This window comes from Fundulus heteroclitus, chromosome 21, assembly GCF_011125445.2.
Source record: "Fundulus heteroclitus isolate FHET01 chromosome 21, MU-UCD_Fhet_4.1, whole genome shotgun sequence".
Taxonomy (NCBI): domain Eukaryota; kingdom Metazoa; phylum Chordata; class Actinopteri; order Cyprinodontiformes; family Fundulidae; genus Fundulus; species Fundulus heteroclitus.
Genome location: NC_046381.1, coordinates 9,027,026 through 9,142,577, shown reverse-complemented (window position 1 = coordinate 9,142,577; position 115,552 = coordinate 9,027,026). Strand labels below are relative to the sequence as shown.

General features: G+C 40.6%; 1 protein-coding gene and 2 long non-coding RNA genes across 8 annotated transcripts; all 3 read left to right on the top strand.

Moving 5' to 3' along the window:
• Positions 1 to 14,847: 14,847 nt before the first annotated feature.
• On the top strand, positions 14,848 to 19,425 carry myca (MYC proto-oncogene, bHLH transcription factor a). 3 transcript variants are annotated; one of them, XM_021310957.2, is made up of 3 exons: positions 14,848 to 14,967; positions 17,586 to 18,273; positions 18,396 to 19,425. In XM_021310957.2, exons 2-3 carry the CDS (start codon positions 17,619 to 17,621, stop codon positions 19,034 to 19,036), a joined length of 1,296 nt encoding a protein of 431 aa, XP_021166632.2. In that variant the 5' UTR covers positions 14,848 to 14,967; positions 17,586 to 17,618; the 3' UTR covers positions 19,037 to 19,425. The 3 variants fall into 3 exon arrangements, with proteins under 3 accessions (XP_021166632.2, XP_021166634.2, XP_012708664.2); XM_021310959.2 differs by lacking the exon at positions 14,848 to 14,967 and adding an exon at positions 15,836 to 15,857; XM_012853210.3 differs by lacking the exon at positions 14,848 to 14,967 and adding an exon at positions 17,085 to 17,295 and having other exon boundaries at positions 18,396 to 19,422.
• Positions 19,426 to 20,166: 741 nt separating this feature from the next.
• Positions 20,167 to 66,766, top strand: LOC110366946. Of its 4 annotated transcripts, XR_004927385.1 has the most exons (3): positions 20,167 to 20,452; positions 46,087 to 46,089; positions 66,162 to 66,766. It is a non-coding gene; the product is annotated as an uncharacterized LOC110366946 (long non-coding RNA). The 4 variants fall into 4 exon arrangements; XR_002427109.2 differs by lacking the exon at positions 46,087 to 46,089 and having other exon boundaries at positions 20,171 to 20,452; XR_002427110.2 differs by lacking the exons at positions 20,167 to 20,452; positions 46,087 to 46,089 and adding an exon at positions 61,240 to 61,476.
• Positions 66,767 to 67,522: 756 nt separating this feature from the next.
• LOC110366945 lies at positions 67,523 to 110,132 on the top strand. The gene is made up of 4 exons (XR_004927387.1): positions 67,523 to 68,138; positions 69,931 to 69,981; positions 72,299 to 72,361; positions 109,360 to 110,132. It is a non-coding gene; the product is annotated as an uncharacterized LOC110366945 (long non-coding RNA).
• Positions 110,133 to 115,552: the final 5,420 nt, after the last annotated feature.

Sequence of the window (115,552 nt, the reverse complement as noted above, 5' to 3'; positions counted from 1 at the left end):
TTATAGGGTAATGGCAGAAGATCTGCTCCCCTGGATGGTGTTACAGCTAACAGAACGCCAGACCAGATGTATCCACTGCAAAGAGAAAAAAAAGACAGAGAGAACACAGCTAAAAATGTAAATAACAAGAAACAATGCAAATTCGAGAACAGCAGGAGAACTCAACAGAGTGAGAAAAATAGACCCTGATGTCGTCCAGTAGCCTAAGCGTATAGCAGCATAACTATAGAGGTAGCTCAGGGTAACATGAGCCACTCTAACTATAAGCTTTGTCAAAAAGGAAAGTTTTAAGATAATTCTTAAAAGTAGACAGGGTGTCTGCCTCACGGACCAAAACTGGGAGTTGGTTCCACAGGAGAGGAGCCTGATAGCTGAAGGATCTGCCTCCCATTCTACTTTTAGAGACTCTAGGAACCACCAGCAGACCTGCAGTCTGAGAGCGAAGTGCTCTGTTAGGAACATACGGGGTAATCAGAGCTCTGATATATGATGGAGCTTGATTATTAAGGGCTTTATACGTTAGAAGGAAGAATTTTAAATTATATTCTTGATTTAACAGGAAGCCAATGAAGGGAGGCTAAAATAGGAGAAATATGATCCCTCTTGTTGATTTTCATCAGAACTCTTGCTGCAGCATTTTGAATCAGCTGAAGACTTTGAAATGCATTTTGTGGACTTCCTGATAGTAAAGAATTACAATAGTCCAGCCTTGAAGTAACAAATGCATGGACTAGTTTTTCAGCATCACTCCTGGACAGAATGTTTCTAATTTTGGTAATATACCAGAGGTGAAAAAAGGAAACTCTGGAAACCTGTTTAATATGGGATTTAAATGACATGTATTGGTCAAAAATAACACCAAGGTTTATTACTTTATTTCCAGTGGCCAAATTAATGCCATCTAGATTAAGTGATTGATTAAGAAGTTTATTTTTCAAGGACTCTGGTTCAAAAATGACAACTTAAATAATCCATCTTTTGATGTCATCAAGACCTGCCTGTAGTCAAAGTAACTGACTGGATTCATCAGGATTTATGGATAAATATAGCTGAGTATCATCAGCATAACAGTGGAAATTAATCCCATGCTGTCTGATAATTTTGCCAATCGGAAGCAAATATATAGTAAAGAGAATTGGTCCAAGGACTGAACCCTGTGGTACTCCACAAGTGACCCTAGAGTTTGAAGAAGATTTATTATTAACATGAACAAACTGGAATCTGTCAGATACATTTTTGAAGGGGAAGAAACAACATATCGAGGCAGCTTTTTGAAATAGTGATTCATGCAATTGTTACATAGGCTGGATTATTGTAACTCTGTCTATTTTGAGGTTACTGATGCGGTTGCCTGCAGGTTAGGCAAAATGCAGCAGCACGACTTTTGGCTGGAACAGGAAGGTCTGAGCACATCATCCCCATTCTGAATTCACTTCACTGGTATATATATATATATATATATATATATATATATATATATATATATATATATATATATATATATATATATATATATATAGATAGATAGATAGATAGATAGATAGATAGATAGATAGATAGATAGATAGATAGATAGATAGATATTTAAAGGCAGGTTAAAAGAAAGACAGGTTGTCATAGTGCAAACATGACACTGGTGCTCTATGAAAATTTTTATTCTCTTTCTCTTGTTTAAAAAGTTAAGAATTTATGACAGACTTAAACATGCGAGGCCTTTCTCTAGGGCAATAAGGGTCACCTTTGAACGTGGGAACATCTCTATAACAAAAACAAAAAGAACCAAAACACATCTTAACGCGTGGTCAGATTGCCAGCCTTGTGTAGAGGTTTCAATTATGGTCAACAACAGCAGAGTTTTTTTTGGTTTTGTTTGTTTCCTTTTACCAGATTCCCAAGTTCCTTTGTGTAATTTATTTAACCACTGATGGCTGTGAGAGAACTGACAGTAAAACGTTCTCACACAATCTTCAGTCAAAACACAAACTCCATGTGCCTTCGTTCGCTGCCCGAAGGAGGATCTGTGGTGCTTTTAAAAGGTGACGCAGGATTTTATGAGAAAACATGCCATTCCTTTGCAGCCGTTACTTAAGAAGAGCCGAGATCTGCAGATCTGGAGACAGTCTGCAAAGAAATTATCAGCGGTGCTACGCATGTAGCCAAGCAGCTTTGTGGCTTTCTTGTAAAACAAATTCAACATGTTGAAATAACACAGCACCCAAGTTAAGAGCTAAAACATGTTTGTCTCGTCTAGATGTTGGATCTGGCAGCTTTTGTTGTTATATCTTAATTTCCACTGGATCTTTAGCGTTTAAAAGTGTTAAACACGTTCTCTCAGGATTTGAGGTCTGACCTCCTCAGTTTGAAACTGCTTTCCTGGGCCCATTTTAGTGGAAGATTGAGATGCTTTACAGGCTCCTGGATGGTTGTTATGGGATCCATTTAAAGGCCCAGAAAATGTATTTTAAGGTTTGCACTGTTTCCCGTTATTGTGCCTTCAAGTAAACATTTTTAACCTATAAAAAAAAAAAAAAAAAAACTATAAATCCCAAACCATTTTTCTTGAATAAACAAATGCATCAAATGTACCTTACAGATTACATTGAGAATCAAGAAATTTCCTAACCCTTTGTCCTGGCATATTCCCTTATTAAAAGAAATTTAACTATATTTCCTATTTTTGGTTAACACGGAGTACAAAGTATATTGTTATATATTAAGAATATTATCAGTCAGGTAAAACAACTGTTTTGTGAGAACAAAAAAAAAAGAAGAAAAAGATTTACATCAGTAAAAACTGGCCGAACCAGACAGAACAAAAAGTGGTTCACCCGAGAGATCAACCCCCCAAACACAAGCTGAGCATTGTGTGATGTTCAGTCCAGTGCAGCAAGGGATGATGGGTCCTCTGATCTGGAGAAAACAGACAACAGCTACAGAAACGGACAGACCTGCACAGAAGAACCCGCTACATCGGGTCAAGATTCAGTGGTTCTTCTGCAACTCATTCACAAGGGACGCTATTTTGAACACAGCAATGTGCATGTTATGGAGAAGGAATACTGGACTGGTGGTTTAAGAGACTAGTAAAATAAACTATTTACGTAAAAGTTGAAAGAAAAAAAAACAAATCCCAGCATTAAACAAACAACGCTGCCTCAGGTTTCATCTTTTTAACCTGACTTGACTGCTCAGGCGGTTTTACAACCATTCATACAACAAGGTTTCCCAAAATCAATGTATTCAACACTATATCAGGGATAAAATTGCTTGTTCTTCTAAATATATACTGTAGATTTTAGAAAATAGATAATTTGAACAACTCTTTAAAGTTGATCCTGAAGATCTGGTTCGCTTTAATGGGCCAAAAGTGCCATAACTATCTGGAATGCTCTGCGACCCGGAGGGGAGGGGGATATGAAGTGCCTCATTTGCATTTAAAGAGACAGCACCAAAACAGGTTGTTCTCAGGCTACATCCACACAGAGCCGAATACTGTATCTGCAAGGCAAAGTATGAGCACAGAGGCTGAAACACACCAAACCATCTGATCTGTCCGACCCAACACTACATTTAGATCCATACAGATATTTTTCCTCACCTTCTGACCGCGTAGAGGCTTCCTCTACAGACCCCCGGACTCAGAAGATCGAGTTTCCACACTAGAGTATGTACCGGGGGCGTTCCCCCAGCATAAACAAGCTACAGTTGCTACTCTAACAAGCTAAAGCAAGATTGCTGTTTGATTTTTTTTTACCTTTTTGTTGTACTTCTGAGCTCCTACCATGGGTAAGTACACAGTTTATTGAAATGTTCAACTGATTATTTATTGAGCTGTGTGTTTTTGCATACCTTATTGTCACTCCATGCTTGCTCAGTATGAGGGATTGCTGCAAAGCCATGTACAATGCAGACGACTCTCCCTGTAGCTCTACGCTTCTTCAGGAGTGAATGCTGCTTGTCGGGACTTTGAGGCAATCAACTGGTTCCATTATATAGAAAATTTTTCGACCAATCTGTATAATCTGACCCAATCTGTATAATATGATTGAATTTGACTTTGTAAAGTGCCTTGAGATGACATGTTTCATGAATTGGTGTTATATGAATAAAATTGAATTGAAGTTTACCTTGTGGTTTGGAGTTTTGGTTTTGTATTTTCTCCCAAAGCTGGCGTGTTTTACTTTGCCAAAGTCTCTCTTCCTGTCTGACTCATGGATTTCCCAACAAAATGCTGCGTAGCTCCAACCAAATAGAGCAGGGGTCTATCTTGGTTGGAGCTACGCAGTAGAGCTACAGAAAACCGCAAGCCGGTCTGCCCCGGCCTCATTCACTTCAACCAGACATAATTGCTATGACGCGATTTTCCGTCAGATCGGATGGTTTGATGTGTTTCGGCCTTAAATATGAGACTGCATGAAGCCCGTAGTAATACCAATGGGGGCGGCTTCAGACTTATTCACTCTGGGAGCAGGTTTCAAATGTAGCTAGTTTTGCACCCGCTTCATCTGGATGGGACACCCATTCAACCGGGGTGTGAAGTGCCTCCTTTAGATTTAAAGAGACAGTGCCAAAACAAGTTGCTCTCAGAAGCGCCTCAGAAAAGAGGCAAACGAGGGGGTGAGGGGCAACAATAACGAGGAATTCAGACCAAAGCATTGCAGTTCCACTTTATATAGACCACAACTGAATGATTTCAATGTGAAAAGAAAGGTATTAAAAAGCATGACATGTCCCCTTTAAGATACAAAAGAAGAAATCCAGTTGCTTCCTATTTAAGCATTCAGGATTTTTACAATGTAATTTAAAAAGAAATATATAGATTATTCCAGGAGCTATTTACATTTTATATTATGACAGAGGTGTCACTTAATCTTTTTAATCTAAATTAATTGTAAATTTGCTTTTAGTTGTGGCTTTGACGAATTTAAGGACATTATATTGAGGCACTGCAATCCCAAAGTTATTGGCAAAAACCCAAGTATTTAAAAAACAGTTGTTTTTGGCCAAAGCTAGAGCTCATATGCACCTTTTATTCAGGAAATGAGTTTATTACTTTAAAAATCGGCACAGATGTAGGACTGTAGTTGGAAGTTGAACAGATATGCCTTTATGACTTTATTAGAAATTTTCCAGAAATGGGTTTACACACTACGTCACTCTAAGTCTTAAAGTCTTATTTGACTGACAAATTATCATTATTTTTTTAATACCTAAAAACATTTATTTTCTTATCTCTTAAAACCTGTATTTATTTCGTTAAAAAAACCCTAAAAATATCCAGAATAAACATTCCAGTAAGTAGTAATCCAACAAGCAACCCAGCCCCACCAGTAGAAGGAGTATTCTGCCATCTAGTGGCCACACTGCGCCATCACAGCACCCTGCTTTCCCTGGTTGGGTCCTTCCTGAGCATCACTCTGACATAAAGCCTTTAAATAATCTCAGCTATGTGTTTAATTTAGACTGCTATTAGTTTCCGATTTAATAATATATAAGTTTTTATCTTTTATTTTGCTGTCTGATATAATCGTGAAACTCATGCATTTGATGGTAAATAATGTGTCTAATTTGGTCCACAGTAAATTACTTCATCAATCATTATATATATATATATATATATATATATATATATATATATATATATATATATATATATATATATATATATATATATATATAATGTATATACATGCACCTTTATTCAAGTATAGATAGACAGATAGATAGATAGATAGATAGATAGATAGATAGATAGATAGATAGATAGATAGATAGCTAGATAGATAGATAGATAGATAGATAGATAGATAGATAGATAGATAGATAGATAGATAGATAGATTGATGTAGTGTAACCTCACCCTGAAAATCTTTTAAAAAGCAAGCCCTTAAAGTAAGTAAATGTATTCAGTTGGGGAAAATAGATACTGGGGAGCTGCCAGTATCTACCTTCCCCTAGTAACTGTTTTGTTTTCCAATAAATGAATAAATGTACGCCTTATTCTAAATATAATTACACAATAAAAATAAATTGTTGTTCAACTCAAAATGTTAACTGTACTGTTATTGGTCTATGCACATTAGATCATTAATAACATTAAAAATCCAAAAGAGGAGATAGGCACGAGCACCCCCCGCGACCCCATGAGGGATTAAGCAGTTTGGAAAATGGATGGATGGATGGAAATCCAAAAGATATTAGCAAGCATCACCATCACACTACCACCAACATGTTTGACTGCAGCATGGATCATGTTTTCCTAAAATGCTGTTTTAATTTAATTCCTGACTGACAGGTGTCAATGACCTTGTTTCCCATATGTTTGACATTTAAAGATATGTTGCTTTTTGACATTTTTCAGCCTGCTTTATGTTGTCAGTCAGTTTCCATTGATAATGTCTCTTTTGTTCTGCAGGTCTTGTAGATCTCATATCTTGGTGCAGCTAGTGAAATTAAACTAAAATATGTCATCAATCGCACTTAATTCATGATTTAACAAACGTGGCGATTATACATATGTCCACATGGCGGGGATTAATTGGTTTTGGTATCAGGCAATACAATGCATGCCACACTTTTCAGATTTTTATTGAGATAGATAGATAGATAGATAGATAGATAGATAGATAGATAGATAGATAGATAGATAGATAGATAGATAGATAGATAGATAGATAGATAGATAGATAGATAGATAGATAGATAGGGAATGATAGGGAATGTCATATATCATGAATTAGGAATTGCAACATGGCGCGACCACGAGTTCTGCTTTTACTTTGCTTGCTTTTGTTAACAACTTGTTGTAACGTTGATAAAACACTGTGTGTGTTTCTACAACTCTCACTTTTTTAACTTTATCTTTCCAGTACAAAGGGAAGTGAATCAAAGCTGAGAGGAATAAAGCACAAACACCCTCCCTCAGTTAACATGAGCGCACCGTACATGTTGGCTGTTTCAGGCTCTGTCAATAACTGTCAGTTGTTAGCATCAATAATTAATGACACAATTAGCTCTGGAGCAGCCGAATTGATCCGCCCAGCTCTGCGTTGTTGGCCCCAGCCTCCTCTCACTGACTGGAGCTGTGCAGCTATTGACTTTCCAGCTCTTCATGCTGACTCGTGTCTTGGCTGGATGAGGAGGTGAACAGCTCTGATTTATCAATACCCCCCCCCCCCCCTTTAGCAGAATGCATGTGTGTCCGTCTGCCTCTTCATTAAATGCTTTAAATGCAGCGTATGCACAATGCTGTCAAACACCATCAGCTTTTCTGCAGCGGCGACGAATCTCCTGATGCGGGTGAAAGAAACACCCCAGTGAAGAATGCAGCTAAGTTACTGTGAAACTGTAAGTTTAAGACGCATTTTCCTGATGTAGAGGCTTGAAATCGGGATTAACCGTGGCAGACAGTTCCAGATATGGAGAAGAGAGCCACAAACCAACTACACCCAATCAAATACACGCCCTGATTTACTTTATTTAGACCTAAAACACCCCAAAATAACTACATAACTATGATAATTACCCAAAATAATTAAGGTCATGGTCAATTATTTTAATTATTTGAATGAAAACCTAAAATGCTTACCAAAAGAATTTAATTATTTATGGTTCTTGTCAAAATGTTTTATCAGGTAAAATGGTATTCAGCTTTTCCCATACAGTCATATTGAATGAATTGAAGTATTTTTGAAAAGTTAATGTGTTTTAGAAATTCAATTCACCCTATGTAGATTAATATGTATACACACACAGTGGTGTTTTCAAGCCTTTATTTCTGTTAATTATGATTTTCCGCTTACAGCTAATCAAAACACGGTATGCGAGATCAGACTGTTGCATAGAATACAATAGAATAGAAATCTTTAGTCCTTTGCTGGGGAAATTCAGGTGTATCAGCTGCAAAGTGAAATGCAAATGGGAGTCTGCAGATACATACAAATTAAACAAGAAACAAGCTTTTTTTAATTTGCTTGGGGCTTCAGTTTGTCCATCAGAAGTTTAAAAACACTGGAGAAATCAAAGAACATGACCCTCGCAGTGTTTCCGGGCCGCTGGTGGGTCATCCACCCCGTGCCAGGCTGGTGATCCAATGAAGACCTCAGCTTCTGGCCCATGTTGATGCACAAGGGGGTGAGTGGGCATTGTGGAAGGGTGAGTCTCTATCCAAACCTGTTGGAAAACCTTTTCAGACCATTGCCCCACCCTAAATCTCCTACAGTCTGGGAGTTTGGTCCGTTTCCAAACCCCACTGATGTTGTTCTCCTGCAGCTGGGGCTCCATCTTCTTCCTGCAGATGTTTTTCCCATTCCTGATCTTCCTTCTCTGCTCATCCCTTACCCCCTCATTGTTTGCTGATCTAAAGACTTGCTTCTTCTCAATGAAAACTGTTTCACAGCTGTTTAAATGTTATTTCCTTTGTCATGTCAATCTTCAGGACAAAGTGAATGGTGCTGTCGCTGCTGTAGTTATGCATATAACATATTTACTTCCCTGAGAGATTGCTTTGTACCAATAAATCCTCCCTCAAGGCCCAATCCTTGATGATCTATTTCATTGCGATAAAGGTATTGTGTACAAAGTGAAGAGGGATAACAAGGACAAGGAGTAAGAGAAAAGGAAAACGTAGATAAAAGAGAAAAAAAACACAACTAGCTTTTACAAAAAAAACCATGGTGAAACCGGGGAGCAACAAACAGAAACCTGCAAAGACAGAAAAACTAAAAAGGAAAAAACAAAAACACAGACAGCAGCAACACTAGCAGCAAGAATATGGAGCAAAACTGTTGGTGATAATGAATAAAACTACAGCTACTGTAAGATGAGTGCATAAGTATGAGGTGTAGGTCAGCAGCGTCCAGGCCATGAAAGGCTTCGGGTCTTGGTGGTTTTTGTGTTGTTCCACATCATCCTAACTAGTTACCGTTAATCTGACGGTAAAAGTTTGGGTCAGGTGGCTGAAGCAAAAACACACGGGAAGTTAAAATGTTAACTTTCAGGAGCAGGGCCACGCCTCAACCACACCGCTAATTACCCAACAGCTCATACCCAGCTCACTCACCCCTCTCAGGCTATTACGTTCTTTTGACTCCCCCCTTCCTCACCCTCAACCCATCATCTTCGTCCCCTTTCATTTCCTTCATCCCATCACCCTCATCCCTTCATCTCATCATCCTCATCCCCTGCCCTTCAACCCTTCCTCCCCTTCCCTTCATCTCATCATCCTCATTCCCTCTCCTTCATTCCCTTCCCTTCATCTCATCATCCTCATCCCCTCTCCTTCATCCCCTTCCCTTCATCTCATCATCCTCATCCTCATCCCCTTCCCTTCAACCCTTCCCTTCATCTCATCATCCTCATTCCCTCTCCTTCATCCCCTTCCCTTCATCTCATCATCCTCATCCCCTCTCCTTCATCCCCTTCCCTTCATCTCATCATCCTCATCCCCTCTCCTTCATCCCCTTCCCTTCCCTTCATCTCATCATCCTCATCCCCTTCCCTTCAACCCTTCCTCCCCTTCCCTTCCCTTCATCTTATCATCCTCATCCCTTTCCATTCAACCCTTCACCCCCTTCCCTTCATCTCATCATCCTCATCCCCTCTCCTTCATCCCTTTCCCTTCATCCCATCATCCTCATCCCTTTCAGCTTATCATCTTCATCTCCTTCCCTTCAACCCTTCATCCCCTTCCCTTCAACCCTTCATCCCCTTCCCTTCATCTCATCATCCTCATCCCTTTCCATTCAACCCTTCATCCCCTTCCCTTCATCTCATCATCATCATCCCCTTCCCTTCAACCCTTCATCCCCTTCCCTTCATCTCATCATCCTCATCCCTTTCCATTCAACCCTTCATCCCTTTCCCTCCATCCCATCATCCTCATCCCCTCTCCTTCATCCCTTTCCCTCCATCCCATCATCCTCATCCCCTCTCCTTCATCCTCATCCCTTTCAGCGTATCATCCTCATCGCCTTTCATTTCCTTCAACCCTTCCTCCCCTTCCCTTCCCTTCATCTCATCATCCTCATCCCCTCTCCTTCATCCCATCATCTTCATCCCCCTTTGTTTCCTTCAACCCATCATCTTCATCCCTACTTCCTCATTCTTCATTGCAGGTTCCATCTGGGGGGTCCTAAGTGGGCACAGGAAACCCTATTGAGAAGACTGCACCCCCACGCTGAGTCTCATTCTCCTAAGTCTGAACCATCTCCTCCTCCATCCAACCCTTCAACCCCTTCCATTTAATAACTCTTTAAACTCGTACCTCTGTGGCGTGGTCCTTGCTAATGAAATCAAAACCAAACGGTGGTTAAATATGCATCCAGAGTTGACCTGAAGCCTGTTGCAGGTTAAGTGATATTTATCCAAACATTAGAGCCGGTGCAGGTCTACGTTTGATCCTGTATGTATAATTCTGACATTGTGCCGATAGGTTTAACGCATTAATTACAAACTTGTGCACTTTATTCCTTTATTTTAAAATCATTAAATCATTTATTTCTTCAGATAAATAATTAAAAGCCTAAATGGACATAGGCAATGTATATAAGACATAAGAAAATAGCTTAAAATTGAAGATTTAAGTATTATAAAATATGCAAATGCTCATATTTCCTCACCATTCTAACGTGGAAGCACGTGTCAGCATGAGCTCCTGGGGCTTTAATGTACATCACGCCCAGATCGTTAGATCTGTGGTCAGAAATGAGGGAAGTTCAGACCAGCAGCATCCGAGAGAAAGCGAAGAAGGGAAGCTGGTTTTTCCAAAGTGTGCTGAACAAGCTGTTGACTAATTCAGCATTTGAGAAATCTAACTGCAGAATCATTGGTGCATATCCTGAAAAGCTGTTCTGATTTCTTCCTGGCTGATGAGTTGCCTCACAGCTATCTCCCCTCAGTTTTCCTCCGCATCAAATCCTCAAGCATAAGCGTTGTCTGGCGGCGCCACGGTTCTACCTGACGGATGTCTTCATGCAACAAGATACTTTTTACTTTTTTTAGGATGGAAATGAAGAAACGTCCGACGGATCCTACTAAGAACTGAGCTTTGTCCGCAGGTCGCTCAAATTGACGGGAGGTGTGAACCCAAAGAAGGCTAAAGGCTGTAGCTGGACAAAAAACACCAAAAAACCTCTGAAATAATCTTCTTTGGACAGATGAGTGCAAAACTCTAAATATTTGGACACCACAACTGAGGACATGTTTTAGATAAACCAAATGTTGGAGTATAATCTGACCCAATCTGTGTAATATAACCCAATCTGTATAATCTGATTGGATTTGACTTTGGAAAGTGCCTTGAGATGAAATGTTTCATGAGTTATAAATAAAATTCAAATGCAATAATCCAGGAAAAAAACAACACCTCACACCAACATAAAAGCACGGAGGCGGGAGTGTTTAATGGTTCGGCGATTCACCATGAATCCTGCCGTGTATCAGAGGGAGATTGGGGAAAATATGAGACCGCATGTAGAAATATCAAAGCTGAAGCCAAACTGGACCCTGCAACATGACACCGGCCCAAACTTCACCATCATATCCATCAAGAACACTGCAAAAACGGAACTAAATATTAGTAAATTTTTCTTGAAATTAGTGTATTTGTACTTTATTTCAGCAGGTAAATAAGATAATCTGCCAATGAAATAAGATTTTTGCACTTAAAATAGGAAGAACTCATCTCCATCAACTTATTTCAAGTGCATTATATCAAATTAACTTATTTTAGGGGTAAAAATACTTATTCCATTGCCAGATAATCTTATTAACCTGCTCAAATCAAGGACAAATCCACTCATTTCGAGAACATTTTACTTATTTTTAGTTCTGTTTTTGCTGTGACCCGTTGGCCTGGAAATATGGAAAGGTCTAGAATGGCCAAGACAAAATCCAGATTATGCTCTGGGGTGACTTTAAACACATTGTAAGAGACTCATTAGCCACGTTTACATGGACAAAGGAAATTAGAATAAAGGGCCGATAGGAATAAAAAGGCGTCATGTAAACACAACAATTGTAACATTGTGATCGGATTAAGATCAGTTTGAAAGAAACTGTAATCTGAATGAGAGGGGTGGTTTGTGCCGACTGATAACCCGATCAACATGCATGTAAATGCTTGTCAGGATGAAATTATTCTGAATTATGGCAAACTAACCTGAGTACGGTGTCTGCGCTCAAAATTGTTATTTATTCTGTAACGTTTCAGTCGTAGAAAAACAAACTCATATAAAAATGCTTTGTTTACCATTTTTTGTTGGTTGGCAAAGACGGAAGTTCTTCTGTGTTTTCTTTAGGGAAATTTGATAACTGTGCATGTCAGTGTGGTTCTATTCTGAATAAAGTCAGGTGCATAAACACACATTATGATCGGATTGATTGTGTGCCCATATAAACAATACGATACAATTATTTTTTGTTGTTTAATCTGAATACATTTCCATCCTATCGTGATATTTTGTGCACTTAAACATAGCTAATGTTGGTGACAGTGAGCTTTGTCCACAGAATCTAAGAACGCATCAAGTTCAAATAGTTACATGGAAAACATTTTTTTGAAAAGAAATTAAGAAAAATGTATTTAATTTCACATGAACCGCTCCCAATAACTCCCCTTCAGCTGAAATAATTTCAGCGAGATGCTTTCTTGTAGCTGTCTACCACTATCAGCCTGAGACGGAGCAAAAGCCCGATCCCACCTCCTTTGGGTCTCCACCTATCAGAGGAGACGATGCCAGTCCCCGTTAAAAGCCTTCCTCTGTGTCCCCAGGCGCCGTGAAACACAGTAACGCAGGAAACATCCGGAGCAGATAAGCGGCGAGGCCACACCACTGGATCTGCCGGTTATGATCAATATCCTGCTCCCAGCATCCCTCAGCGGGGAAAAGGAGAGGCGTGAGAGAGAGAGGGGTCGGAGGGCCGAGTACCAAGGAAAGAAGATCTACTTCAGTCTCGGTTTGGGGATTTCCTTCTCCTCTTTCTGATAACAGGAGAAAAACTGAGGAAATTTATCCCTAGTTCTACCAAATTCCTCCAACCCTCTCGCCTTCCTCTCCTCTCCTCTCTCCCCAAACCGGCTCTACTGGAGATTAAAGTGAAACGTCTCGTTTCAAAAGCCCTTAAGTGGCCTAAGTGGACCATCATGTGTGGACAAAAACATCTGGGACTTTGGTGTCTTTTTGGGAGTAAAGTTCAATGCAATAAATGTCTAAGCTGCTTCATTTCAATGCAAATCACCAAGTCACCACAACACATCTGTTAGCAGCCCAATAAAAGCATCCTTTATTGCAGCTGTCAAATCTAAGTGTGAGTTTTCCCTGACCATCGTCCCCACTGTGTTCAGTGGCAGGACAACATGGGCCTTTTGTCCTGTTCCAGATCCAGTTGTTGTCAACCAGAGGTTTTTTTTAGGATGAGATTTTAAAGACAAGTTTATATCTTCCTAATTGGAAAATGTTAAGTACAACACAAAGGTTTATTTTATTATTATCTTAAGTAATTAAATTCAATTACATTTTATTTATATAGCACCAATTCATGAAACATGTCATCTCAAGGCACTTTCCAAAGTCAAATTCAGTCAGATTATACAGATTGGTCCAAAAATGTCCTATCTATGTAAAGCCACAAATATGGGTTTCATTAAAATATTGGAGGTCTAATTGATTTTTGAGCAGCTAAAAAGTGTTTTTAACTGACCCTAATTATTTTGAACTTGCCAACTATGGCCCCTTGTGAAAAAAAAGTTTTGACATTGCTCTTTTAAACTATTTTACATTTGTTCAGACTAAAGGTATGGACAGATTAATGGGAGGAGCAGTTTTACAGCAGCTTATCCTAAATCGGATGTTCTGTTGTCTTTCCTATTTTGAAGAGGGGGATAGAGTATAGTAGGAAGTAAAGAAAAAAAAATCTCAAGCTGGATTTATTTTATAGGAGCTGTTAGGGGTGTCAGTAAATGTAGCACCAGGTATTTTGTTAAAAAAGCTATTTCCAGAGTCAAATAGTGCTACTCCCATAAATTATGCTTTTATTCTAAGGTGTTTTAAACATTTTCTTTCAATCATAGATGCCTAAATGTGTTGAAGGTGCTGCTATAAGTTTTGTAAAGTCCATGTGTGCATGATATCCAATCACTGACTGGTTTTATTTGTAGTCTTTAACATCTTCAGACTGACCTTTTCATCATCCTCATCAACTTTATCTATAAAGTGTTTTAACAACAGCCACAGATGACACAAAGTGCTGAACATCCAAAGCAATAAATTGACACAAAGGGATAAAATGGAAAAACTAAGCACACATTGATAAAATAAGAAACTTGCTATAAATCACAATAAAACAACGTAAATACAGATAAAAACCCCACCAGTAAAAAATGAAGTAAAATCAAATCTCGGTTGGGTGGAACGCCAGTAAGTAAAAGTACGTTTTCAATCGAGTTTTAAATATGAAGAGTGAAGGGGCCTGTTGAATGTGCACGGTTAGAGCTTTCCATAACTTCAGGATTTTTGCATTAATTGTGTCTGAGGAGTTAAACTTTTATGTATTTTTTTAAGGTGGTCTTGATGAGTATTTCTTCAATATTTTCCTTAAGATTTCATTAGCTTTTTCTGCCACAGACACTGGTGCACAACTCTGTTAAAATACCAGTTTTTTTTGTTATGTACACCACATATACGTACTTTTATATACTGCACAATTCAACAGGAAAAACAAAAAAAGCTAATTTGTTAAAAGAAAAATAAATTAATAAAAAGGGTGGGATAGCAGGGCTGCAGAAGTGGTCACGCCCTTGAATCAATATTTTGTTCAACCACTGTTTGGTTTAGTTTGAGCATTCGGTCTTCACCTTTTATTTGACTACATTTTTCTGCTCTGCCAGGCGACCGTTCCTCAAACCTACCTTGTTGTGGGGACATATCTCCTCCAAAGCACCCAACAGAGGACCCTACAGGTCTGCTGGTGAGAACATTTATCGCACAAATTCATTCTGATGTTGCTTTGGCTGCATGTCTGGACTCCCCCTGATGCAGAAATATGAAATCCCGTTTGAATTTGCACTTTTACAACCCAGAACTGGCTTGCATTTACAACCATGTATGACTTCATCCCACTGATCCGACCCCCAGTTCCATCTGACGAAAGGTAAACCCAGATCATGATGCCGCCGCTGTTTTATGTGATGCTCTATGTTTTTTTTTTTTTTTAGTGGCCAGCTTTACTTTAGCTGTGGCCCAAAAGGTTAAAGTTTGGCTTAATCTGACCATTAGATGCTCTCCCGAAACGTTGTTTTCTCTGGAGATATGGAAAATACAGATCTTTGTCAAATGTGGAACACAGTCAGTACCACTGATCAACAACATGCTGTTGCTACTTCAAAGCTGCTGCTGATCTCCTTTTACGCTCTCTGACCAGTACTTGTCTGTTTTTTTTTTTTATGAATTTTGGAGAACTGTCCAGTTTTTGCAGTGTCCCATGTTTTATCCGTCCACTGTCTCTACCGTGCCATGCCGAGCAGCCAAATGTCAAAGCCATACATTGTTTCCATAAACCATAAAGCTATTTTAACATGCATTTTTTTCTTAAGTCTGTCTCTCTTTTATTTCATTCAAAAGCAATAATTGTGGCAAGAGTTACTTTTATCCCCACCTGCTGTGTCAGCTGTGATCCTGCACTGTTCACGTTGACCAGCAGAGGGCGCGCTAAGTCCGTTCAAACTCCACCGCAGCGCTCTCTCTCTCGTCTGTCCAACTGCGGTGCGGGTCTGATTACTTTAATTGCTTCCTTCCTGTTCTGGTGCCAAATCCCTCCAAGTTTAAAGGCGGGGAGAATCTTCTTCAGTCGGCACTGTGGTAACTATTCAACACTTTCTCCTCAAGGCTGTTGCGTGTGAACGAGCGGCCACAGACCGCAGGTGTTGTTACAGTCACCTGTTTCAGCTGCTGCAGACACGCCGAGGTAACCTGCGGCACCTGTGTAGCGCCGCATCGTTGCGAAACATCAAACGGCGCAAACGTGACGCTTTTTGCGTCACTTTGGGGGGTGAAAAAAAGAAGCGTGAACCGTGCATTTGCGCTATATCGGTGAAAGTGAGTTAATTGGGTGGTTTGAACAAGATGCGGGTTGATTGTGTGGAGGACCTCTGTGCTTGGGACTCGTTTCTACGTTGTCTGCGTTATATTTTAAAACTAACCAGTTGCAAGGGTTAAAATGAAATGTTAAAATGAAATATATTCTGTTTTGTCATTACTCGTACTTGTCCGTCTCAGTTGCACAGAGCCGAACCTTAATCAGTTGACAGAAAAAGAATCCAAACTATTGGAAAGCCAATGATAATGAATAAAAAAAAAAAAACAGTATTTCATAAATATGTGTATAAAATATGCTCTAGTCATTGGAGAGCCAAGGCATGGTCATCTTAAAGTGTCTTCTTAAATTATTTATCATAGATAGAGAAGATGCGGTGCATTTATAAAGGATTTAAAGGCTTTAAAAACCAAATCCAACAAACTTAAAAAAACCTGCTTTATCCCCCATCAGTCCAATCATCGCCTGAAGACACTTACTGTACAGAAGTACAGAAAATGTTGATTATAGCCACTTGTATTTATGTGTATCTGAGTGATATTTCCCACTGCCAAACGAGGGCTGCTAAACTGTTTTCATTGTGTGAAATAATAAAGACCTATTTTATCTCAGAAGGATATTAAAAATATATATTAATGTATTTTAATGCCATTGCGTATAAACTGCTGCTGTGGCATAACAACCTGCCATTACTACCGTCTGTTAGTATTTTTTTTTTTTTTTTTTTTTTTTTGTGGGTCGCCAACGCTCTACTATAACTCCTCCCTACGAAAACTAGACCCTCGCTTAATCCTTGAAGAACAGAAAACACCGGAGTCGTAAACTGCGTTTGGGTGTTTTCGTCTTCAGAGAGCGAGCGCGGCCCAGACGGTCGTGTCCGGCGTAAAAAGCGGCGCAGACGACGTCGGCTTGTGGCGCATTTTCATCGCCGGCGAGCGTTTCGCGGGAAAACGCGCGGAAGGATTCGAGGCGGCGTGCTGCGGCCGCTTTAAATAACTGGCTGCAGAAGGCGCAGCTGCGAGTGTCACGCTGCTCGTAGGACGTCGTGGCTCGTCCTGTCCAAGTCGCACCTTTCACGCATCCAACCCACCGAGCTCTGCGACGCCCTCCGTGGAAGGATTTAATGTCACAGCCGCCGTGGACTAACTTTCCCGCACGCCGCCTTTTAGCCTCTGGTTTCGCCCGCTGTGTCAGATCTGGAAGGTAAGGATGGTGGGAGCGGGGATCTGCAGAGTTGTCGTTGCGAAAGCTGGGGGGGTTCCCCCTCTGGCTCTAGTACTTATTTTACTAACTGGCTCGTGGTTTTTTTTGCATGCACCTGCTGCAGCAGCACCTGTGCATGCGTACTACGCACACACACATTTACGCACGGTGTTTTTGAGTGACCATGTGACGCTGCACACACTCCTGTAGGATCGGAGCCAAACAGCTGTTTGCTACTACAAACCTAATCTGCATTTATTTATATTTACCTCTTTTTTCCCCCCCGCCAGCTTCGCCATAAGGAGTGCGCCGTCACGGAAAACATGCCGCTGTATTCAGCTTTGGCGAGTAAGAACTACGATTACGAGTACGACTCCCTGCAGCCCTTTTTCTACTATGACAACGAGGAGGAGGACTTCTACCCGGAGCAGCCGCAGCCTCCGGCGCCCAGCGAAGACATCTGGAAGAAATTCGAGCTCCTGCCGACCCCTCCCCTCTCCCCGAGCCGCCGGCCGTCCCTGTCCAGCCTCTTCCCCTCCACCGCCGACCAGCTGGAGATGGTCACCGAGTTCCTCGGCGACGACGTGGTCAACCAGAGCATCATCTGCGACGCGGACTACTCGCAGACCTTCCTCAAGTCCATCATCATCCAGGACTGCATGTGGAGCGGCTTCTCGGCGGCGGCCAAGCTGAAGAAGGTGGTGTCCGAGCGGCTGGCCTCCCTGCACGCCGCGCGTAAGGACGCAGCGGCGGCGGCGGCCGTGGACCCGGCCGTGGCGGCTGCGTGGAGATTGAACAGCAGCAGCAGCAGCAGCTACCTGCAGGATCTCAACACGTCCGCGTCGGAGTGCATTGATCCGTCGGTGGTTTTCCCCTACCCGGTGGCGGAGACGCCCAAGCAGGCTGCAGGGACGGTTCCCAGCAAGGACCTGGGGCTGGAAACGCCGACCAACAGCGGCAGCAGCTGTAGTGACTCAGGTAAGCTGGAGGAGCGCGCACCATGCAGACACACCCCTCTCCAGCTAGAGAGAAAAAGAGGAGGGGGGGGGGATATGTGACCTGAAGAGTTGCATGTCATGTTATCTTTTCTTGTGTTGTAGATGATGATGCAGATGAGGATGATGAAGAAGAGGAAGACGACGACGAGGAGGAGGAAGAAGATGAGGAGGAAATCGACGTGGTCACCGTGGAGAAGAGGCATGCGGTGAAGCGAAGTGACCCCAGCCCGCTGGAGAACAGGCATGCGAGCCCACTGGTGCTGAAGAGGTGCCACGTCTCCACTCACCAGCATAACTACGCCGCCCATCCATCCATGAGGAGCGAGCAGCCGGCTGTCAAGAGGCTGAAGCTGGAGAGCAGCAGCAGCAGCATCATCACAGGAGGAGGAGGGGGAGGAGGAGGGACCTCCAGCAGGGTCCTCAAACAGATCACCAGCAACCGCAAGTGTTCGAGCCCGCGGACGTCCGACACGGAGGACTACGACAAGAGAAGGACTCACAACGTGCTGGAGCGTCAGAGGAGGAACGAGCTCAAGCTGAGCTTCTTCGCCCTGCGAGACGAGATCCCGGAGGTGGCGAACAACGAGAAGGCGGCCAAGGTGGTGATCCTGAAGAAGGCCACGGAGTGCATCTACAGCATGCAGTCGGACGAGCAGAGACTCCTGACCCTCAAGGAGCACCTGAGGAGGAAAAGCGAACTTTTAAAGCAGAGACTTGCACAGCTACAGGGTTCTCGTGTTTAAAAGATTCAATTTTTTTTTTTTTGTTATGGAAGTTCAAGACTGTACAGTTGTTGCATGCAGATGTTCAATGGGTTGAATTGTTTGGAATCTTGGATTTCAAAGTTTAAACTGCCTCAGCTGAAGTTATGGGTGGATAAAATATTTAAAAGTTTATTTTTATTAATAAAACGTTTAAAACGGGTACGTCCTGCTCACGGATGGCTCAAAGCAAAATATACATTTTTATGTTTTTGTAAATAGTTAATATTTCTTAAGAAAATGTATTTTTCAATCGCTAATGTCTGAATGTTCAGACCCACTTGTTTTTTTTGTTGTCCTTTTGCAATATGTTCTTTGGATTTTTGTTTTTTTTTGGATTATATATAAAAAAAGTTTTCTTGAATTTGAGTCGTTTTGTGTTGCACCTAACAACATCCAAGTAAAACAAGCAGTTGGTGGCTCTGCAGGAATAAATGAGCTTTTAGATCAGAGGTGGTGTGGTGATGGTTGCAGATAAAGTCAGGAGAAGCTGGAGGTAACAAGTCCACGAAGAAAAGGCGACAGCTTTTTAATCTGAAACTCTTTTTAGTTGAAATCGCAATATTCTGAGACATTTTAACAAGAAATATAAAGCACATATAGGAAAGGAAGGCTTGTTTGTTTTTTAACCAAACATGTATTCATCTGTATATAAACTGATAATTGACCTTTCCTAATAGATATTTTTTGAAATTTTGGCACACAATCGTTTCTTACAAAATGCGCTCAAAAATTCACAATTTTAAAGGGAGGAGAAAAAAACACAAGTTGACAAGTTTTTTTTTTAAAGCTGAAATATTTCTATAAAATTTCTTCTTAAAGTCCATAACATAAAAATTGCATTGAAAGGGATCCTTTTGGACATTTTGATCAAATTATGCTTCTATTTATAAAGAATTTCCAATTACGAGCTACTTTTGGCATTCATTAGACAAAAACTGCATTCTTTTCTTTAACAGGATTAGCGTCTGTAAAAATGAGCAGGAGGGGTTTATTTCTTATAGTTGAACAGATAATGGTTGAAAACAAGCGGGACTTTTTTTTATTATTATTATTTTGGCTGATTTCCACGCAGTTTCCACCTGCGCCTCACACCTGACCCTACGTCAGTCGGTCCCTCGAGCACTTTTTCCCAGTCTCGCCGTGACGTCACGCGCACTATCCCTGCTCACGCTCGCTTGCTGTGAGCGCGTGGTCCTGGTCGCGAGCACATGGAAGTATAAGCTCGAGCCGTTTCTGTTGAGACGCGCCTCCGATCGTCAACATCTTGCAAATAATTAAGAAGAAAGGAAAAACAAACCCGGGATATGATCACAAAGAGGAGCGTCTGGAGCCGCCTGAGCTGAGACAAAGCAGCGGCTTTTTAAACTAACTCTTCCCCTCTAGATGCACGAACAGGTAAATCTGATTTATCTTTCTGTCTGCATCCTGTAAACTTCCCACAGAGCGGTTTCTGGGATGATAGAGTTGTTTTTGATATAGTAAGCTGTGGATGAGAGTCTACCTGAATGAAGCGATTGTTCTCAGGAGGATTGTTGTGCTCGTCTGGCTCCGTCTCTATTGTCTGACCAACTCCTGGCAATGCTGCAGAGTTTGGAGCTGCGCGCTCTTTAAAAACGCGTCTTTTTTTCTCGGATTTATTCTGTTTTCATGCTTTTGCCACGGGTAAATAAAGAGAACTGCTTGTGTTGCTTTCAAGCACTGCTTTGTTTCTGCTGTCACTGTCCAGTTCAGTTCAGGATCACAACAAAAGATAACAATAGGCATGAGTGAGGGGCTCTCTGGAGACGCACATGGGTGCTGAAGCCTCAGGTTTTGTTTTTGCATGGCTCACGCAAAGCTTGCGCGCTGCAAGGACAGATCTAAAGAGGTGTGTTTGTTTAGTTCTCTGTCGAGTGCCTGCTGTAAATAAACAGTAAAAAAAAAACGTGAGATGGGGCGCAGCCTCAGGCAGACGTGAGAGCAGGGGCGGCTCTGGAAAGTTTTGTAGGAGGTGGCCCAGTGGGGGCCACCAATGATCCTGGGGCGTGTCACCAAAACCTCTATAGTTACGCTGCTGTTATCTATAGTGGCAGAAGCCTGGCATGTTAATTAATTTATTATAAATATGTCAATTTATATATTTTCTATGTTCTATATATTATCTTAAATGTATTCTTACAGGAAATATTATGCATGTGTTACTGTTTGGATTTGGTGGATAGTGGTCGGAAGTTTTGCTGCCACATCTGTGGTAAGCGGCTCAGATTACTCCAGAATGAATTGCTTTGGATCCACATTAACTTCACCCCCCGTTTTTTTTTTTTATTATTATTTTCTTCCTGGCAAGCTAAGTGGCTCCACGATCATCTGCATGCTCTCGACTGCAGTTCGGATCAATAGAGCACCGATTTCAGAAATGCAAAATAAAATGGTAAATAATAGATTTCAATGGATGGACTTCCACTGCCCTCAGCGCCCAAAACTGATGTAGATTTTAGTGAGCACGATGCTAAAGCTAGGGAAGGTATCCAATGTGCTGTACAGCAAAAAACAAAAACAAATACAAAAACAGAAATTAGATAATACAATAAAGGCAAGACATATAAATAAGTAAAATATGAACTTCAAAAGTCTAGTAAAAATAGGTGTCAAAAGCTGCAAAAATAGTGCCAAAAGCCAAGGCAAAGAGATGAGTTTTTAGAAGCGATTTAAAATAATAGAAGTCGCCTCTTTGATACACATTGGAAGGTTATTCCACATTTTTTGAGCTGCCTCAGAAAAAGCACGATCCCCCCCTTAAGCTCACGTTTAGTTCCGGGCACATCAAGGAGCAACTTTCTTCCTTAGTGGACTCTAAATCTGGCTGTCATCAGCATAACAATGGAAACAAACACAATGCTTTCAAATTATGGAGCCAAGCGGAAGCAGATTAAGGGAAAAAAAAGAAGAGGCCCCTAAAACTGAGCCCTGTGGCACCCCACATAACACAGGAGCAGAAGATGATGTATGATCGCCAAGGGAAACACAGAAAGTTTGGTTTTCTAAATATGATCTTAACCAGTGCATTGGCGTTTCTCTGATGCCAACCGACTGTGCCAAACGCAAGAGTAAAATTTTATGATCTACTGTATCAAAAGCAGCAGTTAAGTCCAAAAGAACAAGAATCACACAGTCTCCAGAATCTGTAGCTGGAAAAATATCATTAAACAGCCTTAAAAGAGCCAATTCAGTGCTGTGTAAAGTTTTAAAACCAGATTGGAAAACCTCTAAAATATCATGCTCTTCCAAAATGGCCAAGTATGGTTCGGGCATTAGCGGGACAGCAAAATGTCAATGCAATAGTCAATAATGATACTGCTATTGCATGTTTTATCTAATATTGCGCAACACAGTCTAAAGTGTGAAGCACTGTTTGGAAGAAAACATATAATATATATATTTCCTATCCTGGTTACAACTGCCATTTCCAACCACATTTTTGTGGCCAAGTTTTCAGCATATAATCAGGTCCTGCTCCACTAAAAATACGCGCACTGAGGTTTAGCCCACTTCTTTCTAACACTAATGAAACCTTCAATCATCTGCAGATGAAAAAAAGCGGCTACAGTCTTGTCCAGTTTTACTGGTTTCTGAATCACAAGTTCATAACCCTGTTAAGGACCAATAAATTGGAATCAGACAGTTTGTAGTTCAATGGACGGGTACGGTGTTGTTGCAGAAAAGGATCAAGGTCCCTTTCAGCTGAACTCATTACAATTTAATTTAAAATGGTCACTTTCTTCCTCTTATTTTTTCTTATTCAGCCTAGCTGGCAAATACAATTTATCCTCAATGATGTGTTAATTAATTATTTCACACATCATAATATAACCTTTTCTGTGCTTTACTATTTAGTTCAGTTCAGTTTTATTTATATAGCGCCAATTCACATCATATATCATCTCAAGGTACTTTCCAAAGTCAATTTCAATCAGATTACACAGATTGGACAAAAAGATTTCCTGTCTAAGGAAATCCAGCAGATTGCATCAAGTCTTGACAAGCAGCATTCACTCCTTCTGAAAGAGCGTAGAGCCGCAGTGGACAGTCGTCTGCATTGTTGATGGTTTTGCAACAATCCCTCATACTGAGCATGCATAAAGCGACAATGGAAAGGAAAACTCCCTTTTAACAGGAAAGAAAACCTCCAGCAGAACCAGGCTCAGTGTGAACGGTCATCTCCACCGACTGGGGGTTAGAGAAGACGGAGCAGATATACAAAAAAGCACAGAAACACACACTGATCCAGCAATCCTTTCAATGTTATATGGTAATGGGAGATGATCAACCCCCGTCACCACTGGATGGTGTCACAGCTAACAGAACGCCAGACCAGATGTACCTTCTATGAAGAGAAAAAAAGACAGAGAGAACAAAAAGTTGAAATACCAACAAGCAATGCAAATTGGAGAACAGTAGGAGAATTCAGCAGAGTGAGAGAAATAGCCCTTGATGTCCTCCAGTAGCCTAAGCCTATAAAAACATTACTACAGAGATACCTCAGGGTAACTTAAGCAACTCTAAGTAGACGCTTAGTCAAAAAGGAAAGTTTTACGCCTATTCCTAAAAGTAGACAAGGTGTCTGCCTCACAGACCAAAAATGGGAGTTGGTTCCACAGGAGAGGAGCCTGACGTATGGGGTAATCAGATCTCTGATATATGATGGAGCTTGATTATTAAGAGTTTTATATGTGAGAAGGAGAATTTTAAATTCTATTCTTGATTTAACAGGAGCTTAATGAAACAATCTTGTTGATTTTTACCAGAACTCTTGCTGCAGCATTTTGAAGCTTTGAATAGCATATTGTGGACTTCCTGATAGTAAAGAATTACAATAGTCCAGCCTTGAAGTAACAAATGCATGGACTAGTTTTTCAGCATCACTTCTGGACTGTATATTTCTAATGTTGGCAATATTCCAGAGGTGAAGAAAGGAAACCCTGGATGGAAACCTATTTAGTATGGTATTTAAATGAAGTGTCTTGGTCAAAAATAACACAGAGATTTTTTACTTTATTACCAGAGGCCAATGTAATGCCATTAGTGTGTGAATTAAGTTTATTTTTTATGGACTCTGCACCAAAGATGACAACTTCTGTCTTGTCAGAATTTAAAAGGAGAAAATTTAAGGTCTTGCAGGTTTTCATCATCATCAAACTTTATTTAACCAGATCAAATATCTCTTTTACAAGAGTGTCCTGACAAAGTTAAACATGAACAAACTGGAATCTGATAAGATTTAAACCAGCCTAATGCTTTTCCCTTAATCTCTACAGTATGTGCAAGTCTTTCTAGGAGAATATTGTGATCAACTGTATCAAACGCAGCACTGAGATCTAACAGGACAAGTATAGACACAAGTCCATTATCTGAGGCCATGAGAATATCATTAGTGACCTTCACCAGAGCTGTTTCAGTGCTATGATGAGCTCTGAAGCCTGACTGAAACTCCTCAAGTAGGTTTTTACTTTGTAAATGTTCACAGAGTTGATTAGCAACTACTACTACTAATTTTAGATAAGAAAAGAAGATTAGATATAGGTCTGTAATTTACTAACCCATCTTGATCAAGAGAAGGTTTCTTAAGTAAAGGTTTAATAACAGCTTCTTTTAAAGCCTGTGGTACATCTCTATTTACTAAGGATAGATTCATCTTGTCAAAAATAGGGGCATGGATCTACGGGAATACTTCCTTAAATAAGTTATGACTATGACCTGACAGCCTGCATCATGATAGAACCTCTACTGTGTTTTATTATGACCCTAGAGCCCCTCATCATAATAATAATAGAACCTACAATATAGCTTGATTACTGAGACCCAGTAGTTCAACAGCATGATATAACCTTCTCGCAGCTGCCACATATCGTGACAGAACCTTCTTTGTGTTTTTACAGGAAGCAGATCGTTTCTTGGGCTAATTGAACTGAATTAATCTGGTTTTAATAAATATATCCACTGGCATTCATTGTTTTTAAGTGTGCCTAGAGCATAAATCTTTTGACAGCATTAGATGTTAAAGCATCTTCCTCCCTTACTCCCCTTCCTTTGGAGTAATTGTAGTGTTTCTAGTGCTTTCAGGATTTTATACAGGAAAAAATGTTGCAAGGAAATTGTTCAGGGTTATCTCTCTTTTGAAGTTTTGCAGAAAAAACTCATTCTTCATTGCTGTTTTATCACATTGACTGTTTTTTAATGTTGTATAAAACAAAATTGTTTAATGATAATTTGCATCAAAACATACTGGGTCTTTTGTGATGATCTCATCATTTGTAAGATTTTAATTAGATAAGAATTATTCAGTAACACCTTTACTTGTACTGAGTCTTTAAACTGATTTGTATAGATCCTCTTGTTCAAGAAACAATAATAGGCACTCGTGTTTGGACTTAATCCCTATTGTAAACATCTGTTTCCAAAGCTGCATCTGTGCAGGATTTGGAAACAATTGCTGCATCGGAAATGGATTTTTTTCCCTTTCATTGTACAGTGGATTATTCATTATTATTATTATTATTATTATTATTATTATTATTCATCCAGATGGTGAAAGTGTTAAACGTCCCATAGAGTTATAATTTTTTTTTCACTGTGATTTAGCAAAACAAAAGGGGAGTCTTAGCTGAATGACTTGAATGTCCCACAACTGTTTGGACACAAAAGGAGTAACAGCAGGCTCAAACTGAATGCTAGTTATGGATTTATGAAAATGGCCAGATTAAGAAACAATATTAAACAAGGAAAATATCAGCAAAGTAGTTTCTAGAAGCTAAAAATTGCGGAAGTTCTGGATGAAATAAATGAGATTAACAATAACAGCTGAGCTCCTGCCTAGCATGAAAAAGATAATAATAATAATAATAATAATAATAATAATAATAATAATAATAATAATAATAATAATAATAATAATAATAATAATAATAATAATAATGTTGTGGACAAAAACTGTTTACTCTGATCCAAAGATATTTTCTACTCTCTGAATTTATAAAGTATCTTTATGTTCTGTTTTAAAATGTAAGATTTGGTTGGGTTCCAGGAAAATGTTGAGGAAACTGATACAAACCGGTACTTTGAGGCTCGAGGACACACAGGGGCCTACTCTTATGTAATCTGACGTTATTTTTTCCATCATGGAAACTGGAATAGATTAAAGCCTCTGATATTCCTGAACACTTTACTCATCTGCCAGTTGAACCTTTTACCTCATTTTGCAGCATCATAATGTAATTTCCTTCAGGAGCACACAGCACCTCGTGTGTAAGATGTTTCTGTGTTGTCAGAGGTTTTGTTGGTGGGGATAAACCTGCTCCTCGTTGCCAGCTTCTTGTCTCTTTTGGGAATGGGACATATTTCATGACGTTTTAGGAAAATGCTGACACGTGGTTTTGACAGAGCATGTCACATACTTTGTATCCTGTGGTGCTGCAGCTTTTTTTAAGCATATTTCAAAAACAGGTTTTTAGGGATTCCAATAGAAATTTTAAATGTGCGGCTTTAACCTTGTGAGATTATGTATTTTTAGCTATCTTATTTAATGTCTATTTTACATGATTATGTTCATTATTGTGCGACAGTTCAGGTGTGTCACCTATATATATATATATATATATATATATATATATATATATATATATATATATATATATATATATATATATATATATAATATATAGAACGTCATTTATTTCTAATGTAAAAGGTGAAATTCATACGTAGACACAGATTCATTACACTTGGAGTTATATACTGATTATAGTTGCCTATTTTTATTATGTTGATAAATGCAACAATTGAGATTTTCAAACAATTGGTTTATTATATAAGACAAAAAAGGATTTTAATCATACTGAAAAGTAGGTTCATTTAGTATATGCACTCACTGGTTGGTCGGGACTCCTATTAAATGAATTACTGCCTCAGTTCTACATGGCATGGATACAATCACAGCTAAGGTGTTAAAGAAAGTCTGGTTACTTAAACCGTGACCTTCAGCTCACTTGCGTTGTTGGATCTGATGTCTCCATAGATTCTCTGTGGTTTTTAGTCAGGAGAGTTTGCTGGCCAATCAAACAACATGATACCATGGTTGTTAAAGCAGGCATTGGGCTTTCGTCATCGTTGGCGGGTGCAAAGTCCAGTTGACACAGTGGACCAAGAACAACAGCTGATGCGTCTCCCCAGATTAGATCATCATTGATTGCGGAAATTTCACTCTTAACCTCAAGGTACTTCACTGTTTCTTCAGACTCTGGGACCTTGATATCTATATAATCTAAAGGAGGACTTTGGAACAATAAGCCCTAATGAGTTGCTTTACACAAGGAATGCAACTGTTGTTGAGTTTAAAGGGGGACATACCAGGCAAAATCCCCATTTTTAACCCTTAAATACATTTTGTTGTGTACTTGGAGTGTTTAGGAGTGCAGATAAGTGGAATGTAGTCTGTCCAGGTACTGCGTAGATATCTTTATGTTCTGTTTGGGTCATATTTTTTCAAGCCGTTCCGTTTTCTGTTACATTTTTTGAACAATTACGTCACAGTATTTGCTGCAGAGCCACTAAGCAAGGACAAGGACTTCCGGCTTATCAATTTATGCAAATCCTTCCTTCTTCTTTTTCTTCTTATCCGCTTATCCGGGGTCAGGTCGCAGGGTAGCAGCTTCATAGGGAGGCCCAGACCTCCCTCTCCCCAGCCACTTGGGCCAGCTCCTCCAGGGGAATCCCAAGGCGTTCCCAGGCCAGCCGGGAGACATAGTCCCTCCAGCGTGTCCTGGGTCTTCCTCTGGGTCTCCTCCCGGTGGGACGTGCCTGGAACACCTCACCAGGGAGGCGTCCCCTCCGGATGACCGAGATTCTCACCATATCTTTAAGGGAGAGCCCAGATTAGGGCTGGACGATAATTCAATAACAATATATATCGATTGATAGACGTGTGGCGCGATAGGAAAAAACAGGGTTGATAAAAGTTCGATACGCAGTTTCCCTTCCTTCCTTTCAGCCTATCATATTAGTTGATGCTACAGTCAGCTAAACTCATTACAGTTGCTTGTATCCAGGATCTCGTTCTTTCGGTCACGACCCAAATCTCATGTCCATAGATGAGAGTAGGATTGTAGCTCGACCGGTAAATCGAGAGCTTCGCCTCTTGACTCAGCTCTCTCTTCGCCATGACAGACTGGTACGGTATCCGCTTCACTGCAGACGCTGCACCAATCTGCCTATTGGTCTGTCGCTCCATTTGTCCCTCATTTGTGAACAAGACTCCAAAATACTTAAACCCCTTATCTGGGAAAGGACATCTTCTCCGACCTGGAGAAGGCACTCTACCCTTTTCCGGCTTAAGGTCATTCACTTTTGCGTATCCGTCATTTTTATTTCTTGCAGCGATTTTGCAGTCCAAGCTCAAGAATGTCGAAGATACAAGTGTGACAAAGTGGGTGAGAACACCATTTGTCTGTTTATATACATTTGGTAACATTCTGGTTTGTTTTGATTTAGCCATATTGTATTTAGTCTTTAGTTTGCAAATATATATACTATCCCGGGTTTGTTTATGTTTTGCATTTCTAATGATTATTTACTATAACATCGTGGTTCAAATCATTCAGTTTGTAATTGTTTTTTCATTTATCTTGTGTATTTTATTTCAGTGAATTTACCTGATGTTTTACTTTACTTCCTGGAAATTAGGCCTTCCTGTTGGAGGATTGGCACAGGAAGAGACCATCTGAAGAGGGGGAAGCAGTAATCCATCCATATTAAGTTTTGGGCATTGTGTAATTTAATGCTGTTTGTATTTTAATTGTTGCATTGTTTCATATTCAGATAGTGCTGAATTGGATTGATTTTAACAATGATACATTTGATAGGAAATGTATCAATTGTTTGGGGGTGCCTGTGTGGGAGAGTCCATTGGAGGCCATTTTGTCTACCTTGGTGGGGAAAGGTATAAAAGACAAGAAATTGAGAGGTTCGGGAGAGAGGGAGAGAACCAGGTCAGTGTAGCTGTGTGCATGTGACATTAATTTTGGTTGCTTTATGTTCAGTTTTGATCTGTTGAGCCATGTTAAACCTTTTAGTTCTTTTTTTGAGATTTTTTGTAAATATTTTTTCAACACCTTTTTGTGAATAAATCACCTGCTGCACTGGACATCTTTTGCCTGACTGCCTTCCTTTTAGCCACTTTGGCCAGGCTAACTCACAACAAGTCAAAACATTCGGTGCTCATTACGCCGTACCCAAGCGTGCTACAAAAATGGCCAATCGGGTTGGAGTGGAACGCTCTGCAATTTGGAGGGGGGCAGGATGTGAAGTGCCTCTTTTAGATTTAAAGAGACAGCATCAAAATGAGTTGTTCTCAGAGGCACCTCAGAAGTAAGACGGGGGAACGTGGGGGTAAATTAAAGAGGAATTCAGACCAAAGCATTGCAGTTTCACTTTGTATAAACCACAACTGAATTATTTATATGTGAAAAGGAAGAGCTGGAAAGCATGATATTGCCCCTTTAAAAAAAAAAAACGTGCATTATCTATTTGAGAATTAGATCACCAGACTGCTTCTTTCTGTTGAATATTTATTGAATACTAGGGCAGTGGCGCCACAAGGATCCATTCTCTGCTCAACCAAACAATAATTGAAAAAGAAGGTGATGCTCATACAGTGCATACATGTTTTATACAAGACATATAACGTGTGACAAAAAACACTGATTTATTATGAGAGAGTGAAAGGTGGGAAACGTGGATGAGGCTTTCAGACCCTAATTCTGGAGGAAATGTGTTTTACCTCATCTTTGCCAGGTTAATCTTAATCCCTGAAGGCCAGACTGTTATTTCAGGTAGTTGATGTCACAGATCATCATTAATTATCATTACCAGATAGTTTTCTGACATATGGAGCTCAGAGTCAGTGTAAAAGTAGATGCATATCAAACACACTAGGGCAGCTGACTAATGTCCCATCTATTTGTGCCAGACCTCTGTCATACTCACTATACATGGCGTTGTTTGGCTTCTGAGCAGATATTCGCCTCACTGGAGGTATTCCAGCTTTCCCTACACAGTACAGTTTTCTTCTCCTTCACAGTAGTCTAGGTTGTAACTATCCCTGTTGCTTTGGCACCTTTTTATACCACATGTTTTCCTTCCACTGAACTTTCCAATAAAGGATACAGCTCTCAGTGAACAGCCAGCTTATTTAGCAATTAGCAATGTGGTTGTTGTTTTTTAGCTCATCCTTCTTGTGGAAGGTGTCAAGTCAGCAGTCTTCCAGATAATTTTTAATAACATTTTTGTATTAACATTTCTGGTTTACTGTCTTGTGTAATGTTTTAAGTTTCTGAAAAAGTTGAGTTTTGGATCTTATTTGCCTGCAAGTATGGTCAAAATTAACATAAATAAATTAGGGATTAGCGCTTCCTGCTCTAAATTAACTCTCAATAATATTGTAATTTATTGAGATTCTCCTGTTGTTTTTTCTGACTGTATTTAACTTTTAAGAGCTATCATACCATTAATAATGTTTCAAAACAAAACAGAGGAAAGTTTGTAGTATTTGGCATGTGATTCACATTACGTAGGTTGCCACAACAACTGGTTGTTTTCCTGAGCTAAAGTAGCTCCTTTGGGACGTCTCGCCCATCGTTTACTCAGATTACCAACAACATTTTCTTACCTCTGTGACACCCGGGGCAACAGGATCTAAAATGATCCCACCAAGCAGAATATAACAATGCTGCTGCTAACGCCAGGACAACTTTGGGTTTGTTTGCAGCTGACATGGAGGTATAGCACTTAGCCCTTGGACTGGTGTAATGCCATTTATTTTGGATGGATTGAACCAAATGTGACACACACATTAGGAACCGAGGAAGGCGAACACTGAACAGTTCAGCACTTCAAGTACTTTTAGCTTATTTTTGTTGCCCGTGTTGCTCATGGAAAATGCTCTGAAATCTTCATTTTTTTTTAGGCTCTTTCTTAGCCTCTACATGCAAAAAAGGGATATAAGAGTACAATAAGCCAACCTTAAAACCTATTAAATTTAGCATAATGGCCTTAAATTGAGATGAAATTTAAAAGTCCAAAAGATTCCACTGACGTCTTTTCTGGCTGTCTTCTCAGGGTGGGATGCCATGCAGATTTCACACTGCAAAAACGGATCTAAAAATAAGTAAAAATGTTCTTAAAATTAGTGTTTTTGTCCTAGATTTGAGTAGGTAAATAAGATTATCTGCCAATGGAATGAGTTTTTTTACCCCTAAAATAAGATAATTAGATATACTGCACTTGAAATAAGATGATGATGATGAGTTGTATTCGTATTTCAAGTGCAAAAATCTTATTCTATTGGCAGATCATCTTACTTACCTGCTCAAATCAAGGACAAACGCACAAATTTTAAGAACATTTTACTTATTTTTAGTTCCGTTTTTGCAGTGCAGGAAAGTTTTTTTTGCCTAAAGCACAGTAAAAATTGGCGGTCATGGATAAGTGCAGAAGGCGTGGACTGTGCAAAAAAAAAAAAAAAAAGGCTAATTAAACCTACCAAAATTAACAGAAGGTAGAGAGAGGAGAGAAGGCAGCGTGTCCCCCTAAAGGCATGTGCACGCTCGGCAAGAACCGAGAAATTAGTTATTTTACTCGAGGTGGCGAGAACAAGAGCAAAGTCCTTCCTTTCTGGTCAAACGTCACAAGAACCCAAGAGCACAGCTCATGGGAAGTTCAGACACTCAGACTCAACAAAAGATAAAAGTGCTCACCATGTGTTCAGAACAAGCAAGAGCAGAATAAAAATTATTTTGTTCTCGTTCTTGCATCTGAGAAATTTCCCAGATTTTTCTGCAGTATGTTTATGTATAAAGGTGTGCAAATATCTAAAAATCTTCTCCGTTTTGGATCTGTTTGGAGTGCTTACTCTTGCCGCTGGCTCTGTTTGTATTTCTGTCTTTATAGAAAAGGTGAAAGTGGAAAATAAAAGGTCGTGTTAAACCTGCTTAACACCCTTTTTTAGGCAACAATAGCTCCAAGCAAAACACTTCTTTCCGTCTTATTAAAGTAAAACTCAACACGCTGGGCGTTTTCATCCTGCTACGCTGCTTGATTCGGTCTTTTTTGCTCCCTACAAGTATGCTGACACAGTTGATGCCTCGCCACGACACGCAGCTTTAAACACACCCAGGAGGTCTGTGTTGCCGTCCTGTCACAGTAAAGACGAATCATGAGCCCCTCACACTGCAAAAACGGACCTAGAAATAAGTAAAATATTCTTTAAAATGAATGTATTTGTCCTTGATTTGAGCATGTAAATAAGATGATTTGCCAATGCAATGAGATGTTTGCACTTAAAATAGGAACAATTCATCTTCATCACCTTATTTCAAGTGCAGGATGTCTAAATATCTTATTTTAGGGGTCAAAATACTAATTCCATTGGCAGATAGTATTATTTACCTGCTCAAATCAGTGATAAATACACTAACTTTAAGAACATTTTACTTATTTTTAGATCCGTTTTTGCAGTGCAGACAGAAGGACAGGAGCTCTGCAGCAGGAATGGGGAGGAGGGGGGGGATTGAAGCGAAGTCGGAGGTCCGGCCGTGATCCCAGATCCCCAGGTTGTGCGGGAGAGTTGAGTCACAATCTGCAAACGGGCTGTGTTGGATATCCTCGCTGTCGGTCCAGTCCAGTGGAGGCGTGCGGCGAGAGGAGCAGACACAAACTGTTTAACTGACCTACATTTGGTGTTTACGCGTCCTGCCACTGTGGGAGCGCGAGGACCGGCGTTTTGAAAGGAAACATGCCCACTCGTTTATTAGGCCGCTCTCCGGATTCCATTATGGAGCTGACAGAGCGAAGGAGGAGCGCGAGGCGGATGTACCTCCTTCATTGTTTACCCGCAGCAGTGGGAAGGCCGACGCCCACATGTGCTGCAATGATGCCAAACACGACGAGCCCTCCGAGAGCCTCAAAGATAATCCCGAATGTTGATGTAAGATTAGATCCTGGGTGGAAGTTGTAAAAATTCCTGCTTTGTCAAGGTTCTTTCATATCTTTGGCTCTTGCGACACATTTTATGGCTCCTGATGTGTCGGAAGGAGTGGCAGGCTTTCTCAGCAACAATAAAAATCACCCTTCTGAGAAATTGCTGCTTATCATGCTTTTTTTTAACTCTTAATTATAATTAATTAGTGTTCATCTTAAATGTATATCTTAATTTTGACAACTATATAGAAATCTCCATGCTTCTGATAATTTTTGATGAAGACTGTTGAATGGAAAGAATGATTCGGACTGATTGTTGAGTCCGATTAATTTATACGTGCTAATATGTTGCAGCATATTGACGCTACAAACATTGTTGATTATTTAGTTGAGTTTGGAAGCATTTTTAAGGCTGAAGGATTCTTTGTATAGGGTTACCTGGCTCAAACAAACAAATGAACAGAAACCCACAAAGTGGTCAGAAACTAGACAGGAAATGGAGAAAGAGAAATTACAGCAAAAGTCCAAGAAAGAATCTGACCTTCAGAAAGCCTGAAGGAATATTGATCGAGAACATTTTAAGATTGCAAGAAAGTCTGGGTCCCTGTAAGAAAACGGGAAAGAAAGGAAAGATGAGTTGAGGCTTTTATTTTTCTCCAAATAACAAAAATGTTTCCAATTTTTTCAGCTATGTGTATTGCCTTTAAATAATACCTCAGGCTTGATTTGATTTAGTGGTGCTTTTGAGCTCTGGCTCCCTGGCCCCGATGATTGGCCCCAGGCTCACTGATCTCCCTCATTTTAAACTGCAGAGTGTCTTCCCCTGGGCTGGGGCTGATTGCCTTTTTACTCCCTTCCTCAGTAAGTCAATAGGAGCCATCTTCCCCTCTGTGGGAATTGATACTTCTGCTGAATCATACTATTAAAGAGCTCCTCCATCTTTTTTTTTTTTACTATCTTCGTCTGCACCCTCTCACCCCTTCTGCTCCTCCACCAGAGCCAGGCTATTTCGAATGAGGAGGGGGCGGGACGGTGGGCTCATCTTATCTTACGTATGGGGATGCAGGACAAGGTGTTTTTGCCAACTGGGTTTAAGGCCACGAATAGCACAGGGTTGCAAAAGTGGGAACATTATTGGTCCTAGAGTGAAGATGTTTACATGTTGCAATTGTAGCTCTGGCTCTATTCTTAGGGTAAGATCTCTTACAACCTCTAATAACAACTTTTCTTCAGGGATTGCCCTACTTTCAGCAGCAGTACTGTCAGTACTGACCAAATTCCCTGTCCCTGCTGAAGAAAAGCATCCCCATAGCATGATGCTATCACCAGCTTTGCCTGAATCCAGATTAAATGCGTGCCATTAGTTAAAGGCATGTTTTAAAGGTATATAGCCAGATTATATGCTTAAAAAAAAACATTTGATCATGATAAAATAAGATTATATACATCAAGCCGCCATCTCGATAATATTTTGATGGTCCTTTTTGAGGATAGATATAGCCCCAGCTCTGGGCTCTATCAGCAGATATAAACAGACGTGGCGCCATCTAGCGACAGTATCACAGAACTACCATAATGTCGGTTTGCTTAATTTATAAATCAAAATGAAATAATGCCGAACCGAGCCTGACCCTCTGCAATGCCTCGCAGTAAAGCGGCGGCTCGGCGTAATCAAAGACCAACCGTTATTAATTAAATACATCGATCTATAGCAACTTTAAGAGCCTCATATCAGAGCATTTACCTGCATCAATCAACTCTGAGGTCACATCTGAGCCTTGGCAGGTTCAGCTTCCGCTTCAGTGAACACAACGTTCATACTGTATTCCCGGCGACATTCCAGTCTTTTTTCACTCTTGGAATCATTTTTTTTTTTTGTGTGTGTGTGTGTGTGTGTGTGATTTTGTTTAACTAGATCTTGGAACAATCTTTATTGTTTCGCCTGGAGATGCTAATAGCCGTTAGCCGCTGTTTTAACCCCTGCTGCACATGCGCAGTACGCACTTCCATTAAAATCTTAAATAAACACGAAATACTTACAAATTGGGCAAAAACAAAGAATAAAATGCCAAAATAACAACTAACCACGTGTTTTGAGATGTCATAGGAACTCTAAATTTTAAACACATCGCTGTAGCTGCAATTATCCCTCTTCAATACTTAGCTACTTGTTAGCTTGACCTGATAGTGTTTTGTGGTGCATTCTCCCATTGGATAAAGATTGGATTTATGAGTTTCCGATTGCCCGTTACCGTTCAGGGCCAATCCTAGTCACCAGCCGATTATTTTGGACTTTTCTAATGGAATAAGTGATAAACACATAGCTACTTGACTGATAGCAACTACACAAGACTGACTGCTACTTTCACAAGAAATTTTATTATGGTAAGATCTAGTACCAGATTTTATTACAGGCCAACTAAGGAAGCCAAACTTTCTACTAGCTGCAAAGTCACAAAGTATGTTTTTTTTGGTAAAAAGCTTCGGTAGTTAGAGAATCATCACTTTAAGGCCGCTTTAGCACATTTATCTGCATGTATTATAATAAAGGCTCTACTGTATAACTGTTCATCTACTCCAATAAGCATTTACAGTGGGAAAGGTGTGCCACCCTGGGCTCCTTTGGTCTCCTGTAGACACAGCAGCACCTAAAGCAAATGTTTATTTATTGGTGCTGTAAATGGCAGCTCGTAAATCATTCGGCTCCTCCTGTGCAGCTTCTTCTTTTTTTTCTTTTTTTTTTTGGGTTATCCACAGAGGACAGTTGTGAAAACACTGATAGTGAGTGGCAGCCAACTGACACCTCCAGCCTCTAATGGAGATACAGCGTGTGGACGAGGAGAGTCCGCGGTGCTGCAGACCTGCCAGTGCGAGCCCAGCAGGCTCATCCTGGTCCTGATTAATGGTTCTGTATGTCTGCAGGGGAAAGCGCCCCTTCTGTTTGCTCCCATTCACTGTTTTATTTGCTCACAACAGATGGGGGGGGGGACCCCCTGGGGCCCGTGGCTCTGTTGCCCCTCTCCTGCCTTTTGGTTTCAACATGTTTTATCTTCATCGTGATCCTGGACAAGGATGCCTGATGTATAGGTGACCGCTACGACTCGTCCTTCAAAAAAGTCACCGAATTTTTCTAAAAACAGCCGCTGATTTCTGCAGCATCCTCGGGTCCATGAATGTGGCAGGTTTAACCCACTCCCTGTGCTGAAGGGGAGGCACGCTGACAGGATGACAGGTCTGGTGGCATGTGCTCGTTAAATAGACGTTTAAATGGTAGCTTTTCAACCTAAAGGCCCTATTTAAAGGGCTGCATTGGGGCTCCTTCCCTCCCGCTGCCGGTGCTGCTGAACTCTCATTATGTCACTAATGGATGTGCGGACAGAAGTGCGACAGGATGGAGAAAGGCACACTGCCAAAGTCAGGTGATGTGCATGAAGGTAAACACAAACACTTGAAAGAAAACGGGAGTATTCAGGGCAACATGAACGCATCCACCTGTGTTGGTCCCACTCCACACACACCACAGGATGATTGGCTTTAAAACAATGCGGCTCGGCTTGGGTTCAGGCTTACAAAGGCTTAAAAATGGTTCATTATGTCCACTCAATACGACTGATGAAGCAATGCTGCCAGGGGACCAGAGACATACAACTGCATTAATGCTCAGCTTCCTCTATCTCACAAAAGAGATTACACCCCTTACATTTTGGTGAATATTTCATATCTTTTCATGGGACAACACTGCAGACATGACAGTTTGATACACTGTGAAGTTGTCAGCGTACAGTAGGGCTGAACGATTTTGGAAAATAATCTAATTGCGATTTTTTTTTTTTTATCTTAATATTGCCATTGCGATTTAATGCACCTTTTTTTCTCTTTAATTTATCATGTCTTTTTAAAGATATACAAACAACAAATCAATCTGTTTCATCGCTGTGCAGATCAGGTGCTAAAAGAGCCGCTGCGTCTCAACTTGGAGCAGAAATTATTGCGTTCTGACTACAATTTATTTCAACTAAAATTGCGATTTGATTTTGACTTTTCTCTGCATTAACCACAAGAAACAAAAATGGCCTATAGGTAAAGATGTTTGTAAACAATGACTATTTAAAACAAGAACTTTTATTATTTTTATTAATCAGAATATTATTCAAGAAAACAGCATTTAATTGATTTGGACATCAATCCTTGTTGAACATGAAGTGTAACCAACAAGTCTATGTATTGAACTGACTGACCAAACCTTAATGTTATGGAGAGATTCCTGAAAGTTTCTGGTAAAACAATATGATTATATAAACTCTAAAACAAGTAATACAATTACAATATCTCACTGCTGCAGCTCTCTACCCTTCCATGTGGAGGCAATCCCACTTTAAACATTTTACTGACACTTAAAGGACGCGTCTGATTCACTAATTGTTACATAGCCAAAAATTGCAGACCTCTGCGATTTGGAAATTGTGTTTTTTTTTAAATTGTGATTATATTGCAAATACGATTAATTGTTCAGCCCTAGCATACAGGTTGTATAACGGGGTACACTTGCTGTTATATTACTGCCATTAATGTCTATAAACTATGGGAACAAAACTGAGTACACCCCTATTTGAAAATGCTCAAATTGTGCCCAATAGGCCATTTTCCCTCCGCGGTGTCATGTGACTCGTTAGTGTCACGGGGAGCAGGTGTGTTAAATAGGGTGTATTCGCTCTCACTCTCTCCTGCTGATCTTTGGAAGTTCAACACGGCACCTCATGCCAATTAACTCTCTGAGGATCTGAATAAAATAAACAGTGCTGTACGTAAAGATGACCAAGGCTACAAGACGATGGCCGAAACAGTTTAACCGGTCAGGTTCCAGTCAGAACGGGCCTCGCCACGGTCGACTAACGACGTAGAGAGGCCGTCCTTAGCGACATATCCAGAGATTGTCTTTGAACGCAGGTGTGAGTGCTGCAGAGATTGCTGCAGAGGTTGTACGCTGCAAAAAGGGCACAAGTAGAATTTTCTTGAGTGTCATTTGGCCTTGATTTGAGCAGGTAAATAAGATGATCTGCCAATGGAATGAGTATTTTTACCCTAAAATAAGACAATTAGATATACTGCACTTGAAATAAGATGATGATGATTTGTGCATATTTTAAGTGCAAAAATCTTACTCCATTGACAGAGAATGTCATTTACCTGCTCAAATAAAGCACAAATCCACTCATTTCAGGAATGTTTTACTTACTTATAGTTCCTTTTTGCAGTGTAGGGGTAGGGGAGAGGGGCGGTGAATTACTGGAACTGTGGTCTGATGATAACCTGACTCCGCCAGATGGATTTGCTCCGCATATCCATCTGGAAACCTTCAGTTGAAGTAATTTTGGGAAGGGGCGAAAATACTGGTTAGCTTATTGGCCTATGTTGGTGATAGACGGGCTAAATAGACCAATCAGATCAACGAAGCATATGACGTACTAACAGAGCGACGACAAAAACACAACCACAAGCTCTTGCCGAAACCAGTCGGGCGAAGAGCAAAAACATATTTTCCTCTGAGAAAAGCCTCCAGAGCAGTGTTTTGCTCTTCTTTCAGTGAAGAAATACTCTGTAATTCCAATAAAACTTGCTCGATAGCCACGCTAACGCTAGTTTCATCGGCTGAAGCCGCCATGTTTTTTAGACTGAACTGTCGCGCTTCTCGTTGCGTCACACCTCAACCCGCCTCAAAGCCAACGCTGATTGGACGTTCGTTTGGTGAACTGCTCCAAATTTTCTTTAACGGAAAGTAGCCAGACTGATCTGCGAGTGAAACCTTGAACACTCGCGAGATCAGGATGGTCTCACGAGGCTAGTCTGATGAGGCCAAGATACATTTCTGGGGTTCAGATGGTGTGAAGCCTGGGTGGCGGTAACCAGGTGAGGAGCACAAAGACAAAGTTTGTCCTGCCTACAGTCGAGCATATGGTGGTGGGAGTGTCATGGATTGGGACTGGTTGCATTGAGGGAACCTGGAATGGCAGCTTTTACTGAAGCAGACCATGATCCAAGCATGTGTCTAAACCCTACTGAGCATCGGGGGGGCAAACAGAAGATGGAGAAGGTCTCCAACATCCACCAGGATTAGGATATCGTTATGGTGGACGGGAGGAGGAGTCCAGCCACAACCTGTGATGCTCTGATGAACTTTATGCACAACAGACTGAAGGCATTGCTGGAAAATAATGGGTAGCACACAAAATACTTACATTTGGTCACATTGTGGGTATTTCCCTCTACACTGACTACATTGTTTCAACATGTCATATCTTCAAATGGAAAGACACAATAAAATATATATATATATATATATATATATATATATATATATATATATATATATATATATATATATATATATATATATATATATATATATATATATATATTATTATTTTTTTATTTTTTTTTCCCAGTGTCCTGTCTAGCAATGTGGGAATACGAATTGATATCTTAATGCCAAATAGAGCTCGACAGATTTTACTTTCACAAGTGGAGCAAACAGCTTTCGCCATAATGCTCCGCTTGATTTGTGCGTGTAAATAGCTTTATTGTGATTCCTGCAGGAAGAATTTCAAATTATATGGACACTACAATGGGAAAGTAGGAGAGTAAAAGAAAAACAAGAAGAGAAAAAAAAGAGAAAGAAGAGGTGAAAGAAAGAAGAGATAAAAGGAAGAGAATGATAAAACGTCCTCTGTCTGCTCCATCACCTGGAAAGAGACGCAAAAAGAACAGCACAACCAACAGACATAAAGCAACAGATACAATCGAGTAACACCTTGATACCATTGCTAAATCATATGTATTATTATTTAAGCTGACATGTGTAATGTGATGCCTAAAAAAAAAAGTAAAAGAAAGTAAATAAATAAATTATAGCCTTTCTGTATATAAGTGAACATTTAATACCTGGGACCCAGCACCTGTAGGAGTATATATAATATAATATATAATATTTTTTTTAAAAATGTGAGGTGCGTACTCTGACACTGATCGGGTCTTGCTTCCCTGTGGTTAACATAATTATTTTAGCCACTCTGGTTGCATGAGGACTCAGACTTATCTTGCTTATCGCTCCCAAAGAGAAATGAATACCTGTTGCCAGTAGCACATCATTTTTCAACTTTTTTCTATTTTGAATTCTTTGCATAAATACTGTGCCACCTTCGTGTTTTCACTTTAGGTTATCATGAAACTTGGGGCTCATTTATGCTTAAACTGCTCTCCAAACGCCGTTAAAACCTGTGCGGTGCATCTTATTATCAGACGCAGTCTTCCCCTCGTGTGCTTTGGTTCGGCGCGCTGTCTTTGTGTGCCAGATTGGGAATCTAATCGCCGCTTTTTTGTGCCAAACGAGACAAACGCGGCACCAGACTGAGAAATGCCTCGTCCCAGAAGCCTCTGCGCTCCGCCGGGTTTTCTGGGAGCCTTTCATCCAGAGAACAGATTGTCTTCCCTTCATGAGGAGGGCAAACATCTTGGATGGGGAGAACAATTTTTGAAACTCCCCGCTAATTGTTACACGTGTACAAATTGAATCCATTGTTCAGTCGTGGGATTTTCATTTATTAACATGTCTTATCCTTCTTCTTCTTCTCTGCTGTGGAGATGTTGGACATTGTTTCCTCTTCCTGCTGATGGCTGTTGTTCTTTTCACTATCAGGGAGAAGCAGGACGGGGAGTTTCTCGCTGCTGCTGATTTATCGCAGATTAGATTTTCTTCCCTTCAGTGCGAGATTGCTGCAGTGTGTCGTATAGTGGGAAACCCATTTGGCTGCAGGGTGTGAACAAAAAAAGGTTCCTTGATGTTTTATGGCTTTACATACACATGTTGTACGGAAAGCATTTTAACATTTGCGGACATTATTGACTGATTTCTTTCTCTAACTCTTTAGCTTGTGACTTAAAAGGGAAATATTTGGACTTAGCTGCAGGTAAAACGGTGTTTTTTAATGGAAAAAGGAGGTATTAGTCTGTGCTTTGTGTCTTGTCACTGACTGCAACATATTTTATTATTTTGTTTGATAGACTAACACAATATTGCAAATAATGGAATTGAAGAGAAACATTTTTTTATTTTTATTTTTTTTTATTTTTTTTTACAAATAAAAATCTGAAAGCTGTCTATTTGTAGTCACTCCCTTTACGCTGACGCCACTCGGTGAAATCCAAACCAACCATGTATCGTCAGAAGCCACCTGATAATTAATAATGATTAAGGCCAAGTCGACACAAAGCAGGATATCTGGGAAAAACGACACATTTTATGAGGCCACACATAAACGGCGTTATACATCCCTTAAAACAAATGATCCTAAAAACTCCGGACAAAGTGGAGATTTATGAAACTTTTTGAGCGTGCGTGTTACATGAATATTAATGTCCGGTGCATCACGGTCTGCGACGAATATTGCTGCGCTGCGTCACACGCGTGCGACCATTGTTTATACATTTGGTCATACGGTGGAGTTAAAACGATCCCAATCGACATCGCCTTGAGTTTTATTCACTTTATATTCTAATATGGTGTTTAAAAGAAGCTCAACGTATTTATCAGTCCACAACATTGAACCTCCCGACGCCAGGATTAATTCCTAACAGGAAGTCGTGGCTGTTTTTCAGGGATTCTGATTGGCTGACATAAGTTGCGGTAAACTGCCCCCTATACATCTGGCGTATTTTAAAAAAAAAAAAAAAAAAGCTCAGTGATGTATTTCTGTGGGTTGGTGTGGATGAAAACCTTTCTAAAAAAAAAAAAAAAAAAAAAAAAAAAAAAAAAAAAGCTCCTGTGTGTACAGCTGTAAACCTATAAAGTGTGGCCATCCAACCTAAAAAGACCGGCTGGGCTAGGAGAGGTAACTCTGGAGGAGTTGCAGAGATTAGCAGCTCAGGTGGGAGAAAAGAAGTCATTATATATAGAAAGCCATAAGAAATTTGGTGTCCAGTTTGCTTCGAGCCATATCAGGTCAGAGAAGACCAAATTATTATTTTTTTGGCCTATATACAAAACACGAGTGGTGGAAAACCATGTCTGCATATTACTCTGAGCACAACATGCCCATAATGGTGTTGGCAGTATCATGCTGTGAGGATGCTTTTCTGCAGCAGGGACAAGTAAGCTGGTAAAATAAAAACTACAGGAAGATGTTTAGAGTGGAATGCATGATCAGCCTGGAAGAAAACATTTCAGGCTGGGGCGGAGGTTCACCTTCCACCAGGACAGCCTTTGTTTATTTATGGTAGCTCTCTGGGGATCCTGCAGTGTGTTTATGTTTTACACCTTTTTGTATTGTTCATCCTTAGATCCTCGTTTCTGTCATTCGTTTAGTTTTCTGTTCAATATTTATCTTGGTAGTGTATTCTGTTATCTGTTACTGTTATATTCAACTCCTGTTTAGTCAGCGCCTGTTCTTTATTATTTCAGTATTTGCTGTTACATCTTTATTTTCTGCCTGCTTTTCCTTAGTTTTAGGGGTTTTCCTCATGTCTGGCCATCCTCATTCTTCCTGTTAGGTTCAGTTCTTCTTCTACCCCTCCAGCTCACTGCCCTCCGTTTCCTCCCGCTTAGTCGCACTTTGTCATCTCATCTGTGTAATGTGCTTCACCTGCTGTTCCTCCCCTTCTTTATATGTTGTCAGCTCAGCCATTCCTAGTTGTTAGGTCCTCCATCTTCATCCGTTTACCTAATCTGTTCCAGTCTCATCCGTTGCCGTGTTCCTGGATCCCTATCAGCCTTGTTTTATTCATTTAATAAATCTTCTCTCTCATCATGCGACTGGTCTGCGCTTCTGTCAGGTTCCAACTTGACGCTCCGTCTCATTTTCTGTCAAAAACAAAATCAAATTTTGAAATATAAACTTGCTGGGGGTGTGAATAGTTTTAGTTTTTTTGCTCTTTAAGTGAGACCTAACAGGGGACAGCAATGTGGTCAGCAATGTGGTCGACAACATTGCTGTCCCGGGTTCGATTCCTGGTCCTTTGCTGCAGGTCGTGCTGTCTCTCTACTACTGTCCTTCCTGTCAGGTTCCTGTTGAATGAAGGTCACTGGTGTCAAAAACTGCAGAGACGTACATATTTTCACCTGTAACTGCTGCAAAAGGTGGTTCTGTTGTTTGCCTTTCAGATTTTCAGTCATGCAAGCATTCTGACAACCATGTATGCTTTTCTATCAAATGAACAATTATGCAGTAGTTTGTCGGTCCATCACGTAGCATCCCAGTGAAATTCATCAAGGTTTGTTGCACTGAAAGCACATTAGGTATTAGAATAAACAAAGAGTAGAATCAGGTCTGTAGCTACGTCTTTTTAGGGATCAGTCCTGCTTTTTATTCCCTGAAAACACCTGAATTCCTACCTAGATAAACTGGAACAAATGAGAAATTTCATGCAAATATATTCATCAGGAGCTGTTGTTTTCTGTTAAGACTTGAATATAAGGACAGTTTAATACATGTTTATTCTTTTATTTGAATGAATGAATGAATCCCTTATTTCTAAAGTCCTTTTGATTGACATGGTCCACCTCATCTTTTTGCACCGGTCTTCCCCTTCCAACAATCTTAAGGACGCCCCAATTATCCCGATGGCTCTGAAGATGCTCTTATGAGATATTCCTGCCGTGTGTGGCGTTTTATGAGTGATCTAGTCTGCTCTGAAGGATGTTGGGACCGCTCAACCTCAAATCAGGGATATTCAGCATGTTGGACTGTATTAGCCCGATATCCTAGCGTGTGTGTGGTGTTACCCGAGGATAAACGAGCACACTGCTGGTTGAATATTAAACTGTCCTTAATCTTTTTATTCTCTGCTCTGTCTTTTATTACCTCCAGTCATTCGAGGCAGATGATCGTTCATACTGAGCCTGGTTCTGGTTCTGCTGGAGGTTTTCCTCTCTGTTAAAGGGGAGTTTTGCTCTCCACTGTCGCTTCTTGCATGCTCAGTATGAGGGATTGCTGCAAAGCCATCAGCAATGCAGAAGACTGTCCACTGTGGCTCTACGCTCTTTCAGGAGAAGTGAATGCTGCTTGTTAAGACTTGATCTACTGGGTTTCCTTAGAGAGGAAACTTTTTGACTTATCTGTCTAATTTCATTGAATTTGACTTTGTAAAGTGGCTTGAGATGACGTGTGCTGTGAATGGGCGCTATATAAATAAAAATTAACTGAATATAATGTGTAGCCAATCAGAAAGCCAGGTGACGGAAATCTCCGTATCTACCCTCTTTCTTTAACCAACACCTTTTCTTTATGTAACGTTCTTTCTCTGTTAAAATGATTCCACACGTTTATTTACTCTGAACTGACACCTGAATGCACCAATCTGTTGATGTTTGGTGTCTTGTGTTTGCAGTTCGACCCATAGACATTATAAACGTAGACGCCTCGTTGGGCGGGTTCTGCCTATGCTGCGGATGCGTCAGGGCATCCACCATGTTGAATGTGGCAAATCTGCAGTTACTCTAAGTCACTTAAACAGTATCAGAGGAAGTTTAGCCTCAGAACATTCTTTATGTTCGTAATATTTTTATTTTTGCAATATTACGAGTTTATTTTCGTATCCCTTTGGCTTCATTCTCCTGACTTTATACTCGTAAGAAATAAAAAAAATTAAAAGAATCTAACCCTTATAACTCCAGGACTGAAATAGTTATGCAAACTGTGACTATTCTGGAAATGTTCCCCCTTAATTCTCATAATATGACGTTTTTCTCATAATATTACCACTTTTGTCGTTTATTTTTTTTTTTACTTTATTGTCCTAGGTCTTTTTTTTTTCTCATATTAGTAACTTCCTCTTTAATACTCCCCCAAAACGTCTGTTCCTAATCTGTGACTATACCAGAACTTAAAAGGTTCACATGTGTGTTTTATGAAATAATGAAGACCACAATGTTTAGATTTAAACAATTCACTTTTATATTCATAACACACACATCTATCTATCTATCTATCTATCTATCTATCTATCTATCTATATATATATATATATATATATATATATATATATATATATATATATATATATATATATATATATATCTATATCTGTGTCTCTCTCTATCTGTCTATCTATGTGTCTATCTATCTATGTCTATCTCTATGTGTCTATCTCTCTTGTCTCTCTGTGTCTATCTCTCTCTGTCTCTCTCTGTGTCTCTCTCTCCTGTCTCTGTGTCTCTCTCTCTGTGTGTCTCTCTCTCTCTGTCTCTCTCTCTGTCTCTCTCCTCTCTCTCTTCTCTCTCTCTTCTCTCTCCTCTCTCTCTCTCTCTCGCTCTCCTCTCTCCTCTCTCTCTCTCTCTCTCTCTCTCTCTCTGTGTCTCTCTCTCTCTCTCTCTCTGTGTCTGTCTCTCTCTCTCTCTGTGTCTCTCTCTTCTCTCTCTCTGTGTGTCTGTCTGTCTCCTCTATCTCTCTCTCTCTCTCTCTCTCTCTCTCTCTCTCTCTCTCTCTCTCCTCTCTCTCTCTCTCTCTCTCTCTCTCTCTCTCTCTCTCTCTCTCTCTCTCTCTCTCTCTGTCTGTGTGTGTCTCCTCTCTCTCTCTCTCTCTCTCTCTCTCTCTCTCTCTCTCTCTCTCCTCTCTCTTCTCTCTCTCTTCTCTCTCTCTCTCTCTTCTCTCTGTGTGTCTCTCTACTCTCTCTCTGTGTCTCCATCCTATATCTCTTTCTCTCTCTCTCTGTCTTCTCTCTATCTCTCTGTGTGTCTCCCTGTTGGTACCTTTCCCTGCCGCCACAGGAATGAGGTATCATCTCTGATCCACGTTCACTACAACAGAACTTAACTTCTTTCTGCCACATACAATATGGCGGTGACGTTGACGTATGAACCCGCGCCCAACAAGGCGTCTACGTATATGACGTCTATGGTTTAACCCGACACCACACTCTGTACGAGCAAACCTGTTACGTTTTTTTTGTTGTGGTCATGGTTGGGGTCTCGCCGGTTTAGAAAATCAGCCGACAATTTTAAAATCTCGCTTGTTTAAGCGGCCAGTCTACAGGCTGTGAATTCCCTCGTTTGAGTGAAAAATGGGTATGAAAGAAGCGAACTTGACGAGCCGTGTAGCGGCCGCCTCGTTGTTCGGTGATAAGTGTGCTCTCAGCTGTTGTCTTTGTCTGCAATGTCCTCAAATGGCGATCCAGCCCCCCTGTTTAATCTCTTTGGGCCTGAGCCAACTCTAAATGCACGGATTGCCTCTTTTCACGGAGACCGCAGAGTCAGCAGGTTATGCGCTGCTACGCCGAGCAGCACATCCCCCCCCACCTCCACCCCACCCTGGTCCTGCCATGTCCTGAAAAGGAGGTCGAACCTGTGGGGGCCGCCGTCAGGTCGCATAAAACGGCCCTGGCGCTCGTCAGGCTCTCGAGGTGTTTTGTCAGAAACTTTCTTTCTTTCTTTCTTTTTTTTTTTCCTCCAAAGAAATGAATTTGCTCTGCTGAGTGAGTGCAGCTTTCACCTTAAACAAGTAAAGGCTGCCGTGTAAATATTTAGCCTTCCTTGTTTCAGAGCAATCAAAGGAGCCCGAGGAAAAGGAAAGGGAGGAGGACACTTCGGCTCTTCACAGCCCAGGATTAAACGAGCCGAATTAAACGGGCGCGTCTGGACGTGGACTTTTCGTTGCTGGATCACGCGTCAATCAAGCAGCTGATCCTGAGATACTGGATATTAGCTGTAGAAAGAGGGTTGTCTGGACTCTGGATGTGGCCCAGGCTCTGTTAGAGGGTGCAGGCCGTTGTGAGAAATGACTTGAATGACTGCACTCTGAAGCATTTTGCTGAATAACGAGGCAGAGTTCATCCGTATCATCTTTCCAGGCAGACCTGTCAGAGCAGCAGTTATCAGACTTCCTCATTTCCACTGCTTTACTTAATTAGAAAGCCCACGTCAGGTGGTGTTGGTGGACATATTTCTTATTTTGAGTGTGTTTTACTCCAGTATGTCAACAATAGACGTCACGGCGGGTATTGATTAGTGAATTAAGAAAGCCATTCATCTCGTAGAGGTTCATTTATCAGGTGTCACGTTGGTATGAAGTTCATGTTGAGACCCTTTAAGGCATATTTCTGTTTCCTATTTTGACACGCTGAGCTTCTTCTGCTGCCACAAAACAATTGGAAAGTTATCTTTACTCTTTAATACACTGTCCACACTTATTTCGTTCAGCTTCACTGCATTAAAGCAAAATCCCACACCCTAAAATTAAGATAAATCGTACCTTTTGATTTTAGTACATTTATTTGGTGGTGACTGAGAACTTGATATGTTTGAGATCCTTATCCTGCTAAGAATCCCACTGGGGACTCGTTTTCCATTTCCGGGCTAACCTTGTTATAAAAATAGAGTTCAAAGGCCCACAGCATCACAGATCCTCCACCGTACTCAGCGGTGGACATTTCTGCCACTTTCAAGGCAAATTCAAGCGGAGTGCTGAAAATTCAAGCCGCACATGTTTGGATTTGTGATAACAGGACAGAAAATGCTTTTCCCACTTCTGTCTACAACCAGCTGGCATGTATATAGTGTCTAATGGTTGTTACAGAGACTTGATGGCCCTTTTTTTGCTGCAGTTTTCTGAAAGTGAGCTTTGGATATAATTTTTACCATCATCACCATCCTCCTCACTGAGCGTGGGGTTAAGTTAAATATGGGTCCCCGTCCAGACCTGTAGCTACAGTTCCAGACTAAATACATCTGCGTGCTACATTATAGGTTTACCCTAGCGGAAGGAAAAGTCATTAATCGTTAATTAGAAGTGCTTTTAGCTGCTCCAGTTACCTTTACTTTTTAAAGAATTGTTTTGGAGTCCAAATAAGATTGGCTCCAGTCAAAAACAATTATTTCTTATTGTGGGATTTACTCCCACCTGAGTAAATGTACTCAAATTAAAGATAGGATTTATTTTAATGTCTCAGTTTGAGATTATACTACAGAGGTTTCACAACTTTACCATTGATGACTGTAATTATTTTCAGAGGAAATGTTAAAAACGTTCTTTCTATAATTAAGTTTGTCCTTTAGTCTCTCCTTGTCTGTCTAACAGCAGCAAATCAAGGAGAAAAAAGAAGAGGAAAGAGGTCAAATTAAAATGTAATCCTGGTTTTTATGATAATGGTGTCATTCTTACAACAGGAAACAAACGCCGTGCCACCAGACGGCCGATGAGAGGGCTTGTTGTTCCTTTATTGGATTTGTGCGGGAAGTGTCTTAATGACTGGATGCGGACATGAAAGGAGAGCGAAGCGTGAGGAATTCAGCCAATGGCCCAGAGAACAGTTAGTCTTACATCGCTCCTAGCTAAGAGGACAGATTTCCACAGGAATTATGTGTTTTCCACCAATTACACAGAAATATATTAATTTCCAGGAGAAGTCGGTCAAACTGTGCACTGAATTGTGCCAGTGGTTGATCTAGTTATCAGCACTTAGTGACTCATAATCACTCTCCTGGTGTTAAAGGTTCATTTGTTTTTTTTTTTGTTTTATCGGCCAGAGTCCACATTTACAATGAAAGTAAAAGTAAATTCTGACTCATTTTGGCGTGAAATATAAGAAACTATGTATTTTTTTAAGACATTTATCTTTTGAGGAGTTTTCCACATGTTCTCTCAGGGGGACACCATGAGTTTATAATAATGTGACATGTGAAGCCAGTGATGTACAAAGAACTCAGTGACCATATTTTCTTCCAATAAAAATTCAGATTAATTGTAAATAACTTTCTTTTTTGCTCACTAAGAAATAATAACTTAATGAACCAAAGATCAAGAGAACAACATTTTGTAGATCTGAAAAAAGGTCTTCTTCTTTGGACTCTTCTGCGTCTTCTTCTCTCACACCAACAACCTTCACATCGTCCATAACTCCACCCATAAATCTCCTCTCTGGTCCTCCTCTAGGCCTCCTGCCTGGCAGCTCCAGCCAGAACATCCTTCTACAGATATACTCACCATCCCTCCTCTGTTCCTGTCCAAATCATCTCAGTCTGGTCTCTCCGGTTTTATCTCCAAAACATCTAACTATCCTTCTAATCTGTCCTTCTGATGGTCTACTTCCTGATTCTGTCCATTCTCATAGAAAACCTCAACATCTTCATCTCTGCTACCTCCAGCTCTAACCTGACGAGCCAGCTGAACTTAGCTCCGCCTAGCTTCACTCACATCCATCTGGGACCTCTCCACTTAGAGAGTGATTTCTTCAACCAATTTTGTTGTCCAGCCAATCAGGACGCAGGGCTGGAGTTTCATAGATGTGACGTAGTGGAGAAGTGACCTTGAGACTGTTTTGATTCCGACAACAATGGCGGCTCGCATCGAGGAAGCAAGCGTTAACATTGATGCTGCTATTTCTTCCTTGTTGTCCAATCTACCTAATATTGTTTCATTAAAAGAACATCAGAGAACGGCTCTGAAGGCTTTTGTTGGTGGAAACCATGTTTTCGCCCTTCTCCCGACCAGATTTGGCAAGTTTTGTTTTTTCCTGCGTCGCTCTCATCAGCGTCATGGGTTGGCTTCGGTGTGAGTGGTTGAAATAGCACGTCGATAAAGATGACAGACAAGTGGCTTATCCAATCATATGCAAGGATTTTTGATAAGGCCCAGCCTTCTGAAACGCCATTTCTATGGATCTGTTCCAGATGGATGAGGGTCAGGTTACTCCAGCTCTGCCTCCTGTATCTAAACCACTGGTTCCCAAAAGGTGTGCCGTGGGATTTTGTGGCAACCATTTGTAATAATCTTATAGTAATATAAAAACTACATAAAAATAATTATTTGTAATGTACTATATTAGTACTTTGTATGCACTCATTTCATGATGCAAACTCTATACAGTTATTTAAAAAAAAAAAAGATCCTCAAAGACAGCCCCATATTTCACTGTTTGTGCCGTTGCGCAGGCGGAGATTATAAAACCGTGAGACATCAAAGGCTGCATGATAACATTAAAACAGATAAACAAAGAGGCAAAATGGAGCGCCGAAAGAAAAGAGGAAAAAAAACTGTCATTGTCATGAAAGTTATCTCTGATGGCTTTAGCTGGACTGGGGACGTTAACTGTCCTCAGCCCAGAGTGCGTCCTCTGTCGGGAGAAGTTAGCTAATGCTAACATGGTTCCAAGCAACTTGTTCTTGACAAATGGTACCAACACACGTCTCTAATAAAGACCCAATGAGGGAGAAAACTTCTCCATTCCTCAGGCATCTTCTCGCTCTCTAAGATCTCATCGAACAGCCTAGTCAAAGGTTTTACTGCTGCCTCTCCAAGACACGTCCATACGTCACACCAGGAAACGCTGCCTTCCTACTCTTCATCCATTTTAACGACTTCCTTACGTCTTCCTTTATTAATCAATGCTACTTCCTGATCCACAATGGTCACTTCTTCTGCTCTTTGTGCTCTCTCATTTTCCTCGTTCATCAACTCTTCAAAGTACTTCTTCCGTCTATCACACTTGCTGCACCAGTCAGTACATTTCCATCTTTATCCTCAATCACCCTAACCTCCTGAACATCTTTTCCATCTCTGTCTGCCTCACCCCACTGCAAAAACAGAACTAAAAATAAGTAAAATTTTCTTTAAATTAGTGTATTTGTCCTTGATTTGAGCAGGTAAATAAGATGATTTGCCAATGGAATAAGATTTTTCCACTTAAAATAGGAACAATTCAACTCCATCGTCTTATTTCAAGTGCAGTATATCTAATTATCTTTATTTTAGGGGCAAAGATACTCATTCCATTGGCAGATAATCTTATTTACTGGCTTAAATCAAGGACGAATAGACTAACTTTAAGAACATTTTACTTGTTTTTAGATCGGTTTTTGTAGTGACCGGGATAAATCCTTCTCTCCCTCCACACTGTCCAACCTACCATGCAAATCACTTTACGCCCTTTTGCCTTAGCTACCCTTACCTTCACTTTACACTACAGCTCTCTGTACACCCAGTGACTACCTTCAGTAGCTGATGTCTTTCCCTGAACACACTCTTGTACTTCCTTGTTCCACCAACAAGTCTCCTTGGTGGTGGAACAAAGAACGCTCCCTGATTGCAATTAGCCGTAGTTGTCCAGCCATCTGGAAGGACCCCCTGGTCAACTAGAGAACCCTTATGGAGTAAGGACTCTTCATCCAAAGTGGAAGTGCGTCAGTGGTTGCCTTGATAAATGCTGTCCAAATAGTGCAGTCAGTAGGAAAGGCAGTAGGAAAAGTAGCCCATATGCTTCCTTCCACCACTAGTTTTGCCGAGGAACCCCGTTAAGTCCCCTACCGGCGCCTAGAACCCTTTAGGTATCCCACATTTATTTGCATGACAGGATGTATCAGTACAGCCCACCTCATGGAAATCAATACAAATGTCCAGAGAGAAGTGAGAGCGCACTTTTTAAGCTAACTTTCAGAAGGCTGTAGGCCCGTATTTGACTCACACCATCCATGTGCGTTTGAGTCACGTAATGACGTCACCGTTAAAGGCTGTCCGATTATCGTAAAAGCAGTCCAAAGCTCCTTTCCAGCCCCAGGATGGAGATCCTACTTGCGTGAAAGTTCAAGGAAAAGTTGCTAGCAGCAGGAGCTAAAAGCTATTGTTAAGGGTATTTGGATGGAGCCAAAAAGAAAATGCTTGGATGTTTGTCTTAGTAACTGAAAGGTGTCAAAATGTCTGACTTTTTTTATTGAGGTCAAAAGTTTTCTATTTTGTTGGTTTAGCATTTTACTTTATTTAAAACCTTTGATGTATTTAGCTAAGGCTTATGACTGGGTGTACCGAAGCCTGCTTTGGATGTTGGATGTAACACTAACAAGCTAAACTACAAGGCTAATTAAAGATAAACTACCTGTTTTCAATCAGAATCAGCCTTTTTCAACAAGTTTAGTCACACGCAAAAGGGAATTTGACTTCAGTTTCACTTTCCTCTGACTAAAAGCATTTACATATGACTTTATAAAAAGTTATATGTAATAGATGAACCCATTAGTTTATAGTTTTATAGGGTGAAACCAATATGAAATACAGGAGCTAATCTTCTAAACTCAGTAACCTGAACACTGTCTGACTTCTCTTTTCATTTTACTTTTCTTTGTGTTTGTTCTGTGAGAGGTTTTACGTTTTATCTTAAGTAATGAGCACTACTCATATGTGCTAAAGATAAGTTGATAAAAAATAAAGCAACTCTAGTCTGGTTTGTTTAGTCTTCATATTAGGTGTGACTCTTGATCTGTGTAACAAAGAGGGTGGAGGAGGAGACAAGCGAATGTTCTTGAGTTTCACCTTCTGAGAGGATACAGAGCTGAGAAAGAGGAGCAGATAATGTTGCAGTAGTTTTTGCATAACTGAAGCGAGTGCAAGCCGATCACATCCGATCTTTGTGAAGTTATGTCTCAGTTTTGTCTGATACCAAAAGGATACATTTGCTTTGGTGGGCGTCATAAACATCTTCATCACTTTGCAAATGTACTTAAAGGACAGAGCGAGTTTATATTTCAGAGCTTCCTATTTATTAGGCTAAGCCGTCAGGCGGTAACGAGATTAAATGCAGATCAGTTTACAGATTTATGTCAGAAAAAGAAAAACAGCAACGCTAGCACGCATGCATTATTCATGTCCTGTGGTCCGCGCTGAAATATACAACCACGATTTCACTTTCACTGAATGCAGCTCGTGTGTCAAAGCGTTTCATTATGAGGAAGCTGAGAAGTGCAGCTAACGAATGAGATGGGTCTTAAATCGCTTTACAGTAGTCCAACTGAAGATTTGACGGTTGGTAAAATATATGCATTCATAAATATCTGACACTTAAAAAAATAAATAATTGGAGACATGACAGGGCAGGTTTTAATCGACGCTCCGGCGTTGTTAAAGTGCCTTGCAAAGTATTTACACCCCTTGAATTATCTTCTTACACTTTGTCAGGTTAGAACTACAATTTATTGTATTTTGTTGGGTTTTTATGCATCGGACCAACGCAAAGTGGCTCATAATTGAGAAATTGGAAGAAAATGATGAATGGTTTTCAAGGTTTTTGTAAAGAAAACGAAAAGATTTGAAAAAGTTTGCTGGCTTTTTTCATTTTTGCCCCATTTACTCTGAGACTCATTACTAAGATCCAGCTCAACCAAAATACTTTTCTTCCTGATCTAACCTGTGGATTTAATCTCAGTATGAATCCAGCTGTTCTGTAATTTTCTTCAAGGTTTTTTTTTTTTTTGTTGTTGAACATTAGTGAACAAACAGCATCATGAAGGAACACTGGGAGAAAGCTGTGGAGCTGTTTAAAGTAACGTTAAAAGATAAAACAATACCCCAAACATCCCGTGTTCATCCATCCAAATTAGACTTAGACAAACTTTATTTGTCATTTTGTATGCACAGAGTGCGTACAGAACGAAATTTCGTTTGCATACAGCTTTGTAAATTGCAGTAAAAATCAAATACCAAATGCCCTAAAACACAAACCCACCAACACACGGGCGCATACCTAAACTAAGCAGGTCTGGTAAAAAAAAGAGCAATAATTAGATAAACTGCCTAAAAGGTCTAAGCTAACTCTGGAGGATCTGCAGAGATCTGCGGCTCAGGTTGGAGAGTCGATTACCAGGACAGCTATTAGCCATGATTTCCTCAAGTCTGTTCTCTAAGGAAGAATAGCAGTAAGACAGATATTGTTTGAAAGTCATAAAAAGACTTGTTTTAAATTTTTAGGAAGCAGAGTAGGCTCATGGACCAACGTTGGTTGGGTCAGATGGAAACAAAGTTCAACGTGCCAACACTATATGTCACATGGTGTTGGCAGCATCATGCTGTGGGGAAGCTTTTCTTCAGCAGGGACAGAGATGCTGGTTATAGCTAGAGGGAAGACAGACAGAGTAAAAACAGAGCAGCCTGTGGTAAGGTGCAAGACCTCAGACTGGTAGGGAAGTTCACCTTCCAGCTAAGTAGCCTAAAATTCACCAACATGGGGCACCATTTAGCCACCAAGGACCACATATGGGGCCCATGAGCCTGTTAGAAAAATAGCACAACCGTCCAGAGAGCTGCATTCAACATGGTATTTTATACAGTTGCTCTTCCGTTTTAATCATACGTGTATTTACATAGATTTAAACTGACAAATGTAATCAAAAACATGTTTATATTAGTTAAAATTAAGGTGAGCTCAGACTCAGTACAGGTAGCCCTTTGTGTGACACAGTACCAATGAAGTTGCTCTCAGTTCCCAGACCTAAATATACAGCCAGAGTGACAACTAAATGGTTTAGTTTAAAGGATATTTATGTGAATGGCCTAGTCAAAGCCCAAACTTAAATATAATTGGGAATCTGTGGCGATACTTTTAAGTTTGCAGATGCTGTCCATCTGATCAGAGTGAGCTTGAGCTATTTTGCAAAGATTAATGGGTGAAAATTTCAGTCTCTGGATGTGAAAAGCTGACAGAGACCCGCAGCTTAATATAAATGCATGCGACACTTTTCAGATTTTTATTTATAATAAGTTTTAAAACCATTTGTCATGTCCACTTTAGGGTTATGCACCACTTAATGTTGGTCTATCACACGAAACGCATGTTTTGCACGGGACCGTAAGTTCTGGCCTCTGAATCCTCCTGTCTATCTCTCCTTTGGAGGGAGGAAAACCAGAAAGAGGAGTGGCCATTCATTCTGGCTCTGCACCTGTTAAGCAGTGCGCAAGTCTTCCCTTTTTTTTACGTCTTGGATTTACGAGCTTCAGCTGGAGGGCCGACCTTTCGCTCGGCCTTCGGCGGCAGAGCAGTAGCAGCTGTGGTGACTTTGTGTAAAAAAGACGACGAGAGGGCCCTCTGCTTCCCTCTGCGCCTTGAACCTGATCGCAGCGCCAGCTGACATGCTGCGTTCAAGTTTGATTAAACACTTTCTTCTTAGAAAGAACTCCAAAAGGGCACTTTTCTTCTCCCCTCGTGGCCTCATCTGCCGCCATTCACGCGACTGAAAGCGAGGCAGGAAGAGACCTCTGGAATATCCCCAGTGTTTCATATGTGTGGTCCTTGGCAGGGGGAAAATTGACTTTTTATGGGGCGAGCAGCTGCCTTAGGAAAAAAACATTAGCAAAGCAGACTCATTACAAAGACTAGCTGAAGCATCTTGATCCCATTTACTTCTGGTTTGGATGTGAAAGCATCCTGCAGCTCTCTTCCACGGGGTAACAGTGTCTCAGTGTGAGGAGAGATCTCCGCTTTGGAAAGGAGGCTCCGTTCGCCTCATGGCTTTTCCTCAGAGCAGCTGACCGTTACAGGAGATAAACCTCATAAATACGGCCAGAGGTCTTAATGGCCGCGCTAAACGGCAAGGATCCCGTGCTGACTCAGGGGGGAACATCTTCTGACGTAAACTTTTCAGTACGTTTTCAGATCCCACTTGGATCTGTAGCGGTCTAGGTTCCCCCGCCGCCTTTCCCTCTGGATCGTTTGCGCCGACAGTTGCCGCCGAGCTTCTCATGTCGGCTGCAGGGGTTTTTTGGGGGGTAATGAGCTTGTTGTCGATGAAAGATGAGTCACAGATCATGCCAGCATCAGCACTGCTGCGGATTCCTGCCGGTTCACTTTACAGCTGAGATACGAAGCAGCTGGAGCCTCTTGGCTTCGGCGGCTGAAACGGGAGGCTGTCTCGTTCAGCTGGTTGGAAGCAGATTCAACTGATCTTCCGTGACCCATTAACCCATTGAGGTGGATTGGTCAGAGTGCTGGAGAGATCACTGGAACACTGCAAAAATAGAGCACAAAATACGAAATTATTTCTTGAAATGAGAGTATTTTTCCTTGATTTGTGCAGGTAAATAAGATTATTTGCTAATGGAATAAGACTTTTGCACTTAAAATAGGAACAATTTATCTCCATCATCTTATTTCAAGTGAAGTATATCTAATTATCTTATTTTAAGGGTAAAAATATTCATCCCATTGGCAAATAATCTTATTTACCTGCTCAAATCAAGGGTAAATACATTCATTTCAAGAAAATTTTACTTATTTTTAGTTCTCTTTTTGCAGTGAAAGATGTTGAGATCTGGGTGGGTTAATATGTTAAAGTTGTCCTTTTCTTCTCCGTTTCACTGTTCAGACCGGATTAAACAAGCTGCTTTTCCCCCAGCTTACTTTATAAACCCAAGCTTTGTGCATCAGGTTTGTAAAAAACAGATAACTTAACCTGTAGGACTACTGAGTGTATATAGCTTCTGTCTGTATATATATCCTTTTTATTTTATTGTATTTTTTTATTGTATTTTGTGTATTTATGTATTTTTTGTCTGCACCATCAACACCAAGTCAAATTCCTTGTAAGTGCAAGCCTACTTGCCGATTAAACTTCATTCTGATTCATTCTGATTCTAATTTTTCATAACTAGGATAAGGCTGAGTACACAGAATAAAACATTATCCTGTAAATTGATTGCATAAACGGTATGTGTTCACTCTTAATGTAATTCTTTCCTAGCAGGAGCCAACCAGCATGCCAAGCCTTTGTTAGCCAACTCTAACTTTAGCCCTCTTCATGTGACCCCCGCACATTTTCTGTCAGATTTAGGTCTGGACTTTGACTAGGCCATTCCTAAGCTTTCCTTCTGATTCGTTTATTGGTTTGGATGCATGCTTGGACTTAATAACCAATAAAAATCATCCATAAAACTCAGCTTTCTAGCAGACACCTGACGGTCTTTGGTGAAAATGGTCAAATTTATTTATTTTCTTTACTCTTCATATTATCATCGACCTGGAAAAAGATCACAGTTCCAGCTGAAGAAAAATAATGATACGTCATGCTGCCGCCACCACCTTGTTTCCTGGTGATTTACTCTGGTGATGTTTAGAGTTGTCTTTATGTCAATTGCAGTTTTTCAAATTGCGCCCCAAATAAATTAGATTTTTTTGTTTTTAGGAGGGCCATCTCAAATTGTCTCTGCACTGCAAAAAGGGAACTAAAAGTAAGTAAAGTTTTCTTAAAATTAGTATATTTTCCCTTGATTTGAGAAGCTAAATAAGACTATTTGCCAATGGAATGAGTAATTTTACCCCTAAGATAAGATAATTAGATATCCGGCACTTAAAATAAGACGATGGAGATTAAATGTTCTTATTTTAAGTGCAAAACTCTTATTCCATTGGCAAATAGTCTTATTTAGCTGCTCAAATCAAGGAAAAAGACACTAATTTCAAGAAAATTTTACTTACTTTTAGTTCCATTTTTGCAGTGTGGAGGTTTTAGCGAGACCTGGCTTCTTCCCTACTCCTTAGTCTAGACCAGATTCTGCAACCTGGAGCTCTTTATGCCCTCCACAGTGACTCTAAATAGGTCTGACCTGCAATTATATGAAATAATAAATAAAGAAAACAAGTATTTATTGTTGCTTTCAATAATCCATCCAATAACTGGATGGATTTTTCACACCGGAAGGGCAAATGGCACACATTACACTACGCTGCACTGAAGAAAAGGTTTTAATTATACTTTTTTTTGTTAAAGTTAATTAATTTCTTAATAGAAATAAAATTGGACCTTCTTATAAAGTAATAAAACAAAACCCACATCTTACAGCAAGTACTTATTAGTGAATGGATGCCATTTCTTTGTTGCTTGTTTGAAGGATTATATTGTACTTGCAGCTGTAGTTGCATTTTATTCAGACGGAGCCAAAAGGCCGTCAGATGGTGAAGGTTGGTGACCTTTAGTCTGGATAGATGGAGAATCCAGGAGGTTGTTGTCACGCACAGAACAAAACCAGCGTTTGACACAGAACCCTGCAGCTCCCTTAGTGTTGCTGTCAGTCTCTTTGCAGCCTCCCTGACCAGCTGCCGTCTTGTCTCTTTGTCAGTTTTGCAGAAATCTCCATTTTATGTAATGTCACTGCTTTCCCATATTTCCCGTGACAGGATTAAATGCCACACAGTAGACACTGCAGGAGTTCAGATGAACATGGAAATGTGATATTACTGTACAAACATCACATCGGTGTCGACTGGGATTGAATAATTTCTCTCTCTTTGCTGTCAGCACTATAACTCCACCCCTCCTTTTGAGCTTAAGCATCTCCCAAATCAATACACTGCAAAAACGGATCTAAAAATAAGTAAAATCTTCCTAAAATTTGTGTTTTTGTCCTATATTTGAGCAGGTAAATAATATTATCTGCCATTGGAATGAGTATTCTGACCCCTAAAATAAGATAATTAGACATCCTGCACTTGAAATAAGATGATGGAGATGAGGTGTTCCTATTTTAAGAGCAAAAGTCTTATTCCATTGGCAGATCATCTTATTAACCTGCTCAAATCTAGGACAAACACACTAATTTAAAGAAAAATTACTCATTTTTAGTTCCGTTTTTGCAGTGTATCCGGTATTTTCTTTAAAAACAGACCACCTGGCTGGAAAAGGTATGCAGAGTGTGAATGCTTGGCAATTAAAGTATGTTATACTCCCAAAATATTGCATTTGCAGTATTTTATACATTGAAATTACCATTTCAATTTCATATATTGTGCTGCGGCATAAATTGCAGTGACTTTTTCTGCACCTCTGCTGAATGATACTGTCCCCTTTCTGCCTAATGTTGCATAAGGTCAATTATGCAAATATTTGTGACTTTTAATTAATCTAAATCATTTCATTTAGATTTTTAACATTGTAATTGCATTTGTTTTATTTTAACTTAGCAACTTCGTCCTTTTTTTTTTATAACGTCTCTCCGCCTGTATGCACTTTCACTTCTTTCCAGCTAAACTTAAGCGCGTTGAACGAGCTTTTTGTGAAAAGTCTGCATTAAGATGACAAAAAGAGGAGGGGCAGCAGAACCATCTCAGCTATAATGAAGGGAAAAGGGCTGGATAAACTCATAAGGAGGGCCAGTTCTGTCCTGGGATGCCCCCTGTATCCAGTGGAGGTGGTGGGAGACAAAAAGACTGTAAGAAAAATCCCATCACTGATGGACAATGTCTCCCACCCTATGCATGGAGCTGTTCCAGAGCTGGAGAGCTTTTAGAGACAGACTGCTGCATCCCAGATGCTCTAAGGAGCGTTTCCCCAGGTCGTTCCCCCCAGCTGCCATTAGACTCATAATCTCTGCCAGGGTTTCCCTCACCGTATTTTAAGCCTGGAGGGCCGCCAGGCTTTACTCGCCTATTTAACCTTAAATATGTCATATTATTTATTAATAATTTAGCAGATCACCTGCTATTACCATAAAACATAGAAAGGATTCCTGGATCAATGTGTGCTTCTCTGCTTTTCTGTGTCTCTGCTCTGTCTTCTCTAACCCCCAGTCAGTCGAGGCAGATGACCGTTCACACTGGTTCTGGTTCTGCTGGAGGTTTTCCTCCCTGTTAAAGGTGAGTTTTCCTCTCCACTGTCACTTCATGCTTGCTCAGTATGAGAGATTGCTGCAAAGCCATCAACAATACTGACGACTGTCCGCTGTGGCTCTACGCTCTTTCAGGAGGAGTGAAAGCTGCTTAATGCAACCTGCTGGGTTTCCTTAGGCAGGAAATGTTTTGACCAATCTGTATAATCTGATCCAATCTATATAATCTGATTGAATTTAATTTTGGAATGTGCCTTGAGATGACATGCTTCATGAATTTGCGCTATATAAATTAAATTAAATTCAGCTGAATTGAATAATTGCTCAGTATTTTCTTTTTTTCCCCTTTCTGATAAATTCATTGGCTTCTGCCCTAGAACTTAACTTTAAATTAGCTTTTTAAAATTAATTTTACTTAATCTAGTGTGAAACTCTAGTGTTTTCTGTATGTGTGTTTTTGCCACTGTCTCGCCCCAAATTTCCCCATCGTGGGACAATAAAGGTATTTCTAAAAAGTCCACCTGTTTTTCGTATGAGTCGACGCACGGCAGGCACAAACCGTCCCGAAAAGCGACCGGAAAATGACCAAAGCATTCACTGAAATGAAATAGAAGAAGGTGAGAAGTCGATAAACACTCCTGGCAAGGCAGCAGAATTATTTAGGAAACAAAAAAAGATGAGAAAGTGTGGGAACATTTTTGGATTTTGCGACACCGACGTGGATCAAAGTCAAGATTTGCTCCTGGGTGGCAGTTTTATCATATTTACTTCTGATTATTATTAATTAAAGTTATCATATTAGTTATTTGGAGGTTCTTTTTTAAATTTTTGTAGATATATTCACCACAATTCACTATTGTTTGACTGCATGGCAAGCCTAACCAGTAAATGTTTTAAATAATAATGATTATTGAATGAAATATTTAAACTTTTCCCATGATCGATCAGCCCTACTAATATCAGGAAGAACCTTCTTGGACAAGTTAACTTTATTTCAGATAATCTGGATCTGTTGTAATTGATGAATGAAGACTGGAAACAAAAGATTTTTCAACAGAGTTTGCACATTTAACATGTTATTTAAAATGTTTTCACATCTTTTTAAAACTGTGTGCATGACTGCCGCATTATATGGTCTCACTTTTTATTTAAATCTCAAAGATCTGCAAGTCCTGCTGTATCTTTTGTTGGCTTTAAACCAAAAATTGAAAACAATAATCTCTGATTAGATACCTTTTAGAAGTCTTGGTTTTGTGTGAGAGGTAAAAGTTGTGGAGTAGATGTAGTTTTTTTCCTATTAATAAGGTTTTATCTGCTGTTGCATTTGCAGTTTTAACCAAATGAACATCCAGATTTCTCACTAATAATAACTCCTGGCTGTGGCAATTACAGTTTTCAGTGGATGGCAGCCAACCAGTACCCTGCATGACCCCCGCTGCAGATGAGACAAAGCCTGCCGGCGCTATCAAGCGATCAAGTGGCTGACCTGGTTTATTCAGCAGCAGATGAAAATGGGATTTCCCACAGAGCGCCAAGAGTCACAGAGAGAAATGACATCCATGCTCTCCTGCATGGCTTAGGGAGTTAGCTGCAGCTAGTTTGGTTTGCACTTATTAATAGCAGGGGGGGGGCGCAAATGAAAGCGCAGGGCCCGATCCGAGCCGGGTCCCCGTCCAGAAGAGCCGCTGCACACAGGTCCATGTGAGTCACAGCTGACGTCTCAGATACCAGACCTCTACAAATAGGGCGAGATCACGGGAGGAGGAGGAGGAAGAGGAGGAGGAGGAGGAGGCGGCAGCGGGGCGCGATGCCAGTTGGGCCGTGTTGGTCGCTAACCTCACCCACATTCCTGCTCATACTGTGTCAGGCTCCTGGAAATAACACTTTCCCTGACACGACACGTGGCGCCCCTGGCGTTTACAGCCCCCCCCCCCTTCAGCTGCCCAGGAAATCAACTTGAGTGCGAATGACGGGACAACTTTGGGAACGGGACGGCAGGAAGAAGCACATCTTCTGTCGTTTGGCCTCTTCAGACGTAGATTTATCTGCCAGCGTTGAGACATTTTTATGGTTTTGTACGCCTGATTTATCTCTGCTCTAAGAATAATGTCCAGGATTATTTGCAACCCGCAATAACGACCCAGGATCCTTTATCCCTCCCCGTTTAGTTTCCTCTCTCTTTGTTTGTTTTGCATATTTTAATGACTTGAGTGGATTCAGAAGCAAAGCTTTAATGTTAGGCTCATAAATATTAGTTCCTGACATCAACCCTATCTTAAATATTGACTAGTGTGAGGCATCTTCTTCCTTAAAGGCCCGTTAATGCACCAGCTTTACTGCACCATCATCACCTGTTGACAATATTCCTCCAAGTTCATTACCAGGTCTTTCCGCTCACAAACAGAGGTGACGTCCCCGACGCTGATCGCTACCCACTGTCGCCTCCACGCGCGACAGGGTTTTTGCATACATTCCAGGGCGGCTTTCCACGGCGGGCGTGCAGCCTCAAAGGTGCAGGAAGTGGAGGAGGAGCACCCTGAGACGCTCCAGACTTCAGACGCAGCTGTCCATTACGACGTCACTGCCTCCTCTTCAGTTTGTTCCCCCCTAGCTTTACAGCCGCCCAGACAAACTCATGTGGGTTTTTACAACTTCCTAAAAGGAGCGAGTTCAATCAAGTACCAGTCGCCTGCCTCACGTTTTAATGTTTGATAAGTGAACCCTCATCCAACCAGAAAGATCATACGCTTCGCTACGGATTTTCTGGACATCTTAAAGCTTTACAAAATAATAAATATGCCCATTTGGTGCAAACAGGCTGTCATACAGGTGACTCGATGTAAATAAAGTTGTAGGTGTTAAAAACATTTTTTATTGCACAATCTTATACTGGAAAATACTAGAGAACTCTAACCTTTTATATGAGTACATGTATGTTCACACTTCACGAAAAGTTTTATTTAAATTTTTTTTTAGTTATAAAGTAAGTTGAATATAAGCCAAGATATATAAGTATTTATGTAACGTAATTCACACAAGACTTTATGTAAATCACAATGGTCTTATGCTGGTCTCTAAAAGTCCTAAATTTGAACGATAAAAACTTGAAGAAGCAATTGTTTTTAACCAAATTGCAATCTGTATTAGTACCCCCAGGAATCCCTTATAAATACATATAAGTACAAGTAAAGCATTTTTAACATAATTTTACTTTACTGTTTTAACTTGATCAGTTCCTAGAGATATCTAGCTCGTAAGTTATGACTTACTGAATCCCTGGGCTATAAATATAACGTACCATGAAGGTCCATTTACTTTAGCCACTGGAAATGCAGTAAATATAGTTCAAAAGGGAACGTTTTCATGTTTTTTCATCTCTTTAGTTACAAGAAATTCCCCATAATCTATCTATCTATCTATCTATCTATCTATCTATCTATCTATCTATCTATCTATCTATCTATCTATCTATCTATCTATCTATCTATCTATCTATCTATCTATCTATCTATCTATCTATCTATCTATCTATCTATCTATCTATCTATCTATCTATCTATCTATCTATCTATCTATCTATCTATCTATCTATCTATCTATCTATCTATCTATCTATCTATCTATCTATCGATATATATATATATATATATATAAAACAACCTGGAAGTTATGTTCAACATGTATTAGATGTACATACTCGGTATGTATATTTCCCCCGAAAAAATTCCAATTGCTCAGGGTTTAGATGAATTTGCGGCATTCAGGGCAACAGCAGGTTTTGTTTTAGTCTGTTTGTTCTGGCCTTTATTGCCCTGAAACGTCTCCCTGAGGGTAAGAGTTCATTGAGGTGGTGACTGGGGTGTGAGGAGTCCCTAATGATGCTGCAGGCTCTCCGGATGCAGCGGTTCTTGTAGATCCCCTCTTTGCCACAGTGCAGCAGGGGCACCCCGTCTCTATTTATAATGATGGGCTGAATCTCTGGTTTACACCTTCTAAAGTCGACGATCAGTTCCTTCGACTTGGAGGTTTTCATAATGTGGTTGTTGGTGGTGCACCAGAGAGGCTCCACCTCCATGCTGTAGACCTGATGTTATTAAAAGCTGAGCTGAAGTCCAGGAAGAGCAGCCTTGCTGTAGAACATCACCCCAGTTCTAAACTCCTTACACTGGCTCCCTGTATCTGAGAGAATGGACTTCTGTTAGTTTATAAATCACCGGATGTCTCAGCAACAAAATACACCCAAATTCATGAAATCTGTGTTTATCTTCCAAATCTTGGTAAGTTGCAGCGTGATGATGTCCAGTTGAAGACCCAGAAGTTGTTGGAAGGACTAGATGTTCCTTTCAGCCTGGGTATGCCATGGGCTTTACCTCCAGTGCCCATGACCTCCTTGTATTGATGGACCGACGCGTCCGTAGGTTTTAATTTAAATGAAGCTGCAGAGCCTCAGTCGATGTATGGTTTGATCTTTTGCCTTTAAACATTTTTCCAGTTTTTGCTGTCTTGTCGAACTGAAGTATTTGAGATAGTCAAATAAATAAAAATTTTAGGTAAAGATAACCCAAATACACATAAAAAGCGGTTTTCAAGTGATACTTTTATTTATTAACAGTAAAAAAAAAAGCCGACCTGTTGCATCAACTATTTTACTTTCCCATTGCTGTGGAAGAATAGTGGCCCCCTCTTCTCTAAAATTTGTCCACATTAGGGGGTTTCTGAGCATGAGCGGCCTGTTTAAGGTCATGCCACAGCATAGGTCTGGCCTTTGACTAGGCCATGCAAAAACATGTTTTTATTCTGATGTCATTGTCAGTCACTGTCCTGCTGCATTGCACCCCAATAATGATTTAATTAATAATGATTTTTTTTCACAAAAACTTATCCAGCTTTCTTCAAACACGGTGTTGGTAGTGTGATGGTCTGCCGCTCCTTTGCTTTTTTCACGGCATGGACAACTAGCCGTGAATGATGGACAATTTAATGTTTCTCTCTAGCAGAAAATCTTAAAGAAGAAAGTCAGGTCATCAGGTTTGTGACTTTTAGATTAAGCACAGTTGGGTTTTACTGCAGGGCAATGATCTGTAGCACATCAGCAAGTCCACCACCAACAACTAAGTTTTGAAGTAGCATATCTAGACAAAGTTCAAACCTATGTCCAATTAAGATGCTGTGGCATGACTTTATTAGCCTGTTCATGCTGAGAAACCCCCCAATGTGACTAAATTAAAACAATTATACAAAGAAGCGTGGATCAAGATTCCTCCATGTGTTGTAAAAGACTCACATCCAGCCATGACAACAGCTTGATGTCAGCAGTTTCTGCCAAAGGGGACGAAATCCGCAATTACGTTCAGGAGTCAATCACTTTTCCACGTAGGGTCAGGTTAGTTTGGATGGATATTTTCTCTTCATATGTAAAATTGCACAAATACAAAAGAAATCAAACTAAATGTAATCTAGTGTAATTTTCGTGCTTAGTCCAAAATCATGGAATTGTCAATGTATAAATATTAATCTTGTGCAAATGTTGAGAAGGGGTTTTATCACTGATCCAGGGACAGTCGACCCATGAGAGGAAACGGCTTTCTGTTGAGTCACTGAAGGGGATTCTGCTCGTGCAATTTATTTGTTGGAGACACTTTTCATGCTTATTTGTTGAGAATAAAATGTCCTTCATTGTCACAGAGTGGGGAAAGTGAAATGCAAATGGAAGCATGCGGATAAACACGAGAGAAAGAAATGTAAAAACCAAAAGTAAGAATATTTGCAACACTATTTGGGCCATATTGTGCTGTAACATACTGTACAGGTATTAGTTGTTAAAAAGCTTAGTGAAAAACCAAAGAGCAGACTGGCCTCAAGAAATGTGCAAAATGTGTACAAATATTTAAGCATTTTCAGATTGTATTGTTACATAGAAAAGAAAAGGGGAGAATAATTGTTTTCTGTGAGTTTTATTTCAGATTTTTGTTTATTCATTTCTCAAGTATGATTGAAAGTATTATTGTTACAGGTTAATTTTCTAATACAGACGAGTCATCATTTCTATCCCTATTTAATCAAGAGATAGTTGTTGACTTATGAGAGCTTATCTGAATATTGTTAGTCGACTACTTCTCTAACAAAACAGAGAAGCCATAATGTAAATATGTTTAAAGTTGTTAGCCTTCTTTAGTGAAACAAAGTAAGATTGAAGTAGTTCATGACTACCTTTCAAATCAAAATATGGTCGCTCTGTGGAAATATTGCCTTGTACAGCTGCCTCCTCCGCTTTATGATCCTGACTTTTGTACAGCGGCTTTAGTTTTTATGTAAGTGGCTATTATCTGATCGGGTATGCGACACATTAATTGAAAATAATTAAAACGGTTGTAGTTTGTGCAAAGGACTGGTTCACAACCAGTATGTAGCTAGAGTTGTAATGGTAACTGGTTCAAACCTTGGTTCTCCGTTGCAGCAGCTTTAGTGGGATAATTCAGCAATTCAAGAGGATAAACTGTCACTGTTGGATTTAGTCAGCAGGATTTTTTATTTTTGTTGTTGGTTATAGACTTAGATGTTATTTAGCTGAAGAAAGAATGAACAAACAGAATTACTACTGAAAGCCAACTGCATTACTAATGGCGATCAACTCATTGTGAAAGGGACATCACTTTTGAGATGAGCTTTTTCGGTAACCTGCTGTCTGAAATGAAAGTTTGTTCGCAGACAGTCATCTCAGGACATGTTCTTGTCTCCCTTTCTGTGTCTCGCAGGCTGCTGCTGCTGCTGCTGCTGCTGCTGGGGACACGGTAGCTCACCGCTGCAGCTTCACCGCCGCAGCTTCACTTAGAAGAATATTAAGGACTCCGGACTAAATGGGAAGGATGCAAAGATGGAAGCAGACAGTACTGGATTCACTTTCACAGCATCTTTCAGAAGCAGACATACACACAAACCAGCTTTAATAGTACTTACTTCCCCTTTTTTTTTCTTGACAGGACATATACACCCTAAATGGGCCCCCCTGTGGTTCATTGGGTTTGGGAAGTACCTAGTAGTACAACTGTCACAGTTGCTCTTAAAGGGACAGCGGGGTGTTTTATTTACATTGACCACAGCTCATGTCTTTGAATGGTTAAACCTTTTTTAAGTGTACATTAATGTGTGTAATTGCAGCGACTATGAAGATTTTGAAATGCAACACCTGCCAATCAACATCTAACTATATATGGACACAAGAGAAAAGGGGAGGGATTTCTTTGCGGCCATTCCTGAACCCACGTGCATTAAAACGTGTCAATTTTCTGCATTTTTGGCACCTCTTACTGTTAAATGTTGGAAGATGCAGCACACTTTTATGAATAAAATTCTCAGTATAGCTGCGTGCTCATTGCTTTTGTGTTTTTCTTTGTGTGTGTGTGTGTGTATGTGTTTTAATTTTTGCTAATTTCAAAATGCTACTTTTACATGAGATTACCAGCATATTTCTTTCAGCTACATCACTTCACATCAATCTGAATCACCCAGACTAGTTTTCTGATGGGATATTTAAAACATAAATCTAAAAGGTATTCACTTTAGAGGTAAAATAGGGTGAGAAACATTATCTTTAAAAAAGGGCAGAAAATTAAACCCTGACAGTGGTTGCATGATGCAACTCTTGCTGAAAGCATCATCTGCCTTATTGGCTTATGTCTTAACGCAGTAGCAGAAGAAGCGTCTGGGCTTAGTGCACCGCAAACCGAAAAGTGAAGGATTTTCTTCTCATATCTTGAATGCTGAAAACACCCTGGTTATGTAATCGTACACATTTGCCCAAACATTTCTGAGAATAACGCATTTAAAATGAAAGTGAAGGTAAACAAATGACAAACTGTCAGTTTGTGAATCGTAAAGCTGACCCGATACGCTGAACACTGCGAAAATAGACCTAAAAATAAGATATTTTTTCTTGAAATGAACCTATTTTTCCTTGATTTGAGCAGGTAAATAGGACTATTTGCCAATGGACTAAGATTGTATGCACTTAAAATAGGAACAATTCATCTCTGTCATCTTATTTCAAGTGCAGTATATCTAATTATCTTATTTTAGGGGTAAAAATACTCATTCCGTTGGCAAATAATCTTATTAACCTGCTCAAATCAAGGGCAAATACATTAATTTCAAGAAAATGTTACTTATTTTTAGTTCTCTTTTTGCAGTGAAGTAGTAGTAACGCAGCGTATCACTAACTTTACAAGATAGCTCGCTCTCAGTTTCTATCTTTACATTTATTTCTCCCGCTGACTGCTCAGTCGGGAAGTTTGAGGACCGCCTGGGCTGCAGCCTCCCCTTGTGGTAGATAAGCGACATGGCAGCTTAATATTAGCATTGCACAAGCAGTGGAGGACAGTGCGATTTTTAACAGGCAGAGATGCTTACTGAGCTGATGTATGACGTACAGAGGAGGGCAAGAAAGGCATAACACCTGGAGTCAGATCTCCTCGTCGATTCTCTTTTTGGCTCAAGCTAGCTTCAGCACTGCAGCACAGCTGGCTGCTACAGGAAGTTAGAAGTGGGGTTGCTTATGAATCAGGGGCAAACGATCTTTTAACAAGTGTGCCTTTCTTCTAGGTGCTGCTGATGACTTTGCATGACTCTTGTAATCAGCAGACACCAGTCGTCAACACAAGTTTGTCTGGTGATGAGTCTTAAGTTGCCATGTTGGATACAAAATGCCCCAGCAGTGAACTAAAGAAATGTCTCCCGTAAGTAGTATTTCCCTCTAGTAATCGACATTTGAACACAAGTGCTGAATTGACTCACAACCGCCTTCAAGAAAAACTACTGCCTCACACAGGTGGTTGCTCTATATATTTCTTTATTTACTATAATTTGCGTGTGTGTGTTCTTGTTGGATACTTACTGTAAGCAGCTGAGCCTAAAAGCTTAAAAGGCAACTTCTGAATACCGGTAAGCAGTGAAGAAAGGTGAGGTTTTTTTTGTTGTTTTTGGAAGATTATTAAAAAGCTTTTAATTTTATAATCTGAAATGTAGGGATTTTAAAGTTTATATTCAGGCAGATTTCCAAACCAGGTCCTAATTTTACTTTTTAAATTTAACATGAATTGTGCTGTGGCAAAAACTACAAACCCCACTATGTAGAGAAATTAATTTACACCCAGAGATTCAGCCATCCCCTTAAACCTGCAGAACGATTCTGCTCCTAAAAAGTACTCGGTGGCTTAAAATTGCAAGTTGAGGCAATCAAAATCAAATTTTTCTTTTTTTAAATAATTTACTACCAGCCGTTTTGTCATAGGAAGGTGTTCAGGTGTTGCAGAGGACACAGGGATTACAATAATTGGCTAAAACCTGTTAACTGTTAATTTCTGTAATTCATGTAGGTGTTAAACTTAAAGCATAAGGTCATAAACGGGTCTAAAAAAGTCTTATGTTTAACTCACTTGGTTAAAAAAACTTTTTTTTAGATCAAACATGCTAAGCAAAAACTCCCTCTGAATAACACGAACGGGTAAAAGAAAAAAAAAGGAATCTTATTCAGAATACAGATAAACTGATTGGAAAATGTCTTGCACAACACAAACATTTGAAGTTTGAATATTTTTAATTTATACTCTATGGTGCACAAATTACGAAGAGTAAAGTTGACTGGCCCAGATGGGTACAACACTTGTATCCTACAAAGTTTAAAGACCTTACCTCCTATTTTGTCAAAACCAAAGGATGAAAAACAGTTCGATGAAGTAGATTTTGTAACAGATGGTAAAACTTTCTTGCATTTAGACTTTAAATCCATACATGGACGCGCTGCTTAGGAAGTTTCAAGCTAAGCTAACTTAGCTTAGCTTAGCAAGTACAGCTATTATGTTTTAATGTTTGTGTCCTACTACTACTTCTTAACATCTAATGTCCCATTTCTGCATCAGAGAGGGGAGTTCCTGTAACTTTTAACACACTTTTAGTAAATAATTACCATACACTTCATGTCCAGCTAAATTAGGTGAAGGTGACTTTCCCCTGACTACAGTTTCACAATTACTCTAAATGAAATGCATAAGAGTTGTTTTTCTTTTTTGGTTTCTGGGCCTTTTGACTGTCTAGCCCTTCCAGTTAATTCTTCAGGTCTGATGGCGCACAAGGTGTAACTCATCTAACAGACTTTAAAAACGTCTTCTTTGTTTAGGCTTCAGAAACTCTTAGATGTGCTGTGTCTGAGCACCAGGTTACGCTCAGTAGACCCGGTATTGCTCCATGTCACTTTTTATCACCCTCTCTCTCGTACCTTGGTCCCTCCTTTGCATGCTTGAGCTTTCTTTGGAAAGAAAACACTCACCCTGGGCACTTTAGCTCGTTCTGAGAAGATGCAACCACACACTGTGCCAGGTCAAGCTTTTTTGATTCTGACTTCTGATCGCTTTCATGTTGGGATCTGGAAGTGCAGAAAGGAGGTTAACCTAACACAGAGCTCATTAAAACAAACCAACTCCCACTCCCTTTCTTTCTCTCCCTTTCTCTCTCCGTCTCTCTGCTGTACAGGAATGTGCTGTCAGGCTTCACATCCCACGCAGAACTGCTGCAGGACTTCAGGTAATGAATGAACTGGGGATGTCCACCCAGTAAGCAGAACACAAAGACGGCTGGTAAAGGCTGACTGAGTTTTCCCACCACTGTGCCACCTCATCAGATACAATATGCACAAAAAACACGTTTAGCGTATATGGTGGTATATTTACAGACATTCCTCTCAAGAGCTGTTAATATGTACTTCAGCCGTGACCTGTTTACTACCTATAAAGAGCTTTCCCAATAAAGCAATGCAAAAGGTGCGACATGTCTAATCTTAGTTATGACAGTAAGTGAGAATTTTTCCACCTAGGCTTCTGAAATGAAATATGGATTATTGTGTGACTTTGAATAATGGTAATTGTGTTGCTTCTCTGCTTTGCAATGGCACTAAAACCCCTTGGATTGCATTTTATTGCACTTTTATACGACAGACCAACACAAAGTAGTGCAGAGGTGTGAAGTGGAAGCAAAAGGAATGCATGGTTTTCAAATCAATACAAATCTGAAAAGTGCGGTGTGTGTTTTTAAATACCTTTCAGAGGCACCTATTGTTGCAATTACAACTCTACGTCTCTTGGGGTGTTTTTCTATCACTTTTTTACATCAAGAAATTGAAAACTACTGCCACTACTTATTTGCAAAGATAGCTCAAGCTAAGCAGGTTGTTAGCAGATCATCTGTGTACAGCAATTTTCACATTTCCAGTCTATACTTTGACTAGGCCACTCTAATGCATGGCCCATTCGATAGCTTTGGCTGTTCAGGGTCCCGGTCTCCAGTGTTTTGCAGCCTCTAACAGGTTTTAATTTAACGCCCTTCTGCATTCAGCTCCATCTGTCTCTTGATTGATTTTGACAAGCCTTCCTGAAGAAAAGCAGTGCCACAGCATGACGCTGCCACCAACGTGTGTCACTGTGGGGATGATGTGTTTATGGTGATGCGGACTATTAGTTTAGTTCTCAAATGATCAAGGGTCTCATTCATAAAACGGTTTGTAGGATCCACCCTGAAAGTGTATGTATGCCCAAAAGCAAAAATGGCGTACACCAAAAAACACACCGGCAAACAATTTCCCTTCACAGCTACACCTAAATGTTTGCGTACCAGGTTCTGCCTCATCTTCTGCCCAGATTCAACCATAAATGGTCAAAGTAAAGCACCTCATGAATGTATTTCAGCTGATTATTGTTACTTCATGTTTGTTTTTTCTCCTGCCTGGCAAAATGGAAAATACACTTTTTTTTTCAACAACGAATTTATCCTTTTCACTCTTTTATAGAGTTCAGATTTGTGACATGATAGGCTGATAGTTGTCCTCTCACCAAATGAACCAATCTGAGAGTCTTCAGGACTGGTTGACTTCTCCAGGCACTTGGTAGTAGCGTATTTTATTTAGACACCAGACTTTTTTGTGAAAACCATGTTTTTTTTTTCCATTCCTCTTCACAGTTATGCTCTACTTTGTGGTGGTCTATTTCATAAAATACCAATAAAGAACGCAGGTGTTTGAGTTGTAAATACACGCACAATTGACTCCATTGTCTTACAAGCCGGTAAACTTGTTAAAAGGTTAATGTAAACCATGTTTATAGGACTTTATCTAATCTTTGTTTTTTTTTCCTCCGAGTCAAAAAGGGATTTAGGGTGAAGTAAAGGACCAAGGCGGTGTCTTAACCATTCGCCACTAGATTTGATTGAATCCCCAATTGGTAACGCTTTTGACAAAGTTAATCTACAAAAATCCTTTTAAACAAATAAAAATTACAATAACTTCTGATTCTGTGAAATTACCCTGTGACCTTGGCTATCTAGACCTTCCTCCTACATCTATTCTCTGTCTGAATCAGTTCAAAGGAATGCATCTAAACGATAATAACTTTCTTTTTTGTCAACATTCAGAGTCTTTTACTTCAGGGAAACGTCTGACTTCATCGTTAGTGTTCACGCCCTCGGCCTTTTGATGTGACTGCTCTGTTTGTTCACCAGCGCCAGCGGTCTGCTCTCTCCCATTCAGCTATCGGCTCACTTGTTAACCCCCCCCCCCCCAACACACACACACTGGCTGGGCTGCACCAGCAGCATTGTTTGCATTTAACACCAGGAGGTGGTGGGGGGGGGCATTGAATCTCGTTCGCACATCACGTGTCACCGCCATGGCCTGCAGGGCTCAGATCAAGTGTGACTTCTCGCCTGTTTTTCAATTTTCTTCTTTTTCTTGCTTCTTTCAAGCTGTCTTTGCACGAACACACATGAACAGAGAAGATTTTTTTCTGGACGATGCAGTCTACTCTTTGCAGTTCACGGTTTTAATGTAATTTGATTTTATAATGTGTCCCAGATGCAGTAAGGTGTGGTGGACGGTTGCTCGTGTAAAGCCCAGAAGCAGGAGCTGATGCAAAATGTAAGTTACATTTAAATATATTTGTTAATGCTACTGGTAATTCAAATTCAAATCAACGGAAAACAATATGCTACAAACGGTACAGTTAAACTTACCCTTATTGGGATTTGTATATGTTCTGGTGTGCAGATAGAGCTTAAAGGAGCATTTCTGATCTGGATGCAATGCCTGATATATTGTCTTATCTGCCGTTTTTCTGCTGTAACATTTTGACAACACCTTGCACAATTCCATATATCTGACATCCAAACTAGTGGCTATTCTCATTCCTTTGCAGGGCTTGCAAGAATGTATTCCTTGTTCTGTTGCAAAAACATTCATACCCCGTGAACACTTGTACATTTTGACACATTGCAACAGCAAAGTACAAGGTTTCTTAATGGGGATTTTGTGTCCTAGAAAAACACAAAGCAATGTGGGATTGGACCCTGTATTTAGTTCCTTCCATCTTTCCATTAACTTTGATCAGCTTCCTTTTCCTTGCTATAGAAAATGTAACCTGGCCTGCCAGATTGATAACTGTAGAACTCTAGTTCTGCACATTATTACCCCTTTTACACTACACTTTTTTAACCGTGCCGAGAACGGTCCGAGCTCGGTACACTATCGAGTGTAAATGGATCGCAAACTGAACTGAATCGTGCCAGACACAACCAAACCGCGCTAAATCTAGACCAGTTCCATGGGTGGGCTTGGCCCGGTTTTTCAGTGGCTCGGTTCTCTGATAATAAAGAGTGCATGAGCAGACCGCGCCATCTCCTCACCATCAGCTGACATTTCAGACATTCATAAAAATACTAGCTTCCTTACCGTGACAAACGGTTTCCAGTGATGATTCTGCTTAGCAGTGTGATGAACCTCAACGTCTGTCGTTGTTTCCTGCGTCTGTAAATTCTTATAAGACGTTAGTTTGTCTTATCCACGTCCCAAAAGCCGACTCCATCAAGTAAATTCACCAAAGGTTGCCTTCTTGGCCTGAATGTCCGCAAACAACGAATTATCACAATTATAACCAAACATAACTTCCTGAATGTTACGGGCGCCGCCATTTTTATTTGCACGATTCCCTCCTTCAATCCCAGAGAGCAGTAGTACCGTAGATCATCACTAGGAGGCGAGGAACCGTGCTAGCGGGAAGTGTAAACGGTCGTCAGAACCAAGCTCGGCACGGTTAACTGATCCAAGCTCGGTCTGAACTCGGCATGGATCGGTTTACACAAGGCTAATGTAAATGGGGCTTATCAATCTGTGTCTGCTCCCATCGAATCCATTTAGGGAAAGGAGGGACGTTCAGTAGAACTCTCTGAGCTGATTGGGCGAAGCGACACCTAGTGCCCGCCTACTAAAGGCTTGTTTTAGCCAATCATGGTATCAAATTAAAACGTAAGCAGTGGGCGTCATGAGAAACCACAACAAGGTAAGCTAGCCATGGTTTTTCATTCTGTTTTACTATCAAAGAAGAAACGGAGGATTCTGACCAAACAGATGTGATAGCAGCAGCTACGCGTGGGTCCTCCTGCGCTGCCATGTTTATGTTGGTTCACCTGTGGGCTCAGCCGGTCTCGCTTCCGTCACAGCTGGTTTGTCCCGCCTTAAACCACAATACTGCAACGTGATTGGCCCGAACCGTTTTTGGTTCGGACGCAAACCGGTGAAGCCGGAGCGTTACAAGATGGATTCTCATGATGGGTCGAGTAGTCGTCTTGCAATCGGAAGGTTGCGGGTTTGATTCCAGCATCCCCTTGTCACATGTCGATGTGCTCCTGGGCAAGGCACTTAACCCCAGGTTGCTTACCGCACTGCGTATCAGTGTATGAATGTGTGTGTGTGATCGGGTGAATGTGGCTCTGGTGTACAGCGCTTTGAGTGGTCAGTATGACTGGAAAAGCACTAAATAAGTTCAGTCCATTTACCATTTTAGGGATGCATTTTCTGGTGTGCAGGGTTAGTTCTGTGCAGCGCGTGTTCAGGGGATGGATAGGACCAATGCTCCATGAAATAATATAAGCTTGGCGTATTGTTTTATAACCTAACACAGCTTTAAACCTCTCCACAACCTTTCCCTGACCTGTCTGCTATCTCCAGCAATCATTGGGCGAGAGGTGGAGCACACCAATTTTGTGATTTTTTTTTTTATTTTTTTTTTATTTATAAAGCAATCTTGTAAAATGTTTGTTATTCTAAAGTTTTCTCTAAATTAGTACAATATCAATACGTTGTTTTAAATCTACTCGCTCAGTTCTTTGTTTCTTTGAAATGCCTCGTCGGACAGAGAAGCTGCTAATTGCACTTAAAGGGTTTATTGAAAATATGATGCAGCCAAAATGTAGAGCAGGCAGGTGAGTGTGCAGGACGAGCAGGAAGACAGACAGCAAACTGCAGGCTGCTCACAGCGGGACACGCAGCCAGAAAAGGCTTGCGACAGAGAGCTGGCTCATGAGGAAGGGGTAGTGATCGAGGCAGAAGGGTTCACACGGGGTCAGGCAGGAAGCCGGGTCGTGACCAGCGTCAGAAGGCCGATGACGGCAGGGCGAGCAGAGAATCTAAACGGGAAGAACAGGCCAAGCAGGCGGTGCACACTAAAGCCAGCTTCACACTGAATACGTTCATTGTGCCGCCGTCCTTTCATTGCGAAAAGTGCCGCACATCAACCCTAACTGGATCCGTTCATCCAGACAGCCCCGCTCCTCTTCTCTCTCTTTTTTATTTTTGAAATAATACAGGATCTGCTTTACTCTCCCTAAGTGTCTGACTTCCTGTCTGACTTATCTGGTTTTTGGTAATTGACGCATGTCACTCCATCATCCATCACAAATAGACTCGATCCGTATTTCTGATGGACGACGGGTTCTCTGCCCCATTGACTAGAGTGGCTTTTATTTGTGACGTAATGGAGAACGCGTGGATAAACGAGTCTGTGTGAATGAGGGGCAACGCTGGACTGCAGCTCATACAAGGCAAGGAGACTCTGATTACCTGCAAGTCATTCCACCTTGCAGGTAATCAGAATCAATGCAGGTGAAGCTACTCCACTAATTAGCTGAGTTAAGCAGAGCAAGAAGGTGGATTCCAGCCGGTTAACCCAAAAAAACAACTGAAAACAGGCAGGAAGCATGACATTCTTTATAATAAGTTGTTTTTATCTGTTCTATATACCATATTTTTCTTGGCTAATTTACTGTCTGTGTTTGTTTGGTATCAATACATTTGTTTATTTTTGTGGAGGGGTTTGACTTTCTGAAATGGATTAATTTTGCTCATGTTTCTTACATATTTGTGCATTGTTTGTTTACTTTATGTATTCTTTGCCATTTATCTTTATGATAACAGATTAGAATTCTTCAGGTTTATTTAATCAAATTTTTGTTGATTTAGTTATTGTTCATTTATTTGCAAGGAGAGGCTTGAATTGATCACATTTATTTATGGCAAAATATGGTATATTTATTGTATTTATAGTGGTTTCTTTGGTATTTATTTGCTTGTTTGTGTCTTGTTTATTAATCAGTTTACTAATGAGGACATTTGTTATTGCATACATATATGCTGTGACCCTCATCATGTTAGAATATGAAGATGGTTGATTGGCAGAAAGAAGGTCTTTGGTTGGAATCCCAGCCTGGGGTCTTTCTGCATGTTCTCCCTGTGGAGGTGTGGGTTTTCGCCGGGTACTCCGGATTCCTCCCACAGTCCAAAAAGCATGACTAATTTGGTCTGTCTTAATTTCCCCCAGTGTATGAGTATGTGTGTAGTTGTTGATCCTGCGTGACTCTGCGTTGCCCTGCGATGGACTGGCGACCTGTCCAGGGTGTACCCTGCCTCTCACTTAATGATTGCTGGAGAGAGGCGCCAGCCGCTCCACAATCCTTAAAGGATATACGTGTAATGGATGGAGGGAGGGAGATGTTGTTGAAAGTTGTTTTTCTCAGTAGTTTTCCTTCTATGTGTAGAGCTGTATAACTTCTCTGCAGCAGAATTTTCACTTTTTCTAAAGTGAAGCACAAAACTGAAAGGATGAATGAGCTTCATCTGTATCATCTTGGAGATTTTGTTGTCTGAGTCAATAAATTAAGAGATTGGGGGCAAATTTTTTTCTTGAGTGTCCATCTATTTATCTTATTGTGTTTTTATGTTATTGAAATTTTTTTTTTAGTAATGGTGAGATGTCTTTTGTGGTTTTTAAAACAGCCTGCTGGGGTTTTTATTTTTCAGGGCTGGTTGTGAATTTACTGTACAGCGAGAGGGAAAGTTGCCTTCTGACTCAACTCATTGCATATATTAATGTTTGGGATTCAAAGCAGTGAGTGTGCAGAGAACCTGAAACTGTGATTCACCGCTGCTGCCAACCCTCCTGGTTTAAGAAAGAAAGAGAAAAAAAAACAGCGAGGGTGATGGTTGTGATCAAAGTGAGCAGACTTTTATAACCGCAAATCTTTAGAGAGTGACGATTAAGACCGATTTTTAAAAACAATAGTTTTTGTTCAGAGGGGCTCCAAAAAAGCTGTGAAACAAAAAGTGTGACTCAGAAACAGGAACTGTCAGCGGTTTGGACAGTTTAAATGAAACTTGTTTCCACCTGATCGGTTTTGCCGCTGCAAAAGGCAGCAGCTCACGTCCAACTCTGCAGATTTTGACGATTCTGGACATTTTGTCAGCGTGTTGCTGAAGGTAGGACGTCGGCATTAAAACGGACGGGGTAGCGAAAGGCAGCTTGCAGCCACCGAACAACTCATTGAGAAAATTCAACAGCTGAAACCGAAGAGAGGAAACACTAACGCTCAGCTTCCTTGTTCCTCTTGGAACCATACCACCATACAAGGCAGCAACTTCATTCACAAATTTGTACGGCGAACCCGCAGCAGAAGCCAGCAGCACATCCTGACACCTCAACATGCAACAAGCAACGCTGATCCTCTTAAACTCTTCATTTTGAGGCTTTCCCTGCAAGAAATACGGCCTCTCCTGGAGTTAATTGAAGTCTCAGCCTCAATGCCTCTGAGGTGTCTCCAAAGATCAGGTTCTCGGTTATATTTAATCGGTTATGATATCAGTAAAGCATCTCGCTTTGAGTATTTTTACTACCAAAGGTCTGTGAAGGGTGTGTGTGATGGGGTAAAAATAGAAAGGTCCATTAAGCCCCCGGAGCGTCTCCATCAGCAAATCTTCAATTAAAATAACTGCTCAGGCTGCCGGTCATTTAATCCCTTTATGTAAAGGATCAGCCTCACTACGCTCGTGTGCACAGGCGTGTGTGTCTTCTTCTTCTTTTTATTTTTTTATTTTTTTGTCTGTGCCAACAGCGTTTCTCGCCGTGCATGACCTGCTACAGCACCATCTCATCCATCTTTCACGTGTGCTCGCTGTCATACGTCCCCGAAGCAGAGAAGCTGCAGATTTTAAAAAGAGTCCCGACTTGTTGCAGGTGAGCGGCTACCTGTGCGCACCCCGGACGCTTGTGCAAGAGTGCGTTAAAAACCCATAACCGCTCATCCCTGAACGCTCACACAGGCACCTACTTGCTACGCCCCCCCACCCCTCCACCCCCACCCACATCCACATCCTGGGAACGCACTTCACAGGAATCCGGCCCTATCTCCATCCCTCTGCACTTTAAATAAAAGTTTCCACTGAGGGTGAACCGAAAAGCTGTCAAATTCAAAGTGGGATCTAAGTAGCGGTCCTTAATTGAAGAAATTGTGATGACAATACGGAAAGAGATCTCAGTGCTTAGATCAAACACCCTACAGCCAAGCAAGCCAAGCATAAAACCCCCTACACACCAAGCCACAGTCTACAGAGCTGTCGTTTTGCATGGACTCTGCTGTGGTTATATTAAAAGGCTCAGTTTACTCCTCCCCTGCTCATTCATGGCGAGTGAAACATATACATGGCACACCCACTCCTCCGGAGCCTCTCTAGTTTGTGTTTCCCTGTTTTGAAAGTGTGAAGCCGTGAGAATTGGATTTCATCTGCAAACACAATCCTGGCGGTTCTGGTCATTTTTTCAGCGCGAGTCGCTGGGTTTTCCGTCTTCAGTCGCTGTCAGGTGTCAGCTGTCAGCCCACCTCTAGGTTTCCTCGCTCAAATATACGCTCAATATCCGCTTCATTAGGCTGATGGTATCGGCCTTGACCCCGGTTTTTTCTTTCAGAACCGCTTAAATTCTTCATGGCGATGAAGTTAGAAAAAAAAGTTTCAGCCACTTTCCTCAGAGATTTTGCTCCATGTTGACATGATAGCGTTACATTACTGCAGATTTGACCACCTGAATGGTTCTGCTGGAGGGTCCTTCCTGTTAAAGGAGAGTTTTACCTCTGCAATGCCGCTGCATGCATGCTCGGCATGAGGTATTGCTGCAAAGTCCAGCAACTGTCTGCTGTGGCTACATTCTCATCCAGGAGGCGTGAATGCTGCAAGTCAATGACCCGATGCGATCTGCTGGGTTTCCGCAGATAAAAACTTGCTAACCAGCTCGTCTGGCGGATCGATTTCGTAAAAAAAAGCGGCTTGAGACTAAATGTGTTGTGAAATGCCGCGATATGAATAAACTGAACTGATTTGAATTCAGTCGTGATACCGCCACCGCAGAGCTTGACACTTAGCCGGAGGTGTTTGGTTTGCACCAAACATACGGCCGTTCGTTATGACAGAACGTCTCTACGTCTCGGCTGCTTCTACGTGTAGTTGGGACAACGAGCAGCGAGTCTTTTACAGCGCTGAGGAGGAGCTTTGGTGCAGTCCTTTGAGCTAAGTTGCTCTAATTGAGCCACAATTCAGGGTTTCAGGGAAGGGCTTCTTTCAGTTAATACCACCACAGTGTGGGCTTTGACTAGGCCACTCCCAAAAAGTCATTTTGTTGTTTTATTGTTCCTCAGAACAATCAGAGGGGACTTGCTGTTGTGCTGTGGATGAGCCTACGACCACATAATTCACATACTGTTGTTGATAATGTTGGACATTCCCCCTCAGGATTCTCAGGTCTAGAGAAGAATTTGTTTTTCCATCACTTACGGCAAGTTGTCCTGATGAAGCAAAAGATAACGCTACCGCCATAGTGTTTGATTTGGCTGTGTCTAGTATCAGTTTTATACTAGACAGGCTGCTTTTGTTGTTCACTGGCGTTGGCTTTGTAAGCCCCTCATTAGATGTCATTTTTTTTGGGGTTGGGGATTAACCCCAAACTTCAGATAGAGCTGAAGATTACTTCAGAGTTATGCGTTCCTTTTTTTAATTATTTTTTTTTGCTTGCTAGTAAGAATGTCATGAAAATTACACCAGACACCATTGACCTTAAAAGGAGTGCACTCTTTGAGGGGCTTTGCTTTGTTTTTTAAAGTAGAAGAAATGGCCAAATGTTCCCACTTCATCCATACAGGCAGACCAGCCTTTGACTTCTTTTAATGTCAGCAGCTATCAAACTGTCTCCTAAATGCCTCAAAGCCTTACCTGTGCCTTTATTCAGCTTTTCTAACGTGCAATCCAGCTGCTCATCACTAATTGGTTAATTAATCTACGCATGAAGCTGTTTGTAAGACTTTCCACCTGTTTCATGTCTCAGCAGATAGAAAGTAGTTTCCCTCTCTCAGCCAGCAGTCGCACCAGTAGCCGAACCCAGTGAGGTATTTTTTTTTTTTTTTTTTTTTGATTCTGTTGAAATAAAACCCAAGAGTCCGTTGATGACTGTGGAAAATGTACAGCCATTTAGGTATTGAAATTTTTCAGTTTTACTTAATCAATTCTGTTGAGCATCTTCAGTCTGAGTCACTGTTAGGGGAAGTTGTCACCGTCTTTGTGCATATCTTTTTGTTGTGAAAGCGAGCGTCGCTTCTATAAGGTGCCATTTAGATTCAGACTGTGTGCGTTTGGGGCTTACCCCGATCCTCGCAGCAGTCAGTCACTTCTGCAAAGAGAAGATGGGGAAGGATCGCGCTGTATTAGCGCGTTAACCTCTGAGTGTTTCTCTGTCGTACTTTAGGGGAAACGTCTTTTACGCTTCTGAAAAGTGTTTATTTGATTTATGCAGCGCCGGGCTGACGATATGTCCTCTAACAATCAGAAGCAGGCAGAGCTGATCTAAGAGGATGTGTGCACTGAAAAGTGGTTTTACGCTACTTCCACGCTCACAGCGGGGAGTGAATCACCTTAGCGTTTACACAGATGCCGGCGTTCAGACAAGGCCATGAGAAAGGCGAACGACGGGGGGATCAGATTGCGGAGAGAGCATGATATTTCTTTTCTTCTCTTCTCCTGAATCTCTCCGTTTAGTGCGCAGCTCGTCGCTGGTCCGTCGTCTCACACGGCGTTCGACTCATGGGTGCCCCCCCCCGGGGTGTTCTTCCTGGGAGTGGGTCAGTCGGGTTAAGCAAACCAACATCTGCGCTGCTTTTCCTCACATCAGATTCACACCTCGCGGAATGTGAAAACAGAAAGACGAAACACACACACACACACACACACGCCGATTACAGCCTATTTGTCTTGCTGAAAGTCACAGAGGAGCCACATGGTTTAACATTTAAATTGCACAACAGCAGAGGAAGTTGCCTCACAGGATTTTCAGAAGAAAGTAAGGCTGTTTATGCTCATTTTGATGCGGTAAACCACCACTCTGCAGCTCGAATGCACTTCATATCTGGTGTAAATGCCTCATACATGGGCCTTTTAATTTTACCCCTGTCCTTGCTATGTTTGTCGTCTCACTGACACTTCTAGGAACAGCGCTTGTCTTGTCTTCAAAGAATCTAGAGCATCGTCTGTGCTGTGTGGCCCTAAAATAACACAGCAGCTTCCTTTTTGCTTCGGCTGCAGTTTTGACAGGTTCACGGCGGATCCTCAGTGCGCTACATAAAGTAATTAACAATGAATCATGAAATCCAGTGCAGCCAGTTGCCCTCAGAGGCCACCTACTTAGTAAATAGAGTCCAGCCGTTTTGTAATTCGCTCTAAGTGTGATTACAAACATAAGATATCTGCGGTATAGGTGGGAGAATCTGTGGATCAGACAAACAAACGTCACGCTCCCGACAAGTCTGGTCTTTATGGAAGAGTGGCAAGAAGAAAGCCATTGGTGAAAAAGCAGTTGAAGGAAATCCCATTTGCAATGATTCGCTAAGGACAAACAGCAAACATGAGGAAGAAGGCGATCTAGTCAGATAAGACAATGAACGGCACATCACTCTGATGCATGGCGGTGGCGGCATCATGGTGTGGGGATCCTTTTATTTGCAGCTGGAACAAGGAAACTGGTCTGAGCTGACAGGCAGATGGAAGATGCTAAATACAGGGAAATCCTGCAAGAAAACCTGCTTCAGGTAGCAAAATACTACCTCATTTTTCAGACCATAAGGCGCACAGATTATAAGGTGCACTAAAGAGGAGCCTTTGCACTTCTTGTTTAGACATTATAATCAGGCAGTCTTGTAGACAGCTCAGGGTACCAATCAGGTAGAGTGTCACAGTGTACCGTAATGTCTTCATAGTTTAACAGATTTTTGAGCGCATCGAACCACATAAAATCAGTCAGTAAGCACAACTTTAATCGTATATACGGAGCTCCGAATTATTAGACGCACCATAAATTTTTGAGAAAATGTAAGGATTTTAAGTGCGCCTTATTGTCTGAAAAACACGGTAGTGTTGTTTTGCAGGATAACAACCCTAAACATGCAGCTAGAGCTATTATTCAATGGTTTTGATCAAAGCATGTTCATGTGTTGTTCATGAGGGATGTTGCACAAAAAGAAAAACTCTTTCGATCTATATATGTGCAAAGCTGGTAGAAACATGCCTTGCACTAAAAGGCCGTGTTGCAATCTTTTGACTCGGGGAGGCTGAATACAAATGCACGTTACACCTTTCAGGTTTTCATTTATATAATTCTTGAGCAAACTTTCCTTTCACTCCAAGGTTACACTCTGGCGTGTGCCACAGAAAATCCCAATGAAATGCGTTAAAGTTTGAGTCCGAATACGTTAGGAGGATCTTTTATGAACTCCCCCTGCTCCTCTTCCAGCTCCTCTCTTTGCCTTGATTTCAGGACTCGGTTATGAAGCCGAGTTCCTCCTGAGTAGAAACAGACCGAACCTTTAAAAGTCCACAACCGGCCTAGAAGACGACCATCAAGCCGGGTAAGGTCGGGCTAGCCGTGAGCTTCTAAGCGCTGGCCAAACAGTGCAACACTGGGGGTGGAAATGCATTACTGTACTATGATCTCATTATCTCACCATACACTGGTTTTAATCATTAAGCAGTTTCGGTTTCAGTGAGCTCACCCTGACTGACAGCTGTCCACTCATATTACAGCGAATACAAACCTAATACAAGCCCCACAGTGACAATATTTACCTGGTGCAGCATGTGGCGACCTTTAAGTTATTATTATTTAAAATATATATATTATTATTATTATTATTATTATTATTATTATTATTATTATTATTTATTAAAGCAGCCCCATGAAACACAGTTTGGCTACAAGATACAGAGTGTGAATTTACACACTCCTCAAAAGCTAACAGCAAAGGTTAGTGACACAAATACACACACGAGCACACACATCTATATCTATCCATCTATATATATATATATATATATATATATATATATATATATATATATATATATATATATATATATATATATATATATATATATATATATATATATAGATGGATATATAGATATAATGCTTGTTTTAGCCCTTTTTTCTGTTTTTACATCTCCTGTTGTCATGTCTTTGGATTTTTCTTGCATTTTGTTAACCTTGCCAGGTTCCTTTTCTGTATCTTAACAATCAACTCGTTATAGTTTGTCTGTTTGCTTCTGTAGTTGTTTGGTTGAATTAATTGACTAATTGATGACTAATTGATTGGTTAGTTGGTCAACCAATTTATTGGTAGGACAGATGATTGATTGCAGAAGGACTGACCGATTGGCTGGTTAATTGATTCAGCGATCAGTTGCTCACAACATGAAGAAGTGAGGGATGAGGTAAACCTTTTTCACAGCAAACTGTATCAGTACACACTCAAATTCAGGGTAGATTTAACTTTAACAAAGACATTGTTAGATCTTTCTATGATTAAACATTGAGAAAAAACGTTTGGGGGGGAAAAAGCAGCTTAAAAAAACTTGCAAAAACCTGCTTTTGCTCTCTTTTATGTCAGGTGATCTTTTCCGGCAGAAAGGAGTTGAGAAACACTTCTCGATTTAGGTCACAGATTTTCCTTGCACTTAAACATGACATCACAGGACTTCCTGATCTAATAACGCTTCCAGCAGCCTTATTATGTTCATTTAACTGGATAATGGAGCTTCACTGGATTTGTGGAGTCTCGGCGGAGACAATGAGGACACAGAGAGAGGCAGCTGCTCTGTCCCTTGTGACGTCTTTAACTCTCGCGCACACACATGCATATGGAGAAACCACAAGTGGAAGCTTGTAATTTTCAGCCTGGTGGCGTTTATGTCTGATCTGGCTTTTTGTTGTATGGGCCGAGTATAGTTGTGGAGAGGCAGCATAGAATCATGCACATCCACAAATGACAGCTCAGGGTCGGAGGAGGCAGAGTTCACGGAGTGCAGCCTTCACACTGCATGAAATTAAACTACTGTTCCTCTTTTTTTTTACTATCAACAGATCAGATGCAGCACGGGGGGGAAAAAGGGCAACCAAGACGCAACATTTTATGAATCAACGCGTAGTAAACGGTCCTGTCCTCTGTGATGTCTGCGGGGGGGAAATAACGCTGTTGACCTCATGAAGGACTGGTCTTTATTTAAACTGAATAAATCAGTTATTGTCTTTGTGCACAGTCATAGCCACGAGACGAAGTCCCTTTTATAATCCCCCACCGTGTTTGTTAATAGGCTGATTATGATGGCTGTGGTTGTGAGGATCATGTGCCCTAGTGTGACGGACAGTGAATGGTCGGCTGTGTCGGCTCACAGAGGAGGAGACTCGTGGAGGAAGGGAACATGAAGGGCTTTCTGTATCTCTGCTGTGCACACAAATATGCATTTCATTACTAACTTTAGACAGGAATAGCTCCATGCCTCTGGCTTTGGGGCTTAAGGCCACCTCAGCTGAGCTCTGACCTGCAATCTTCAACGTCATTCGTGGAATCCTCTCCAACAGTTTTCTCAGAGGCTCTGACTTTTGAAACTACACAGTCAAGAAAATACGTTTCCAAACAGCCCGGAGCAAACGCCTTGAACCACGACTTACTTCTTAATGTGCTGCGTTCAAAGACAAACTTTGAAAGAACATCAGAAAACATGAAAAAAAACCGTAGCTTTAACGTTTCCCAGGGAAGCCTGACTCATTGAAAGCCACGTAGAAGGGGGGAAAAAAACAGAGGAATGGTGCAAAAAAAAATTATATTTATGTTTTTCAGTGGCTACAAAGATGTGGAAAAACTCTATGAATTTAAATGAGCAATGAAATCCAGCATATAGAATAGAAAAGAAAAATCATTTATTGTCCCACAGTGGGGGGAATTCAGCAGCAAGCAAGGAGGAAACTCCACAATAGAAGAACAAATAATTAAAATGTTTTGAATGAAATGTGCAACTGAGTAAGGTGATCAGGATGTGTACAAAATGTATAATTGTGCTTAAAAAGCAGCAACAGACGACAAAAAATATATATAAAAATGAATAAATAGCAATTAACAGCATGAATGTAAACCCCTTCTTGAGGTTGTCGGGAACCAATGCTGGGAGGAAGGACCTGCGATAACGCTGGTTTGTGCACCCAGGATGCAACGGTCTGCCAGTAAAGGAGCTCTCCAGCTCTACAGCAGTTTCACGCGTTCCTCTCAACGGGAGATAAGCTGCTGCACCAGCAAACTACACCATAGAAAATGGTTGACGGCACCATGGAGTAAAAACAAAGAAGCCTGCGGAGCGCCCCCTGCACTCCAAAAGAGCTCAGTTATAATGATCACAGAGCGAGAACAAATAAAAACCAGCTGTAAGAAGGCACAAATAACCTGAGAAAAAACAACTGTGTATACTTAAAAAAAATAAAAACATAAACAAAAAACATCAGGATGATACATATCAGTATTACTTTATTACTGTCCCTGTAGGGAAATTTGCCGTGCAGTCAGGTGAAAAACATAAAAACACACACGCAATCACTCTACAGAGGCAGATAAAACACGAAAATCAGTTAAAATCATCAGACTGAAATGACAACGCAATCAGGCCCAGTAACGTTTTACATTTCTCTGTACAATAGCTGGAATAGTAAAAGAGTTTTTCCATCTGTTGGTCCTTGCTTTAGGCTGTCTGAATCTCTTTCCAGATGGTAGGAGCTTAAATTCACAGTGCTGTGGGTGATAGAGGAGTGGAGAATATCTTTCGCCTTTTTGTGTGACTCTCTTTCAAAATGTTTCTGTTGGATCAGGTAATCTGGTGCCAATTATTGTGCCGGCCTATAGGTTGCTGAACCAGGTGATAAAAGCAGATGTAAAGTCAGCTTCTGTCACAGAATTGCAGAAAGTGGTCACCGGGTATCAACACACTCCAAATGAATTCAATTTGCGGAGGAAGTGCCATCTTTGATGTCACCCCATCCAATAAAATCCTCAAACCACCTGACCAGGTGAGTCATCCGAACATTACAGAAGATGCAAAACACAGAACAGTAAAAGAGTCTGGACAAAAATGCAAAGAATGACAAAAATTAAAACATAATCAAACTATAAATGCACAGCAAATGACCTGACGTAGAACAGGAAGAATGAAAACTAAACAGTTAAATTGAAATCGACCACAAAAGACCCAAAGTCAAGAAATATAGGCACAATATGATAAGATAAATACACAAAATATTGACAAACAGACACAACAAAAAGACAAAGAAAAACTGCAAATATAGACTACTAATGAAATACAAATAGACATAAAAACAATCTCAAAATAGATTAAATAATGAAAAAACACAACATAGCCTCATAAAAGACACATGATGCATAAAAGTAAACACAAAATAACAAGAACAAATACAAAAAGATGTGATTCATAAAGATCCATCTAAGGAGGGGGGTTAATTTATGTCAGCTGAAATTATTTTGTAATAACGAAATATACAGTGACAACCTATTTTCGCTTTACACCACAGGATTTTTATTTAAAAAGTACTTCAGAGTCCATGATGCCATCAGGAGAAACAAGCCCACAGCATCATAGAGCCTCCACCTTACTTAGGAGAGGGCATGAGGTGCTTTTTTTCCCACACGTTTGTTCACATGTCTAATCCACCTGCCCTGTTTCATCTGATTACCACAGGCAGTGTTTAACAAGCTAAAAGCTTTTTTTGTTTTTCATCTGCGATAGTGACCTGCTCCCCAAACCACAGGTTGACATGTTGATTTTGTTGTTTCGTTGTTTGGTAATCCCAAAATGAAACTCGTGCAGCGGTTTTCTCCCATGCCGTCCTTTAATCATATGGGTTTTAGGTGAGTAGCTACTTCCTTGCAGCCACTTCCTGGTGTATAAAAACCCACAGACACGTGACATGTGCTCTTGTGTTGCCCATTTTGAGGCATTGGCTCAGAGAAATGTCCCATATTTATACCACCAGAGATCCGGGCTACTTTTAGGGCCCTTTCTCTCACCACAGCTGATGTCCTCCTATATCCTGACAGAGCGAAAGGGTTGCTTCACATTTCACAACTTAAAGATAGCCATGTCAGCAATATGAATCCGCTCCGCCCCGTGACCGCCATCTGCCTCGGAGGTTTTGGAGGTCAGACTGCTATCTAATAACTGGCCTCCGCAGTGAGTGAAGAAAAGAGACAAAGGCATTTACATAAACACATACACTAGCCTGGGTCATTAATTAACAGCAGCTCAAAGCACAAATACCACTGAAGGTTCTTTAAATGAGGCCGGAGAGTCCCCTGTATAATTATGAGCCGCCTGTTTACCATTACAGCCTGTTCGCTGTTCACCTTGGCGGGTCGAAAGACTTCCATCAAGGTGACCCGCTCCCCCATCTTGAGCCACTGAAGGTGGTTTGTGGGGCTCATGATATTCTCTGCTGTTTTGTTCATCTAGCTGGTGCATTTTTATGCAGATTTTTCCCCTCAAAAATGCTGCTTTTATATTTTTTTAGGGTTTAAAAACACAAACTGCACAGAGCGTAGGATTCGCCTCATTCAGATTACTTGTATTTATTTATTTTTCACATCTTAACGTTTAGGATCATTAAACTAATTCTAATATCTGATAAAAACTATGCAAAATGCAGTTTTTTAAATGCTATACAAACTTCCCTAGCACTATCCTTAAACGTAATTGCTCCACTGCCCGCCCTTGGCAGCTGAATCTTTGTTTTTGTCTGCTGCTCTTTGCAGAATGGTTTCAATCCTGCCACACTGGAGGGTTTTTGAGCCTGAACGGCGTATTAAAGCTCATGCCACATTATCTGACTTAATCCTGGACTTTGACTAGGACATTTTTGAAACCTTTGCTTAGTTTTTTTTATCATCCAGAGGTGGACTTGCTTATGTGCTTTGGATCGTTGTCTTGCTGCATAACCCAGTTGTCTTTGACCGTAAGGTAACAACCTGATACAATACAATACAACTTTATTTATAAAGCACTTTTTATCAGTGTACAGCACTTTGTTTAAAGTGCTGTACACTGATAAAAACTAGGAAAATGCAGAAATACCCTTGCCAGCTCTAGCAGGCAAAAATAAAATAAAATTATGACCAACTCATAAATCATCAGAATAATAAAAATAGACAAAATAATAAGATGAAAGTATATAGTAAAAAATAAAGATAAAAACCAACTTCTCAAACTGAGTTAAAAGCCATAGAGAAGTAATGTGTTTTAAGAGAAGAGTTAAAAACAGCAAGTGAGTCTGCCTGTCTGATCTGCACTTTATTATTATTATTATTATTATATTTTTATTATTTTATTAGTATTATTTATTATCATTAGTGTTATTATTACACAGTTCGGGGGCAGCGACTGAAAACGCTCACCTCTCATCTTCCTCTTTGGCTTCAGGACAACCTATACGTATGTTTGAATCAGGTCAGATACAGAGGGGCAAGACCATGTAAACACTTAAAAACAAATAGAAATAACTTAAAAATCAATTTGGAAACGGACTGGAAGCCAGTGTAGAGATGCCAGAACAGGAGTGATATGTTCTTGTTTCTTTGTGTCTGTTAAAAGGCGTGCAGCAGCATTTTGAAGCAGCTGAAGTCGTTTAATCAAAGACTGGCTCAGCCCAACATAAAGAGCGTTACAGTAATCTAAACAAGCCCTCATGAAAGCATGAGTGAAGAATTTCAAGGTGATGCCGTGAAAGAAAAGGTTTAACTTTAGCCAATTGTTTCAGATGATTAAAAACTGGACTTGATTATCAGTTTTCCACCAGATGTGACAAGATGCACTCTATATCCAAAAAATTCCCCTTTTGTCTCATCAGTCCACTGAATATTTTCCTTAAAGTCTTGGGAGGCGGTGACACGTATTTTCTAAAAGTGAGACGGGCCTTTGTGTTAGTTTATTTAATTTATTTAGATTTTTTTGTCAGCAGTGGTTTGCAGAAGAACTCTCCTAAAGATGGCATTTTGTGTCCATACTTATCCTGACCAGAACCATACCTGTGAATGATGTTGCTGCGTATCCATCTGTTCAGTAGGAGACATCTCTGAGCATCGCTGGACAGTTTTAGATGTCCAGAGGACATTTTGCCTCCAGTTGAACCTCTCATCCGGAAGTTCTTGAAGATCCTGATTTTTATCTGCCTTCTCCTCCAGTAGGAGGTTATTTTTATGCTTTTTCTTCAGGGATAATGAACATAAGCACATCGCCCCCTCTTCATTTCAATTATTCTGTTAATTACACAGATATAATGACTTCAGCTCTTTTTTTTTTACAGATTATTTTATGCTGATGACATGGCTGTCCTAAAATGAAGTTTGTTGGCAATTTTGTGCAAAAGTAAAGTAAAAGTATAACATTAAGGGAACGTTTTAAGTCAATAAGGTAGTTGAATTAATGTAAGATGTTGGGTTCAAAACCATAAAGTGCACACAGCCCTGGAACAATCTACAACTATAGTAAAGGAATAATAAGTTGCTCAAAGGAAATTGGATTTTGCAGAACTTCACTGTACGTCATTTACATTTCTGATTCTTCTTTTCTACCGCAAAAAGGAAATCAAAACACCGTCTCAAAATTTCCTCTACTTGACAGCTGAAAATTGCATTCTAGCTGGCACAAGTCCTCTCAGATCACCCCCGCATTCATTTTCTGGTCGTTTGAGCTGCACATGAAGAGAGATTTCACAAGTCCACTGGAGGACGAGTACAGACAAGAGCGCTCTGAGAAATGCGCAGCATTTTAAGTGCACAGGCGGTTTGGTCAAATGGTTTGCCTTGGAAAGTTCCTCGCTGAGTGAATTTGACCTGAAGTGTCAAAATGTCAGTCATAAAAAAAGCCAGTAAAGCCCTCAAAGCAAACAATGGTTCCTCTCAAATCAAATGAGAGACGACGTTTAGCAACACAATTCTTTACACTCAGGACACTCTTTGTCTTTTATTATATAATAAAGCCTCCTTTAGTTTTTTTATGATAGCAAAGGAACTCCTACTTCTTCCACAGCTGTATAACCGCATGTCTGAAACACGTAGGTGGCCTGGTCATGATGTGGGGCTACGTTGCTGCAAAAGTGATTAGGATAATTATACCTTCTGCAGTCTGGAGGTTCGACAAAAATGAGTCTTCCAAATGTGCAGCCACCATAAAACGGCATTCCTCCGGAGCTCGAGCAAAATGGCTTCAGGTCAGCAAAGTATTGGAGCGACCGTCGCGCACCTCTGACCTAAGTTCAAGCATGGCAGATATGCAGATTGGCTCCACACCCAATCTTCCGGCCCCTGCGAGCGTTCTAACGTATAATTTGCTGGGTCGTAAATCTGTCCAGGCCCCACAGCAGGAAGCTGCTTGAAACCTCCTGCAGGATTGTTCAACCTTGCCGCCCCGTCCTGCCCCACCGTGACAAAGACCCACAGCTGCTGCGTGGACGTTCTCATCCCTCACTGTCGCACCGTGGCACCCATCCAAATCCAGCGGTAGCAGCCGCTTACTAGAGAGCCGGTGGTGGTGCCAAGAACTCTGCTGAAAAGATACTAGATGTTCCCTGTTGCTGGTTGACACTAATCCACTTCTTGCTATCTACAGTTTCTGTTGCGTCTTTCTTTTTATCTGCCAGGACAGCTTGTGCACCGTTTCCTTTGCTTTTCATCCCTGCATTCCTAAAGTATTCACACCCATTGAGCTTTTCCATGTTTTGTCATAAATGCAGCAATTGTCGCCTTTTATTCGGACAAAGACGTGCATAGCCGCATTTTTAAATGGCTTTCAAAGTGTTTTATGAATGAACATCTTACAGGCGTAGTGTCGCCTACACATCCCCGTCCCGGGTCAATACGGAGAGCATCTGTTAATATAGATTTGCGGGTGTTGCAACAAATTCCCCTTATGATTTAGGTCTGGACTCTTGGGATATTTAAACATCTGAATTTGCTCTGGCTGTCCTGCTGGAAGGTGAACCTCCGTCCCAGTCTCAAGTCTTTTACGGCCCCCAACCGTTTTTCTTCCAACATCGCTCTGTATTAAGCTCCCTCCATCTACCCAGACCCTGCTGAGGGAAAAGGATCCCCACAGCATGATGCTGCCTCTGCCATGTCTCACCATGGGGGCGGTGAGTTCATTGCCACACATAAAGTGTTTTTATGCATGTTAGCCAGGAGGTTTGGTGTCGGTCTTACCTGGTAGATGTCCATGTCTGGGGAAAAATCTAATGGAATTGGAAATAATGATTGTAAAATTGCCTTTTGAGATGTTCCCAGCTTGAGACATTGTCTTCTGACATAAACATGATTCAACCTTCTTCACAACTGCCTTCTTAAACTGTCTGTTGTGTTCCTCGGTCTTCATGACGCTGTTTATTCTCTGACCTTCCCTAAAAAACAACCTTCCCAGAACAGCTGGACTTACACAATGGGTTTTATTTAGGTGTGTCAAAGGGAAGGGGATAGTAAATAAAATGCCACACTGATGCTTTTTTTAATCTGGAAAACATCCTGCAGAAATAATGCACAGCTTTGTGTTGGTCTATCCCAGGACCTCCAGGTAAAACAGGTCGGTTTCACAACAAGCGGGTAGGAGACTGAAAAGACTAAAGAACGCCTATTTATGGTCTCTAATCTGGTTCATTTATCTGTAGAGCTTCTCGTTTGCCCGCTGCTCTGACAGCTCCTTGATGGAGGAGGCACCTGGGTCAGTTTTACACAAAGTGTCCGAGGTTTCGAATGCCACAAGTGTTTGACCGGTGTTGAATGTTCATCTAGTCGTCACCCCAGGTTGGGTAAGACCCGGCAGCTCTTGCAAAACTACGTGTTGCAAAACCGAAACGCTTAGATAACTGGGTGAACCGTTGCGTCGGCGTATTGGATGATGGTGTCACGACATGTTTTGAAAAGGGAATCAAAATCCACGAAGGAGGAAAAAAGGACGGGTCGCGTCTTCAGGGGTGACCGCCCCATGTGGCGAAGCTGTTGCGGACCCCCCCGGTGTTCAGCAGTTCCTGTGGGACCCTTGAACCTCAGAGGCAAGCCCTGGGAGCAGCACCGGAGGGCTGAAGAGTTCAGCTCAGTTAATGTTCAACCCCGTTTGATCCGTGCCGAGAAGTCACATTCCCTGAATACCTCCGCGGCGTTTTTCTAGCAGTAGGCCGACTAAGAATGGCCCGTGGACGGGATCGTTAAAGCTCCTGTGACTTTTCGAACAATCGTGTTTTGGAGATCAAGGGTAAAGTCGGCCGTGCAGGCGGGAACATGAAGCTGAGTGAATTTATTCAGGAATTGCATAATCGGAGCCGAGTATTTACCCGGTGTGACAAAATGTACACAAAACATCAAGTGAACTTCTTGTTTGACATGTCATTAAAACCAGAACCCGTCATTAATCATTGCCAAAAAAGATGAGCTCATCCTTTTTTTTTTTTGATGTTTCCTTTTATTTATTTTATTTTTCTTATCCAACATGGTCAGAGTGACACACTGCTTTGTACTCATGGCACATCAAGCAACAGGGGTCAAGCGCAGGTGAGCGATACATGACTGTTATCAGGAAAACTTTCATCCCAGCCGAGCTCCCTCCGCGTTTGGACATTTACTACCCGCCAAGTGTTACAGCCCTGGACATCAAAGCAGCCTTTTAGTGACAATAAAGTCATCACACAAACCCGACAGGGGGAGGAATGTGTTTGGTAATTTACTTAAAACGCATGCCATGTGGTTGCCAGATTTCCATTCCAGGAGATAAAACTCAGCAGATGTCGGAGGAGAGATAAACCATTATAGACAGTGTGAATTAAACAACGCTCAGGGCAGTGATCTTTCTGAGTGCCACCCTAAAACGCTGCCTGATTGTATGAGATGTTTTCTATTGTTTGCATGGAGGCTTTAGCAGGTTTAGCTTGAGGGTGATTAACTAATGGAGCGGTGTAATCCCAGGTAGCAGTCAGATGCTCGCAACCCAAAACACAAAGAGCAGCCTTCAGCCTAACCTGGCCTGAAGTGCTGAGATTGCGCACTACAAATATTTTGCGGCTGGAACATTTTTTTTTTAGCTATCTGCGCTTGCAGGAGCAGGAACGATGAGTAAATCACTCCACAGCAGGAAAGTGAGGAAAACTTGTTTCTGTGACTGCAGCGTAAACCTGAACTGGCAGTTTTCTGTAAAAAAATAAAAAAGGCATCATCCCCCTTACAAATGACATAGAAATTTTTGCTGAAAAAGGTCGAAAGATGTTGATGCTTGGCAAAAAAAAAGTTTAAGTTTTCTTTAGCTTGAAATGACACATTCCTCTTCTCTTCCTTGAAAGAAGAAAACAAAACATCAAATCCATTGATTTACGCAACCAAGCAAATTCTCGCTGAAAGAACTCAGGTAAGAAGACATTGAAAATCATCCACATCAAAAAAGCTAGTCTTGAAAAAAGATAGTTACTTACACTTTAAAAACACACATAACTGAAATTAAAGGGGCCCTATTGTGAAAAATCCCCTTTTTGGACATTTTTGTACTTCTAGAAAGAGTCCAAGTGTAAAAAATAAATATTCCAGCTGTTTTTTGGCAATAAGTGAATGTTTTGTTGGTGTCGTTTCAGAAAACCTCCTGATTGTTACGTCACAATCTGTGGGCACTGCCCCTCACCTCGCAACCCCAGTCAACCCACCCGTCACCTAGCAAGAAAAGTAAAACTGTAACATTCAAAAATTTAACCCATGGTTTTATATCACATCTTACATTAACATTATAAATATTTTTGGAATAAATTACATACACAACTTAAAAAATATGCATGTAATTCCTTTACACTTAGCTACATCTGAAAAGACACAGACAACTAACGGTTAGCATGATGCTAATTTGCATTGAAAATCCCTCGGGGATGCTAACGTTGTTAGCATCTTTTTCTCAGACTCTTCCAATCTGAAACAACCAAAATCCCTCCAAGAAGTATTTGACAAAAAACTTTCTCAACTCAGAAGCATTACGCCTCTTAAAAAAACCTGTCAAGTCCCATCAGTTAGCTTTTTTTTTTATCTTCTGCCATGCGCGAGGAAGACACTGGTGTAATTTCAACTTGATGCCAGAGGGGGCAGACATCAGCAAAAATCCTGAAACTTTTGCACTTTAAGTCGGTTAGGATTTAAAAGTCAGTTGTTGTTTTTTTGTTACACGTCAGACTTATTTGTTCAAATTCACAACTTTACAAACACCAACGTTATTATTCCTTTAAACAATTTGTGAAAAGCCAGATAATGACGTCTTGGCTTTGTATGTTAATGTGCAGCATTTGGGTTGATTTGAGGCAAATTTGAGTTGTTGCTTTTTTCAAGGCAACACCTCAAATACATTTTTTCCTTGCGTGACATTATAGATAAATCAAATGATATCAGCCAAGACATCAGGAAGAAAGTTATGGATACAAGATGCATGAAAGTCCTAGGTTTATCTGAATAAGGGATCGTACACGTATTTTAAAGAGACATAGGAATGTCCAGCTATCGTACTGTTCTGAAAGGAGACGGGCTCTCTGTCCAGGAGATAAACGTAGATTGGTGCAGAACCTGTGCATCAAGAACTAGTCTCGTACCAACGTTGGCTCAAAGGCCAGTCAGAAAAGAAGACTCCATTACTCCAAAATCCACATAAAAGAGGTTACAGTTCAGACAAAAACCTTAATTTTTGGAGACATGTTTTGTCTAAGGAAACCAAAATGAGACTTTTTGACTATAATGTTCATTGTTAAATAAATGGAAAGGCTTAAGAACCCCATCATAACTGGGAAGTACAGTGGTGGAAGAATCGTGTTGGTGGAGGATTACAAAATATGTGACATTGTGAGGAGTATTGACATCAGCCAGGATGATGTGGAGATATTGTTTCGTTCAGACTTTGACTAGGCCATTCCCAAAGTCCTTTCGGTAATAAGGTCATCCCCTTTTCCCATATTCTCAGAAAAAATGTAAAAACAATTGTTATTTTTCCTACTTGGATCCTCCAGCTCATTGTTATTATCGTTTCACAACATTAAGAGACATTTAGTTAACACTGATTCTAGGACTGGTTAATTTCTGGAAAAGTAAACATGAGAAATAACAAATGATAGACAAGAAAAGCAGAATAGAATGCATTTTGAGTTTCTTTTTAACTTTTTTCTTATTGGAAACAAAGCTGTTTGTTTAAAATTTAGGAAAAAAAATCTTCCCTGTGCAGCTTTACTAATCGATCATTGATCTCATCGCCTGAACTTGAATTTATAATTCCTGTACATAATACCCTGACCTCTTCTCTTCATCGTGTGACTCTTTGAGTGAATCTTGTCAGGCTTAGAAGATTGTTAGCTGTATTTACGAGGTGGAAACCTAACCCAGAATGTGGACCCTTGTAGCTGAGAAAGATTTACAATTTTTGGGCCAGAGGGTAAATGTTGGTATAGCTTCTGTGACATAACTGAACATGAAAATACTGGATATGTGCAGGTCCAGACCAGAGCCTTGCTCCGTCATTTGTTACCCTTTGGCTTGTTCCTGTACACCAGGGGTCTGCAGCCCTGGAGCCACAAGTGGCTCTTTGGACCTTCAACAATGGCTCTTAATTAGTTTAGCTAAAAATGATAAAGAAAAAACTAATGTGTTTAAATATAGGTATAATAACGAACATAGGTTTTAGCAGTTTTTATGTGTTTTCATGGAAAAACTGCATTAAATTCTATATCTAGTTTTCTTGTCAATAGGTTGGAAACTTTCTTTTTTTTAATGTACATAATTTTCCACAAATATCAACAGCCCATAGAAGAAAATGTATCCATCCTATGTGGAAAGTTTTATATTTTTCTTTTTTTAAAAACCTAACAATCAAAATCAAATTGTGGTTCTTTAAAAGTGAGAAAGTTTCATTTGGAGGATGTTTTTGAAAAATGAAAAGTTATTTTTTTGTACAAAAGTTAACATAACATCAACTACTTTAAACTGGACTGAGGGCAACAACGTCTCTTTGGATTGTAAAGGTTGCCGACCTGCTGCAGGCGGTCCATCAGTTGTTTTGGTACTCAGACACATCTGAGCGTGTGCAAAGGTCTCCTGTCCACGCTGGCCAGTCAGGGGGGAAATGTTTTCAGCCCGATGAACAGATCAGGATGTTTGGCAGCGTTCAAGCTCAGGACGGGGGGGTCATGATGAGCTAAGACCCCCCCCACCCTCGGGTCTCTGACATCAGGCGATCGGTGATATAATCCTCTCACTCTACATGTTACATTCTGTGATGGTTTGCGTAAACTTTGACAGAGTTCTCTGGTATCAGCTGGGCTGTGGAGCCCATGAACATTTATGTTTCACACAGGTTCGGACATTGACCTTAATGTTTTAGTTAATGGGTAGCAGCTGCTGGACCCTTTATGATCCCTTTAAGTGAAGTGGCCTGCGCTGCCAGTAAATAATATGATGCTATAATTTAAAATCTGCGGCTTGCATTACACCATTCCCTAATTTCACTAATTGAAGTAAAACTGTGCTTATCTTGCAAACTGCAGCGTGAAATTTTATGATGTGATGTTGCAGTTTTATGAACACCTGCGTAGAGTATGAGTTCTGCCGCTGGTACTTTACCACCATGTGTAATGATATCTTATATTATTCATATGTTTTGTGTTTTTCCATGTACTCGGCTTTATCTTTTCCTCTCAAGCTACTCTGAGGGGAACTTATAAGAAATGTATGAGAGTTCAGACACCTTTCTCACGCCATATTATTCAGGTTGGTTTATGGGAATGAATCTGAAAATGTTGCGATTCATCAATTAGGGTTTTTTTCTGGTTGTGTTTTTTTGCTCAACACTGTAATCAGACAAAAACACACAAATGTAATAAATATAACATAAATAAAATATTTAAACAAAAAATCCTCTCTGAGTGAAACACTAGCTTACTGAGTTGTGTTTATGTTTTTGTTGCTGTTGTTCTTGTACCCCCCAGGCAGCACCAGCTGATAACTGGGAATGAATCTTTAATATCCCTGTGTAGGAATACTTTGTCCACTTTTCTTTGCAGAATTGTGTTAATTCAGCCACCCTGGAGGGTTTTTTCTAGAATGCACCACCTGTTTAGGGTGATTTCGCTGCTTCTCAAACTGATTTGAGTCCAGACTTTAACTAGGCCCCTCCTTTCTATTTTTACCCATCAGGACTTGCTGGTGTCCTGTGGATCGCTGTTTTGCTACATAACTCAAGTGCACTTTAGCTCAAGGTGTTGGACTTGGCATTCTCCTTCAGGCTTTTCGGGTAGCGGGCAGAAATCATGGTTCCATCAATAACTGCAAGTCATCCAGGCCCAAAAAGCATCAAAGCAGCGCCAGACCACAATACCACCAATTACCTGTTTGACTGTTTCATTTTTTTCTGCTGAAATATCATGTTAGTTTCATACCACATGCAACGAGAAGCAAACCTCTCACAAAGCTCCACTCTTGTCTCATTGTTGTGCGGCAATAGGTTGGTATGGCTATTAAAAAAAACGGTTAATAACTGGCAATGGCAATTATTTTAAAAAGTTGGTCATTTTAACCAAAATTAACATGTTGGAAGGCCACCTGATTATCAGGAATTAGTACAAAAGGATTTAATTCAGCAAATTTTGTCTTCATTTTAGTGATTTTGTGGTGTGCACAATAGTATATTCTGGTGATACACAGGATTGATGTCCTGTGCAAGAGCTTTGCCTTATGCAAAAGGAATACTATGGTAGAAATCAGCTAAATCATTTGACCAGATTCCCTTTTATTAGGTAAAGAAAACAACATTTGGCACCATTTTGGGTACTTTTGGATAAACAGTGCCAAAATCCCAGCTTCGCCTGGCACACTGCCCACTAAAACCTCTGTGGAACAAATGTGCTTCAACTGATTCAGTCCTACTTGGCGACAGATGATTGTGAAGAAAAATCTGAGGCTATTCCTGGGTTTTCACAAGAATCTTTAGAGTATTTTGCACAAATTAGATATTTTCTTTGTTTAATCACAATAGTGGTTCCACTTGAAAAATACTACTTTATATCTTACCTTTACACAAGAACCAAAAGTTTACATTTAGACTCTATAACTGTGCAACTACTCTTGATTTATTTTGTTGTGTATTTTCAGGCGAAAATTACTCCTAATCCCCTTAGCGATTCACAGGTTTTAACTAAGCTAGTAGCATTCAACTGAACTACAAAGTAAAAATGAAGAGATGAGGAAAACAAATAAGCCACAAGGAGGGAAAAACGTACAGGACTTAAACAGAAGTATAATTAAAACAAATACTAAAATTATGAGGTGATGTCACAGTTGAATGTGAACAGGAATGTTTAGGAGCCAGGGCTTTTGAAATTAAGGTCAAATTAGTTTAAAAACCAACAAACAGTTGCACTGTTTTCAATCAACCAGTTCACGACGCAAAGCGGAAAGGAAAATAAAAAGTATAAAGTTACTAAAAATAATCAGCTGAATTAAAACAGTTGATGTTGTCTCAACAAGCCTTCGCAGGAAGCGATGGACTAAGATGGTGTTGTTTAGGACGTAAACTCACAATCTGGCTATAGGTTAGCGGGCGTGATGACGTCACATCTGAAATTAGCAGCCCAGGTTAACAACAAAGAAATTGTTCACTGTGGCATTACTTAGCAACCCCTTTCAGTCCCACACGTACTTTTAAGTATCATGAATACAAATATTAATGTGTGGACGAGCTCTGGCGGAGTGCTGCGGCTGATTAACAGACAACCAGAAGAGCTGTGCAGTAAACCGTCTTAGCATTAGCTGAGCTTTTAGCTTTAGCATTAGCTAGCGTAACAGTGATTCAGCACGTTTATAAGTACTGCGCATATTTATGCAGGTTCGTGAGGGGATATGACAGAAAATTACAGATAGAATGGAACAAGTTAATCTCGCTGGAGTAAATGGTAAGTGGACTGAATTTATATAGAGCAAGAAATTGTTTCGTTATTAGCCTTGAGGTCATTAGGTGAGAAGCGGGGGACACACTGGACAGGTCACCAATCCATCACAGGGCAACAGAGAGACGCACGGGACAAACAAGCATACAAACAGACAGTCACAGCTAATGGAAATTTAGAGAGACCAATTAACCTAACGGTCATGTTTTTGGACTGTGGGAAGAAGCCCAAGTACCCAGAGAACCCATATATGCACAGGGAAAACATGCAGAAAGACCACACGCTAGGTTCTGAGCTTATTACAAAAAGGAAACTAAACGTTAGTAAAAAAAAAAAAAAGAAAAAAAAAAAAGAAATTAGTGTATTTGTTCTTGATTTGAGCAGGTAAATAAGATTATCAGCCAATTGAATGAGTGTTTTGAGCCCTAAAATGGGAGAATTGTATATACTGCACTGGAAATAAGATGATGGAGATGAGTTGTTCCTACTTTAAGTGCAAAAATCTCATTCCATTGGCAGATCATTTAAACTGGCCTGCTCAAATGAAGAATAAATACACTAATTTCAATAAAATGTACTTCCTTTTAGTTCCCTTAGGACCCTAAGCTGAAGCCCAACAGTGCTTGTAGTTCATGGATGGTCGATCAGGCATCAGAGCGCTCCTGATTTCCCAGATTTTAACACTCTGATCATCATTGGAAAGGCTTCCAGGAGACATTCATTTAAAGATTAAAACAAATCGCTGTCTTCCTGTCACGATACTCTACCACTTTTTGGAAATATAAAGTGCAGGGGAGACTTTTTGTGATGTCAGGGAAACCTACATTCAAACCCACTTTCAGGGGATTAGCGGGAGGCATCAAACTGTCTGAGATGTCATCCATTCCCACAAAGACTCCAATATTTTTAGGAGCTGTAAAATTTCACAGAAAGCCAAACCACTGCGTTCATACCCCACACCAGCAGCACCAGCAGCAGCACTGGAGGCTTTCATGCACTCAGGCTTCACAGAAACATGGGAGTGGTGATAATGGTGTGGTGGGTGGTGTAGGTGAGGGGGGGGGGGGGGGGGGGCAACTGCAGATGCTGAATTTCTCACAGTGGCAATTTCAAGGACGCCAGAATGAATTACACGTAGGAAGTCCGCGTCTGGTGAAATCTCCCTGCCTAATCCATACACAATCCCATCCTTCTCAGCTAATTTCATATCTGCAGCAACCCCCCCCCCCCCCCCCCCGAAAAAAAAAAAGTGCATGCACAGACCCATTGCTGCTCACTCGCTTTCTCGTTCTCAAGACGTGAGCCGCGATTTGCATGAGCTGTAATTAAGAGGCTTTGGGATTTAAGATACTGATGTATGCTCCGCTGAGCACTGGGAGGTGAACTAAATCAAGTGGCATTCAGTTAATAAAGGGCAATGAATAACAGTCGCTCCTCAATGTGTCTTTCTTACACCTCAGTGGGGTTATTTCATAAACTGTTAAGGAGGCAGAGAACAAAAAGGGAAACTATCAGCTGCTATCAGGGGGGGGGTGGCCGGTTGAGCTGTGTGATGTTTGTGTGTGTGGAGATAGTGATAGCAGAGCTCATGTGTGAACCAGCAGCCTGTCTGTGTTTGCTCCATCCTTCACCCTGCTCCCATCCACACAAGGCCCCCCCGCGCTGCCTTTTCCCTCCTCTGCCGGCGTCTTATCAGGGGACGGCTCGTCAGGGACACACGTGCCTCCGTTCTGACACTGACCGTGGGTCATTGAAATGCAAACAGAGAACACGCTCGACCAAATGGGGTCGCAGAGTGGCAAATATTTGGCCAGGACTTTTTTTTTTTCACTGATGGAGCCGGCTTGTTTATGGTCGATGGAACAAGGTTAGAGCAGATGGCCCGGGCCGGTGCATGGAGAATTCGTTTGAGCCGTCCTCAGATCAAATAATAAAAAAATAAAAAAACGGGTTAAGAGGAGAAAAGGGCTGAGGTTTGCCCTTCAATCTCCTGTCATTAAAAATTAAACAAGATGCCAATAAAATAGTATTTTAAGCTCTTAAAATAATTGTTTTCCAACACTTAAGCCACATATGGCTCACTAAAAGAAAACGATGAGTAGAGCATAAAAAAATGTATTGTTCTGAAATGATCCTTATCTTCAAGCTGTTAGTCACCCAATCAGAGTACGGCGAACTACAGGAGAGTAGCTCCCTCTATCTATCAAAACCAAGAGAGAATCAGCAGCTCTGAGGGATTTCCCCTGACTATTACAGCAACATCCACACTTACCGGTAAGAGAAGAAGAGAAAAACCCTTTGGGGTCCCTTCATTTTATGCTCCACCTTTGTGTCCCGTGGAGGCAAAAATGTCCCTTCAAAGCACACTATAGAAATATTGTGTCATATTTTCTGATCCTAATTCTATTTAGCTCTGCATTTGCACTCCCTCGTCACCACACCAGCAAATACTCAAGCTTTCTGATTATTTCTAACCCCTAAAATTACAATTCTGAATGGGAGTCAATAGGAAAAAAATTTTTCAAAGGACACAAATTGCTCAATTTAGTTTGAAAGACGTATGAAACCCCAAAAGAAAACGTTTAGAAAAATCAAAATTGACCCCAAAAAATAAAATCTGGTTGGATTTAGTTAAATCTGCATCAATACAGCCAAGGCAAAAATCTAAATCTGCAATGGAGGAAAAATTAACAGTAAGAAACGTGGTTTTAATGTTTAAATAAGTCGTGTTGCACAATGATTGGCACTCTGTGCTGTTAATACTTTGCCAATAGGTCAGCACCACGTCGTCTTTTATGATATTTCATAAGGTTGGACAATACAAAGAAAGAGATTTGTGAAAATTTACCTTTCCTCAGCCTTTTATGTTCTCACCTCTTCAGCTCAGCCCACGCCTTTTCCAATGAATATGGGTCCAGGAACTGTGGTGAACATGGAAGATTTTGTGTCTAATGAACCGTTCCTTTAGTGATTTGGTTGGAGTGTTTTGGATCATTATTCTGTATAAAGACCCAATCCTGACCCATTTTCAGTTTTAAAGAGTCCACCAGAGTTTTATTGGAAATTACCCATTATTTCAATGACATGTTTCCTAGAGCCTTTGGAAGAGCAGACCCACAGCATGGCGGATCTTGTACTATACTTAACAGTTGGCATGAGGTGCTTTTCCCTGTTCATTTAGTGTTTAATACCAAACTTTGTGTTTTCGCTGCAAAGATCAAACTTACTCCAATGTAATCAAAGTACACAGTTTCAGTTAAAGTCCCTTTAGAGTTTAGTAAACTCTCCATCTTCATATTTTTCCAGCATTGGTGCTAAAAAAAACGGCACAAAGACTTGGGAACTCCAAGATCTGACTCTTTCCTGCAGTTCTCTACATACCAGTGAGCTTTAGAGATTTTACCATCATTCTGACTGCGTGGTGGTAAATAATCTTGCATCTTTGTTTGGTGTTGTTTGCCACAGTTCCTGTTGTTTTTAACTGTTAATAATTGCTCTGACTGTAGATATGTGTAAATTAAAACGAGAAGCAGTTTTCTTGTCACCATTGTTGATAGGTATGTTTTCTTGTATTTTCTACTTTGAGGAGCCGGTAATTGAAATAGACCCAAGAGATTACCAATCAAAGTTTCCCAGACTTTATGATAAACTTAATTAAAATATGAAAATGCTGCAGTTATATTACGCTTTCTTGTTCCACATTGAAAAAAAACTCACCACAAAGACTGGATTGTTCTTAAAGGGGACCCGTCACGCAAAATTCACTTTTTTTCTCATTTTCTTTTTGATCTACTGTATATAGGAAGATACACTGTATATAACTGATGCACCTTTTCCTACTTTTGGCACCTTCTCCTGACTACTGACTGACTATTGAGCTGATGTGACAAGTGAACTTCTCCAATGTGAGATCAATAAAGACTATCTTATCTTATCTTTTGCACATTTTTGTGCTTCCACATGGGTCTATACTGCTTCTAGAAGAATCAGAATCAAGTAGCCAAGTAGGTTTGCGCTTACAAGGAATTGGACTTGGTATTGATGGTGCAGACAAAAAATAAGAATACAGTAAAATAAAAAGTAAAAGGATATATACACGGAAGCTGTAAAAGGATATATACACGGAAACAGTCCAAGCAGTAAAACAAACAAACAAAAAAAAACATCCAGCTGTTTTATTTTATTTATTTTTTCTCTGGGTTTTTTTTTTTTTTTGTTAGTTTGTTTGCTTTTTGTTTTTGTTTTTTTTGAATAAATGTTTTGTTGGTGTCTGGAAAACGAGCCGTTTGAAAATCCTCCCGATGATTACATCACAATCTGCGGCCATTGCCCCTCATCTAGCAACCAAAGCTCAACACACGTCAGGATTTACCAAAAGACTCCCAATTGAAGGAAATCTCTGTCCTACTGTTCGTTGCAGAGCTCCAGATGATGAAGCTGTACTGAATGATGTCTCTTGTGTTTTTGAATTGCTCTTTGGAACGCGTATTGGCCACTGACAGCCCTGTGTCCATTTAGTAGTTTATCATTCAGAAACCTTTGCTGCATCCTTGCTGGTTGTGCAGGAGGCTCCACTTCTTCTGCTTCTGGCCCTGACTTTTCTCCATCTCTTTGCAGCCATAAGTTGGGGGGGGGGGGGGGGGCGCAGGCAGTGACTGCTTATTTACATAAGAGTGACAGAGCCCTAAAACAACTCATTCTGAAAGAAGTTAAAAATAGAGGAAACTGAGGAGGTGAAATCTTGTTATCTCAGAATGGTTAAAAAAATGTAATGAACATATTGTGTAGCCCATATCCATGTCTCTAAATGTTTAAAAGAAAACATAATGTGCCCCCCTGCACGTCCCAATGCTCTTATGTAATATGGGTAAAATATTTTCAGAACTTTTCATAAATATCTTAACCAGCGGTTTTTCTTGCCTATCATCCGGCAACAGGCAGTTAGATGAACAATTATTTATTTCAATTTGAACATTTTAATTTTAGTCTGAGTTAGACTAAACTATAGACAGGAAAACAAACATAACATTTGCACTGCAAAAAGAGAACCAAAAGTAAGTAAGCATTTCTTGATATTAGTGTATTTCTTCTTGATTTAAGCAGATAGATAGGATGGAATAAGATTCTTTGCACTAAAAGTAGGAACAATTACTCTCCATTATCTTATTTCATGTGCAAGGTATCTAATTATCTTATTTTAGGGGTAACTATACTCATTTCATTGGCAAATCAAGTTATTTAACTGCTCATCTCAAGGTAAAATGCACTAATTTCAAGAAAATGTTACTTACTTTTAGTTCTTTTTTGCAGTGTGCTTCTTATCAGCATCTTATGACTCAAAGTCAGGAATTTTACATAAAATAACTGGATGTGCTGCCTTTTTACTTCGGCCAATCTAAGTGTGATCTAATATTTCAAAGTTTCTAAAAGAAACAAAAAATGTTTCTCCTCAATCCCGGAGCTGTCAGGCTTTAAATTGGTTAAATCTGGAACACAAGTGGAGGAAAATGAATCCGTTTACAACGTGAAGTTGCTTTATTTTATTTTTAGTCTGTAAGCCAAGTGGATTACTTTCAACACTGAGGAAAAGGCTCACAGTTAACTAACAGTAAATCAAACACCCAGAACAGAAACCAGACGAAAACATCTGTTTCCTGCGAATCAAACTTCTTACACCTTCTGAAAATTGGAAATTGTTTTGTTTTCTTTCTTCTCACAAATTGCCACTCAATTCCGTTTCCCCTCATAAATCACCCTAAACTGTCTGAGGGATTTTTTTTTCTTAGTACTCACAGGCAACAAACTCCCACCGACTGACTCTTTGGTTGCTTTCAGGAAATGCTGAACTTTGGTGCATCATTAAAATATTTCTCAGGCTATAGAAACTTGAGGTTGAGTTTAACCGTGGGCTGTCGTGAGTAAGTACAATGATATGAATACATTCTTGGAAAAAGTGTCTTGATTATGTCTGTTGCTTTCTTTAAAGACAGCATTTAGTTTTATGAGCAACTCGAAAGTGAAAGCTTTTTTTTTTGCGTGTGTGTGTTGCTCTTTTTTAATCATATGTTGCAGGTAAATATGCAAAAAAAAAAAAACTGTTTAAAAATAATCACATGCATCACTGTCAAATAGACGTGAGTCATTACCGGTTTCACTGTGTGTTTTTTTCCAAAGAACCTGACCTTCTCATGATTCCTCTAAAGTGGTCTGAAAAAGTATTTCCCTCCTTGCAGATTTCTTCTTTTTTGCGCTTTGTCACACTGACATGTTCAGGTCATCAAACAAATTCTAATATCTGATAAAATTCACTGTTTCATTAATTAAGTGTTCTCGATAACAGGGGATGAATCTTTTACAACTCTGAAGAGGAATTTTGACCCACTCTTCTTTGCTGAATTGTTTTAATTAAACCACAATGGAGCATGAACAGCCTGTTTGAGGTCCTCCCACGGCATAGGGCGAGCCAGGAGGAACTTAAAAAAGAGGAACTAGAGAGTGTGCTTAAACAATAGAGGGTCACACTTGCCAGCTTTCTTGGCCAGGTTTGAGTGATTCAATGAAGGTACCCACCATCTTTTGACTCCCGGTGTGGTTTTCATCTTGGTCATAGATAAGTGGACCAGCTCTTTACCCACACTAGGTCACTTAAGGCCCGTTTACACTACACTTTTTTAACCGAGCCGAGACCAGTCCGAGCTTGGTAACCGAGATAACTCTTGTGTGTAAACGGTCAGCAGACATAACCGGGCCGTGCTAACTGTAGACCAGTTCCTGAGCAGGTCTCGGACTGTTATTTTTTTTTATCCCGGTTATCTGATAACGAAGAGCGCATGAGCAGACCGCGTCATCCCCTTACAGTCAGCTGATTGTCCGTGTTTTTTCAACCGTGTCTGGCTGCACATCCCGATTCACACTCCATTAAGACAAATTTCAGACATTCATAATAATACTAGCTTCCTTACCGTGCCACACGGTTTCCAGAGATGATTCTGCTTAGCAGTGTTAGGAACCTCAGTGTCTGTCATTGTTTCCTGCGTCTGTAAATCCTTATTAGACGTTTGTTTGTCTCATCCACTTCCCAAAAGCCGACTCTGTCTAACCATAACATCATGAATGTTACGGGCGCCGCCATTTTGATTTGCTAGGTACCGCCTTTAATCCCAGAGAGCTGTAGTACCACAGATCGTCACTAGGAGGCGAGGAGCAACCAAGGAACCGAGATAGTGTGGTGTGTAAACGGTCATCTTGGCTTGGTTAACTGATCCAAGCTCAGACTGGTCTCGGCTCAGCTCGGTTAAAAAAGTGTAGTGTAAACGGGCCTTTAGGGAGTTATGGGAGATCAGTTGTCCACTTGGGTTCTGTTCAATCCGGAAAAGGCATATGACCGTGTCGCCTGTGCTTTGATGGTGTCAGGTGTCCGGGAAACCTCTAATAGCTAAACTCTGCCTCACATAACGGAGCTCTGTTGGCACAAGTTTTACTCCGTAAAGACGGTTGCTTGTCAGCAATCCTGTTTGGGGTAATCTTGGACAAGATTTCAGAAGAAGGGGGCAGATGATGTTTACATTTTTTTTTTTTTTTTGCATCTGCAGGCCATGATCTTAGGCATGCACCAGTATTGTTCACAGCCAAATTGTAATAGACTAGAAAGAGATTCGGCTCCTACAACCATGATTCTCAGTCAAGACTTCGGTAAGACAGGTTGACCCAGTACCTTGAAACGGCAAGATGGATTAGGGCTCAATCTGCTGTATTATGGACATTGCTCTGGTCTGTTGCGATGAGTAAAAATATAAAGGTCTTGATTTATAAGCCTGTTTAGAAACAACAGACATCAATGAACTTCCTCTGCAGGGTGGCCAGACTCAACCTTAAAGATAGGGTGAGGAAGTCTGTCTCACACACACAGATCACAGATGAGAGCTGCCGTTTCGCACCAAAAGTAGTCAACTGTGATGGTTCATGCATCTGATTAGGGTGCTTCCTTGGCACCTTCCTGTGGAGGTTTTCAGAACATGGTCCACTGTCTTCATGCCTGGGGACAGATTAAGATCTGTGCAGAGAAGTGTTTGGGAAAGGATGCATCACCTCTTTGAACTGATCTTGTTGTACAATTTCTGTTCGCTGCAGGTCTTTAGTTTTTTGTGTTATGGCATAAATATCAAACGTCAGAAAAAGTATCATTCTTTTCATTGGTCCTGTTTGATTGGTTTGATTGGTTGGCCAGTTAAAAAAATTGTAAAACTGTTTTGTTTTTTGGCACTTCTGATAACGTTTCTCAATCTTCAACATATACTGTAATATACAACATGTGAGAAAAAGATACAGGGAGAATGCTAATAGCTTGTGTTTCTATTGGCGGTTACCCTGGTCATTAAGCATATTAGTAAGCAAATGGTTTCCAAACTGGGAACTGAACATTGTAGAAGTTTTAGATTGAAGTTTAACTCCAGAAGTGAACGAAAACAACAAATATTTAGCTACTTAGTTTGTGTTTATGACACAAATGTCAAAATTTCTTATGAGTAACACTAAGAGCAGCCCAAACACCACCGATTATACTTGTACCGCAATTTAAGAAGCCATTTACTTTTGCAATATGTAACAATAACAGTTGTTTCTGCTTTTGAAATTCAAGCAATTAGATAACTTTTGAGTATTAAGTTTTTATGTTAACATATGTAGATTTAGGTATCTTTCTTTAAGGGTTATCCTACTGTCAGAATGTTTTACCTGCCCATGCCTACCACTCACTGAAATATGAACACTGCTGTTCTTCTGGATCTGACTTAGACTGCAAAACGTTTACAGGAAACATCCCCAAAACAAGCGGGGGGTGGGGGGGGAGAGTCACTCTATGTGGAGATATTACCTCCCAGGTGACATCTCAACTGTAAACCCCTCCTCATCGTACCTGCAGGCTGTTTGAGAATACATCAGAAACTAGCACATCTTAATTTAAAAGTGAGGATTTTTTTTTTTTTTTCCAGACATGGAAACTGGTGAGCTCAGCCGGCTGTAACATATTCTTTGCCTTAGCATCCTGCCCAGAGAGCTGTGTTGTGATCCGACCCCCTATCTCCCTGGGAAATGATGCTTTTGACATTTATAGCTGCCGAACATCCGTCCCTGACGCACTTGTTGTTTGCTCTTTGTTTTATTGAGCGCGATGAGTCAGACTTTCCCTTCTACTGTCCGGCTCGGTCGACTCTGTTACCACAGCGATTTATCCTCCAGACGGCAATCGCACCATGATTGATCAAACCACTGATGCTACCTGACGGTGGCACTGAGGATGGAGCGTATTTTAAAACGTACGTCACACAGATGAGTTATCAGGATGCCATCAGGAGGAGGGGGGTGAATTTAAATATATGACCTTTTGTTTACCTTGATGCACCAAATAGAAACTTAAATATCTATTATTTTTTTAATAAAATTTTCTTTTTAAATCCAGCAGGAACGTCCAGCAGATTTATTTTTAATTTCCACAAGAGCCGTACGTTAAAATCTGCAACTATATTTGCTGAGTTTAGAAAAGAAATCCAGTAAATATCCCTGATAGAGTGAAATCATGATCAACCAAAACACTTAGGTGTTGAAAAACTGATTTAGGCTTTGAGAGTTACTGATAATGTTGTACTGAGCAACTTTAAGAGCGTTCTGATCTGTAAATGTTTTTAATAATCCATTAGATTGGTTTTGTTATTATGTTAAAACACAATAGCAGCCCCTCTTTCGTCCAACTCTGAAAAGTCAAATGAAATCAGAACAGCTATATATATTTTCTTGTCCTAGTGGATCAAGCTGAGTACATGTTTAACATATGAATGCGATCTGCATGCCTTCAACTGCTTGTTATAATTATTGATCACTCAAAATTAGACCCCGTTCTAACAGAGGTGATTGACAAATCCTGGTTACATGTTCTCTCCTTTTCTAAATGTCCTATCTAATTACTAACTTATAAAGGAACAATAAGTGAGATGTCTACTTTAAAATCAAACTAAATCATTCTATTTTCTCACCTGGGATGGAAGTAACATTCCCTATAAACAATCGGTCCTCTCCATCAACAATGTCTTAGTCACGTTTTTCTCCTGTCAAGCCTAGAGGTACGGTCCAGAACTACTTCGGTTCAGAGTGTAGCCTGTGTTTACTTCCTGGTTCCTGAGCCAATCATATGAGGGTTCCCAAAACAGAGCACAGCATTTGGTATTTTATTTTTGGCAAAACAACCGCAGCCTGGAAACATGGAAGCCAGTAAGAGAAGCGGACCAGAAATAGGACAGAATATAACATTATATACCTGTGTAAGTAAAGATACAGTGGCATTTCACAGCAACAATGCACCGTTGAGTCTTATAGCTCCTTTAACTGAGGGGGAGAGGGAAACTGAACTTTAATTAAAAACTAATTACTGACGCTGTACATTGTCTATACCTCCTTGTCCTTGCAGGAACCCCGGGGGAGCTGGGGCTTGTGTTCAACGGCTATTAGGCGAGAGGCGGGATACACCCTGGAAAGGTCGCCAGTCCATCACTGTTCCAACACAGAGACGCACAGAGGACAAACAACCCTGAACACTCACACCTAAGTGCAATTTTAAAAGTTTTTGGACCATGGGAGGAAGCTGCAGTACCAGGAAAGAACCCACACATGCACAGGGAGAACATGCAAACTCCATGCAGAGATTCAAACCGGGACTTCTTGCTGCAAGGCTACCAACTGTGTCACCATGCAGCCCTACTACTACCAGCATATTTCACCAGGATTTAGAGGGTTTATGCTGTAATATAGAAATGGTCACCAATTGTTTAAAAAATAGCATACTGGTTGCATCATGATGTGTAATTTATTTTTCAATTTTTTATTTTATTTTTAACGTGTCCTGTCTGGCAGTGTATCACTAATAATCGCTTTCTTGGTGCCAAAGAGAGCCCAACAGATTTACTTTCATAAGTGGAGCATTACTGCTTTGATGTGCAATTTAAACAGCTGAAACCAAACACTTACACTAATATCATTAAAGGAAGCATTAGTTTTTTCTCAGATTACACCTTTGGAAAAGTGCAGATAATGATGATGCGCTGGATTTATAAATCTGAGTTATTTGGGGAACGCTAGCAAACAAACAATGCACATTCATTGGAAAATCAAAAGGACGGAAAGGAAGTTTTTTGACCAATCTGTATAATATGATTGAATTTGATTTTGGAAAGTGCCTTGAGATGACATGTTTCATGGATTGGCGCTATATAAATAAAATTGAATTGAATTGAAATTATCCTAGCAAGGTATTTACTGTTTTTATTCCTCCCATCATGGATGATAACTCCTAAAAACTTGTACTCGTTTGTTGTATATTGCAGAGACCTATGTGCCTTCCTGAAATCTGTCACCCTTACTGTAGAATTCATAACCTTAATCCCAGATAAGAAATATTTTATTTGACTTATGCAAAACAAATGTTAAACTACAAAGATAAAGTCCTCAAAACCAAACACTGATCTTTAATTTTTAATTTCCCTCACTGATGTCAAGCCGAAGGATTTTAATTGCCTTTGTTGTGACAGAAAAATTGACGGGGCCCTTCAAAATAGAGACTATAGAGATATAGAAGTATAGAGATATAAAAATATAGAGATATAAAAATATAGCTATAGAGAGATAGAACATAATAAATAGGTCATTTATATATATATATATATATATATATATATATATATATATATATATATATATATATATATATATATATAATATGGCCTATTTATTATGTTATCATGAGTCTCGTATATATCTGTCATATTGTTGGCAATTTTCTGGCAATCAACTACAATCAGTCCGCCCTGTCGCTTTTGAGATCAATAATGATAATTTAAAAATCACAATACATACGCGCCAGTGGTGCGCATGTCCACTAGGACCGCATGTACGGTAGCCTACTTTGTTACATGACTCAGGGACTTCGGCCAACAAGGCTGATTAAACTCATCACAAGCATAATTTAGCTGTAAAATCAGTGGTGAGGAGGTGGATGTGGCTCATTTTTCTCATTCTGTAATAACCGGCTGCTTCAGGGAAGAATGGGGAATGGCACCTGCATGATAGCTGACTCTATTTTCTCAGCTTTGCATGGAGTCGGGGCAGCGCATACAGGTGGAGACGACATGACTCTTTTATTACTTTGTTTAACACAGCGCAGAGCTGCTGTCTTCAATCACAACGCAGACCGCAAAATATCCAGTGGCCGCGCAATCCGTGAAGTCATCAAAAATGGCGGCCACCATAGTTCTGGCCGTGGAACTTGTCCCATTATTCACACTAGTGAATTTCTCCATTGTGAGATCAATAAAGACTATCTTATCTTATCATAAACCCTACGCTCTTCTATGAAGTGTGCACTTGGTGGAAGTGCACTTAAGGGCTCGAGTACGCAGGTTACAAGCGTCCAAAACAGGAGGACTGGGACACGACGGGTTATGTGTTGGATATGCGCCTCTGCATCATAACTGTGACACCAAAAATGACGGGACCGTAGCTGTTTTTGCAATCTTTACTGCTAAAAATGATTAAAATTGCAACGAGTTTTGAAGAGAACAAAGCGCAGGAACTAAATTGTGAAAAGATTGAACATAGCAGAGCAGGTATTGCCACAAATGAGAAATTAATGGAAATAATATAGTCAAATATATACACAAAATAAATTTAAAATAACTAAATATATATATATATATATGTATATGTATTGTGCCTTTCATTAATGATAGTACCTTGATGTGACGATTTCTTTTGTTACTGAAAATAAGCAAAAAATAATACACATTTTATATCTTTCATAACTATTTCTTTATTTTATTTTTTACAACTTCATCAGCAGCTGCTGTGAGGTGAAAAAAAATCAGCATCGCACACAGGAAGCATAACTGGTTGCTTACTTGCTCAGAAACACACTTTCAGATAAAATAAAGATAGATAGATAAATAGACGAGAATTACTTGGTGCTTTCAGACATTTGAGAGTGTAAATACTTCATAGAAGTTCAACAAAACCGAAAGAATAAGATTAAACCGGCTGCTACTGTTTGACGAAATGTCCTTTTTATAAGTAAAAAATAACCAGCATGTTTGTTTTAAGTAACGAAAATTGGTGATCAGTCATTTATTTAAGACGGCAGTATGAGTTTAGCTCTTTTTAGATAAAAATTTTTCACCTTGAAGCTCAAAACGTCGCATGTAGCAATGAATTGTGGGTAATACACTTCAGCATCGATGCAGACGAAATACCACTCTGGAGGATCGGGACACACTATCCACTCCCTCAGCGGGAACGCGCATTTGAGGGGCCCCAAGGGTGGAAGTGCGAATATTGGGACAGGACCTAAAGCCGGGCGTACACTGTACGATATTTTCAATCGTGGTACTCGTATACAGCTCAAACTGTACGACGAAACCGCGGAGTTTAAAAGTTCACAGCTCTCCGTATCTGTTCTAACTCTGTGCGGCCCAACGCTCTGATACGACTTGACTAAAGTCCCTTTAATGAAAAAGTTGCGTCAACTCAGCGGGGGCCGCCATTTTGGCTCTACACTTGCCACAGGCAGGCGCTTTAACACTGTTATGCGCGTTTCGCACCTTCTAATACCCTGCAGACATAATATCTATGCAAGCAGCTCACATGTGGGCCTGTTAATGTCCTGGTGCCGACTGGCACCGGGACATTAACAGGCGCATGTGAAGTTTATTTAATAGTTTTAGTGTGTCTTATACATGCAGTATGAGTGGTCAGGCAGGTGAGTTTTCTTCCATGATGGCTGCCCTTTGGCATCGGATGGTGCAGAACGCTTCTTTGGTGGTGGGCGAAGTGTCTTTGGTGTCTTTGGTGTACGATGGTGGAAGATGGAGGGCACTGCTGTCTTCTTCAAGGGACGTTTCCCATCTGTACGATTCTGCTCGAACTGGTACTCATCAAAATGAGACTGCAATAGAAATTTTTAGCAATAAATTCTATGATTATACACAATGATTAGGAATAGTGACTCTGGAACTCAGTTTCATAGCAGTGGCAGTACTTATACGCGATATATTATGTTTATAGAGATCAGTATGACCCTTAAATTGATTACAGTGTCTGTCTTTAAAAAGAAAATACAACAGCACTGGCTGAGTGGTACATGTACTAGTAGTAGTCTAGTGATAACTTTATCAGTCAAGGCCGTGGGCACAACACCCTGGCATGGTGGCTGACTTTCACAATAAAGCGATATTCGATGTAATCACGAGTAAAAATTAAAGAAATCGGTTGCTCGCTGTATTGTCAACACGCTGAGCCTAGACCCAAAATGACCGCAGGAGATCACGTGACCCGAATACAGCGGAACGCCCATGACGCAACTTTTACTAAAGGGACTTTAGACCTGACTGCTCACACTGTACGTTCAAAACCCACACGTCGGACTCAGCCCCGCAGAGAGATGGCGCTACTCGGACTCAAAATGCCAAATCTCAACAGTAGAAGAAGAAAAAGATGGAAGTGTCAGTGCTCTCTGTTAGGGAGGCTCACTGGAACGAAAAGTTGCTCCTCCGTAGTTTGAATCCATGTCACACGTACCACCGCCATGGTTCTCTCCGCCATGCAACATGTGCTCACGATCACCTCACGAGGGCTGACTGAATTTCAAACATTTGTGTAAAGTGCCTCATTTAGATTTAAAGAGACCGCACCAAAACAAGTTGCTCTCAGATGCACCTCAGACCAGGGACAAAGAAGGGGAACCTGGTGGCAAATTAACGAGGAATTCAGACCAAAGCGTTGGACTTTGGAGGTTGGAGGCTAAACGCTGTGAACCACCGTAGTAAACTATCTTGACCATATTAAAGTCCAGATTTTTACAGGATATTCAGCTTAGAGGCGTTAGAGCAAATGATTAGATGTTAGCTGTGCTCATTTTTGCTTGCTGCTTGTGACCAATTTGCAACGTTAGCTCCATAAATGCGTTTAGCATGTTACCACAAGGCCATGAGGAAGTGCAGGAGTGCAATAGAGTAATCTGGGGCTTGTTCCTGTGTCCGGCAGTGGCAATACTAAAAGCTCATGAAATATTCATAGTCAGGCATGCTAATATGGACAGAGATTGGATCTGATGTCACATTTGAGCTCTTGGTGTTTCACTGAGGCGGTTTGCTGTACATTCATTCAGGTTTTCAGGAGTTTTTCAGCTGGAAACAACCACCTGGTAATTAGACAGTAATTACCTAACTCTCACTTTACAGGACGTTAAATAAAACTTAAGTTGATGGAAAAACCCTAAACCAAAAAGAAAAAAGCTGAAGTTAAATTGCATTATTTTGTGTTCATTAGTCCAAACAAGCTAAAGTATATCCACACAGTCAGGAATTTAGCTTTATTTCCCTCCTGTATTTGTTAATTGATTTCAAGGCCGTAGTTACATTTTTTTTACTGTGTAATTATAATTATGCATCCGTGATTCAAAGAGTTGAAGATGTTCCATTCACACATCCTAACACAAAGCTCTCTGGTTCGCAGTTTCTCCTCTTTTATTTGGCTGAAGCGCGGCGGCCTGAAAACTGACAAAAGAGAATCCAGTCTTAGTTTTATTATCATCTGTAGCTTTAATGAGGATACCACACAAGAGTAGCATTTTAGCAGGCTGCTTCAAGGCCTAATGGAGGGAGCGCTGGCTCAGACTGAACTTTAATGAGGCGAGCTGCTTAGGGATGCTGCTTCGATTCCCCCCCCCCCCCCCCACCACCACCACCACCACCACCACCATTAATCAGCACAATCCTCTCCGCTTTCCATTTTCTCCCCGAATCTGAACAGTCTTTCTCGTTTTCCATCGTCTGTAATTACGCAGCAGATTCCTGCCTCCCTCCCGTAGGCAGTCTCTGCACAAACGCCTGCTGACACACGCAGGCACATGAACCCTAACCACACGTTCAGCTTCCCTCATCCTGTCAATATTCATCAGGAAGAGGCCATTTCCTCTCCGAGCAGGGCTGTTGAGTGAGGCTAGGGGGAAGGCACCCGCAAAAAAAAAAAAAAAAAAAAAAAAAGTAAGTCCAAACACCCCAACAGAACCAGAGGTACCCATTAGTGGAACATCTTGGGAATAAATGTGTCTGAGTAAAGCAGGGAGGCTGTTTGAGTTTCCTTTTCTAATCTCCATCTGCGGTTTAAACGAGCGCGGCCTGATAAGTGGCATTACAGTAGAAATGTTATGCTCTGGGATTTTTTTTATGTGTGCGTCGTCATTTTACAGTTTATCCTGCAAGAACAGAACAACTGCTGAAAGGACTTTGATACTGAGGTTTTTTTTAAAGCGCAGATATGGAGACGGAATACGCAGCTGCAGGACACTGAGGCGATCGTTTACCAACAGTGCCACCTTCAGATGAACGCTCAAAATAAAATACAAAAATTATAAATGTGGTTTTCATGGCTGCAGCTAAGACTGCGGCGGCTTGCATAAGTATTCACTGTTCATTACAGGCGCTGTTCGTTATTGCCATTCTGACGAGACAGACGAACCCAATGTGGAGCGTTGTTGAGGATGGGGAAGGAAACTGATTAATGGTGTTTTATGAATAGAAATCTGAAATGTGTGGCATGCATTTGCTTTTTTGCTC

Coding starts and splice junctions, on each gene's coding strand:
- myca (XM_021310957.2), top strand. CDS start 17,619: ATGCCGCTGTATTCAGCTTTGGCGAGTAAGAACTACGATTACGAGTAC. Junction 18,274..18,395: donor CAGCAGCTGTAGTGACTCAG/GTAAGCTGGAGG, acceptor CTTGTGTTGTAG/ATGATGATGCAGATGAGGAT.